This window comes from Physcomitrium patens, chromosome 15 (genome assembly GCF_059467195.1).
Source record: "Physcomitrium patens ecotype Gransden chromosome 15, ASM5946719v1, whole genome shotgun sequence".
NCBI classification, from domain to species: domain Eukaryota; kingdom Viridiplantae; phylum Streptophyta; class Bryopsida; order Funariales; family Funariaceae; genus Physcomitrium; species Physcomitrium patens.
The window spans coordinates 11,770,844-11,915,022 of record NC_143424.1 but is presented as its reverse complement, the minus strand read 5'-3'; the positions used below and the strand labels follow the sequence as shown (position 1 = coordinate 11,915,022).

The window sequence follows — 144,179 nt, the reverse complement described above, 5'->3', positions numbered from 1 at the left end:
TGAAATTTTTTAAAAATAGAAGAATTATATATAAGAAATTTAAAGATTTGTTTTTTTAAAAAAATAATATATAATATTAAAAAAAAATATGTAAATTAATGAAATTATAAGATGACGAGAGGATTTTTGGTATTTACGAAGAAAATGGATTGGAAGATTTTTTAGAGTTACTTGCATCTATTGGATTCAAAGATAATGATAAGATTATAAAAATTCATTCAATAAAGGTTCATTCTATACTTGAATCTTTTCAAGTATCAAAAATTATTATAGAGACATAATATAAAATAATAGACAAGAAGATAAAACTTGTTGCAAGACCTTTATTAAAAGATTTTATAGAATAAATGGAAGAAGCATCAAAAAAACTTTTAAGAAATCAAAAAAATATTAGACATTAATTTACAGAAGAAACTTTAGAAGAATTAAAGATTGGATTTGATGGTTCCTTGTTATCAGAAGAAATTGAATATTTTAAAGAAATGCTTGCAAAATGAGGTAAATCATTTATTTTTGAATCTTATGAAATAGAATGTATAGATCCTAATAATTTTTCTCCTATATTTATCTTCACAATATTACATGTATCTTAGAACTTAAGTTGTTAGTGTTTCCATGGTTGGCGTTGGTGATGTGTGAAATTTCTATCTTAACAATGTTTACAAATTTGTAAAGATTTGCAATACTTGTAAATCTATTTTTACTTATTTCAAATATAGTATCTATAATTTTTTCTTCTATTTTAAATAACTTAATAAATCCATAAGTCAAATTAGAGGAAAGTAATTTGTAACCTCTAATACGAAATAAAAATTTCTACAAAGAGGGATAATCCACTCTTTTTGAAGAAATAATCAATATTAAAAAATTAAAAAATTAATTTAAAGATAGATTATCCAAACCTTCTAAATATAATAATATAAGTATAATAATCCATTTACTATTAAAGTAAGAATAATGAATTAGCATTCTAGTCAAATTATGAAGGATATGAATTTCAAAGAAAGATAATATCAATACAATCTTGTATCATTCAAAAAGAATAAAAAATCATTCAATGATGGTAATATATTAAATTAGAATAGCTATTGCTAAAGACAAGAAGATTAGAAAGACTTGAAATAAGTCTAAGGACTAGAAAGGCATTGATAAGAGTAAAAAAGACTTCATATTTGTCTCTATATATAATCTCTAACTAGGAGCTATATAACAATATTCTATAGGATCTTCAACATATGTGGAATTTACTAGACACATGGCTTAACTTACAAAGCAAGTTATCTATATATATATGCCATACAGTTAGCTTGTTCTACAAGCTACTTATATATATGTCATGTGGCTAACTTGTTGACTAAGTTTTTAGCCTATCAAATAACTACAAACATGTTGTCGTGTTGTAACATGACCATGTAGTGAAAGATAATAATATGGATCCTATTATAGAAGAGCCAAGTTAAAAGAAAAAGTAGAAAAATATGGATAAAAGATAGGAAGGTAGTAAAACTTTTAGTAGTAATGTTATCATTTTACAAAAAATAGCTTCTACTTACTTTGTAGGACCAAAAATAAGGCAAAATAAGGTAGATTGGAAAAATAAATGATATAGACATCTTTAGGAAGAAGTTAAGAGTAAATTCTAGTAAAAATTATTTTAAAAAACTGGATATTGATACCCAAGAAGGGCCGGTTAACAATCAGGGTCGAAATCAGACCCTGAGGCACAAAACCTACGGCAACTCGAGGACTCTTTTGTAGATTGAAGAGTGGGATTAGAGAACAGACTTAATAGGATTTCAATGAGCATTAGTTTTGGATGATTTGGATCTGTATTGACTTTGTAAGAGCTTTGTAAAGCCAAGGTTTGTTTTGGATGACTTGGATTTTGTGAAATAAAATAGGGTTTAAGTTCTGGGTGATTTCAAGAGTTTTGTGATAGATCTACATGTGAAATTTTGTGGGTTAATGGTTATAGTTGTGTTCAATATGTATTGTGAATCTGAGCTTGATCTAATAGTTGAATTGAGGATTATTGAGGTTTAAGTGAGTCAAGGTCTTAGAAAGTAGAATTTTAGGTTTAGTGAGGATTTTTTAGGTTTCTTGCAATCTACTAGTTGGATTGGAGTGAAATTTATGTGAGAGGATATTAGACTTATTTTTCTATATGTATGAGAATTTTCAGATCAATCGAATAGTAAAAAAGAGAGATATTGGCTCTAGGAGATTGGCATCAAGGTTGGAGAAAGAAGCCAACCAATACCCAAGCACGTTTTTGAGGTTATTGTCTATTTGGTAATTTTGATCATTTTCAAAAAAATTGTGCTTGTTTTCAACTTAGTTTTTAAGAAGTGTGTAAAATTTGAGTTAAGATCAATGATTCGTTCATTAGTTATTGAGGTTTAGTTCTGTTGTAGAAATTACTAGGGTTTGGTTAGGATTTGATTTAGGATTAGGATTTGGTTAGGATTTGGTTTCGAGTTTAGGATTTGGTTAGGATTTGATTTAGAATCGGGATTTGGTTAGGAGTTGATCAGGATTTGATTTAGAGTTTAGGATTTTATTTGAGTATGTTTAGGATTTAAGATTTAGTTAGTTTTTGGCCTGAAATTTGAATGAAGTAAGATTTCAACTAGGATTAAATTAAGATTGAATTTAGATGTATTTGAGATATGTTTGTAATCATTTTAATATTTCTTTAAGATTTCTTATTGTTTCTTTAGAATTCCTTTGAGGTTTCTCTGAATTTGATTAAAGTTTGTTTAGTATTGTTAGTATTTTATTAGAATTAGGATTTTGTTGCAATTTCCATTCTACCTTCCACAGCCAGGTGCCTGGAACATTCTCAAACAAGACTTCACATATTACGACAACGTATAAAGCCAAAGCAATGTCTATAAAGCTTCTAAGAAGCTATCCTTAAAGATATTATGAAATAAATCTATTTTTACCTACTTCTACATAATCATATAGGTAATTATTGGTATAAATATGTATGCTTGTGACATCTTCTAGTATCAATTACTCCTTGTTAAATCATTCAATTGTTCTCTAAATTGGTAAAATTATAGAATTTCAAGCTCACTATGTTTTTATAGTTTTTTTTTTTTTTTTTTTTTTTTTTCAATCAAACCAATATATTGTTCACAATTTCAAAAATATCCTTTGATACTAAAAATCAAATATCCAAGATCCTAACCCTATTAAATTTTAATATTCTTTAATTTAATCATTTGATTGATCTTAAGTTTAGAAAACTTATTTAAAATAAGCATATTAAAGAATCTACAAAATTATCTAAATCTATCTATTATAATATTTATAATTTTTTAAAATATATAATTATTTTTTTTATAATTTATAATCTAAAATCATTAAAAACATCTTTGACTTTAAAAAACTTTTAGTGTTAATACTACTTTATTTATAACCTTACAAAGTAAGTAGATGTTATTTCTATAATAAGATAGCATTATCACTATAAGTTTTTCTATCTTACTATCTTTAATCTATATTTTTCTACTATATATTTTAAATAGGTTTTTCTATAAAAAAAAACTTATATTTTTACCTTTCACTATAGCATTATATTACAACAAACTAATATTTTGTCAATAAATAAAGGTTGTGAAATAATGTAATAGTCTTATAATAATGTAGTGACTTGAAGAAGTAAATACAATGAACAATTTGTACTTATTGCTATTTAATTTAGCAATCATTTATAATTTCTAAAAAGGTCCAATTACAAAAAGAGAGGAGAGACACTTTTTCTACTAACTAAGGTTCTTTAAAGTATTGAGAAGAGACAATATGACCATATAGTTGGACAATAGATTGAAACAAAAGAATTACTTATTTAGGTATTGAAATATTTTTGAATAACATTGAAGATAAGAGACATGAAAAATATGAAGACTTGTTGAAAAATAAGAAGCAATATTAATGATATCTTAAAGAATTGCTAATATTGTGATGAAATCTTTGGCTTGACACTTTGAATCAATTTCAATAGTAATTCAAAAATTTGAATCTAGAGAAAAATTATTATATGAGGCCTATTTTTAAATTAAAAATTTCAATAGTATTTCAAAAATTTGAATCTAGAGTGGAATTATCTTGATTCAAATATCTTGTGAGACCTTTTCTAAAAAAGAAGCAAGTGCAACCATCTTCTTTGATGTTGTTAAGATAGTCTAGTATTTGCTTAACATTTTATCATAATGTTTAGAAGAGAAACTTCAACAATATAAAGAAGGTGAGTTTGGAAGAGGAATGAATTGGTTGAAGATAGAAAAAGATAACAATTGAAGAGCAATATACGTGCCACTACATTTTAGTGCCATTTAAGGTGGATCAAGGATAGTTCATGCTTTTTCTTCTAAAGAAAATAGAATTATTTAAAATTAGAGTATTTTTTAATATAAAAAATATAACTTTATGTTTTTATTTTCTATATGCAATCCAAATTGAAATCAATGTTTTTACTTTTTTGTTTTGATAATAAATACATATTAAAACATAAAAATTGTATATTTTCTATTCAATTTTTTAAATAAAAAAATTATATATATATTTTTATAAAAAACACACATTGTCACAAAATAAGGATTAGAATGATGTTACAAAACAGAGTTGTACGATTTTTTCTAATAGGTTTTTAATATCTGATCAGTAAACAAGAATAATATCTATCTACTACTTCATTAAACCATCTTACACTAAGATTACTCCAGTGAAACAAAGTAATAAAATTTTAAAAAACCAACAATAAAAACACAACCTGTGACATGATTCTATGTTCAAATGACAAGTTTCCTATCACTCAAAAATGTTCTATTTCTTTCCATTTTTATAATCATTTTGATAAAAATCAATAATCATAATGTTGAAACGTAATGATGTAAAACAAACAAAGAAACAAATTAATCAATCTTCTCTCTTACAAAAACTGTCTTTTAATGATTTTTCCGTGTATGAACAAACAAGTTTAAGAAATAATGTACGGTACATCAAATCCTAATCACAAAACAATCTTCCCTTCCAATTAGAAACATAGGAACGGGAAGAAGAAAATCCAAATGGGACCACACTTGAGATAGAAGAAGAAGAAGAAGAAGAACACGGAGCTGGGTGAAGCACAAATCGTTTGAACTCCGTTTGGTGGGTCGTGAATCCATTTTGTGGGTCTCGAATCTGTTTTATGGGTTTGGATGATCGGGATTAGCGAGGGAGGGCGAGCAGTGGATCTGGTCATGGAGGGGCACCAGCATTGAAGAGGAACAAATTAAAGCGGAGAAAACGGGGAGTAGGTGCAATGTCGCTGTTGCGTTGGGTTGCGTTGCGTTGCGTTGTTGTGGATGTTGCGGATGCGCGCAGGATTCGAAGATTTACTGCGCTGCGCAGCAGTAGGGAGAGATTGGGAGGGGAACGAGGCGAGCTGCGCCTAATTTGGCTGCAGCCGGTGGGGCGCGTCAGACATGGCAGGACCCCTGCCAGGAGTTTTTGTTGTGCGTTCGGTGCTTTATCCTTATCCCTCCGTGGATAATGTGGAGCATCCACCATCCTTCCATGGGGTCCAATCTGAGCATTTTAGTGCTATTATCCGCTTGGTTGTCATCCATGCCGTGTAATTTCTCTCCACCCTTTCTGGGTTCTTTTTAATTTTTAATTTTTAATTTTTTTAGCTTTTTCTTCACCGTTCATTTGAGTTTCTAGCTTCTATTCTGTTGCATATTTCGGAACTGCTCCACATTTGTTTGCTGTAATTTATTTTCTACTCCAAGATTATTCGAAGCGTCCAAAAGGGCTTTGCCTAGTGAGTGAGACAGGGAAAGTTGCTTAGAGTTGGGATTTTAGTTAGCCTCCGAATACCTTTATTCGGCGCAGGGTGTTGGGTGAGTTGCCAGTCAGAGTTGGGTAATTTCCTCAGTCTTGCGTTATAGTTTCCCCTCGTTTTGCAACTTTATCCTCTGTTGGTGTGTTTTTTTCTTTTGTGTTCCGATTGCACTTTCTCAACGATGACAATCATTGGCACACGCCCTCTCGAAATTTAGGTCTCCGATTGATCTCTTAATCATCAACTTCTCTGCAGAAAGCTTAAACGCTTGCACTTTATTCAATCAAAGCCTCCCAGATTCGGTACTTCATCCCTCAAAAATGATGGGTAGGAATGTGGAGCTGTTCCGATGAGATATTTCAGTGCTTACACATCTCTCTTCTTTATTTTGAGACGGACAATAGCGCTTGAGATGCATTGAGAGTTCTCACAAGTGTCCTTTCGCTCAATTGCGATTAGACAATTTATTAAGTATCTAGTTTGTAGCTGTCTGTGTAAGCTTATATAATTTGCATAATCTGCATATTCTGTTCATCGAGCAATCTATCCTGTACAAAAGTTGAGTGGTGCTCTATATATTCTGTCATCGCTGTGTGTTGACGACATTCCACAGCTTTTCTGGCCTGTCAGAGGTGTACTTACACTGAATAAATTAGACCCTCGGGGTGGCTTGTCACTTCTTAGTCGTGTTTTGTAGCGCCCCCAGTTTGTGTATAGAGCGTTCACTTCACGCCAGAGAAGACAAGCTGAAGCAAGCTTGTCTTTTCTCCATACTTCACGAAGTATTCTTGAGCTGGTTTACTTGCAGCGAGCTTCAAAGTACAGGTCATTTCTCCAGTCTCATCTATACCCTTGTCTTGTGTTGCAAGTTATCATTGCAGTTGTGGAAGCCGTGGCACCGCACTGTGCTTCAATTGTGATGCATTGTAGTGATCGTGAAACTGTGTTTCGCGGTTTGATAATGTGTGCAGCACATCATATCCGTATCTGACCTCTTGACTCCAATTTGTTTGAATCTCGCCTTCATAGCTATAACTTGGATCTGTGAACATTTTCTAATTAGGCGCTGTCATTGGAAATATTTTACAAGACAACTCTCCGTACGTAATAGTTTTTATATCCCGTATTTTGTGTCCAATGTTTCCCCGTGACATTCGCTAATCTTGTCAACACTTTTCGATTTCGAATATTCTTTGCTTTCATCGGGACTTGAGGATGTTTCTTCACGAGTCTATGCGATCTATCTTTTGAGTTGTTGAAACTTCGCTCTGTTGGATTGATCTTTGAATGAATATGAAACAGGTCAACATGTCAGTAGAGACACTGCAATCATCAGACGCCTTGCTGCCCGAGCAGCAAAGGATCTGCTCAGACTACGAGCAAACCGTCAATGGCAGCTCAAGTCTAGACTGCCAAAACGACGAAGAGGTTTCACTCAAAGGACCCTATGATCGGTTGCTTGGGGACACTGAACACAATTGGTGTCGAGCAGTCTCGGTGGGAACAGGGATCACTGTACTTGGATTTCTCTTCAGGCGCCTGCTCAATCCGCTGACTCTGCAAGCTGCCATTGACATTGTGCAGGTCAGCACTTAGAGGTTTGGGCACTTTAATACAATGTGGATACGATTGTATGTTGTAGTTTTCATATTTTTAATAATGTTCTGCAACCTTTGCGTTTTCATAGGAATCAAGTCATCATGTTTCAGTTTGAGAGGTTGTTTACCTTTTGATGCCCTGACAGAGTTATTTGAAGAGTGAAAAACTGAAGGTGCCAAATGTCCATAGCACCACGTTTATATCCTTGTTCTCTGTTCCGATTGCATGTCAGTTTATTGTGAGAAAAATTGGTTCAGAACTAAAACATTCTCCAAATAATTTTTTATTTAGAAACTGAAATTGAGTGTCATTGAAATGCAGATTCAGCATCCCCGCCTTCGATCACAACTCATATGGATCCATGGAAGGCCTGCCTTTCAGGTCTGCAACAAGCCAATAGTTAAGGTGGAGGTGGTGAACCAACAGGATGAGTCGCAAATTGTTGAGGATGTATCAGATGACACAGTACCGATGCCTTCTGAAAAAGCCAATAGCGATATGCGTGACGAAGACCCGCATCTCATATCCGATTCCAGCGAAGAATGTGATGAAAAGGGATGGGTAAAATTTGTGGAAGAGGAGTTGAATATCAATATTTGGCCTGAAAGAGAGCACTGTCTGCAGCCAGTGCAACTGTTTGTGGTTCGTCTTTATCTTCTGTCAGAGAATCGGTCCGCCATGATCTTGAGAATACACACAGCTGCATGTGACCGCGTCTCAGCTTCCACTGTTTCAGCTGATATATTGAAGGCTCTTTCGAATGTGAGCAAAAGGGAACTTGCGGCCTCAGATGTGAGTCAGGAGGTAGAAGAAGAGATTCCACAACTAATGCAACAGGATTCAGGCAAGTGAACATGTGCTTTCTCCCACCTGTACTCATAAGAATGAGGACGTGGGTACCTACATGATTAATTCGTGTTTCTCCTTTAGTCTTTTGCTCTTGCCTAATTCTGTAAATCTGAACCGCATTACTCGGATGAGATTTTTTGTGTGTTGGATGTCTCCTTTTTAAGTCTGTAATCGATAATAAGATTTGAAATAGGATTTTTGAGTTTGATTGATTCAGATATTCCTCATTAATGTGTAATTGTGCAATTCATGGTGAGGGTTTTACTTTCATTGGGCGCAGAAATTTAGAACATACCTCTTCAATAGATCCATGACTCTTGCACTAAGGTGCCTGGAAGGGTATGGTTTGCTTGAAATGCTGAATTTGGATGGCAGTCATTTGATCTATTCAATTCCTGATGCCTTTTTCAGGATTGGAAGATACGAATACTGGTCCCGATTTACTATCTGTCGAAGACACAATTCCTCCAGGAAAAGCGAACAAGCCTTTTTGGGCGCATGGAATCGATCTTCTAGGATACTCATTGGGTTCAAGGCGGCACGCACTGCTACCTTTTCAGGATCCTGACTCACCACGGAGGACTGGATTAATCCGTTCCTCGCTAAGTTTTGATCATACACAGGCACTGTTGCAGGTAGGATATTATTTTTTTTTACAGGCTTTGTACTAGGATTCTTTTGTGATTTTTAACGATGGATCTTTATTCATGCCCCTCAGCTTTCCTTGCGTTGAGACTCTGCTTTTGTCTTGAAATGTATTGTATTTAGGAACACAGAACCATCTAGAGTTTGAAGTCAGATCCGAATCTGAAAGAATAAAGTAAAGTCATTGTGTGCTGTTATTTAAAGAAGTCCAATTTGCGTGCATCTGAGTCTATTTTGGATCTCATATTTTTGGTTGTAGGCATGCAACGAAGCCAAAGCAAGCCTGTATGGAGCTCTGTGTGCTGCAGGTTTGAAAGCAGCTGCTGCGACCAAGAACCTTGGTGGCAGGGGTGAGCACTATGCTGTTATCAGTCTCGTCGACTGTCGACGATTCTTGGAACCTGCCATTTCTGATAACACAGTTGGTATGTTTTCTTTGAAATATAACTCAACTGTATATCAATGTGCGGGTAGCCGTTCTTGTTAGTTAGGTGGACAGCATGCAACCCATTTTTGAAGGACTAGGCTCGTTCTTGGGGTTCGCAGTAACTTGCATGCTTTGGTGGCCAGAGTGGTCAACATTTACAGGAGAACCTTTTCTCACACCTAGATCCTGTTTCCTTTTTCAGGCTTTTATCATTCAGCACTCATGTTAACACATCATCTGAACGAAAAGGTGGAGTTTTGGGAGCTTGCAAAGAGATGCTCAGGCTCACTTGACAATGCGATGAACAACCGCAAGCATTTCACAGACATGGGCGACCTCAACTATCTCATGTATCAAGCAATCTCTCGTCCAAATCTTACACCTTCGGGTTCTCTTCGCACCTCCCTTCTCGTAACATTCCGGGACTCCATGACAGATGAGCTTGGAGACCTAGCTACTGCATTAGACATAGAGGATTTTGTTGGCTGTTCTTCGGTTCATGGTGTGGGGCCTTCCTTAGCTATATTTGATACAATATGCAAGGGGGAGCTTCATTGTGCCAATGTATTCCCAACTCCTCTTCATTCGCGCCAACAGATGCAGGCGTACGTTGATACCATGATGAGCTATCTCGTTGAGTTCCTTCCATGAGTCAGGATCAGGTAGTTAATTATTATCCCATGTTCTAATATCAAAATTCTACGTTTTCATCTTGGCTTCCCGTTTTCTCAATCTTCTTTCAATATGTGGACCTTTCATCTTGTAAAGAAGATCAAACCTTTGACTGAGCCTCTTTGGAAATGGATAGAAATATGTGGCCATCTGAACAGCTGATCTGCAATCAAAGTGATAAGGTTTCGAAACATCCACTTGCTGTTGCAAGCTGCTAACCTCTCGCATCAAAGGAAATTCTATTGCAGTTGCATTGGGTACACAAATGTTTTGGTTTTGTTATACAAATTTCTTCATCAGAATTGAACAATCAGTGAGTGTTTCACGTCACCGAATTTCTTTCCCAGATTGTCCTCACCCGCGTAAGATACAAGTGCTGAATACGTATGGAAACTCATGGCCAAATTTGTTTTTTCAAATACTGTTGTATTTCTACTATGATTAGAAAAGGTTTTTGCAAGTAAATGACACAGAAAAAACTTGGTGTGTAAATAATGTGGTTTTTTTTGTCGATTCTTGATCTTGGCAAATCATATCCATGGTACTTTATCAGAATTTGAAATTGAAAGAACCCAAAAGAATACTTTCAGTTTAAAACAATATACTCAAACATCTTCACATACTTGGATTTAATGTTCACACATGTTTTGGAAAACATATATATATATATATATATATATATATATATATTTTGAACTTTAAATAATCATTTACAAAAAAATGAAATAAAAGAAAATACAAATCTGTGTCCATTTAGGCCACATTGAGAGAACCAAGCATTATTTTGGTTTTAGTACTAAACACTCCAACCTTGTTCTCATTATCACATACACATACAATCACAAGTCTAGGTTTTAATATTTATGTCTTTTTCCTTTCAAAGTTACAATTTCTCAGGAGAAGAAATGATAAAAATAAAATAAACATAATAAATATTTTTTTTTTAAATCCAAATTTTAATAATACTCGTTTTATGGAAGCTCTAAAATTGACAACAAAAATGAAGGAATGGATGAACCCATGAAAACTCCGACATTTCTGAAGAACAGAGGTGGGATCATTCATCCTGGAAATCGTGCATCTGTGATATTATCATTCATCAACATTCATCCATGGGCGTGAGAGGATGGGGGGAGGGAGGAAGGCTATCCACATGAGCCAGGAAGGCGTCTTTCAAAGGCGATTCCTCGTCGTCGTCGCTCTTTCACCATCGCCTCAATTACGAGCACCCACCACGCCTTCGTGGTCTCTCTCTCTCTCTCTTCGTAGAGCCGACAGGAGGAGCGATGGCTATGGCGCTGCAATCTCCGCTCCAAATTGACTCCCTGTCCAATGGCATCATGGGCATGAAGCTCAACACGCCGCGCCCCGGCGCGCTGGTACTCGCCCCCATTCTCTGTTTCCGTGTCGTGGAGGGAGGTCGAGTTTAGCTACAGTCTTGGGGTCCCGAGAGCATGCCGCTGACGTAGTGTGCTTGTTTTTAAAGCTGAGTTTTGAGAAACTGTCCAGGAGAGTGATCTGGGTTCGTTGCCTGTGGGGAATTTGGTGTTACGAGTGTTAGCTTTCTTGTGGCCGTGTGTTCCTGGAGATTTAAGATTGATTTGACGAATTGGTAGTGGTGGGAGCACCGATATTTTTATTTTTATTTTTGATTTGAGTTGGAGAGGAACCTATGGATTTCTTCAAGAAGTGTTGAGCTGACAGCATTTTGGGTTTCGGTTGCAGGCATCTCCTAAATTGGGCATCCGAATGGCGGTGAGTAGTCACTCAATGTCTGCTGGAATGCCTGAATGTTTGCAAAATTTTAGTGTGCGTAGTGTTGTCTGCCATTCAACGACTTGTGTAATTGAATAAATGTGGAGCTTTCGGACGACTTTAGAACACTTCTTCTGACTTGTTGTATTTTAGGTCTGGCTTACATTTCGGTATACTTTGTGTCGAATTTCCTTCTGAATTCAATGGACCTGACATTGCCACAATTACCATATAAGTTTCATGTGTACTATGCTAGATTTTTGGTGCTGTGACTCAAAATTGTGTTACAAGGATAACTCTTACTGTAACTATAACGTCTTGAATCGAGAGGTTTTAGGCGTTGCATTGCTAGTCCATCTGTATCTGCAGGCTACAAGTACCTATATTTCAGTGAAGGCCTTAAATTGTCATGTGGTCGTAATGAAGAAGAGGGAAAACAATTCCCTGTTTAACTTGATTAAAAAATAATTATTTTTCTATTCTATTTATTTTTTACATATTCGTTTGGAATCATCTTCTACTTTGGGGTGAACAGATTAAACGATGGGAGAGGAAGGAAGTCAAGCCGAACAGCTTGCCAGTGGTGAAAAAGTTGCACGTGAAGATTGGTGACACTGTGAAGGTGATTTCAGGTCACGACAAGGGCAAGATAGGCACCGTCACACAAGTCTACACCCACAACAGCAAGGTCATGGTGAAGGATGTGAATCTGAAGACAAAACACGTCAAGGGCAAGGCTGAGGGAGAATCCGGCCAGATTGTTCAGGTTTGTTGACCGGCTACCCTTACTACAATCCTATCATAACTCGAAGCTTGCCACTACTTTGTTTTCCTTGATGCTTTTCGCTAATCCAAACCTCCTTCCAGAACACAATCGCGATATGAATGTCAGTGAAAATTTCATCTGTATGAAGCTTCAAAATCCCTTTATTTTGCGAGCAAGTTGTCATTCATTGTCATGCTCCTGTGCAGGTTGAGGCCCCTGTTCACAGCTCTAATGTTATGCTGTACTCAAAGACTGCCAAGGTAGCTAGCAGGGTAGGGCACAAGACTCTTGAGGATGGGAGCAGAGTTAGATATTTGCTTAAAACAGGAGAGGTCATTGATAGTGCAGAAGAGTGGAAGAAGGTGCACAAGAAAAAGGCAGAGGACAAGAAAGACTAGCTTTCTAAATTCATAGTTTTTGTTCCTTTTCCATCACGCAGTCTGCATTGCTCTTCAAGGTTAGCTTCTTCATTTTGTGTTTAGAAATCGAAACATTCTTTCAATTGTCTTGTTTCTTTAGTGTTGCATCACAGTTGGTCTTCAGTCTTCAACTTTTGGATTTGACCCAGACGCAGACGCTCCTCTTAATCTTCAGAGGTCATGAGGGTTTCCTATTTCACCAGCAGTACTTATTGTATGTGTATCCATGGCTAGCTCAAATGAATGTGACTTTAGTGGGTGATTGACTTAGTTGGTTTTTTTTATTAATATTAAATTCGATTCCACAATGAAGGTTTATCGGCACGAATAAATAAATTCATGTCCATGCCAACTATTTTTTTAAAAAAATAATTGGATCATATTTTCGTCTTTCAACTTGGACAGTTCAGTGTCAGGTTTTTTGAATGCCAATGTCTTTAAAAACTTGATGTTATAAGATATGAACAGTTATAGTAATTATGCTACAAACAATCACCTGCATGCCTTGGATACAATATTGGACAATTGAGAATTTCGAATTTTGTCATGATGACCAATTATGCACTTTGCAGATCACAAATTATGCCCTAGATTATCTTTGAACCGTAGCTGCTACAAATTCTATAATGGGAGAGTGATTTTAATTTATATTTTAGAATACTGCTTGTTGTACAAAAGACACAAAAAAGACAGTAATTTCTGACAGCTTATTTTAACACTATATAGGCGCCACTCTAATATCATGATTTGTTTAATCATCATGAACATGTTTTGATTTTCAGTACTAATGCTAATCTATTATTTAACATACCATATCACTGGTAACTTTGATATTAAATCAAAAATCCAACTAGTACCTCAAGTTTCTACATTAGATGTGGCTTGTCAAGCTCATCATGTTATGAAAAAACAAAAAATATTTGTGAAATTTCTCAATGGCAAAATAAAATGTATTGACAATGTTCCCTATATTTTTTGAATTCATTGCAATTTCCTCTCAATATGCTATATTGTCAATCAAGGCTTTACATAAGAATTTATAAAATCCACTTACATTATTAAACACATGCATATATGCAAAATCTTTGCCAAAGTTGATGACTAAGCTCTAAAGGGCTCAACTTACTTAAGGGTGAGAGCATTTTCAACACTATTGCTTGCTCTATTAAGCAATCAATAGAAATTGAACAAGGTCTACTATAGCACAAGAAGTTAAGACACTTAAAATTTTTGACTCACTTCATAAATTCTTTTATGAAGGCTTGATTAAATGACTACCAAAGTTATCTAAGATCAAATATATCTAGAAAGTGTGTCAATCTAACAAGCAACTATAAAATAAATTTCATAAGAATATCTTCAATACAACACAAATCCTTGTACTTATACAAAGTGATGTTTGTGGACTCCTCAAGCCAATTAGACTTACTAGAGCATGATATTTTGTCACTTTCATCAACAACTACAGTTATAAAATATAGATATCATCAATTAAATCTAAGGCTCTCATCTTCATTATGTTCAAATAATTCAAGGCTCATGCAAAAAAAATGACCAACAAACTCATGATTATCCAAACATATAAGGGCATTAAATATTACAACAAACTATTTACAAACCTTTTTATTCAAAAGAGCATTTTTTGTTAAAAAAGCACAGCCATATACATTGTAAAGCAACAACATGGCTGAGTAAAATATTTAATCTCTATACAAACTTGCACAATACCTTCTCTAGAGTTATCTTCTAAAAATTCTCTAATTGAAAGCTATTTGACATGCTTGTTATCTATACAATACTTGCCCAACAAGCTTATTAAAATCACACCCTCAAGGAATTAATTACTAAGAAGCTTTAAAATATATCTTATCCATGTATCTTATATATATATATATATATATATATATATTTGTATACATTGTTAAAAAACACAAAAAATAAGCTTAGTTCTAAATCTTATCATTGTATATTTCAAGACAAGGATGAACACACAAAATAATACAAGTGCAATTCTTCAAAGACCAATCACATACTTGTCTCTTAAAATGTCATGATTGATAAATCTTATAATCCATCTGCCTAATCAAATTTTATTAAGATAGCTTCAACTTTTTCAAATTAATGGAGAATTTTAGTTCCAATAAGAGGACTATCAAGAAGATTAGAATTTATATTCCAATCCACCACCCCACTCTTACAAGAAACCACACCTAAAACATCATCACTAGTAGTTCATTTTTTGTTAATCCTTAGTCGTTAATGATGTCTATTTTACTACCTAATCTATCTTCTACTTCCATGGCACCTAGCCCATCTTCAAAACCTCCCTAAGTATCTTCAATTACAATATATTTTCTCCCAATATATATATATATATATATATATATATATATATATATCAAAAATATAAATAATATTTCTTTTAATAATTCATTGCCAAAGATAGTTCATCACCTCAACAATCCACTTATTCCACTAAACCTTTTCTACTCTTACAAAATTATATTACCAACATTAAAGAGGATGTTGTCTTATTAAAAGCACTTTGAGATTTTTTCTAAATTTTTTTTAACATAGATAAATATTATAACTATAAATAGATATTGACTTGGATATTAGTCAAATTTTTTCTTGGTGCCAAAGCCATTTTTTCTACTTGAATCGTGTGCAAGAAATAAATTTTAAAAAATAAAAAAATGCAAGATCAAACTTTGTGCTTAAGGTGACAAGATTAATAAGATATGTCTACTTGTGACAAAATTCAATCGAATCAAAGCCATCAATGCCTTAGTTAAATAAGCATGTTAGAAAATTCATTACTATGATGTTAAAACTATGCTTCTTAATAGCAAAATTTGAGAAACCATCTATATAAAACAACATCTTAGTATTTTCTAGTTCTAAATTAAAAAGACCTTGTCTATCAAGTTCTTTGCTTTGTCTATGGATTCAAACAATCACCATGTTGCTAGTACCAAAAATTACATTATTTCCTATACAATTATTTCATACAAAAATCGTCTTAAGGTAAAAACATCTATTATCTTTGAGATAGCAATAAGATAGTTATCATCATTTTATATGTAGACAATTTCTTCATCACTAAAAATCACATCTCCAAAATCTATTGGCTACAAAAAATACTACACAATCAATTTGAAATGACTTATCTCAATCTCCATTCCAAATATCTAAGCATCTAATTTGAATATCACATAGACAAACTTAAGTTCTATTGAGTCAAATATGCCAAAAGCATTGTCGAAGAATTTAGATTGGCTCATTGCAATTTCTCTACTATTCCACTTTTTACTTGCCTTTGATTAAGTAGGGATACTAATATATCATTAGTCATCAAAACTATCTATCAATACATGATAAGTAATCTTAAATTTCTAAAACATAGTTGTTATGAAATATATGTAATTTTTATTAATTTCATATCATGTTACATAATAATACTTTAAGAGGCACATCTCAAAGCAATAAATTGCATAATTTACTACATTAAAGGTACATATGATTATTGGCTATTCTACCTTAGAAGTAAAAAGCTTATATTACTTGACTATATCAACGCCAAGTAAGTAAAGGAGAAGAAAGGAGGAGGAGAGAAGAATATTAATCAATGGTGGCCTAAAAATATATTTATCTTCATTTTCAATTTAACTTTCATTACTTGGTCAATCAAAAAATAAATACATGTTATACTATCATCATGTGAATCTAAATATAAAATTTTATTTAAATCTACTATAAAATAATATATATATAATAATAATATATATATATATATCAAAAATCTATATTAAGAGCTTCGACTTTTTCAATATAGACCAAAACCATCCATTGCAACAACCAATTAAGCATCAAAATACATAAAAATCTATAATACCACACTAAGACAAAGCATTCTAAAATTTACTTTCATTTGTATAAGATATTGTTAAAAGAAGTAGATATGCATCCTATTTACTACTATAGACCAATAACTTGCTGATATCTTAACAAAAGCATTAGACTTTGAGAAATTTAATAATTGCCAAAGATTGTTCAAGAGAAAAAACATCAACAACCATTACTATTACTTTCTTACAAAACTTTGATAAGAAATCAAAGCTAGTCTATAGACAAGGGTTTTATTTTGCTTTAATAAGCTCTTCAACTTTGTCTTTAAAGATAAGATTGAGTTTGTAAGATTGAAACAATCTTATAAGAATAAGACAAAAATTCCTCACCTTCTTTACTCATTGTTCTACAACTCTGTAGGCACTTATTAAGAAAAGTGAATTCACCATCTAAAAAATATAATCTAATTCTTTTTTAGTAATATGCATGCTTAAAAAATACTCTAACAATAACCAATTTATATATGCAATATGATTTATCAAATCAACATTCTATCAAGGATATGAATCTCAAAGAAAGAAAATCCTCAATACACTCTTGTATCACTAAAAAGAATTAAAAAGTTAGTCAAAGATGATATAATATTGAATTGGAATGGTTATTGCCAAAAACATGAAGACTAGAAAGTCTTGAAATAAGCCTAATGACTAGAAAGGCATTGACAAGAGTAAAGAAGGCTTCATCCTTAGCTCCATATATACTTTTAACTAAGAGCTACGTAACAATGTCATATAGGACCTCCAAAATATGTTGACTTTCTTAGCCATATGTCTTAACTTGCAAGGAAAGTTATCTATATATACGCCACATAATTAACTTGTTCTATAAGCTACTATACAGAGTTAACTTGTTCTACAAGCTACCAACACATAATTAACTTGTTGGCTAAGTTTCTATCCTACAAATACATCTAAAGTCAAAACTGCATCTATAAAGCTTCTAAGAAGCTTCTCTAAAAAACTTTATGAAATTAATCTATATTTACTTACTTCTACCTAATCATATAAGTAACTATTGGAATAAATGTATATGTCCATGACACATTCACTATGTTTTTAAGTAATTACCAAGTATGTTTATTTTTTATCTCTATCTTTTTATCTTATGTTTTTTTTTTACAATATATATATATATAGATAATTTATCCTTATATGATATGTGTCTAATTTATAAGATATGTGTTTGCCTTGTATAATGTGTATCCATCTTCTTATAATATTGATTGAGGAGTAGTAGAGCATTGATATACCTTATATGATATGTGTCTAATTTGTAAGAAAAGTTTCTTATATGTATGCCATATAGTTAGCTTGTACAACAAGCTACCAATACTTGTGACTTGTAGCTAACTTGTTGGCAAAATTTTCAACCTACTAATCACCTATAGATACATATAAAGTCAAAGCCACATCTATAAAGCTTCTAAGAAACTATTTTATAAGATATTATCAAATTATCTACTTTTTTCTACTTCTACCTACTCATATTATTTAAATAATTATTGAAATAAATATGGATGTCCATGACAATAATCAAGTCTAAATACTTGGAAATTATTTTTATATAGGTATGTCTACACAAAGTTAGAAAGAAACATTAGTTAAAAAATGATATACAACAAAATGGTAGATTTTTATTTTTATTTTTATTGATAGTTAATATTATGGATGAGATTAATTTAATTAAATTTTTTTTATGATGCCAAATGATAAAAAATTGAGAATCATTTTAAAATATTATAATCTTATTTTATGATTTTATTGTTTGTATTTATTTAATTTAGACCAATATTAAGAAAAATATATACTTCAAAATTAGCAATTAGATCTAAGATTTGAATAAATACATATAAAGCAAGAAAATTTTCTATTAAATATCTAAAATATAATCTACCAAATAAATTTTATTCTATCTTTAATTTATTATTTTTATGGCAGAAAAATAGAACTACACAATGCTAAGTAATTGGTGTCAAAAATCAATGCTACATATTTTTATATTACAAATAACATACATTAGATGTATTTGATATTAAAGAATCTAAAATATTACAATATGAAAAAAAGCCAAAGCGGAATTTTTTTTGGCTACAAAAGACATCTAGTATTTAAATTTTGTTATACTTTAGATCTTCTTACAATGCTTCAAATTTTTTTGATAAGATCTAAATAAATTTGTATTAAAAAATAATTAAAAGAATTTAAAATTAAATTAATAAATAGTTCTTTTTTTTCTTTAAAAAAATAGTAAGTAGGATGTAGAATAAATATATATATATATATATAATTAAAAATATTCTAAATTAAAATATTTTAAAATATATAAATTATGAATATATATACACAACAAATAATCAAATAGATTTTATATTCTTAGATGTATATTTAAATGTAGAGCCATTACATTGCAAGGAACATAAACAACGCACGCATCCCATTTTGTTTAGTTTGATCTTATTTCACTTTTAGTCTAAATACAATAATTTTTTAATATATATATATATATATATATATATTTGGTCTTATTTAGTGTAATGAAAAACAAAACTAAACATAATTTCGAAAAATAAGTGCATCTATTCCTATCTAAATCTTTAAAAAGAAATTGAATATTATATTCTTAATTTCATCTAAGCATTAAAATATTAAGGCAAAAAACTAAGGCCAAAACAATAAACTACAATGAAATGGCTGATTTGACACATGAATATTGCATTAGATAGATAGTGATAAAAAGTATATATAAAAACCAAATAAAATTAAAAATCATGAAATTGTAATATTTCCATTATATAAACAAAATTTATATTTGCATTGATTTTAGAAATATACAGTTGTTAAAAGACTATAGAAGATTGAAACAAATCTTTTTGTAAAATTTAAGTAATTAGTGGTAGCAATAAGGACCATACATTGTTGTGGATTTCCAAAAATAATATTTTTTAAAGCAAGTTTAATTTTTTAAATAAAATAACCTTCTCTAGCCACTAATTGTTTGAACGTGATTTTGGATTATATGAATTTTACAAAATATATATATATATATATATATATATATATCATTAGACAAATAATATGGGTACATATCAAGTCAAAGAAATCATACAAAACTACATCATTAAATACTTAAGACATGTAGGCATAAAACCTCAAAAATAACAAAAACGCTTTTTTTATTTACAATACCTGGACTTAGCTCTAATAAACTAGAGCAACAAATGAAGATCATTACGTGGAACAACAATCTCTCATTTGTCTATATCTCTTACTCCAATATCTTCTTATAATATTTTAGCCAAAGAGGTATACCCTCTTATGTTATAAAAAAGAAGATTTTTTTTTTTTTTTTTTAATTTGTTCAAAAAATAAAAAAGTTCTTCCTCACCATGCAGCAGCTGGTTCCTTTATCCAATTAAGGTCCACGTGCAAAACACTGCTTTGAAGCACATTGAATGGGATTAACTCGGAAGCACAACCCTGCTGCAGTGCCACTCCTGTGTTGTTGCTGCAAAGCGAGAGACGCTAAACTGCGCGCACTGCACCAAACAGATGAGGACAGCACAAGGGAAAAAGAAGATCTGAGTTGTGAGTGGCGCCGCACAATAGACACCCGCAGCGCGTCGCACCCACGGTCCATGCAAAGATACGGGGATTCAGTAGCGGCTGGTGTATGCCTTGCTTTGATGAGTGATGGCGAAGCGTGGCCTTGTGCGAGCTGACAAGGGATCACTGCGGCATCAGCACCAGGGATCAGGAGTGTGAGAAAAAGAGGGCGAGAGAGAGAGAGAGGTGGTGGTGGTCCTGCCCGAGGTCAATATGGCACTTGAGCTGACTGCATCACCAATCCCACTCCCACTCTCTCTATTCTCTCTCTCTCACATGTCTGCAGACTTACACGGCCCGAATGCCAATGCGTGTATTGTATGTGGGGAATCAGGTGATGGACACCCCAGCTGATGTGAGGGTGTGGAATACCAGACCTCCTCACTGCGGCGGCGGTACATGACAAGAGCCCACTTCAATTCCACCACGGAACCACGCGCAGGGACAACCAGACGGTTGTGAGACCGTCCTGGTACGCGAGCCGAGAAAGGGGAATGGGGAGTGTGGGAAACGAAGCTCCTGCAATCAGCAGGTGAGCAGAGGCACAGGATTTGTGGGTACCTGCCACCAAGGAAAAGGCCCCCCCAAGTCCTGCCCCTGCATTGACAAGACGTTGCAGTTCCTCCTCCTTGTCCTTGTCCTCCTCCTCCTGTACCTGCTGTAGTTCCTGTTGTGCTGCAATGGACGAGGGATTGGAGCATCGCTCAGCTCCTTCCCCCGTCACCCTTTCGAGTGGGAGCCTCATTAAATCCGCTCGTGCAATGGCTTGTGAGTCCAGTCCTGCCTCCCCCTTGACCAGCATACGCGTCGCCTTGCTGCTCCCCTCTCCTCTGCGCTGTGTGGCAGAGTCCTGGACTTCGATCTCCACCCATTTCGATACCCTTACCTGGATTAGTGCACCCGGGTGAAAATCCACAACTTGGGTTGTCTAGGGTTGTGGCTGCCTCTTCAAGGCGTTCGTTTTGCTTGTGTAGGCGTGTTTTCACATGGAAATTCAACGTCAGTTTGTGAATTTGAGTTGTTCGCTTGCTTTTAAAGACGCTTTGACATGTTCCCGCTACAAAGTTCATGTCATCAGACCAAGATACATTGCTATGTTAGCACATCATCAGTTCTCGTTTTGTTGGAACAATATGTTTTTTTTGGATTCTTGATGATGGGATGGTAGGTTCCCAAAGATGTTGTATGATTGAATTTAATTATTGAGAAATCAATGCTTCTTTATTGTGGATGTTGAATCAATCATGTGAGGATGATTCCGTGACATGATTTTCAAATCTCAACTAAGAACAATGTCATGTGAAATTACATTATTTGTACTCTACACTAGGATATTGAGCTCATTTGTAAAAAAGCAACACCTAAAAATTGAATTCATACCTGGATCCATGCCACTAATGTAAAAGATCATAATTTCTCTAAGTGTTTAAATAAATTAGATTAAAAAATAAATCAAATAAAATCATTGCCATGATTATAACATAATTCTATAATATAAATTTTGAACAGTCTTAACTTGATACATCTTGAGGTGTTAAATTACTCTTTACCTTTACACTCATTCAAATCAGTTTTTAGAGATTTTAAAAAATAAGATCTATTGTATACTTAAATTTATCATCACATTGTTGTTCCACAAGTTATTAGTATGTATGTCATGTGGCTAACTTATTGACCAACGTTTCTAGCCTATTAATTAACTAAAAACATGTGTAAAGTCAAAGTAATATTTAGGATGCTTCTAAAAAACTTCTCTAAAAGATATTATGAAATTAATCTACTTTTATCTACTTTTACCTAATCATATAGGTAATTATTAGAATAAATATATATGTCCATGACAAATTTATATAAAAATTACATCAACAACTATTTATCATTACATTCTAATGCAATGACGTAGTATTTTATATAACCTTTTTCAAAAAAAATATTATAGTACAATAGTATCATTAAGAAGTAGCTAACCAAGGCAAATATATATATATATATATATATATATATATTTAATATTTATGCATTTAAGAAAGAAGATAGACTAATAATTTATTTATTTTCCACTCTTCAAAATGCAACCATTTAAGTTAATGAAAATTTACATATAATTCTTTTAATTGTAATTAAGAAATAAAAATTTAGAAATAGATCAAAGTTTTAATTTGGACCTTAAATGGTTGGATGATATCAAACATATTTATGATTTAAATAATGACCAAATCTTATTTATAAATAACATCACAACTTTTTAATTAAAATCAATCTCATACTTAAAATTACCATAAATATTCTAAATATTTTAAAATTCATTTGCATAAGAAAATAAAAATTTCAAAGACTTCATAGTTATTTTTTATTTTTTTTTTACAAATAAAATGTATTAGTTTGTCTGTTTTGAAGTTTTTATGCAAATTTCGAATGTTATCAGAACTACATATTGAATGTTATCAAATAAACTGAATAGAACCAACCAAACTAAAAACTTTTGAGGTTGTATGAAACCAACTCTAACCACAGCAATAAATCATAAAGGAGAATACAAACCAATACCTCAAACACAACAACAACAAAACAAAAAAACAATGTTTACTACATTTACTATGACACACAAAGAGAGCAGGAAAATAACAAATGGTGGTTTTTAGTTTTTAGGTAAAAAAACTAAATCACAAAAATTTGCTATTTTATGAGCATATCATCTTGTACTTTGTGCTTGGAATGAATTATCCCGAGATATTCTATATATATTTTTTGTATTATTGAGAGTAAATAAGGAAGAATTAGAACGGTTTTTAAAAAATGTTGATTTATTTTTATTTTTGAGAGTTTCAAAAAATATAAAGAAAGAAAAGGAAGCATATTATGACTTTTTTTCATTGAGTATTTAGTAAAGCTAGATATTGTGCAAATAAAATAAAATAACCTTTTATTTTATTTTTATGCTTCCATACAAAACAATATATATATATATATATATATATATATTCTGTATAAATTTCTGCATTTATTGGCATTTATTAAAATAACGTTGAAAATGACACATACAATGTAGACCTACATGACACAATTCAAAATAAATTTCCAAAGTATAGTACGCTTAAAATAATTTGAAAGCACTACTACAATCTCTTCTCAAACAATCAGCTCACAAAGTTTAATGTCTTCATGTGTGTGAAATGTTGTCTAACACAGTTTCACCGAACAAGCAAACATTCAACACAAATGAACCATTCATAAAATAGGTGAAGAGTATTAGCCCTCTTCGCATTCACCGTTTACTAAGTCAGCTACGCCATACTAAATACACCATGTGGCTCATCCAACAAGGAATCAGAATCTAAAGCTTGGCTTTCACTATGCACAAGTTTTAAGGTCCACGATACAAACGAGAGCTTTATTAGTTTCATCCATCGTGCACAAGAAAGCGAACGAACGTCGTCTGTGTATATAAACGCAGAGTTCACTCCACTGGGTCACACATTCATCCATACTAGAAGAATACAGTTAGTGAGTGGAGAATAGTGCGTTTAGTGTTCGTTCTGCATTGATGTTTAACAAAATGCCAAGTGGGGGAAAAGACGAAGGCCCACTGAAGGATAGATCGCCTATTCATACTCTCAACATGATTGAGCGAGGCGCCGAGCTGTGCGACGATTTCTTCGCCGTCTGTGCGTACTAACTCCACTTTAACGATGCTCTACCTAAGTAATGGAGAAAGTGAAGGGGTGTTTTGTGATAATCAAGTGGGTTCGAATATTAATAAATTGATATTGCCTGAAACGATCGTGCGTATCCTATCCTGTGAGAAATAACTCCACTGGGATTTAACAAAGGTCTGCCAAAAAAACGGCGATGTAATTATAGAGAAACTGGTCATCATAAAGTGTGGAAGAGTACGATTACATGACATGTACTTAAGGACTGCCAATTTAATGCCGCAAGGAACGCCGAAAGGTGCACAGGACAGCGCATCATATCTTGCTTTGAAACATGTGCAAACAGTGCTCCCAGCTGAAATTGCAGGGTTTTAGCCTTTAGGCGCTGGACTGGCGCTTTTATGAAGCAAGATTCCACAATCAGTCATAGGGTTTTGCAATAACTCGGCAAGTAAACTTCTTGTTATTATATAGGAGCAGATACTGTTGGCGCACCTGCTAAAGAATGCTCATAATACGACTAAACAATTAGCCGCATTAAAAATACGGCTAAAAAATGCTGACATAATTCTTCGTCGTCCCTGAGTTTGGGTATAGACTCAGGCATCCCGTCAAAACCGCTATGGATAGACAAACACATCTAGTAACTATGGTGCATGGTGGAACTGATGCCGAGTTCGGCAAGCGGATTGAGGACGTTTTCATGCAACGGAAACTGCCAGTGAAAAAAATTCGGTTCGATGGACACTTTATAGGCTGGCGCTCTCTACGTGGAGACAACTCTCATTGTGAAGAGACAACTTGCGACGCTTGCGCTGGGAATTAGTTGAAGGCGGTGAATCCGTCACATCTGGACTGGACTCGCGAGAAGAGAATCCAAGCACAGTCCCACTGGGGCTGCTCACATCGGCTGCCTCCAATACTCCAACGGGACTTTGGGGTTCCGATGCGTGCAATATCTTCCTCTTCAGACCCATGCGGACACAGTAAGGACCTATCTCAGATTGCCTCATATCGATGTAACAGTCCTTCACAGATTCCTGCGCAGACGAAGTTTGAATCAACCTCCATGAAAAACGCTATCTGGAACTAGAGCGTTATACTTGACGGTTACGGTGACTTAATGGTCAGAGGACCTACCACATTAACTAACAACTCGTTGAATGTTCGAAGTAGATCTCCCGTGCGAATAGTTGTCACTTCTTCCAGTGCGCAGATAATAGATGCCGCCGCGACAACCGAGGGAAGGTATTGGAGGGAAGTTGTAACTGTATTAAATTGGAAAAGTCAGTGTTGTAGTAGAGAACAACCATTCTTGGCACTGAAAAAGCTACTACATTATAATTTTCGATAATGCAGGTAGTTGACTATCTCACCACGAATGGATTTCAAAATAATTTCGCTAACTCGAGAGAGAAGAGCTCTCAGCAGCAAGTCACTAACACCAAGCTTGTGGAAAAAATAATCTACATACGAGAAAGGCGTCACTCCACTCATCCGCCACTCTAGAGTGGACAAGACTAAGAGTTCCATCCTCTGAATAGTGTGGGCTTCAAATATGTGTTCCTCCTGTTCGACCTGCTCGAAGTTGCAAGGGATCAGAGGCAAGTTCTCAGTTGATCAGTGACATGAAACCCAGAGTGAACGCTGATCGGACCGAAGGAGCGGAAATTTAACCTACCTGAAAATCGAGCAGTATCGGCACGTCGGATTCCTCCATTTTCGCAGCGAGAGATATGCACGCCACTGACAGAAGCTGCAGCATCCACTCCTTTCCTTCCTGCGCAAGGATACATCAGAAAAAGATAATTCATCCACAGCCCAAGATACTGATCGCGGTAAAGATACAATCCACGAGTGCAGAGAAGAATTAGAGGTGTACCGGAAAGTAATAACGCGACAAAAAACGGTCCATGTAATTCACCGCTAAAGCTACAGTCAAGGGACTGTAGTTGTAAAAAGAGTGGACCTGCGCGACACATCACGACTGTGAGACATAATTCTTCACTGAGCACATAATCCATGCACAAATTTTTAACACCCAGACGGCAGCTTGATCAATCATCGCCACCAGTATCTGAGGCTAGATGAACCAACTCAGACACTGATCACGTTGACAAGTCGTGAGGAGAAAACAAGTCTCACAAAGGAGGCGTACTTCACCTTCAAAATCCACTCAATAGCAGCCAGACGAGCCTCAAGGCTCAATTTCCGAGACTGGTACCTCTCCAGGTAATCAGCCTCGGGCATGAATTGCGCCTCTTTCATGAGCAGAGTGGCAATGGCCTCATCATCCTCCACGGGGAAATCCATAAACACAGCAGGCTGAGACTCAAACACTCTGTCCGCGGCGCCACACATCTCACTCTCATTCCACGCCGTGCCACTCACATCCTCCGCACAATACAAGCTTGCCAAGCAATCAACACTGGGAGACATCCTTCTGGCGACCCCAGAACGCACTACCGACGAACCACTTCATGCAGAGAACATCCCCGGGGTATCTCAGTTCTCTTCACAATTCCAACCTGGGCTCGCCGTCCCAACCTCAGTCACCTCGGAAGGATCACCTCACCACAAACGCGAAGGAAAATGTATATATATATATATGTATATATACAATGACTCCCAATCTAAACGGTCAACAGGCTCGGGGCAGCCGATCAAGGCATAATCGGAGACTGCACTCGAGCTCGAACCCCAAACACACCGTACCCCGAGTGAAGCGCGAGAACCGTGGCGCTGCACGAAAAGGAAAGGGAAGAGAGTGGACGAGGAGCAAAGGGCCGAATGCGGGGTCCCCTGAAATAGAGGGAGGGGAGGGGAGGGGGGGGGGGGGGAGAGGGAGCAGAGACTGACGAGATTGTATAGAGGCAACGAGACACATCGTGTAGGGGTCACAAAGCGCCCATCACCTGCAATGTGCTGCTGCAGTCGTCGGCCAGACGCACACAATCTAGAGAACCATCGCCCTGCGGCATCGCAACAGGATGAACGCTGCTGCCACGATCCCTCGAAACCAGACACCGCCGATGCGGCGTCAGCCAGAGTGGCAAACTCCAGATATTTAGGCGCCCGTTTCCAAACATAGGCCAGATGGATGGAGCTCCAGAGTGGGGCCAGGCTCTCATCCCCGCGAGGCCGCGAGGCACCCCGCGGCGGGGGGGGGAGTCTCTCCGCCGACGAGACCACGGCGGGATGCTGCCTGCTTCCCTCCTCCGCTCCCTCTACACTTCCTGTTGTGGGAGTGGCGGATGATGAGGTTTCGTCGGTGGAATCGTCGTGAGGGAGCTCAAGTTGCTCGTGACCAGGGGGTCCAGTTTCTAGTGCATTCACAATTCGCTTGTTGGTTTCTTACTTGTGAAGTTGGTTGTAAGAATGTGGAAGTTCTTTTGGTCCGAACATGACCAGTTTGGAATACATACATTTAGCACACAAAGGTATTTGAGAAACTAATATATAGCAAAGGAGGAAGTGATTTGTTTGTTTAAAGAGGGGGTATCAAAAATCAACAGCAAGATTGGATGTTGAAGAAGCTCAATTGTTGGAATTTGTATTTGTCCTAGTGAATAGTTTGGATGGGTCCACAAACTTTTTAGCATTTTTGTTTAAGTTAGAAGTTTAAGTCTATTGTGCACATGAGTGGTCTACAACAAAATATGTCTTAATTTTATTATTTAGATTTGACAAATCAATCTACAATAAAATCTATATCCAATGTCTCTATCCATATCAGGAGGCATCGAACTTAGAGATTACTTAGAAAAAAAGTTTGAAGAATAAAGAAGCTAATAAAAGTAAACTACCATGTATTTTATTATAGAATATATTTTTTTATTGAAAAAAGATAAAGATTAATTTAATTACAAGAAAAAAAGAAAAAGATTAATTTAATTATAAGAAAAAATATGAGTTGGCATTTGAGGTGGTTAGAAAAACTCACATGCTTAATCTACTTCTAATCTATTTAGTATATATATGAAAAAAAAATCAATAAAAGTTAGTAAAAAGTCATTTTTGATTACTTTTGGTCCAACTTTATTTTGGCTCTTTTGTTTTCTTATTACCTTATGTTTTTTACTTAGTCTAGATCAACTCTATTCTTATCCTACTTAGTTCTTTGTGACAAATATCAATATTAAGATTAGTAATTAGAATAATAAGTGGAGTTAGGTAGAAATACATAAAAGCAAATTAATTCGATAATATCTTTGTAACAGACTTTTTAAAAATTTAATAAAATATGGATTTTATTTTAAAATATTTATAGGTCATTGATAGGTTGAAAAATTAGTCAACTACTTGGTTACATGTTGTAAATGTTGGTCATGTGGTATATATGTTGGAAACTTGTTTTATAAGTTAGATACATATTCCATAAGTTAGTGTCACAAATATATATATTTACTCCAATAATTACCTATATAATTAGATAGAAGTAAGTAAAAATAGATTAATTTCATAATATCTTTTAGAAATGCTTCCTAAAAGCTTTATAGATGTGGTTTTGACTTTACACATGTTGTAGTTGATTGATCAACAAATTAACCATATGCCACACATGTTTGTAGCTTGTAGAACAAACTATCTATATGGCACACATATAAAAAACTTGCCTTACAAGTTAAGATACGTATCTTGCAAAGTCAACATATTTTCAAGGTCCTATAGAATATTGCCATGTAGATCCTAATTAGATAGTATATATAGAGGCAAGAATGGAGTCTTTTTCATTCTTTTCAATATCTTTTTAATCTTTAGTCTTGTTTCAAGACTTTCTAGACTTCTTTTCTTTAGTAATAGTTATTCTAATTCAATATATTATCATTTTTGAGTGATTTTACAATCTTTTTGAGTCATACAAGAGAGTATTGAGATTTTTTTTTCTTTGAGATTTATATCCTTGATAGTTTGACAAAAGTGTTAACTTATTGTTCTTATCATATTTTAAAAGTGAGTAGAATATCCTACTTCTATTGTTGTCTTTTGAATATTATAGACTATCCATCTTTAAACAAACTATTTAGTTTTTTAACACTAATTTTTTCTTTAAAGATAGGAGATTATTCCATTTTGTGGAAATTTTCATTTGATATTAGATGTTGCAAATTATCTTCCTCTAATTTGACTTGTGGATTTAATAAGTTAAGTAATCATGGTGTTGTATTATATGAAGCCTTGTTTGAGAATGCAACAAGCACTTGGCTATGGAAGGTAGAAATAATATTACAACAACAAGATTTTAATAGAATCCTAAATAATTTCAATTAAATCTTAAAAATGCTAATGAAGCTTTAATCAAATCAAAAGAAATCTCAAAGAAATTACAAAAGAAGTATGAAAAAATTCCAAAGAAATTCAAAAGAAGTATTAAAATAAAAACCAAAATATACCTTAAATAAATTTTTAGTAAATTTTAATTTAATCCTAGTTAAAATCCTAATAATTCTTACTTAAATCCTAATTTAAATCCTAACTAAATCTTAAACAATCCTAAATCCTAAACAAATCCTAAATCCTAACCAATTTCTAAATCCTAACTAATTTCTAAATCCTAAATCAAATCCTAATCAAATTAATTTAATCCTAGGAAAATTTAGAACCTCAATATCTATTGATTATATCATTGATCTTACTTAAGATTTTAGACACCTCTCAAAAGCTAAGTTGGCAACAAGCACATAAAATTTGAACAAGATCGAATTTACCAGATAATAGATCAAACCTAAATTCCACTCAAGTATTGGCCAGCCTCCTACTCTAATCTGACTTTTGAACTTCGAGTGCTAATATCTTCTTCTTGAACCATTGAATTGCCTCTAAAATATACCTAAATTGTATGAAATCAAGTCTAGTCTCTTTACAAAAAAAAAAAAAAAATCACTTTTATCCAATTAATAAATTGTTGAAAATCTTAAAAATACTCATTGATCTTTGAATTCGAATTTTTGAAACCTCAACCCACAAAAACTTTTACACACTTAAATCTAACTATTAGATTGACATTGGAATTTTCACACATATTAAAAACTAGAATGTCAACATATTTTTCAAAATTCACTTATAAAAATACCATAGAACTCAAGAAACCTTCAATTTTATAAACATAATTTTATTTTTTAAAATCTAATCCAATCAAGAATATTACTAATTTTAAAAATTATTCAAAAATTAAATATTAACTTGATTAACATAAAAATAATGATTAAAAATCTTTTTACAAGTTTACCTTCAAATCTTACTCTCTAATCTATAAAAGAATCTTAGAATCACCATAGGTACTTGATTTTGTTCTTTAAGATCTGATTTTGACCTAGGTTGACAATTGGTCCTCTTTGGGTATCAATATTTAATAATTTGATATAATTTTTATTTAAATATATTGATAAATTTATTTTAAATATTTCTATATTAATTATATACCTCAATTACTTTGATTTGAAGTATTTATGTCTTTATAAAGTAACTAGAAGCCTTTTTCTAAAATGCAACATTAAGACTATGTCTTTTATTACTTTTCTATCATTTATTCTTGTATTTTTATTACATCTTTTTACTAGGTTCTTCTATAACAACATCCATATTTTCATTTTTTACCATATATTTGTATTACTACACAATAACGATAGCTTCTAAGTTTTTAGAAACTTATTTATTAAGACTTAAATCAATCAAATTGATATTGCATATTTTAAATCCCTCATAGAGTAAAAAAAGACTTAATATTATTAAGAAGATTTTTACTTATATTGTGGAAAAGCTAAGCTTGTTCAACATTATTTAAAGAAGCAATACAATCACAAAATAAAGAACACAATTACCAAAGAAGACAATGTATTGAAAAACAAGTTTTTTTAGCTACAATATGAACCAATTTATATCTTATTGCAAAATGAATTAGTTGCACTAAAAAAATAAATTGACAAAAACTTGGAAAAGAACTTCATATGCCATTCAAAATTTCTAGTAAGAGCTCCTATCTTATTTATGAAGAAAAAAGATGAATTTCTATGGATGTGTGAAGACTATCAAGTACTTAACAAGATCAGCATGAAGAATAGATATCCTTTATCTTTGATTTTAAGACTTCTTGACCAACTCAATCAAGCAAAGATCTACAAGGAGCATATAATCTCGTCCACATTAAAGAAGAAGATGAATAGAAGATTATTTTTTAAACTAGGTATGGACATTTTGAATATATTGTTATGCCTTTTGGATTCACAAATACATCAGCTCTTTTTTAACATCTCACGAATGATGCTTTTCATGCATTTCTTGATGAATTTGATGTTTTTTATTTAGACAACATTCTAATCTGCTTTAAAAATATAAAAAAATATGAACTTCATGTTTGTCTTGTGTTACAAAAACTTATAGATATAGGATTATATGTCAAGATGAAAAAGTATATATTCCATATTACTCAAGTTGACTTCTTATGATACATTATTTCCAACAAAGAACTAATAATGGATCAAAGTAGGTCCAAACTATCATGCATTGGAAGATCTCAAAATTAGTCAAAGATGTGCAATGTTTTTTGAAGTTTGCCAATTATTGTAAGATCTTCATTAATTTTTTTTTCAAATTTTGGCTCTTCTTACACATTAGATATATAAAAACAAACTTGAATGGATGAAAGAAGCAAAAGCATCTTTTAAAGCCTTAAAGATGTCATTTATTTTTGTACCAATTTTATATTGCATCAATTTTTTTAAAGGCATTTTTTATGGAAATAAATGCATTAGACTTTGCTATAGATATCATTTTATCACAAATGAAAGAAGATGACAAGCTATATCTGGTAGCTTTTATTTTTAGAAATTTTTAATAGCCAAGATTAAATATGAAATCCATAATAAAAAACTTCTTGTAGTTATGGATTCTTACTATCTAAAAAGTACTTTTACTCTAGTAATTAAAGATATGGATTACAAGAACCTCAAGTATTTTATGTTAGCAAAAATGTTGAATTGTCACTATGCTTGTTGCAACATATCATTATCAAGATTTGATTTAAAAATCATATATCAACTTCAAAAATAACAAGGATTATTTGACACTTTTTTTAGATATTCTTATCTTAATCCAAAAAAAAGATAAAGCTTTTGATTAATAAAAATAAATTCTTTTGAAGCCAAAATAATTTCATTTTTGAGTGATAAAATCAAAATTGTCCGTTAATTTAATTTTTATTAAGTAAATTAAATGAAGTATGTCCTTTGATTATCTTGTTTATGATATCAAGAATACTTCTTTTAAATCTCATAATAATTTTAAGTTCAAATTTAATAACAACCTACTCTAGTTCAAAGATTGCCTATATGTTTAAAAAAAAAGGCACATTTATGTATTCTTCAAGCATGTCATGTCTTTCCAATGATAGGATATTTTGGATAGAAAAAGACTTTGGAGCTTATATCCAAAGATTTTTAGTAGCTGCAAATGTAGAAGGCTGTAAAAGACTTTGTACACTTATGTGATATGTATTCAAAATCAAAAACTCATCATCATCAATCCTATGAATTTTTCCAAGTATTGACTATACTAGACAACTATTGTCTTCTATTTCTATCGATTTTATTATGATGTTGTGATGTATCATGGCTAATAAGTAAAAGATTGAAGAAAATTTTATACTATAGAAGGTCTTATTTCAAATATATTGTAGCAAATTATCTTAGATATATACATAATAATCAAAAATTAATAAAACTAAAAGTACAAATGATGTCTTTTAAAAAGTGAGCTTCTACTTACTTTGTAGAATCATAAATAAGGTAAAATAAAGTAGAATAGAAAATTAAAAAATATAAGAATATTTAGAAGAAAATTAAAAGTTGATTTTAATAAAAATTACCTTAAAAAAATAAGAATTAATACTCAAAGAAGATTGATTGTCAACTTGGAATAAAATCAAACCCTAAAGCAGAAAACCATGTACCTATGGTGACTCGGCAGTTTCTTTGTAAATCAAAGACTAGAATTTGAGAAAAGAATTTTTAAGGTTTTTTTAAGCATGAATTTGGAGTAATTTGAGTTTTTAATGACTTTATAAGAGCTTTGAAAAGTAAGATTTTTTTTTGGTGAATTTGGTTTTGTAAAATTAAAAAAAGGATTTCTATTTGAGAGAATTTTTTGAATTTGGAAGTAGATCTATAAGTGATAATTTGTAGGATTGTGAATAAAATTGTCATTATTACATGCTATAAATTTAAGCATGATTAAATAGTTATATTAAAGGTTATTAAAGTTTAAGTGAATTGAAATCTTAGAAATAGGATTTTGAGGGTAAGTGAAGGTTTCTAAGATCTTTAGCAATCTACTAATTTGATTGAAATGAAATTTATATATATGAGTATTAGACTTGATTTCTAATATATTTGTATATTTTGAAAGATATTTAATAGTAGAATTATGAGATTTTGACTTGAAGAGATTGGCATCAAGATTAAAAAAGGATGCCATCCAACATTCAAGCAAATTTTAGGATTTATATTCTATTTAATAAGTTTGATCTTCTTAAAAATATTTGTGCTTATTTTCAACTTAGTTTTTGAGATGTATACAAATTTTGAGTTAAAATCAATGATTTGATTGTTGGTTATGAAGCTTTTAATCTGCCATAGGATTTAGTAAGAATTTATTTAAGATTTAGGATTGATTTAGGATTTTTCTAAGATTTGATTAGGATTTGTTTAGGATTTTTTTCAAGTTTTAATTAGTATTTTTTTAGGATTTGATTAGAATTTTTTAAAGATTTGATTAAAATTTGTCTAAGATTTGATTAAAATTTGTTTAAGACTTGTCTAAGATTTATCTAAGATTTGAGTAGGATTTATTTAGAATTTATTTAAATTTTTTCTAGGATTTGATTAAAATTAAATTAAGAATTATTTATATTTTTTTATTTTTTTATAATTTATTTTAAAATATAATTGGACTTAATTAATATTTGATTATATTTGTTAAGCTTTAATTATAATTTACATATGATTCTATTAAAATTATTAAGACTTATTGTTACAATTTTATTTTATCTTCTATAACTAGATGCTTGGTGCATTCTCAAGCAAGACCTCATATAATATAACAACAGATCTTCCAAGTCTAAGTTTATATGACTCTATATTTGTGATCATAGATTGCTTCATTAAAATTGCACATTTTATACTATATATAAAATTTATTTTAGATGAAAAAATGGTTAAATTTTTTTATAACAACATATATTATTATCATAGATTGTCAAAAGATATTATATTAGAAAGAGAGATACAATTTGTATTAAGCTTCTAAAGAACCTTTTTTAAGATATTGAAGGTGGATATAAAACTTTCTTTATCTTTTCAACCTTAGACAAAAGGGCTAGTGAAATAGATGAATTAAATTTTAGAGGAATATTTGAGGTGTACCATCAACTATCATCAAGATGATTAGATAATTTTTTTGCTATTTATAAAGTTTTCTTATAATAATTTGATATATTTTTTTATTCAAAAAACATATTTTTTTGCCAATTATAATTATCATATATGACTTAATACTTGTGAAATTTCAAAAGTTGATAATCTTGTAGGAGAAGATTTAGCAAATTTTTTGTTAGAGCTACATGCAACAATAAAGGCACAATTAAAAAAAACTTTCAAGGACATAAATTTTAAAGAAAGAAAATCCTCAATACACTCTTGTGTCACTTAAAAGAACTAAAAAGTCACTCAAAGATGATATAATATTAAACTAAAATGGCTATTGCCAAAAATAAGAAGAGTAGAAAGTCTTGAAATAAGACTAAGGACTAGAAAGGTCTTGATAAGAGTGAAGAAGACTTCACTCTTGCCTCTATATATACTTTTAACTAGGAGCTACATGACAATGTCCTGTAAGACCTCCAAAACATGTTGACTTTATAAGACATGTATCTTAACTAATAAGGCAAGTTTTCTACATGTATGCTACATAGTTAGCTTGTTTTGCAAGCTACAAACATGTGATTAACTTGTTGACTAAGTTTCTGACCTAACAATCAATTACAAATACATGTTAAGTCAAAAAAATATCTATAAAGCTTTTAGAAAGCATTTCTATAAGATATTTTGAAATTAACTTATTTTTATCTATTTTTATATATTTCTATCTAATAATATAGATATTTATTAGAGTGCCTATGTATATTTGTGATAGAAGCTAAAGAACAATAAAAAATCAATATAGATGTTTATAACAAGGAACAACTACAATTTAAAGTAAGTGACAAAGTATGATTACTTCATCACAATATTAAGACTACTTGTCCTTAAGATAAGTTGGATTATTGTAAGCTTGGACCTTTTCCTATTTGTCAGCAAGTCAATATCATTGCTTATTGATTACATCTATCAGAGAGTATGAAAATCCATTCCATATTCCACATGTCTCTTTTTGAGCCATATTATCACAGACACAGAAATACAGACTCGAGATCTAACAAGAAGTTCAAGAAGAACTAGCAAGAACTACATTAATCAGATGAAAACAACACCAGAGAGGTGAACTAGAGCTCTAAGAGATGTGTTGTCGAGACTGAAGAACTCTTCAGCCTCGATCCCAATATATACTTCTATTTAGGAAGCTTCTCAAGCAACTTCTACCAACTAGGAAGCTTCTAGAAGGTTCTAGAGACTTGCTTCTAGAAGGTTCTAGAAACTTATCTCTAGAAGGTTCTAAGGACTATGTCCCTAACATCTTCTATCAAGTAAGAAGCTTCTAGAAGGTTCCAGAGACTTGCTTCTAGAAGGTTCTAGAAGCTTGTCTCTAGAAAGTTCTAGAAACTTGTCTCTAGAAGGTTCTAAGGACTATGTCCATAACATCACCCCCTCCTTTAGCTTCGAGGTCTCTGAGAAGCAATGTTGTTGTCAATCAGTACCAACGCAAGAAAATGAAGATCTATCGCATAACGTCTGCTATGAACTCCAACTATTGTTCGCGAGGTAAGTGGTTCATCGGCCCTTGAAGCCAACGGTAGTGGCCCACTCCTTCAACTTCTGACCAAGCATGAACTTCAGTGTCTTCATTGTGAAATTGTCCTGCAAATATGCCTTTTGGTTGACCATCGTAAGTAGGCTCGGACTCAAATACAATCACCAGTGATCGGTTACTTGGTATCCTCTGTCGTCATCGTGGTGTAGGTGGTTCTTCATCTCGGGGTGGCCTTCGTGAACTAGTTAGTTGAGATAATCTGACTAGCATAGTATCTATCTCTTGGCTATCCAAATCAGAAGACCAAACTATGGCTACTGAAAAAAATTCTTTTTTATCTTGGAGAAAATAACTACATCAACTATGAATTTTGGTGGTGCTCTCTCCCTTTCTTATATTCTTGGGTGAGCAAGCTTCAGAAAGAAGCTATTGTCGAACCGGCTTAGGTTTATGAGGATGTTATTGATGAAACTCCTGTACCTTTTGCGGCGCATTGGTGAGATTTTAAGCTGGCTCCCACGTTCTCTCATTAATGTCGTAGCCGCACCAATGAACAAGATATTTCAACTTACCCCACCTTTGCCAAGAATCCAACACCTTTTCAACCTCGTATTCCTCGTGGTTCTCGATCTCAATACTAGGTGGCGGACATTGCACTCTTCCAAGAAAAGATGACTCTCGATAAGGCTCCAACAAAGAGACATGAAAGACTGGATGTACCTTCATAGAAGCCGGTAATTCCAGACGGTACGCCACAGGATTGATTTGCTTTTGGATGATAAATGGTCCCAATCTTCGATAGCCCAACTTATCACATGGTCGCTTGGTCTTGATATTCCGTCGAAGAAGCCATGTTTTATCTCCAATTTTGAAAATAGGTGCTTGATTCCAAAATCTATCTGCAGATGCCTTGTAGGATTTTTGAGCGGATTGTAATTGAAGCTTCAACGTATTTTGAAGCTCTGATAGTTGTTTCGCAAATCCTTCAGCTGCTGGATTGTTATTTGTTGATGGACTCAATAAATTAAGCTTTGGATGATACCCATAGTTGGAAAAGAATGGTGTGTATTGAGTCGACGCATGGAGGGTGTTGTTATATGCAAACTTGGCTAGCGGCAGGTATGTGATCCAATCGTCTTGCTAATAGTTAATGCTGCATCGTAAGTATTGTTTCAAGACTTGGTTCACCCGTTCCGTTTGACCATCAGTTTGAGGATGAAAAGCCAAAGAAAGCTTGATATCCACCTTCAGTATCTCAAAGAGAGATCTCCAAAACTTCGATACGAACTGGGTTCCTCGATCTGATACGATATCATCTGGTAGTCCATGATATCGATACACATTATCGAGAAAGAGTCTTGCTGTGACTTCACAAGACGATGCCTACTTGCAAGGGACAAAGTGTGCCTTTTTTGTAAGCCGATCTACCACGACAAAGATGCTGTCAAATGAGTTCGATGATGGCAGGTCCGTGATGAAGTCCATGGAAATTGAAGACCATGGTCGACGTGGAATCAGCAATGGCTGTAAGAGTCCATAAGGGTGATGCTGAGGATTCTTGGATCTTGAACAGATGTCGTAGGAGAGGAAAAAATCTTTTACATCCTTCCACATTTGGGGCCACCAAAAATCTCGAGAAATAAGCTCCAAGGTCTTGTTGAATCCAAAATGTCCCGCAGCTGGAAAATCGTGGGGAGATTGAAGAACTCGGAGTCGTATTAGTCCCTTTGGGATATATAACCGCTCTTCAAAGTATAAAAGATCTCCCTCCACCTTGAACTTGTCGTCATTGGCACGCTGCTTAATATCAATGGCTACTGAATCTTCAATGGTTATGGCACATACCTGATTCAGGAAGTCAGCATCAATTGGCATAAAAGTAGCTCAAAGCTGAAATTGCTCTGGCTTCAACAATGTCATACATTGTTGATCAAACGCTGCTTCTCCAGCCTTTGGTACAAGATACGATCTCCTCGATAAGGCATCAGATAGTCCTTGCTGGTTTCCAGGTCGATAAGTGATAATAAAATTGAACCTAGATAGCAACATACTCCATCGAGCTTGACGTCGATTTAGAACTCGAGCCGACATGAAATACTCCAAATTCTTGTGATCTGTGTATATGGTCACTGGATGTGCAGCTCCTTCAAGAAAGTGACACCATTCTTGGAAAGAATCCACTATAACAAGAAGTTCCTTATCGTGGATCTCATAATTGATTTCAGCAGCAGAGAACTTTTGAGAATAGAATGCAACCGGATGAATCTTCTTGTCTTCTCCCATTTGTGAAAGTACAACTCCCAAAGCAAAATCTGAAGCATCAGTTTCTAAATAGAAGGCCTTTGTAAAGTCTGGATGTACCAAAATTGGAGCCGTAGTAAATGCGGTCTTCAGGTTTTGAAATGCCTTCTCTGCTAGAGGTCCCTATTCCAACTTATCCTTGCATGTCAATCGAGTAAGAGTAGCAACAACTTGAGAATAATTCTTGATGAAGATTTTATAGAAGTTAGCAAAGCCAAGAAAGCATTGTACATCTCTAACCATCTTCAAAACCTCTCAGGACACGATTACTTCTACCTTCTTGGGGTCCATCTTCAAGCCTTCCGTAGTCGCAACGAACCCCAAAAACTCCATCTCCATTTGGTGAAATAAACACTTCTCCAACTTGGCATATAGTCCTCGCTTGCGTAGTTTCTCCAAGACCAAACGAACGTGCTTTTCATGCTCTTCCTCGTTTTTGGAGGATATCAGAATATCATCCTAGTAGATGACAACAAAATCATCAAGGTGCTCCCAAAAAATATCATTCATCATATGTTGGAAGACTGCTGGAGCATTGGTAAGACCAAAGGGCATGACATTATATTCAAAATGGCCATACCTTATACGGAACGCTGTCTTCGACTCATTTCCTTCCTTGATTTGTACGAGGTTATAAGCTCCCCTTAGATCAATTTTTGTAAAGATCCTTGCACGTCCAAGTTGTTCTAAGAGACCAGAAATCGAGGATAATGGGTAACGATTCTTCTTTGTTATCTTGTAGAGGCCTCGATAGTCCATGCACATCCGCAATGAGCCATCTTTCTTCTTCACAAATAAGATGGATGCTCCAGCTGACGATTTTGAATGACGGATGAAGTTCTTGGCTAGATTCTCGTCGATGTACTTCCGTAACTCCGCCAACTCCATCTGCAATAGATTGTAGATTGGGCCAAAAGGCGGTTGTGCTCTTTCCTGTAAGTCTATGGTGCAATCATATGGTCAGTGTTCCGGTAGCATGTCGGCATTTTTCTTTTGAAACACGTCTTTAAAATCCTTATATTGCTCCGGTATACTTACTGTCGAGATCTTCTCTCTGGTAGTTGGAGCCGCATAAATGACAAACGGTGTGCCTCCCTTGGACAATCTTATAAACGCTCTTGCTCCAATAAATAAGGATTTCTCTATTCGGGGTTTTCTACTAGGCTTAGTCTTGGGTAGTTTTGTGGGAAAGGTCATCTTCCGCAACTTCCAATCTATGGATGGGTTATGCTTTTCCAACCAGGAAAGACCAAGAATAACAGGATTTGATAGGGTCCTAATAATATTAAAAATAATATGACTACTATGGTCCTTAAACGTCACTTCTATAGGTTCTGATTCATGGGTGATACTACCAGACAATAAAGGTCGTCCATTTATGACCTCAACATGAACAGGTTTGGATTTTTGTACTAAAGGGATCTTATGACGCTTTACAAATTCTTCGTCTAAGAAACAAGCAAATGCTCCTGAATCTAATAATGCTAAAGTTCTCAGTTTCTGAGGGCCAATAAACAAAGGGATTGTAAAACAAAGGGCAGGTTGAGCGGAAAGAAAAGAACCTGGTTGTTGTTGCGATATTTCACTGTCCAGTCGCACGGTTTCTATTGTGGCTGGGCATCCTCGTTTTCCTAAATAAATGCGCCCCTAGTCTTGATAATACGTCAATTTTGCTTCTTGGGGCAGTTTCCAACTTTGTGGCCTTCTTCACCGCAATACAAGCATAGACCTTCCTCCATACGCCACTTTTTTTCTTCTAGAGTAAGAGATTTGACATATACCGCATCAATTTACATGTCTTCTACCTCTGAATGTGAATTCACACTGCTTGCCGACATAGTTGGGGTGTGGCAAACCGTATGTTGTCTTGAATGTTGGTCTTGGCGACGTTGGAATAGGCGGTTATCGCACTTCACAGCTTGGCTAAAAGCTTTGTTGATCGTTTGCGGATCAGGAAGAGTTAACAGCAAATCCTTCACATCGTCCTTTAAATCCCAATAGAATTGACTCATCACACTTCTTTGTCTCAATTGATGTCGCATGCTAATTGCCTGAAGTCCGATGCATAGACTGATGTAGAACACATCCCTTGTCGTAGTGACCGGATCTTTGTTGTAGTCCATCGAACCTTGTCGTGTTCACCAAATGCTTTCGCAAATGCCTCCAAAAAGGTTTCAAAGTTGTTTAGTATGGACGATCGTTTCTCAAACAAAAGAGTAAACCATGATAGAGCTTGTCGTGTAAGTAAGGTTCCAACAAGCCCAACACGTGACTCCTCTGTTGGGTAGCATTCGGGTTGTAAAACTGTTATCAACCTGATTTGGTTGACGAATCCTCAAAACTTGGAACGTGTACCATCAAACTTGCCAGGAAGGCTAACTCGGGGTTCCTTATGTTATAGAACTAGCGGTGCTTGTCGAACCTGAGGCAAAGTTGTTTCTCCAAGTATAGAAGTTTGAGGCTGGTGCAACCTAGATTGTGCCATCGTAGATGCTCCATCATTATGAAGCCTTGCCACGACTCCTTCAATCTCTGCAGTTCTTTGTGATAACGTAGCGAGGGCATTCATGATAGCATCTAACTTGGACTCTGAACTTTCCGTCATACTAATGTCTTGGCCCCCGACCATTCTAAGAGAAGGACAGAAATGACTCTACAAGAAGACAATATTGGTTTAGAGGAGGGTACTCCGCAACCTCTAAAATGCCTTAAGAACTTCAAGAAAAGAAGTAATCCACTCTCTCCAAGAAGAATAAGACTCCAATATTGTAACAAAAGAAGTATGAGTTTAGAGGAGGGTAATCCGCAACCTCTAAAGTGCTAGTATACTTCCAAATAGAGGAGTAATCCACACTCTAACAAAGAAGAAACTAGCTCTGATATCTGAGGTGAGTGCAGTCTCGACAAACTGTCACGGACACAGAAATACAGACTCGAGATCTAACAAGAAGTTCAAGAAGAACTAGCAAGAACTAGATTAATCAGATGAGAACAACACCAGAGAGGTGAGCTAGAGCTCTAAGAGATGTGTTGTCGAGACTGAAGAACTCTTCAGCCTCGATCCCAATATATACTCCTATTTAGGAAGCTTCTCAAGCAACTTCTATCAACTAGGAAGCTTCTAGAAGGTTCTAGAGACTTGCTTCTAGAAGGTTCTAGAAACTTATCTCTAGAAGGTTCTAAGGACTATGTCCCTAACATCTTCTATCAACTAAGAAGCTTCTAGAAGGTTCCAGAGACTTGCTTCTAGAAGGTTTTAGAAGCTTGTCTCTAGAAAGTTCTAGAAACTTGTCTCTAGAAGGTTCTAAGGACTATGTCCCTAACACATATAAGACAATGAATAACTTGGGAAGAAAACAAATGCCACTTCTTTCTATAAAAGTGGATAATAATCAAAAGTTTATAATAGAAGAAGTTTTAGATTCAAGGCAATATAAAAATAGATTAGAATATCTTGTCCATTAGTACATAAATGATACTAGTGAATATACATGGAAACCAATAAAAAATCTTAAAAATGCAACAAAAAGGATTGAGGCTTTTTATTGGCAATATTTATTAAAATATTGTTAAAGAAAAATAGGATCCATGAAAGATGATGACTATTCCTTGTAAAATTCATTTCTAGAAAGAAAGGTAATATCACAAAAAAATATGTATATATTCTAATAATTATCTAAATAATTAAATAGAAGTAGGTTAAAGTAAATTAATTTCATAATATCTTCTAGAAATGCTTTTTAGAAGCTTCATAGATGAAGTTTTGACTTTCCATGTATTATAGTTGATTGATCAACAAGGTAAATATGTGCTATAGATGTTGGGAGCCTATAGAACAAGCTAACTATGTGGCGTACATATAGATAACTTGCCTTATAAGTTAAGATATGTGTTTAGCAAAGTCATCACATATTGGAAGTCCTAAAGAATATTGTCATATAGCTCCTAGTTAGATAGTATATATGGAAGCAAGAGTGGAGTCTTCTTCACTCTTATTAATATCTTTTTGATCCTTAGTCTTGTTTCAAGACTTTCTAGTCTTCTTATCTTAAGCAATACCCATTCTAATTCAATATATTATCATTTTTGAGTAATTTTATAGTCTTTTGAATGATGTAAGAATATATTGACATTTTTTTTTTTTTTTGAGATCATATCTTTGATAGTTGGATACATGTTGGATGAATTGTAAAACATTATCATATAGCTCCTTAGTTTAATAGTATATATAATAATAAAAATAAAATCTTTGTTACTCTTATTAACACCTTTCTTATTTTAGTCTTATTTTAAGAGCCTTTAATTTTTATATTTTTTTATTATTAAGAATGAATTACTCCTTTTTATTGATAAGGCATAAGAATATTAGAAGTTGTAAATTAATTACTTTTAAACTAATACTGTTTACAAATTTTTCTTTATTCTTAAAAATTTTCTATCATTTGTTCCAAGTATAGAGCTTGTGAAAAAAAAAGATGTGATAGCACAAATGCATAAAAAAATAAAAAAATTATTACTCACAATGCACCAATTCAATTAATAACCTATCATTTATATGTATATTAATAATAATAATTAATTAGATAAGAAGAATCAAATAGAGGTACATAAATTTCATAATATCTTATGAAGAAGATTTTTAGAAGCTTGATAAATATGGATTTGACTCTCTAAGTATTTTCAAGTAATTGATAGATTGAAAACTCGTTGTATAAGTTGATTAAGTGGCACACATATTAGAAACTTCTCTTACAAATTAGATACATGTCCTATAAGTTGAATATGTATTGGATGAGCTATAAAACATTGCCATATAGTTTTTAGATAGTATATATAGGTGCAAAATTAAAGCCTTCTTTACTCTTGCCATTTTTTTTTAAAATTTCTAGTATAGTTTAAAAATCAATAGTTTTTTATTTTTTTATTTTTGACAATAGACATTTTAATTTTTATATCAATATAAATACTTTTTTATTTCCTTTATGTTATCTTTCTTGGATACATATTTCACATGTTTAATTATATTCTTTAAAATCTTGTCTTTGACACCACCATAATTAACAAAATAATATATTAAAAATAAAGATGTAAAGATGGTTGAAACTAATTCAACATCTAAAGCAAATAATAATTTTTTTTAATAATAGAATATTATTCAAGTACCAATACAAGTATTAGAGAACCAAAATTTATCTTGCCTAAGAAATTTTATGGTACAAGATCAAAGTTTTAAAAAATTATTAATTAAATACAACTAGTGATTAAGCTTCAATTATAAAATTATCCAACTTCATAATTAGAAGTTAGGTTTTTTAAAATATTATTTTTATATTTTATTTTATTATAAATTTCATCTTTTTTTTAAATGTTTCCATCTAATATTAAATAATTTGGAGGCTTTTCTGACGAAATTTGTATTTTGTATCATATTAATTTTTTAGTATTATTATATATTTTATAATTTTAATAAATTATAATTAATATTAAGTGAGATGGCTTAGCACTTTATTAGTCAATCTCTTTTTATATTATAATATAAGATAAAGAAATTGATAATGAATATATTTGATCTTCAAACATTGAATCAAAAAATTGATTTTGCTTTGAAGTATGACTATTAGCTTTTTGAATTTTGATTTGAAATCCTTACAAGTTTGCCTTAATGTCTTTACAATTCAATGGCAATATTGATAACTTCTCAACATATACCTTTGAAAGTAGAATACATACAAATTGATGATATAAACCTAACTTTTGATTTTAGTTGTATTACTTCTTATGACAATGTTAAGAAATGTGCTTAGGTTTCCTACAATACAAGCATAATTATTCTTGACAATTTTGAGATTTTTTTTTTTTTTTTTTTTATTATCAATGAAAAGATTACATCTAAATCTTTTTTTATTTTACAATAAATATTTGTTTATCATATAAACATTACAAAGTCTTTGTCTTGTTAGATTCGAGAGCCTTAGCTTATTCTTAAGATAAAGAATTTGTTAAAAAGTATGAAATATCTTTTATAAAGAATACTAAGCGGTGTATATAGAAATCATTGGTTAGTTTTTTTAATCTTTTAGAGATATTATTAAAGTATTTCTATAAATTGATAAGTACTTTGATACAATTATGCTTGTATTGTAAATCTATCAAAGTATTTCTATAAATGTAATAAAAATAGTCAAAATAGCTTAGTAGTATTTAATATTATTATATCTATTTTTAACTAAATTACTTTAGATTAATTGTGGTTAAAAAAGTATAATCTTTAGTTGGACTAAATTTTTTATAATCTTGATTTTTAATATTGAAAATATTTTATTAGATGCAATATTTTGGTCTAAAATTTTCTTTTTATTTATATATCACATACTTAAGTCTTTTTTATAAGAACTTTCATAGTCTTCACAATAATTTAAGTTGTCTTTAAAAAAAAAAAAAAAACAAACAAACAAAGTATTAAGCTTATATTACAACTCTTATATTTTTCTTTTCAAATTTTTTATATATTCATATATATTTTTAAAGATTAATAAGTTGTAATCTTACAAAATTTATAAATAAAACTTCTAAATTATATATTGCAATATTTTCAACATGACTTTAAAATCTTATTAATTAAACATAATTATGATTCAAATGACTAATTTTTTTAATCAAAAAAATTTTTATAAGTATTTTGTGCTTATAAATGAAGAAATCTCTATACAAAAATCTATAATGTACAAATTTCAGAATCACAATACATACAAGCTCAAATTTTTTATGAATTTTGTACATCTCATATTTAAAAAGTATATAAACTACATGCTTTTGTTTTGGCAAGTATTAATAAAATCTTTATGTCTATAAAACTTATATTAATAGTTTACAAAGTACAAGTGAAAAGATATTTTTAAAAGTGTTCTTCAAGTTGTATAAGTTTATATGCTAAAGCAATTATAGTTATGAAAGAACTCAAATAGGATTGTCTTTATCCATATGTATTATTATTACATGCACAATTAGACTTTAGATTAATAAAGAAGGCATAAGATGAGAAGTAATTTAAGGTTCAATCCATGTTCTTTGTATTTTGCAATTGCACCCAATTTTGTAAAGAATCTAATTAGTATTTTTGTCATATATCTCTAATCTACTATTTAAAAGTCCAATCCAAAGAATGATGAAGGTTTATTTTTATTTAATTACAAAACAAATAAAATTTTAAAAAATTAAGAATACTAATTAAATTAATTCTAAAATACACATTCATATGAAAAAATTAGACAATTAAAACATCTTATCTATTCTAATTTTCAATACTTACATCACTACTTTTAAGTCTAACAATAAATTCTACAACTTTAATACATCTCAAAAGCTATTATGAAATACTTAATGTTAAACCTAACACATTATTATTATTATAATAATAAAATTTAGATAAATATTGTAATAAATAAAAAGATACAAGATATCATATAATTATTTTTATATTAAATAGATCATTATGCAATCAATTGGCATTATAATCATAACAGATCTAAATGTTGACATAGTTTTTAATAAGTCAAATTAATTTTTTTAATGTTTTTTAAATATAATAAAGTAAAACAAACTATATATTATTAATTTTTTATTATGTGTTATTAATATAAATATTAGTTATTTAAAATAAAATAAAAATAATATATATAATATAAATATTTTAATATTATTGTTGAATAAAGATTATAAAGACATAAAACTATGAGATTAAGAAGAAGAAAAGAAACAAAATACTTCATTAAAAACAATACTAGATACAAGATTAGGAGAAAGTAATACTCAAATTCCTCAAAAACATGCATTAGCAAGATTAAAATAGATTTTGTCTTGTTTTATTTTTATTTTTTATACCATAACAATTATGTCCATAAAACTTTTAAGAATAAACTTTTAAAAGAATATGTTAGAAGTTTATTCATAGTAATTTCCCAATAAATTGATTAAATAAGGTTTATTTATGTATCTATCAGAAATCATATTACTATTTTTTGTTATACATATGTACATTTAAACACACACACACACACACATACATACATACATATACACAAAATATTTTTTCCAAAAATAGTTTAATATTGTTGTGCATTGACTCTTTTTTTTCTTTTATCTAAACTAAAATAAACAAAAATGAAAATAAAAAATGAAAAAATAGAAATCAAACAAACATATGTTTTCAGTAGTGAACATGATTTTTGTAAAGATACTCGTTTTTTTTTTTTCTTTTTTTTTTTGAAAGAAAGAAAGAAAGAAAGAAAGAAAGAAAGTAAATAAATAAATAAATAAATAAATGCAAATAGTACGTATGCTTTTCAATAGCAGAAATGATTGAGAATATTGTAATAAAAAAAAAAGTCACGTGCAATAGTATAATAATCAAAAGTTGATTGAAAAAGAACAAAGACCAAACATCAATGCAGCATTAATAATTGCATACAAAGATAAGGATTACAGAATTACGTATTTTCAAAATTGCAAAAAACCATAGCACTTTCATGTTATTTTTATAAAAAGTTAGGGTATCCAGTATTTTATAACAGTCAAATTTATTTTATCTCACTTTGACATATATTTATTGCTAAATGGGCAATTCTGTTTGAATAAAGCGATGAATGTTTGTGTGTTAGCGTTGATGTCCTCCGCTAGATTGACAGTACAAAATTGATAAGAGTCAAGCTTGTTTCTCAGTGATTGGAGTCTTCTTAGTTGATAAAATAAACTGTACATACGCCCCAAAGCTGCTTTCCAATAGATTACACACAAATAAAAAGATCATGTTCAGGTTGTCAAAGTAGAAAAAGAGTCACTTGATGCCAATGACTTGACTGCGCCATGGAACTCCTTGTGGGCACGAAGGATTGCAAGTCACCGACGTGAAGAAGTCAATCTTCCCTTCAATAAATCCTCGTACTGTGGATCATTAGCTAACTTCCTAAACAAAGCTCTAGTTGACATACGCCATTTTCTGCAAAGAGTGAAGATAGCAGAGAATCTCAAAAGCCAAAACACTCTCCGCATCATGTTGTTGTTATCCACTATAGAGTAGTATTCCATCAAACCTGTCATGATATTTCTGTACCGTCGCAAAATCTCCTCTGCTTCCAGGTGAATCCATGCACTCATGCCCCGAGGCCACTCAGGATTGACAGCAAATCCCTGATCCACAAGCTTCTCTACTATGTCGTTGATAGGAGCTTCTAAAAAAATGCGGCCGTAAGCGCGCTCGGCACTTCTACCCACCAAGCTCTCAACGTACTTCTTATCCCTGGCTCCCACCAAAACTCCGAGAAAATTCACTTTTTCAGACGGTAGATGAGAAATAGTGATACTATCACTATCAATTTTCAGCTTCAGAATGTCATTCAAATATGACACGATTTTGTTCTGCGCCTCAACAGCTAAAGATTTCGGTCCGTCCACGCCTACCACCCATCGATCACCGTAGCGGATGTAGTGAACCTTGGTACCTTTATCCTTTTTGGTTGGCAGAGACTTGGACATGCTGGACGCAAATTCCTTGAGCCGAACATCAAACTCACTCAAATATACGTTTGTAAACAAAGGCCATAATATGCCCCCCTTTGAAACTCCTGTCAAATTATGTCGCTCCTGGTTGATCGTGGCCACAAGCCCTGCATTTACGAGCTTCCAGTACAAGTCATGAAGTTGTTGGTCCTTCACACCCCGCATCAAAAGATTTCCCAACAGAGAGTGATCTAAGTTGTTCAACAATCCAGGAGTGCGGTCAGTGATCAGCCACGTTGTGCCAGTCCAGTTGCGCACCCTCTGCAACGTTGCCTGAGCAGAATTCTCGTCGGGGCGTGAATTCACAAAAACAGGCTCAAGAATAAACCTCATTGCTTCCTGGACGACCTGATCGGAAAACGATGGTGTCCCTACTGGAATGTGTGTCCCATCGGCGGTTGTAATCGTTTCTTTCTTCACGGGCTGGAACTGAAACGACCTGTCTCTCATCTGCTGGATTACTCGAACTATGGTGCTCTGAGAGAAAGTATCGTCTATCACCTTCGTCTTCCTCTTGACCTTGCGCCGCAAATTGCGATACGATGCTTCATAAATCCTGGGGTCAAAAAATGTGGAATACTTGCAGAACCACAACTTATTCTCATCACTTTCGAAGTTGGGTCTGTTGAGACTTGTTCCTGGCGTTTCCTGCTCATCAGAAACCATTGCTCTCAGTAATCCATAGAGTAACAATATTACCAAAACCTCCAAACAGTTAGAAACCCTAAATCTAAAACACCCTTGCGCACAGTAACACCCTGTAGAAAAAACTGACATAACCAAATCGCAAACCAAAACTGGCGTTGCGTCAGCAGATCAAGCGAACCTGACGATCAAAATCGCGTTCGGTCACCGTTGTGAAGCACCCAAACATCTGCTTCCTGAATAGCCTATCTTCGAGAAAAACCTCAGCAAGGCCTAACTTGCAATCGGATTTGAAAGCGAGACCAAACCTTCTCACGGTAGAGCCCAACATCCTTAACGCAAAACGCGCACACACGCGACGTCATGCTACAGCGCAAAATCTCCCCCCTACCCTCTCTGCCTTCGCAAATTGTCCATGAGCAATTGTGGGTAATTTAGGGCTGCTCCAAAGACATGCCCACAGGATAAAAGTTCCGACTTGGATTGCTCACCGTTCGACGAGTCATACACAAATCAATCCCAACAAATTCAACGATTCCTGTCAAGCTCATTGCTGAGTGTTTCCAAAACACAGATTTGCATCCCGTCCTCTGCCGTGAAAAGAGAGACGCAAATCTCCCCCCCCCTGCGAGTGACTTTTCCAGGCATTCCATTGTCATGTGCGTTTCATACATCGCACAGTTGCTGCTCGAAAATCCAACGCGTCGGCCGACGTTGCTAATTCCAGCCCATGATTCCGGAACGTCACCTTCTAGCTTCGGCGAGTTTTGTGAATTTGCGAAGTGTTTTGATGTGAAACAAGAGTATAAGTCTGCATAGATTTCTGTGAAAGACTATGGATTCCTCAAATCCGATAACACTAGTTGCAAAAAACAAAACAAAAAACTCTTTCGATGCTGAGTTTATTACGTAGAATTGCAAATATGGAGGGTGGAAGATATCGCTTCCTACCACTTTCAACAACGAAAGAAAGGCGAATTTGAAAAAATTTATTTATCTATTTATTTATTTGTTTTGTTGTTGTCGTTGTGTTTGAGGTATTGGTTTGTATTCTCCTTTATGATTTATTGCCGTGGTTAGAGTTGGTTTCATACAACCTCAAAAGTTTTTAGTTTGGTAAGTTCTATTAGGTTTATTTGATAACATTCAATATGTAGTTTTGATAGGTCTAGTAGCCAAATAGCTACTATTGCTAAATTATAGATTTTATAATTCAATTAGGAAAGTTAAGTTAATTTTTCTATATATATATATATATATATATATATACACATATCAATTATATAATTAAGTAATGATCAATTAAATTTCTGGATTTTAAATAGTTCAACTAAGTAGAAGTTTAAAAAATATGATGTTAAATAATTTTAAAAGTAATATAATATTTCTGATAAAGAATTAATACAAAATACATTTTGTTCTAGATTAATATTAAAAATTTTAAAATTCTTAAAGCAAAAATAACAACTAAAAAATTATTTGGTTATCTTGAAATTTTTTTTTTTATATATATATATATATATATATATATATATGTACAACTTCTTTAAGATGCAAGCATGTATGTATATTTGAGAATGGACTCAATGATTTTAGTACCAATATTGGATATTTGCAAGCAATATAAGATAATTAAATTTGACCTTTACTAGTTGTTTGTCATAACAAATCTTATTTATCATATCAAACTTTATCATTATGTTTGAAAAAATCTACTTGAATTGAAATTTAAAAAAATGCTTCTAATTCCTTGAATACATCCTAAAAACTTCAAAATATACAAATTCATATATTTTAATTGTAAAACAAATTTAAAATATGAAGTCTTTGAAATTTTTATTTTTTTTATGCAAATGAATTTCAAAATATTTAGAATATTTATGGTAATTTTAAGTATGACATTAATTTTAACTAAAAAGTTGTGATGTTATTTATGAATAAGATTTGGTCATTATTCAAATCACAAATATGTTTGATATCTTCCAACCATTAAAGGTCCAAATTAAAACTCTGGTCTATTTTAAAATTTTAAAATTTTAATTACAATTAAAAGAAATATATGTAAAATTGCATTAACTTAAATGGTTACATTTTGAAGAATGTAAAATAAATAAATTATTAGTCTATCTTCTTTCTTAAATGCATAAATATTAAAATAGAAATAATTTTGTTTGCCTTAGTTAGCTATTTCTTAATGATATTATTATACTATAATCTTTTATTTGAAAAGGTTATATAAAATACTATATCATTACATTAGAATATGATGATAAATATTTGTTGATGTAATTCTATATAAATTTGTCATGGACATACATATTTATTCTAATCATTATCTATATGATTAGGTAAAAGTAGATAAAAGTAGATTAATTTCATAATATCTTCTAGATAAGCTTTTTAGAAGCTTTATAGATGTTGCTTTGACTTTACACATGTTTGTACTTAATTAATAGACTAGAAACTTGATCAACAAGTTAGCCACAAGATATACATATTAATAACTTGTGGAATAAGCTAACTATGTGGCACACATATAAATAACTCGTCTTATTAGTTGAAATATATGTCTTACAAAGTCAGCACATGTTGGACGTCCTATAAAATATGGTTACATAGCTCCTATTTAGAAAGTATATATAGAGATAAGAATGAAGCCTTCTTCACTCTTGTCAATGCCTTTATAATTTTTAATCTTGTTTCAAGACTTTCTAGTCTTTTTGTCTTCGGCAATAGCCATTCTAATTCAATTTATTACCAATTTTGAGTGATTTCTTAGTCTTTTTGATTGACTCAAGAGTGTATTGAAGATTTCTTTCTTTGAGATTCATATCCTTAACAATTTAATAAGAATGCTAATTCATTATTCTTGTCTTATTTTAGAATTAAGTGGATTACTCCACTTGTATTGTTGTATTTTGAAGGTTGCGGACTATCTTCTTTTAAATAAAAAAATTAATTTTCTAACATTGAATTTTTTTTCTTAAAGAAAGTAGATTATTCTTCTTTGCAAAAAATTTCATTTGATTTTTGAGATTCCAAATTATCTTATTCTAATTTAACTTTTTGAATTTGTTTGAGTTGTTTATGGAAGAAAAGATTAAAGATGCTATTGTCAACGAAAGTGACAATAGATTTGCAACTATTGCAGATCTTGACAAGCTTATCAATATTCTAAGAATAGAAATTTTTCATAGATATACATACATATTCTAGTAAATTTTTGTATAATTAGATAGAAGTAGGTAAAAGTAGATAAATATAGATTAATTTCATAATACCTTCTAAAATAGCTTCTTAAAAGCTTCATAGATGTTGCTTTGACTTTATATGTATTTATAGTTGATTGATAGGTTAGAAACTTTGTCAACAAGTTAACTACATGTTGGGAGCTTGCAAAATAAGCTTATTATAACGTACATGTAGAAAACTCGCCTTGCAAGTTAAGATACATGTCTTATAAAGTTAACATGTTTTGGAAGTCCTATAGGACATTGCCATATAATTCCTAGTCAAGAGTATATATAGAGGCAAGCATGAAGTCTTCTTCACTCTTGTCAATACTTTTCTAGTCTTTAATCTTATTTCAAGACTTTCTAGTCTTTTTGTTTTTGGCATTAGACATTCTAGTTTTATATTACATCATCTTTGAGTGACCGTCTTGTTCTTTTTAATGACACAAGAGTATATTGGAAATTTCTTTCTTTGAAATTGAGGTCTTTAACAATTTGATAAGAGTGCTAACTTATTATTTTTGTCTTGTTTTAAAAATGAGTGGATTATTGTCAAGGACATGAATTGGAAGATGATGCATAAACCAATGAAATTTATATCAAAGAAAAAGTGACAAAATAGAAATAAAAAAATATATATATTAAAAAGAAATTGGAAAGGCTTATTGCCAAAAGATAAGAAAATTTGAGACTCTTGAAACTAGACTAGAAGCAAGAAAAGAGTTGACAAGAGTAAAGAAGGCTGCACTCTTGCCTCTATATATATTATCTAATTAGGAGCTACATGGCGATGCTCTATAGAACCTCTAATATATGTTGACTGTGCAAGTCACATGCCTTAGCTTATAAAGCAAGTTTTCTATGTGTGGGCCACATAGTTAGCTTGTTCTTCAAGCTAGCAATATGTGTGGCACATGGCCAACTTGTTGACCATGTTTTTAACTTAAAAAATCAATTAAAGATACTTATAAAGTCACAGCAGTGTCTATGAAGCTTCTAGGAAGCTTATGTAGAAAATATTATAGAATTGACATTTTTTTACCTATTATTATCTAAATCATATAAGTAATTATTAGTTTATATGTGTATGTCTATTACATTATCTCTCTTTCTAGGAACAAGTTCCACAAGGAGCAGTCTTCATATGTTAAAAAAATCGAACATGCAATGAATTATATTTGCTACATACTCCAATCTTTGTTCTCTTTGAAGATAATTGATAGGCCCTCTTAGCCATCGATAGTATCTTATACCAAGGTGGAAATACTACCCTATTATTTCATCATTGTTGAGGCTTTCATAACTTTCTTCAAATAAAATATTTGGAATACCGTTAGGAGTTGTTCTTACATCTAATAAAATTACCAAAGATTGGGAGTCTCTTACAAGATCATGATACCAGATGCATTGTATCTTGCCATCTATTTGAGAAAGAACATGTCGTTGTTGAAGATCTTCATCTCGATTGCATTCTCTTGAAGATTATTATAATCATAATATTTTGTCCGATAGATCAGCAAATGAAGGCTCTTCAATCGAATTTACTGGTTGTTGGTTCTCCATTTCTTTAGCATCACAAATACAAAGAAGCTACAAACAAGGATTAAAAGTAGAATGTTATCTTGCCTAGATCTTATTTCTTTTATAAGGAAGGTCTTCATCTTGATTTTGATGGATATTATTGATGAAAAGCCTCCACTTTCTTTATTGCATTTGCAAGATTCTTTGCTGGCTTTCATGTGTGTTCACTAATATTCTATCTATGCTAATGAATAAGATGTTCCAACTTATTTTGGCACTGCCTTGAGTCTCAGACTTCTTCCACTTCAAATTCTTTATTATTGTCCACTTCTATAGGAGGAAGTGGTACTTGTCTTCTTTTTGGTATATCCACTATCTTGTATGGTTCAAGAAGAGATATGTGGAATATTGGATGGATTTTCATTAACTTGGGTAGGTATAAACGATATACAAGTGAATTGATTTGTATAGAAATAGAAAATTTTTCAAGCCTACAATAGTCCAACTTGTCACAAGAACTAATAGTCTTGATATTGTGACAAAATAACCATATCTTGTCATCGATGTGGAATGGTGGTTATTCCTTTTGATAGACATCCACATTGAATTTTTGTTATTCTTGAGTTTTTTTTAACTGTGCCTTTATTGTTGCATATAACTTTGACAAATGATTTGCCAAATCTTTTGTTGTAGGATTATGAGCTTTTGAAAAGTCAAAAGTATCAAGTCATGGATGATAACCATAATTGGCAAAAAAATGTGTTTTTTTGGTAGAAAAATGTAATGTGTTATTATAATCAAACTCTGCCAAAGGCAAAAGAGTTGTCCAATTATCTTATTAATAGTTAATGGTACATCTTAAATACTACTCCAAAACTTCATTAATACGTTGTATTTGTCTATCGGTTTGAGGATAGAATGCTAAAGATAGTTTTATGTCCACTTTTATAATCTTGAAAAGAGTCCTCCAAAATCTTGATACAAACTAAGTTCCCCTATCCGATATAATATCCTTGGATAATCCATGATAGCAATAGATGTTGTCAAGAAAGAGTTTAGTTATTTTTTCATATATGATAGATTTTGTATATAGTACAAAATGTGCTATTTTGATGAAACAATCTACTATCATGAATATAAAGTCATAAGAACTTAAGATTAGAAGATCCTTGATAAAATCCATAGAAACAGAAGACCATGGTTGTTTTGGAATAGATAATAGTTGAAAAAGTTCGTAAGGTCGATGGTAGAGAATTTTTGATCTTGAACAAATGTTGCATGACTTAACAAAGTCTTTCACACTCTTCTACATTTGTGGCCACTAAAAATCTCTAGATATAAGGTCCAAAGTCTTATTGTATCTAAAATGTCATGTTACTGAAAAATCGTGACGTGCTTGAAGAACATGTAATCGTGCTTTTCCTTTTGGAATATATAATCAACCTTCAAAATAGAATAGGTTGTTTTTGAATTCAAACTTAGAAGTATCTTGAGACTTAAAAGAAAGATTCTTGATATTGTGAATAAGAAGATTAAAAGACATACTTGATTGGATTTATTTCACAAGGATTGAATCAACAGTCAATATTGATTTCAATGATGAAAATGCTCTAGCTTCAAGAGAATCATTTTTTGTTGATCAAAAGATGTATCTTATTTTTTTGATATAAGATAAGAATGTCTAGAAAGGACGTTTGACAAACCTTGTTATTTTTTGGTCAATATGTGACCTTGAAATCAAATCTTGATAAAGACATGCTTTAACGGACTTGGCGACAATTTAAAACATGTGCTGACATGAAGTACTCAAGTTTCTTATGGTCAATATTTATAGTAACTAGATTGGAAGTGCCTTCTAGTTAATGATGCCATTCTTGAAATGAATCTACAATTGCAAGAAGTTCTTTGTCATGGATTTCAAAGTTAATCTTGATTGTTGAAAATTTTCTTGAATAAAAAGCTACTAAGTGAAGTTTATCATCTGTTCCCATTTGTGATATTATGGCATCCAAAGCAAAGTCTGATGCATCTGTTTTCATAAAAAATGCATTAGAAAAGTTGATGCAATACAAAATTAGTGTAAAAATAAAGGCTGACTTCAAAGCTTCAAAAGATGCTTCAGCTTCTTTGTTCCACTTAGGTTTGTCTTTGCAAGTCAAATGTGTAAGTGGAGTTGCAACTTGAGAGAAGTCTTTGATGAAGATCTAATAATACTTAGCAAAGCCCAAAAAACATAAGATATTTCTTATTGTTTTTAGAATCTTTCAATCTATAATAGTTTGAACTTTCTTAGGATCCATCACAAGTCCATCATTTGAAATAATGTATCTTAAGAAGTCTACTTGAGTAGTGTGGAATACACACTTTTCTATCTTGGCATAGAGTCTCACATCTCTTAATTTTTGTAATACACAATGAACATGAAGTTCATATTCATTTATATTCTTAGAATAGATCAAGATGTTGTTCACATAACAGATAACAAAATCGTCTAAAAACTCTAAAAAAATATCATTCATTAGATGTTGAAAAGCTGTCAGTACATTTATAAGTCCTAAAATGAGTAGATTAGAGGAAGATCTAATTATATTAAAGATTATGCAACTAGTATGATCACTTATTGCTACGTCTATAGGAAGTGTTTCATGAGTAACATCTCCAGAAGACAACGGACGACCATCTAAGATTTCTATATGAACAAGTTTAGTTTTTTTTATTAATGATATTTTATGACTTTTAAGAAATTCTACATCTAAGAAACAAGCAGAGGTTCCTAAATCTATTAAGGTAGAGGCTTTATAATTATTAGGTCTTAAATTCATATCTATTATAAAACAAGAAGAGGGTTTTGAGGAGAGGATAGGACATTCATTAGAAATTATATAAGATTCCAGCCGTACGGTCTCTATTGTAGCTGGACAAATTTGTTTTTTGATACATTGTCTTCTTTGATAGCTGTGCTCTTCATTTTGTAGTTTTGTCATTTTTTTGGATAATGTTGAGCAGTATGTTTAGGTTCTCCACAATATAAGCACAATCCTTTTTGACGACAACAAGTCTTTTCTTGCTTGGTAAGAGGTTTAAAACATGCCGCATCAATTTGCATATCTTCTACTTCTGAATGTATGTATTGAGGAGATATTGGTATTATAATTGAATTGTAGTATTTAGGATTTGACTAAGATTTATTTAGGATTTGGTAAAGATTTAATTAAGATTTGATTAGGATTTATTTAGGATTTGATTAGGATTTGTTTAAGATTTGCTTAGGATTTGACTAGGATTTGGTTAAGGTTTATTTAGGATTTGATTAAGATTTGATTAGGATTTTTTAAGATTTGATTAGAATTTATTTAAGATTTGGTTAGGATTTTTTAGGATTTAAATAAGATTTTTATTTTAATATTTTATTAATATTTCTATTTTAGTATATTTTTAAATTTTATATTATTTTTTATGATTTTATTAAAGATTTTTCAAAAATACTTTATATTTCTTATATAGTTCTTTTGAAATTTTGATTGAATTTGATTTGATGTTTGATTATATTTACTAATCTTTAATTGTAATTTGTTTAAGAATCTATTAGAGTTATTAGGACTTTTTGTTGCAATTTTCCTTTTATCTTCTACAATCAGGTGTCCAATGCATTCTCAAGCCAAATGCCATGTAATACAACAACGTGGATTGAAATGATAAAGTCTTTATTAATCAATTTTGTTATGGATTAAAAGATAATATCAAATATTTATTATTGATAATTTTGAAAGCAAATTTATTAGATTAATTTATTGCTTAAGGCATTGCATGTGATAATCAACTCTTTGAAAGTTACCAAAGAATAAAGATTTGATTGGAGAAATACAATTCAAGTTATAGCAACACCTTCTAAGTTTTTAAAAGCTTATTTATCTATGCCAAAGCCTATATAAATTAAAAGATGATATTTTAAACCTCTTATTAAGCAAAAAAAAAAAAAAAAAAAAAAAAAAAACTCTTCATCATCAGGAAGATTTGTGCCTATATTGTGAAAAATCCAAGCACATTGCTTAATATTCTCCAAAGAAACAATGAAATTATAAAATAAGAAGCATGGTTGTATCATGGACATACACATGTAAGCCAATAATTACATGTATAAATACATAGAAGAAAGTAAAAGTAGATAAAAATAAGTTAATTCTATAGTATTTGGTAGACGCTGCTTTGACTTTATAGGTGTCTTTAATTGAATTTTTGGGATTAGAAACATGGTCAACAAGTTGGTCATGTACCACACATGTTGTTAGCTTGAAGATCAAGCTAACTATGTGGCCCACATATAGAAAAACTTGCCTTGTAAATCAAGGCATGTATCCTACAAAATCAACACATATTAGAGGTCCTATAGAACATCGCCACATAGCTCCTAGTTAGATAGTATATATAGAGACAAGAGTGAAGCCTTCTTCACTCTTGTCAACTCCTTTCTTGCTTCCAATCTAGTTTCAAGGGTCTCTAATTTTCTTGGCTTTTGGCAATAGCCATTTCAGTTTCTTTCGTAATATATATATATATATCAAATTATTTCTATTTTGTCATCTTTCTTTGAGAGAAGTCTCACTTGTTTATTTGTCTTTATCATGTTTTTGTCCTTGACAAATTGACAAGAGTACACTTACAATATCAGAGCTTTGTCTAATCTTGATTAAGAGTGGATTACTCTTTTCTCTTGATAAGACATAAGCGTATTAGAAGTTGCAGATTACCCTCTTCTAAATTGATATTGTCTTTAATATTTTCTTTGTTTTCAAGTCCTCTCTTCTATTTGTCTTGAGCGATATTAGGCATCTTTTTTTTCTAAGTGTTATCATGGTAGAACTTGCTGAAATGAAAAGTGCAATGACACAAATGCAAGAGTAATTGAGGAAGTTAATGCTTGCGATGCATCAACTCAATTTTATCACCACAAAGAGCAACAAGATTGGCAAGAAGTGAAGATATAGAAATGATTGTTATTACTTCAACACCTACACCAAATCATGTCCCTTCTCTTATAGTGGAATGCCCTTTCAATGTTAGAGAACCTAGAATTGCCCTACCCGAGAAGTTTGATGGCACTAGATCAAAGTTTAGAGGATTTATCAATGAAGTAAAACTTATGATTGAACTTCAATTCCAAAGCTATCCAACTCCAGGATCACAAGTTAGATTCATTGATATGCTTCTTTTGGATTCATCATTATTGTCGTTTTCATCTTTTTTTGAATGACGAGATCTAATATTGGATAATCTTGAGGCTTTTTTGACGGAGTTTCGATCCATGTATGGAAAACATGATGCAATTCGTGTTGCAACCAATAAGATCCATATTTTGCGATAAGACAATTGATCAGTAACAATGTATGCTTCACAGTTTTAACAACTTACAATTGATATCAAATGGGATGATGCTGCATTCGTTAGCGAATTTCTCTATGGATTACAATATGAGGCAAAAAAAATAATCCTCAACTTACCTGATTCTCAAACATTGAGTCAAGCAATTGACTTTGTTATGAAGTGCGACAATCATCTTTTTGAATTTCGATCAGAGAACTGTACAAATAGACATCAACGTTACTATAATTCAATGGCAACATCAACATCTGTTCAACACATACATTCAGAGGTAGATGATATTTCAAATCTCTTACTGAGTAAGAAAAGACTCGTCGCAATAAGGAAGGATTGTGCTTATATTGTGGAGAACCTAAGCACACTACTCAATATTACCAAAGAAGTGATGCAACCATAAAATGAGGAGTACAGCGATCAAAGAAGATAACATGTTGAAAAACAAATTTGTCGAGCTACAATAGGGATCGTGCGGCGGAAACCTTATACAATACGTAGTGAAAGTCCTATTCTCTCCTCAAAATCCTCTCCATGTTTTACGATAAACATTATTCTATGACCTAAATATCTCAAAGCCTCTGCCTTGCTAGATTTAAGAGCCTAAGCATGTTTCTTAGATGAAGAATTTGCTAAAAGACATAGCATACTTTTAATGAAGAAAACTAAACCTATTCATGTAGAAGTTATAGATGGTCGTCTATTATCTTCAAGAGATGTTACTCATAAAACCCTTCCTATAGAAATAGTAACTAATGGTCATAGTAGCTTTGTAATATTTAATATCATTAGATCTCCCTCTAATCCAGTCATTTTAGGTTTATCATGGCTAGAAAAATATAATCCTAAAATAGATTGGACTTCTCGTAGTCTTGACTTTATTGAAAGTATAACTAAGAACGTAGTTAATCAAGTAGAAAGTCATAAGTCTATTACAATTAAACCTGTATTTGTAGGTGTAAGAGCTTTCTTGCATGTTGTAAAAGAATGATCACCTTGTGTTATTTATGTCACACCTGTCTCTACTGGTGGAAAAACTTCAAGTGGCATTCCAAGCCAATATCAAGATTTTCAAGATATGTTTGAGAAAAAAAATGCAGATACTCTTTCGAAGCATCATCCCTATGACTGTTCAATTGACCTTCAATAAAGAGCACAACCGCTATTTGGACCAATCTACAATTTATCACAAAATGAGTTGGCTGAATTCAAGGAATATATTGAAGAGAATCTAGCCAAGAACTTCATACGCCATTCCAAATCTCCAGTAGGAGCTCCAATTTTATTTGAGAAGAAAAAAGATGGATCATTGCGGATGTGTGTCAATTATCTAGGACTCAATAAAATCACCATCAAAAATAGGTACCCACTACCTTTGATATCTGGACTCTTTGATCAATTGAATCAAGCTAAGATCTATACAAAAATAGATCTACGAGGAGCATCTAATCTAATACGCATCAAAGAAGGAGATGAATAGAAGATTGCGTTTCGAACAAGGTATGGATATTTTGAATACAACGTCATGCCTTTTGGACTTAGAAATACATCACTAGCATTCCAACATCTAATGAATGATGTCTTTTGGGAGTTTTTAGATGATTTTGTTGTCTGTTACCTAGACATCATCTTAATTTATTCTAAGAATTCAAAAGAACATGAACTTCATGTTCGTCGTGTATTACAAAAACTAAGATATGTAGGACTCTATGCCAAGATAGAAAAGTGTGTATTTCACACTACTCAAGTCTACTTCTTAAGCTATATCATTTCAAAAGAGGAACTTATGATGGATCCTAAGAAAGTTCAAACTATTATGGATTGTAAGATTCTAAAAATGGTAAGAGTTGTCCAATGTTTTTTGGAATTTGCCAACTACTATCGAATCTTCATCAAAGACTTCTCTCAAGTTGCAGCATCACTTATACATTTGACTTGTAAAGACAAACTTTAATGGAATCAAGAAGTAGAAGTAGCATTTAAAGCTTTGAAGACAACCTTTGTTTCTGCACCAATCTTGTATCGCGTCGATTTTTCTAAGCCATTTTTTATAGAAAAAAATACATCAAACTTTGCTTTGGGTGTTGTATTGTCACAAATGGGAACAGATGATAAACTTCATCCAATAGCTTTTCATTCCAAAAAACTTTCAGCAACTGAGATCAATTATGAGATCCACGACAAAGAACTTTTTGCAATCATGGATTTGTTTCAAGAATGGCACCATTATCTAGAAGGTGCTTCTAACTCAGTCATAGTGTATACGGATCACAAGAACCTCGAATATTTTATATCAACACATATTTTGAATCATCGCCAAGCCTGTTGGAGTATGTCTTTGTCAAGATTTGAATTCAAGATCACTTATCGACCAGAAAAACAATAAGGTTTGTTAGATGCACTCTCTAGACGATCTTACTTTGTACCAAACAAAGGAGATGCTACTTTTGATCAACAAAAGATAATTCTCTTGAAGCCAGAGCATCTTCATCTTCGAGCAATGAAATCAACACTAACTGTTGATTCAACTTTTATTAAGCAAGTTTAGTCAAGTATGTTTTCTGATCTTCTTATTCGTGATATTAAGAAAAATCCTTCGAAGTCTTGTTAGGGACATAATCCTTAGAATCTTTTAGAGACAAGTTTTTAGAACCTTCTAAAAGCAATTTTCTAGAATCTTCTAGAAGCTTCTTAGTTGGTAGAAGATGTTAGGGACATAGTCCTTCGAACCTTCTAGAGATAAGTTTCTAGAACCTTCTAGAAGCAAGTCTCTAGAACCTTCTAGAAGCTTCCTAGTTGATAGAAGTTGTTTGAAAAGCTTCCTAAATAGGAGTATATATTGGAATCGAGGCTGAAGAGTTCTTCAGTCTCGACAATACATCTCTTGGAGCTCTAGCTCACCTCTCTGGTGTTGTTCTCATCTAATTAATCTAGTTCTTGCCAGTTCTTCTTGAACTTCTTGTTAGATCTCGAGTTTATATTTCTGTGTCCGTGATAGTTTGTCGAGACTTCACTTACCTCAGATATCAGAGCTAGTTTCTTCTTTGTTAGAATGTGGATTACTCCTCTGCTTAGAAGCGTAGTAGCATTTTAGAGGTTGCCGATTATCCTCCTCTAAATTGATACTTCTTTTGTTACAATATTGGAGTCTTATTCTTCTTGGAGAAAGTGGATTACCCCTTTTCTTGAAGCTCTTAAGGTATTTTAGAGGTTGCGAAGTATCCTCCTCTAAACGAATATTATCTTCTTGTAGAGTCATTTCTGTCCTTTTCTTACAATGGCCAGGGGCCAAGTCATTAGTATGACGGAAAGTTCGAAGTCCAAGTTGGATGCTATCATGAATGCCCTCGCTACGTTATCATAAAGAATTGCAAAGATTGAAGGAGTCGTGGCAAGGCTTCATAATGATGGAGCATCTGGGATGGCACAATCTAGGTTGCACCAGCCTCAAATTTTTGCACTTGGAGAAGCAATTTTGCCTCAGGTTCGATAAGCACCGCTGGTTCTACAACATAAGGAGCCCTGAGTTAGCCTTTCGGACAAGTTTGATGGTACGCATTCCAAGTTTTGAGGATTCGTCAACCAAATCAGGTTGATAACAGTTTTACAGCCCGAATGGTATCCAACAGAGGAGTCACGTGTTGGGCTTGTTGGAACCTTACTTACAGGACAAGCTCTATCATGGTTTGCTCCTTTGTTTGAGAAACGATCGTCCATACTAAACAACTTTGAAACCTTTTTGGAGGCATTTGCGAAAGCATTTGGTGAACACGACAAGGTTCGATGGGCTACAACAAAGATCCGATCACTACGACAAGGGATGCGCTCTACATCAGTCTATACATCGGACTTCAAGCAATTAGCATGCGACATCAATTAGGATGAAGAAGCGTTGATGAGTCAATTCTATTGGGGTTTAAGGGACAATGTGAAGGATTAGCTGTTAACTCTTCCTGATCCACAAACGCTCAACGAAGCTATTAGCCAAGCTGTGAAGTGTGATAACCGCCTATTCCAACGTTGCCAAGACCAACATTCAAGACAACAAACAATTTGCTACGCCCCAACTATGTCGGCAAGTAATATGAATTCATATTCAGAGGTAGAAGACATGCAAATTGATGCGGTACGTGTCAAATCTCTTACTCTAGAAGAAAAAAAGCTGCGTATGGAGGAAGTTCTATGCTTATATTATTGTGAAGAAGGCCACAAAGTTGGAAACTGCCCTAAGAAGCAAAATCAACGTATTGTCAAGACTAGGGGCGTATTTATTCAAGAAAACGAGGATGCCCAGCCTTAATAGGAACCGTGCAGTTGGACAGTGAAATATCGCAATAACAACCAGGTTCCTTTCTTTCCGCTCAACCTGCCTTTTGTTTTACAATTCCTTTGCTTATTGGCCCTCAGAAATTAAGAACCTTAGCATTATTAGATTCAGGAGCATCTGCTTGTTTCTTAGACGAAGAATTTGTGAAGCATCATAAGATCCCTTTAATACAAAAATCCAAATCTGTTCACGTTGAGGTCATAGATGGGTGATCTTTATTGTCTGGTAGTGTCACCCATAAATCAGAACCTATAGAAGTGACATTTAAGGGCCATAGTAGTCATATTATTTTCAATATTATTAGAACTTCATCAAATCCTATTATTCTTGGTCTTTCTTGGTTGGAAAAGCATAACCCATCCATAGATTGGAAGTTGCGGAAGATGACCTTTTCCACAAAACCACCCAAGAGCAAGCCTAGTAGAAAATCCGAATAAAAAAATCCTTATTTATTGGAGCAAGAGCATTTATAAGATCGTCCAAGGAAGGCACACAGTTTATCATTTATGCGGCTCCAACTACCGGGGAGAAGATCTCGACAGCAAGTATACCGGAGCAATATAAGGATTTTAAAGACGTGTTTCAAAAGAAAAATGACGACATGCTATCGGAACACAGACCATATGATTGTGCCATAGACTTATAGGAAGGAGCACAACCACTTTTTGGCCCAATCTACAATCTATTGCAGATGGAGTTGGCGGAGTTGCAGAAGTATATCGAGTAGAATCTAGCCAAGAACTTCATCCGTCATTCAAAATCGTCAGCTCGAGCACCCATCTTATTTGTGAAGAAGAAAGATGGATCATTGTAGATAAGCATGGACTATCGAGGCCTCAACAAGGTAACAAAGAAGAATCGTTACCCATTATCCTTGGTTTTTGGTCTCTTAGAACAACTTGGACGTGCAAGGATCTTTACAAAAATTGATCTAAGGGGAGCTTACAACCTCGTACGAATCAAAGAAAGAGATGAGTGGAAGACAGCGTTCCGTACAAGGTATGGCCATTTTGAGTATAATGTCATGCCCTTTGGTCTTACCAATGCTCCAGCGATCTTTCAACATATGATGAATGACATTTTTCGAGAGTACCTTCACGATTTTGTTGTCATCTATTTGGATGATATTTTGATATTCTCCAAAAATGAGGAAGAGCATGAAAAGCACGTTTGTTTGGTCTTAGAGAAACTACACGAGCGAGGACTATATGCCAAGTTAGAGAAGTGTTTATTTCACCAAATAGAGATGGAGTTTTTGGGATTCGTTGCGACCACGGAAGGCTTGAAGATGGACCCCAAGAAGGTGGAAGCAATCGTGTCCTGGGAGGTTTTGAAGACAGTGAGAGACGTATAATGCTTTCTTGGCTTTGCCAACTTCTATCAAATCTTCATCAAGAATTACTCTCAAGTTGCTGCTCCTCTCACTCGATTGACATGCAAGGATAAACTGGAATGGAGACGTCTAGAGGAGAAGGCGTTTCAAGACCTGAAGACCACATTTACTACGGCTCCAAACTTGGTACATCCAGACTTTATAAAGGCCTTTTATTTAGAAATTGATGCTTCGGATTTTGCTTTGGGAGCTGTACTTTCACAAATGGGAGAAGACAAGGAGCTCCATCCGGTTCCATTCTATTCTCAAAAGTTCTTTGATGCTGAAATCAATAATGAGATCCACGATAAGGAACTTCTTGCTATAGTGGATTCTTTCCAAGAATGGCATCGTTTTCTTGAAAGAACTACACACTCAATGACCGTATACACAGATCACAAGAATTTGGAGTATTTCATGTCGGCTCGAGTTCTAAATCGACGTCAAGCTCGGTGGAGTATGTTACTATCTAGGTTCGATTTTGTTATCACTTATCGACCTGAAAAGCAGCAAGGACTATCTGATGCCTTATCGAGGAGATTGTATCTTGTACCAAAGGTTGGAAAAGCAACGTTTGATCAACAATGTATGACGTTCTTGAAGCCAAAGTAATTTCAGCTTTATGCTACTATTGTGCCAATTAATGCTGACTTCTTGAATAAGGTACGTGTAGCGACCATTAAAGATTCAGTAGCCATTGATATCAAGCAGCGTGCCAATGACGATAAATTCAAGGTAGAAAAAGATCTTTTATACTTTGAGGAGCGGTTGTATATCCCAAAAGGACCAACATGACTCCAAGTTCTTCAATCTCGCCACGATTTTCCAACTGCGGGACATTTTGGATTCAAAAAGACCTTGGAGCTTATTTCTCGAGATTTTTGGTGGCCCCAAATGTGGAAGGATGTAAAAGATTTTGTCCTCTCTTGCGACATCTGTTCAAGATCCAAGAATCCTCGGCATCGCCCTTATGGACTTTTACAGCCATTGCCGATTCCACGTCGACCATGGTCTTCAATTTCGATGGACTTCATCACGGACCTTCCATCATCGAACTCATTTGATAGCATCTTTGTCATGGTAGATCTGCTTACAAAGATGGCGCATTTTGTTCTTTGTAAGAAGACATCGTCCAGTGAAGTCATAGCAAGACTCTTTCTCGATAATGTGTATCGATATCATGGACTACCAGATGATATCGTATCAGATCGAGGAACCCAGTTCGTATCGAAGTTTTGGAGATCTCTCTTTGAAATACTGAAGGTAGATATCAAGCTTTCTTCAGCTTTTCATCCTCAAATTGTTGGCCAAACGGAACTGGTGAACTAAGTCTTGGAACAATACTTACGATGCAACATCAACTATCAGCAAGACGATTGGACCACATATCTGTCGCTAGCCAAGTTTGCATATAACAACACCCTCCATGCGTCGACTCAATACACAACATTCTTTTCTAACTATGGGTATCATCCGAAGCTTGATTTATTGATTCTGTCAATAAATAACAATCCAGCAGTTGAAGGATTTACGAAACAACTATCAAAGCTTCAAAATACGTTGAAGCTTCAATTACAATCCGCTCAAGAATCCTACAAAGCGTGTGTAGATAGATTTCGAAATCAAGCACCTACTTTCAAAATTGGAGATAAAACATGGCTTCTTCGATGGAATATCACGATGAAGTGACCATGTGATAAGTTCGACTATCGAAGATTGGGACCATTTATCATCCAGAAGCAAATCAATCCTGTGGCGTACCGTCTGGAATTACCGGCTTCTATGAAGGTACATCCAATCTTTTATGTTTCTCTATTAGAACCTTATCAAGAGTCATCTTTTCCTAGAAGAGTACAATGTCTGCCACCTAGTATTGAGATCGAGAACCACGAGGAATATAAGGTTGAAAAGGTATTGGATTCATGGCAAAGGTGGGATAAGTTAGAGTATCTTGTTCATTGGTGAGGCTACGACATTAATGAGCGAAAGTGGGAGCCAGTTGAAAATCTTGCCAATGCGCCACAAAAGATACAACAGTTTCATCAACAACATCCTCATAAACCTAAGCTGGTTTGACGATAGCTTTCTTTTGAAGCTTGTTCACCCAAGAATATAAGAAAGGAAGAGAGCACCATCAAAATTCGTAGTCGATGTAGTTATTTTTTCCAAGAAAAAATAGATTTTTTTCAGTTGCCATAGTTTGGTCTTCTGATATGGATAGCCAAGAGATAGATACTATGCCAATCAGATTACTTCAACCGACTAGCTCACGAAGGCGACCCCGAGATGAAGAACTACCTACACCATGACGACGATGGAGGATACCGAGTAACCGATCACTGGTGATTGTATTTGAGTCCGAGTCTGCTTACGATGGTCAGCCAAAAGGCATGTTTGCAGGACAATTTTACAATGAGGACACGAAAGTTCATGCCTAGTCAGAAGTTGAAGGAGTGGGCCACTACCATTGGCTTCAAGGGCCGATAAACTACTTGCCTTGTGAACAACAGTTGGAGTTGATAGCAGACGTTATGCGACAGATTGTCAAGGACAAAGACTCGATGAGGGAAAATATACACAAAAAGGCTATCTCGATATAATAAGTCAAAATATAAACAAGTAGGTATATTAAAAGGAAACTGGAATGGCTATTGCCACAAGACAAGAAACTAAAGACTCTTAAACATGGACTAGAAGCAAGAAAGGAGTTGATAAGAGTGAAGAAGCCTTCACTCTTGTCTCTATATATACTATCTAACTAGGGGCTACGTGGCGACGTTCTATAGGACCTCCAATATGTGTTGACTTTGTAGGACACATGCCTTGACTTACAAGGCAAGTTTTTCTACGTGTGGGCCACATAGTTAGCTTGATCTTCAAGCTAACAACATGTGTGGCACATGGCCAACTTGTTGACCACGTTTTTAATCCAAAAAGTCAATTAAAGACACCTATGAAGTCAAAGCAGCGTCTAGGAAGTTTCTAGGAAGCTTCTATATTAAATATTATAGAATTAACTTATTTTTATCTACTTTTACTTACTTCTACCTATTTCTATATGTAATTATTAGCTTACATGATTATGGCCGTGACATTACCCCCCCTTCTAGAGACGAGTTCCACGAGGAGCGGTCATCATATGTTGAGGAAATCTATGATGCGACGAATTGTATTCGCCACATACTCTGATCTCTGTTCTCTTCGAAGATGATTGATAGGGCCTCTCAACTATCGGTAGTGTCTCATACCAGGGCGGGAAGACCACCCAGTTATTTGATCATTGTTGAGGCCTTCGTAACTTCCTTCGAATAGAATATTCGGAACACCATCAGGAGTTGTTCCTACCTCTAGCAAAATCACCAAACATCAAGAGTCCCTTCCCAAATCATGATACCAAACGTGTTGTATCTCACCATCTGTTCGAGGAAGAACATGTCGTTCTTGAAGATCTTCATCTCGATTGCGTCGTCTTGAAGGTTGTGACAATCGTAATGTCTCGTTCAACAGGTCAGCAAACGAAGGTTCTTGAGTTGAATCTGTTGGTTGTTGGCTCTCCATCTAATTAGCGTCACAAATGCAAAGAAGTTACAAACAAGGATAGGAAATTGAATGTTATCTTGCCTCAATCTTGTCTCTTTTATAAGAGAGATTTTCATCTTGGTTTTGATGGATGTCGTTGATGAAAAACTTTGACTTTAGCTAATGCATTTCCTAGATTCCTGGATGGCTCCCATGTGCGTTCACTAATATCATATCCGCACCAATGAATAAGATATTCCAGCTTATTTCGGCACCGCCTTGAGTCTAATATCTCTTCCACCTCAAATTCTTCATTATTATCTACTTCTATAGGAGGCGGTGGCATTTGTCTTCTTCCTTGTATATCCACTGTCTTATATGGTTCAAAAAGAGACACGTGGAATACAGGATGGATCTTCATTGACTCCGGTAGATGTAACCGATATGCAACTGGGTTCATCTGTTCAGAAACAGAAAAGGGGCCAAGCCTACGATAGTCCAACTTGTCACAAGGTCGAGTAGTCTTGATATTGTGACGAAGTAGCCATACCTTATCACCCACGTTGATTTGTGGTTGCTCCTTACGATATAGATCTGCGTTTATCTTTTGTCGTTCTTGAGCTTCCTTCAATTGCGTCTTCATTATTGCATGTAACTCTGACAATCGATTTGCCATATCTTCTGCTGCAGGATTATCAACTTTTGAAAAATCAAAAGTATCAAGTCGTGGATGATAGCCATAATTGGCAAAGAAAGGTGTTTGTTGCGTGGAAGAATGTACCGTATTATTATAAGCAAACTCTGCCAATGGCAGAAGGGTTGTCCAATCATCTTGTTGGTAGTTGATAGTACACCTTAAATATTGCTCCAAGACTTGGTTTACGCGCTCTGTTTGTCCATCAGTTTGAGGATGGAAAGCCGAAGATAGCTTTATGTCCACTTTTAAAATCTTGAAAAGGGTCCTCCAAAATCTTGACACAAATTGAGTTCCCCTATCTGATATGATATCTTTAGGTAATCCATGATAGCGATAGATATTATCAATGAAAAGCTTAGCTGTTTCTTCACCTGTGATAGATTTTGTACATGGCACAAAATGTGCCATCTTGGTGAAACGATCTACTATCACAAATATAGAATCATAAGATCTTGAGCTTGGAAGATCTGTAATGAAATCCATAGAAACAGAAGACCATGGTTGTTCTGGTATAGGTAATGGCTGAAGAAGTCCGTAAGGTCGATGACGAGGAATTTTTGATCTTGAACAAATATCACATGATTGTACAAAGTCTTTGACTGACTTCCACATTTGTGGCCACCAAAAATCTCTTGATATGAGTTCCAAAGTCTTATTATATCCAAAGTGCCCTGCTGCTGGAAAGTCATGATGTGCTTGAAGAACACGTAAACATGCTTCTCCTTCTGGAACATATAGGCGTCCTTCAAAATATAATAGATTATTCTTGAACTCGAACTTAGAAGAATCATGAGACTTAGAAGAATTATTCTCGATATCATAAACAAGAGGGTCTGAGGACATACTGGACTGGATTTGCTTGAGAAAAGTTGAATCAACAGTCAATATTGATTTCATTGCTCGGAGATGAAATTGCTCCGGTTTCAAGAGGACCGTTCTTTGTTGCTCAAAAGTTGCATCTCCTTCTTTTGGTGCAAAATAAGAATGTCTAGATAGGGCATCGGACAAACCTTGTTGTTTTTCTGGCCGATAAGTGATAATGAACTCGAATCTTGACAAAGACATACTCCAACGAGCTTGACGACGATTCAACACGCGTGTTGATATGAAATACTCGAGGTTCTTGTGATCTGTATACACAGTGACTGGACTAGAAGCGCCTTCTAGATAATGACGCCATTCTTGAAGGGAATCCACGATCGCAAGAAGTTCTTTATCGTGGATCTCATAATTGATCTAGGCTGCTGAGAATTTTCTTGAATGAAAAGCTATCGGATGAAGTTTGTCATCTGTTCCCATTTGTGATAAAACTGCACCCAAGGCAAAATCTGATGCATCTGTTTCCATAAAAAATGCCTTGGAAAAATCAACACGATATAAGACTGGTGCAGAGACAAACGATGTCTTCAAGGCTTCAAATGCTGCTTCCGCTTCTTCATTCCATTGAAATTTATCTTTACTAGTCAAGCGTGTAAGTGGAGCTGCAACTCGTGAGAAATCTTTGATGAAGATCCGATAGTAATTGGCAAATCCCAAGAAACATTGGACATCTCTTACTGTCCTTGGAATCTTCCAATCCATGATTGTTTGGACTTTCTTAGAATCCATCATGAGACCATCATTTGAAATGATGTATCCTAAAAAGTCAACTTGAGTAGTGTGAAATACACACTTTTTCATCTTGGCGTACAATCCTGCATCTCTAAGTTTTTGTAATACTTGACGAACATGTATTTCATGTTCTTCGACGTTCTTAGAATAGATCAGGATATCGTCTAGATAGCAGATGATAAAATTGTCTAAGAATTCACGAAATACATCATTCATGAGATGTTAAAAAGCAGCTGGTGCATTCATGAGTCCAAAGGACATGACATTATATTCGAAATGTCCATACCTGGTTCGAAACGCAGTCTTCCATTCATCTCCTTCTTTGATCCATACTAGATTATATGCTCCTCTTAGATCTATTTTTGTATAGATCTTAGCTTGATTCAACTGGTCAAGGACTCCTGATATCAAAGGTAATGGATACTTGTTCTTGATTGTGATCTTGTTGAGTCCTCGATAATCAACACACATTCGTAAAGATCCATCTTTTTTCTTTATGAATAGAATTAGAGCTCCTGCTGGAGATTTTGAATGGCGTATGAAATTCTTCGCTAAATTCTCGTCAATATATGTCTTGAGTTCAGCCATCTCATCTTGCGATAAACTGTAAATTGGTCCAAATGGTGGCTGAGTTCCTTCCTTGAGGTCGATTGAACAATCATATGGACGATGCTCAGGAAGAATATCTGCATTCTTTTTCTCAAAAACGTCTTGATACTCCTGATATTGACTTGGAATGCCAATTGAGGTCTTTACGTTTTCAGAAATAGGTGCAGCATAAATAGCAAAAGTTGATCCTTCTTTTGCTGCGTATATAAATGTTTTTGCACCTATCAGTACGGGTTTTACTATACTAGACTTATAATTTTTTACTTGGTTGGTAGAACTATTAATAACGCTTTGAGAAAAGTCAAGTTTACGCGAATTCCAATCTATTCGAGGGTTATATTTTTCTAGCCAGGATAAACCTAAAATAACTGGATTGGACGGGGATTTAATTATGTTAAAAGCTATGTGGCTATCATGACCGTCTATTGTTACTTTTATAGGATGAGTTTCATGAGTGACATCTCCAAAAGACAAGGGACGACCATCTATGACTTCTACATGTACTGATTTAGGTTTCTGTACAAAGGGTATTTTACGACTTTTAACAAATTATTCATCTAAAAAACATGCTGAGGCTCCCGAATCTAATAAAGCAGAGGCTTTGTAATTCTTAGGTCCTAAATATAAGTCTATTATAAAACAAGGAGAAGGTTCTGAGGAGAGGATAGGACCTTCATTAGGAATTGTACAAGGTTCTAGCTGCACGGTCCCTATTGTAGCTGGACGAATCCGTTTTCCGACATGTTGTCTTCTTTGACCGTCGTACCCCTCATTTTATAGTTGCGTCGTTTCTTTGGACAATGTTGAACAGTGTGCTTAGGTTCTCCGCAATATAAACATAATCCTTCTTGACGACGATGAATCTTTTCTTGCTCAGTTAAGGGTTTAAAACGTACCGCGTCAATTTGCATGTCTTCTACTTCTGAATGTACGTTTGGCAAAGATGTTGATGTTGCCATTGAGTAATAACGTTGAGGTTCCCGTGAATGATTTTCGGATCGAAATTCGAAAAGTCGATTATCACATTTTACCGCAAAATCGATTGCTTGACTCAAAGTTTGAGGATCAGGTAAGTTGAGCATCAATTTCTTTACTTCGTATTGCAATCCATAAAGAAATTGACTGATGAGTGCAGCATCATCCCACTTGATGTCAATTGCAAGTTGTCGAAATTGTGAAGCATATACTGTTACTGAGCGATTTCCTTGTCGTAGAATTCGGATCTTATTTGTTGCAACACGAGTTGCATCGTGTTGACCATACATAGATCGAAACTCCGCCAAAAAAACTTCCAAATTGTCCAATATTGGATTTCGTTGTTCAAGAAAAGACGAAAACCACGATAATGCAGAACCAGAAAGTAGAGTGCCAATAAACCTGACTTGTGATCCTGGAGTTAGATAGCTTTGCGGTTGAAGTTCAATTGCCAATTGTACTTGATTGATGAACCCTCAAAACTTTGATCTCGTACCATCAAATTTCTCAGGTAAGGCAATTCTTGATTCTCTAGTGCTTATAGGGTGTTGTACAATTGGAGAAGGAACGTGATTTGTTGTAGTTGTTGAAGCAGCTCCGATCATCTCTATATCTCCACTTTCTGCTATTCTTGTTCTTTCCTGTGTTGGTGAATTGAGTTGATGCATCGCAAGCATTAACTCCCTCATTTGCTCTTGCATTTGTGCCATTGCACTCTTCATTTCAACAAGCTCTGCCATAATGACACTAAGAAGAAAAATTTGTTTGATATTGCTCAAGACAAAAGAAAAGAAAGACTTGATAACAAAGAAGATACTAAGAACAATATCACTTTAGAAGTGGGTAATCCGCAAACTTCTAATACGCTTATGTCTTGTCAAGAGAAAGAGATAATCCACTCTTACTCAAGAAAAAACAAAGCTCTGATATTGTAAGTGTACTCTTGTCAATCTGTCAAGGACAAAGACTCAATGAGGGAAAATATACACCAAAAGGCTATCTCGATATAATAAGTCAAAATATAAACAAGTAGGTATATTAAAAGGAAACTGGAATGGCTATTGCTACAAGACAAGAAACTAAAGACTCTTGAACCTGGACTAGAAGCAAGAAAGGAGTTGACAAGAGTGAAGAAGCCTTCACTCTTGTCTCTATATATACTATCTAACTAGGGGCTACGTGGCGACGTTCTATAGGACCTTCAATATGTGTTGACTTTGTAGGACACATGCCTTGACTTACAAGGCAAGTTTTTCTACGTGTGGGCCACATAGTTAGCTTGATCTTCAAGCTAACAACATGTGTGGCACATGGCCAACTTGTTGACCACGTTTCTAATCCAAAAAGTCAATTAAAGACACCTATGAAGTCAAAGCAGCGTCTAGGAAGTTTCTAGGAAGCTTCTATATTAAATATTATAGAATTAACTTATTTTTATCTACTTTTACTTACTTCTACTTATTTCTATATGTAATTATTAGCTTACATGATTATGGCCGTGACACAGATCTTCATTTTCTTACGTTGGTACTGATTAACAACAACATTGCTTCTTAGAGACCTCAAAGCTAAAGAAAGGGGTGATGTTAGGGACATAATTCTTAGAACCTTCTAGAGACAAGTTTCTAGAACCTTCTAGAAGCAAGTCTCTAGAATCTTCTAGAAGCTTCTTAGTTAGTAGAAGATGTTAGGGACATAGTCTTTAGAACCTTCTAGAAATAAGTTTCTAAAACCTTCTAGAAGCAAGTCTCTAGAACCTTCTAGAAGCTTCCTAGTTGGTAGAAGTTGCTTGAGAAGCTTTCTAAATAGGAGTATATATTGGAATCGAGGCTGAAGAGTTCTTCAGTCTCAACAATACATCTCTTAGAGCTCTAGCTTACCTCTTTGGTGTTGTTCTCATCTGATTAATCTAGTTCTTGTCAGTTCTTCTTGAACTTCTTGTTAGATCTCGAGTCTGTATTTCTGTATCCGTGACAAGTCTCATGATACTTCTAAGTTTGAATTCAAGAACAATCTATTATACTTTGAAAAATGCCTATATGCTATAGAAAGGGAAGCTCGATTACATATTCTTCAAGTTCATCATGATTTTCCAACAGTAGGACATTTTGGGTATGATAAAATTTTGGAACTCATATCCAATGACTTTTGATGGCCACAAATGTAGAAAGCAATCAAAGATTTTGTACAATCTTGTAATATTTGTTCAAGATCAAAAACTCCTCGTCATCGACCTTATAGACTTTTTCAGCCATTATCCATTCCAGAACAACCATGATCTTCTGTTTCTATGGATTTCATTACGGAGCTTCCAATCTCAAGTTCTTATGACTCTATGTTCGTGATAGTAGATCGTTTTATCAAAATGGCATATTTTGTACTATATACAAAATCTATCATAGGTGAAGAAATAGCTAAGCTCTTTCTTGACAATATCTATCGCTATCATGGATTATTCAAGGATATTATATCAGATAGGAGAATCTAATTTGTATCAAGATTTTGGCGGACTCTTTTTAAGATTCTAAAAGTGGATATAAAACTATCTTTGGCATTCTGTCCTCAAACTGATGGACAAACGGAGCGTGTTAATCAAGTTTTGGAGTAGTATTTAAGATATACCATCAACTACCAACAAGATGATTGGACAATTGTTTTGCCATTGGCAGAGTTTGCTTATAATAATATGGTACAATCTTCTACAAAATAAATACCTTTCTTTGTCAATTATGGTTATCATCCATGACTTGATACTTTTGACTTTTCAAAAGTTGATAATCCTACAACAAAAGATTTGGCAATTCATTTGTCAGAGCTACATGCAACGATGAAGGCACAGTTAAAAGAAGCTCAAGAACAACAAAAGAACAATGCGGATGTCTATCGAAAGGAACAACCACCATTCCACATAGGTGATAAGGTATGGTTACTTCATCGTAATATCAAGACCACTTGTTCTTGTGACAAGCTGGACTATCAAAGGCTTAGACCATTTTCTATTTTTGCATAAATCAATCCAGTTGCATATCATTTACATCTATCGGAGTCAATGAAAATCCATCCAGTATTCCACATGTCTCTTCTTGAACCATACAAGACAGTGGACATACCAAGAAGAAGACAAGCTCCACCTCGTCCTATAGAAGTGAAGAATAATGAAGAGTTTGAAGTGGAAGAAGTCTTAGATTCAAGGCGGCGCCAAAATAAATTGGAATATCTTGTCCATTGGTACGGATATGATATTAACAAATGCACATGGGAGCCAATAAAAAAACTTACAAATATAACAGAGACGATGGAGGCTTTTTATTGATGACATCCATCAAAATCAAGATGAAAACCTTCTTTATAAAAAAAACAAGATTTATGCAAGATAACATTCTACTTTCAATCATTGTTTGTAGCTTCTTTGTAGTTGTGACGTTAAGGAGATGGAGAACCAACAACTAATAGATTTGACTCAAGATGACGCAATCGAGATGAAGATCTTCAAGAACAATATGTTCTTCCTCGAATAGATGACAAAATACAACGCGTTTGGTATCAAGACCTTGGAAGGGACTCTCAATGTTTGGTGATTTTACTAGAGGTAGGAACAACTCCTGATGGTGTTCCAAATACTTTATTTGAAGGAAGTTATGAAGGCCTCAACAATGATCAAATAACTAACTGGTCTTACTGCCCTAGTATGCAACACTACCAATGGTTGAGAGGCCCTATCAATCATCTTCTAAGAGAACAAAGATCAGAGTATGTGGTGAATATAATTCGTCGCATCATAGATTTCTTCAACATATGATTACCACTCTTCATGGAACTCGTTTTTAGAAGGGGGGGTAATGTCACGGACATATACATGTAAGCCAATAATTACATGTATAAATACATAGAAGTAAGTAAAAGTAGATAAAAGTAAGTTAATTCTATAGTATTTGGTAGATGTTGCTTTGACTTTATAGATATCTTTCATTGAATTTTTGGGATTAGAAATGTGGTCAACAAGTTGGCCATGTACCACACATGTTGTTAGCTTGAAGACCAAGCTAACTATGTGGTCAACATGTAAAAAAACTTGCCTTGTAAATCAAGGCATGTGTCCTACAAAATCAACACATATTGGAGGTCCTATAGAACATCGCCATGTAGCTCCTAATTAGATAGTATATATAGAGACAAGAGTGAAGCCTTCTTCACTCTTGTCAACTCCTTTCTTGCTTCCAATCTAGTTTCAAGGGTCTCTAGTTTTCTTGGCTTTTGACAATAGCCATTTCAGTTTCTTTCTTAATATATATATATATATCAAGTTATTTCTATTTTGTCATCTTTCTATGAGAGAAGTCTCACTTGTTTATTTGTCTTTATCATGTTCTTGTCCTTGACAGGTTGCTCAAGAGGACGAGGTATTGGAAATGATTTTTTTCAGCTATAATAAAAATTGTGTGGCTGAAATCTTGTATAATTTCTAATAAAGGTCCTATTTTTTTCTCAAATTCCTCATCTTATTTTATAATAGAATTTTATTTAGGATCAAAAAATCATAAAGTCTTAGCCTTGTTAGATTTAGTAGCCTCATCTTGTTTTATAGACAAAAAAATTTTCAAAAGATAAGATATATTCTTAGCTAAGAAAACCAAATCTATACATGTAAAAATAATAGATAATTATTTATTATCTTTTGAAGATGTTATACATGAAACTATTTTTTTAAAATTAGTAACTAGTGGTCATAATAATTTAGTAATATTTTACATAATTAAATCTCTTTTTAATTCAATTATTTTAGGATTATCATAATTAAAAAGATATAATCCTCAAATAGACTGGATTTTTTATAATCTTGATTTATTTCATAGTTTAGTCTAAGATTTTGCTAGAAAAATAAAAACTTATAAAAAAAAATATATCCAAATTATTATTGATAAGTGCAAGTACTTTCATATATGTTGCAAAAGAAATGTCAACTTTTGCCACATATACCATACCTATTATTGATGGAAAAAAGATTTCAAGTAGCATTCCAAGCCAATACAAAGAGTAGTAAGATGTTTTTGAAAAAAAAAATATAGATATTTTTTTAAAGCATTATATTTATGATTCTTCTATCAATCTTCAAAAAAGAACTCAACCAGAATTCAAACCAATCTATAGCCTATCTTAAAATAAGTTAGTTGTACTGACGGAATATATTGATGAAAACTTGGCTAAGAACTTCATATGCCATTTTAAATCTCTAACTAGAGCTCCTATCTTATTTGTGAACAGAAAAGATGGATTTCTATGGATATATGTGAATTCTCAAGGATTCAACAAGATCACTATCAAAAATAAGTGTCATTTAATTTTAATTTTAAAACTTTTTGATCAACTAAATTAAGCAAAGAGTTATACAAAAATAGATCTATAAAGAACATATAATTTGGTACATATTAAAGAAGGAGATAAATAGAAAATTATGTTTCAAATCAAGTATGGTTTTTTCAAATATAATGTCATGGCTTTTGGACTCACAAATGTACCAACTACTTTTGATCATTTAATAAATGATATCTTTTATAATTTTTTTGGTGACTTTATCATATGTTACTTGGATGATATCTTAATTTATTCTAAAAATATAAAAAAATATGAAATTTATGTTTATTATGTATTATACAACCTAAGAGATATAAGATTATATGCCAAGATATAAAAAATAAAAAAAAAATGTATTTCACACTATTTAAGTTAACTTCTTAGAATACATCATTTCAAATGATAGTCTTATGACAGATCTTAAAAACATCCACACTATTATGAATTGGAAGATTCCAAAAACAATAAAATTTATATAATGTTTTTTAAAATTTGCCAATTATTATAAGATTTTTCTCAAGTTGTGGCTCTTCTTACACATTTGACATGTAAAAAAAAAACTTGAGTAGAGAAATGAAATTAAAGCATCTTTTAAATCTTTGAAGTCATTATTTATTTTTATAATAATTTTGTATTGCATTGATTTTTTTAAGGCATTTTTTATGAAAATAGTCACATCAAACTTTGCTATAGGTGCCATTTTTTCACAAATGAGAACAGATGACAAGCTCCATTTAATAGCTTTTCATACTAAGAAATTTTTAGCAATTGAAATTAATTATGAGATCTACAACAAAGAGCCTGTTGTAATCTTAGATTCATTTCAAAAATAGCATCATTATCTAAAAAGCACCTTAAATTTAATCATTGTATATACAAATTACAAGAACCTTGAGTACTTCGTAACAACATGTACTTTGAATCATTGCCAAACTCATTGGAACATGTTTTTATCAAGATTTGATTTCAAGTTCACTTATTGACCTAGAAAATAATAAGATTTATCAAACATACTTTCTAAACATTATTATCTTATATCAAAAGAAAGAAACGTATCTTTTAATCAACAAAAAATGATTTTCTTAAAGTTTGAGCATTTTACCTTTGTACAATAAAATCAACATTGACTGTTGATTCAATCTTTTTCAAGCAAGTTCTATCAAGTATGTCTTTTGATCTTCTTATTTATTATATTAAGAATAATTTTTTTAAATCCCGTAATTCTTCTATATTCAAATTTAAGAATAATCTACTCTATTTTAAAAAATAATTATATATTTTAGAAGATAAAGCATGATTATGTATTCTTTAAGATTCTCATGACTTTCTACTAATTGAATATTTGGATATAACAAGACTTTGGAGCTAATATCTAAAGATTTTTGGTGGCCTCAAATGTAAAAGGTACTCAAAGACTTTATAAAATCATAAAATATTTTTTTTAACATCCAAAATTTTTGTCATTGATTATAAAGATTTTTTCAGCCATTATCTATTTTAGAACAACTATGGTCTTTTATTTCTATAGATTTTATCATAGATCTTCTAGTCTCAAGTTCTTATGATTTTAAGTTCGTGATAGTAGATTGTTATACTAAGATGGTATATGTTGTATCATATACAAAATCTATCACAAGTAAAGAAATGACTAAGTTTTTTCTTCACAACATCTATTACTAACATGGATTGTCTAAAAATATTATATCCAATAGTGGCATACCATTTGTATCAAGATTTTAAAAGTCGATATAAAACTCTTTTTGGCTTTTCATTCTCAAATTGATAGGCAATAAAATAGTGTTATGATGTAATATGGCTAATAAATAAAAGAAAAAAAAAAACTATATATTATAGAATATCTTATTTTAAAATATTAGAGCAAATTATTTTAGAAATATAGACAATAGTTGAAAAGATAGTAAAACTAAAGAGTATTAATGCTACTTTTTTACAAAATAGGCTTCTATTTGTTTTGTAGGGCCATAAATAAGATTTGTGCACAAAGATTTGATTATTAGTTGTTGAAGTTCTACTTATTATAAGATTTGTTAAGAGCTTATTTAAGATCTAAGATTTGATTAGGATTTGGTTTTGGATTTGATCTAGAATTTTCTTAAGATTTGGTTTAAAACTTGTCTAGGATTTGTCTAGGATTTAGGATTTCATTAGGATTTCATTAAGATTTAGTTAAGATTCAATTAAGATTTCAATTAAGAATTGACCAAGGATTTGGTTAAGATTCAATTAGGATTTTAATTAAGATTATATTAATATTAATATTTTTATTATTTATTTAGGATTCTTTTTATTTTTTATAACTTTTTTAGAATTTATTTTGGATTGATTAAAGTTCAATCAAAATTATTAAGGTCTACTTAAGATTATTTAAGATTCTATTAAACTTGATAGGATTGTTTTTGCATATTTACTTATCTTCCATAGCTAGGTGCCAAGTACATTCTAAAGCAAGAAAACACGTAATATAATAATGGATGAATCAAGTTTTGAAGCAATATTTGAGATTTATCATCAACTATCATCAAGATGATTAGATAATTCTTTTGCCATTAGTAGAATTTGCATACAATAATTTGATACATTCTCCTACTCAATAAACACCTTTCTTTATCAATTATGGTTATCATCTATGATTTGATACTTTTGACTTTTTAAAAATTGATACTCTTATGGGAGAAGATTTCACAAATAATTTCTTAGAGCTATATGCAACAATGAAGGCACAATTAAAAGAAGCTCAAGAATGATAAAAGATCAATGCATATACCTATTGCAAAGAGTAACCACATTTTAACGTGGGTAACAAGATAATATTATTTTATTGCAATATCAAAATTACTTGTCCTTGTGATAAGTTGGGCTATTATAGGCTTGGACCTTTTTTAATTTGTAAACAAGTCAATCTTGTTGCACATCAATTACATCTACTAGAGTCTATAAAAATCCATCTCATATTCCACGTTTCTCTTTTTGAGCCATATAAGACAATGAATATCTTGGAAAGAAGAAAAATGCTACCTTTTCCTATAGAAGTGGATAATAATGAAGAGTTTAAAGTAGAAGAAGTCTTAGATTCAAGGTGGCACCAAAATAGATTGAAATATCTTGTTTATTGATATAAATATAATATTAATAAATATATATGGAAGCCAATAAAGAATCTTATAGATACCATAAAGAAGGTTGATGCTTTTCATTAACGACATCTATCAATACCAATATAAAGAATAGAAAATCTTTGTTATAAAAGAAATAAGCTTCTAAAAATATAAGATTCTATCTTCTACACTTATTTGTAGCTTCTATATATATATATCAGATGCTAAAGAGATGGAGAATCAACAACCATCATATTTAATTTAAAAGCTATCAATTTTTGACTTATTGGACAAGACATTGCAATTGTTACAACCTTCAAGATGACATAATAAAGATGAAGATCTTCAAGAACAATATGTCTTTCTTTGAATAAATGGTGAAATACAACATATTTGATAACACAACCTTGGAAGAAATTTTTTATATTTGATGATTTATTAGAGGTAGCAAGGACTCTTGACAATATTTCAAATATGTTATTTAAAAGGAGTTATGAAGATCTCAACAACAATCAAATAATAGGGTGATCTTTCTACCTTAATATGAGATATTATCAATGGTTAAAAAGACTTATCATCCATCTTCAAAAAAAACAAAGATTAAAATATGTAGCAAATATAATTTGCCACATCTTGAATTTTTTCAATGTATAATGATTCCTTCTTCTGGAACTTATCCCTAAAAGAGGAGATAATGTCACTAATATATATATATATTTATTTGAATAATTACCTATATGATTAGAAAGAAGTGGATAAAAATAGATTTATTTTATAATATCTTTTAGAGAAGCTTCCTAAAAGCTTTATAGATGTTACTTTGATTTTACATGTGTTTATAATTAATTAATAGGCTAAAAACTTGGTCAACAAGTTTGCCATGTGATATACATATTATAGCTTATGGAACAAGCTAACTATATGGCATACATATAAATAACTTGCTTTGGAAGTTAAGACATGTGTCTAGCAAAGTCAACACATGTTGGAAATCTTATAGAATATTGTCACATAGCTCCTAGTTAGAAAGTATATATTGAGGCAAGAATAAAGCCTTCTTCACTCTTAGCAACGTCTTTCTAATCCTAAGTCTTGTTTCAAAACTTTCTATGCTTCTTGTCTTTAGCAATAGCCATTCTAGTTCAATATATTACCATCTTTGAGTGATTTCTTGGTTTTTTTGAGTGACACAAGAATGTATTGAAGATTTTTTTCTTTGAAATTCATATTCTTGAAAAAATATGATAGTAAATAACATGATTTTTAATATACCATGATCTCGGTTTTTATTTTAAATTTAATTAATTTATCTATATATTTTAATTATTTTAATATATTAAAAATTATTCATGTTTGATATATTTTATTTACGGATAATAACTATAATATTTAAAAATCTATTACATTTAAGTATAATTACATTTCAAATTTTTATTATTGATTGATGAATTAATATTCTAATTATATATAAAAAAATTAAGATTATTACTTTAATGATCAAGGTATTATATTATTCTTATAGAAATATATATATATATATATATATATATATATATATGTTTCTCCACTTACAAGACACTAAAAAATAGCAAAACATTTTAAGGCTGTATGACTAATGTTGAGACCTTATGTAATAATAATTGATATTCTTCAAAAATCGTCTTAATTATGTTGTATTTAGCTCATAAATAACTTTAGTATAATAATTGGAGAAGAATCAAAGATTACCATAAGAGATAAATTTTGATACACACATGTAAATCACTTATTGTTGATGTGATCTTTCAAACCTTGCTACAGTTACATCTTATTCGTTCTGGTTTTAAATAAAAAACTTGACCAAAACAATGTCTTATACTCTTTACATACATGACAATAAGCTATTCAAATAGAATGTGGAACAAAAAGTAGACACACGCTCTTGCTACTACAGAGTAAACGAACGTTCAATTCTGCAGCCTTCTTCATGGACACCTATTTTCAACTTCAGATTTACCAGACACTACTCTCATTATGTTTTCTATATACGAAAATGTGATAACAAGAATTATATCTGCAAGTGTGCCGAAGCGAAACTTTCATCACGGCGACTCATGATGTTCGCAATCCGACAGCTCGTCCAATAAATTAATTAAACTGTGTTTTCAAAAGGTTCTTCATGGACTTCTTCGACAATCTTGTTCATATAAATGAAACTCATGCAACCACAGGCTTGATTAGAGGAGAAGATGCCGTCATTACACATGATGTAATGTTGCATGATAATACCACCACTATCCAAACTGCTCTACAAGTTGCGGTGAGACGTTCTGACTCGCATGAAATGCTACTTGGCGCAGATGCGTTCGAGCATCAAGTTGCGGGGCTGTTCTTGCAATATCTATGTCAACCAAGCGTTCCTGGATGTCTACGCTCACATCTACCGCAGCTGCTGTGGCGAATCTCCAGAGTTCAGATAGCCTACCATGGACGTTACTGACTAGTCCCGTCGCACGGAGGCATTCTGTATCTGGAAGTACCAAACACGTAGCCACAAACATTGAGAGCGCTCACATTAAGGCTAGTGTTCACAAATCCGTCTGACTCCTGCACAGACCCGGTGAATGTGGAACACAGTACAGTTGACTGTTGTAAAACAAGAGTGCTGAGGAAATTTGCTTACCTTGGTCGTCGACTCGAAAGGGCGATCCTCCTCACTCTTATGAAGGATGCAAAACATCGTGAGAGGCCTCGGTGAGGCGGACGAGCATTGGCATTTCCGAGCGGAGTGAGTACTTTTGGTATTTATAGACGAAGGGCAAAAAGCTCCCTTGACGAGAACGTTGTGAACAATTGCACGCATCATGGGGAACTTCAGCGGGCAGGCCCTCACTCACAGCAAGGTTTGGGGCGTTCATGGTTCTTCGATTCGCACCCTGCGAGTTTGCAGCTCCAGCGATTACCAATTCGCGGCCTAACCGTGAGTATTTTTAGACGAATTGAGGTTTCTTTAGGGATTTTCCTTGCAGTTGTTTTTTGATCATGTTGTGGTAGTAAGATTCTACGAATTGTGTATTGCGTTGGCGGAGATTTCTCTGTCAATCGTGAGCAATTTCATGAGGGTTTAGGGTTTGTGGTACTGGGATGAGGTCGTAAAGTATGATTGATCTTTGTGATGATTTGTATTAGTGCATATTAGGTCAATAGTTGAGTGGTGGACTTGTGAGATTTGTGTGGATTGTGGTATAGTGATTAGTTTGGTCTATATTCACTTGTCTCGTTTTATCCTGATAAGTTTCGTTCGCTCGGTATTTAGTGAAATGATTCTTCGCAAATTATATTTTTATTGCCTTCAGTAGTAAACATTTCTGGAGTTGAGTTTTAGTAGCCGTTGTAGACCACTTAGAGATCCTGTCATTCCGTTGCACTCTTGATGAGATAATGAGGCTTGTCTCATTATGAGTCTATCAGGTCGGATACCATGGATGCATTTTCTGATCTCTGTCCTATATGATTTTGCTAGATGATTGCCTGTCGAATCTGAGCCTGAGTAAGGTATCGAGCAATATTTGGTGGCAAAAAGCAGGTAGTGCTCAAGGCAGAGCCCGATGGCAGATGCAGCATTGCGGACAAGAGCTTTGTCATTGTACCGGTCGCTCATGAGATCATCTCGCACATGGCCAGGACCACCCAAAGAAAAGCAGTACATTTATGTTAGTGCTTTCCTATCCTGTGATACAAGTCAAGTGGACTGCATCGCATTTGCTATAGAATGCTAATCTTAAAATCTTTCTAACTCCTCTTGTTGTGTCCATTTTCAGCTAGTCAAACCTCATTCATATGGACTAATTCACGTCGTGCTGGGTCTACAACAGCATGTTTTGTGACTCAAGCTTTACCACTGGATAGGAAATATCTTAATCGAAAGTACGTTCGAAGCTTTGGTGAACCAATCGTGAAATTTCTTTTAAGGCACTTGCGATGTGTTAAACTGCAGGAAGAGGCTTACATTCTGTTTAGAAGAAACCAGCATCTCAATGATCCTGATGAAATTGCTAAAAAGGTATATTCCAATTCCAAGCATCCCCTTCTAAAGCTGTGTATGCTTTCTCTTTATATTGCAATCGATCCAGTTTCTTATCGTTTTCTTGCTCAATAACTCGTTGTTGAGAACGATTGCTTCTGGGAGGGAGTGAGTTGTGTTACCTGGTTACAGATGCCACGATATTTGAAGCTCTTCTACCTTATCTTAGTCTTCTGCTTTACGATTGAGCCCAAGTGATTGCTTTTTGGGGGCGTGTGTAATTCAATGTGATTTGGTCACAACATTTGGCCTATCAAGTTACACCTTCTGTGATGAGTTGTGCTGGTTTTTTCAGATAGATGAAGGGGAGAAGAGATATCAGATTGCGTGGCATTATAAGATCCCATATCCACGCGTTCACAATCTTCCGTTAGGCGCTTTCATAGAGAAGCCTGAAACCGAATATCAGGTATGCAATTATTCTTTCTCAGAGAAAATCCTTCTCTCGTGATAGTTAAGAACTTGTGAATATCGTATTCTCTTTGATAGCATTAGTAGCTTGGTACACTAGCATCGAATCAATCTCAGCACTGATGGACAAGAAAGTAATTCTACCTGTGCTTAAATCCTGCCAGTAGAACCTACAACAAAACACATAAACCTCCTCTGATTCAAAATACTTTTATACATTATTCTTATCTGTTGTCCATTTCATCTGCAGATTCCGTCTCAAGAGATGGGTAGTTTGGATGACGATTTAGACGACCTTCCAGGACTTAGTAAATCAAGGAGGTAATTTTTAGTCTAAGTATTTTTACTTGTCACATGCAATTTTCATCTTAAGCCACAGTTAGGCTGGGTATCCCATAAGTCCCTAAAAGTTGGCAGATTGTGAACTTGTAAATAAAGAAGACGTATTCTGAACATAGGTTGTATTTTACGGATTTTTGTTTCGATAGTCTTCACGAGTCATGACAAAAAACAAGTTCAAGCGTAGGTTTTAAAAAGTTTTCGAGGTTCTTTGAGATATCATGAGATTCTCAAGACCACAGATTGTGTTACTTGTGAATGGATACATCTACAAAATTTCTAGCAATCTATGCTGTTGAGTGATTTGTTGTCACGTGATTAACAATTGTTCTTTTGCTGCAATTGATAGATCTTCATTGACCTCTGGTTTTTTATATTTCAATTCTGGTAGTCAAATGAGTTCAGATAGTTTATCCCAATCGAATCAATCCAGGAGATCTGGATAATTGTATGTGCTGTGGTCTGTATTATTCCTTTCCTGTAACATCCCTCTTTCAGGGTTATCCATTGTATTCAATGGCAACAGTAAAATACTCAAGTTCTCAAGTCTACCAAAAGTCAACACATGAAGATTTGAACTCGTTGCAGGTGCAAAATACTTCAGTGAGCTTGGAATACTGCTCACACTTCAGATGGGGCCTGTGCTACGCTGCCTCTTTCAAGCGGTTTTTATATGGTTTTTCAGATGCCGCCTCACACTGAGGCATCGGATGAGGATCATTTTCGCAGGCTATGGGTATTTTTTCTTCTTCTCACGCAGGCTCCACTTCACTACACCTGCCTCGTTTGGCCTCTTCTATTGTTATTCTGATTTGTTCACAACTGAGGAAAAGGCCATGTCAAGTGACCCTCGACGTGGTTTACAAGCGTTGGACAGTTTCCAGTCGATTTGCGACAGAAAACCTCGTTGGTGCTGATTGAAGGCTCACATGGAAATTCACATAGCCAACGTTCATCTGGATTTACCACCTGTATGTAAATTAAGTGCCTTTCTTATATTGTTGTGCACTTCAGTGCTATCTTTCCATTGCCCTGTAATGGTCCTCACCACAAGGAACTTTTGCAATGAAACAATAATCTCATCTAATCCCATCCAAATACATTATGTATTTTATGTACATATCTAATCCCATCCAAATACATTATAATATTACAACAAAGTTCAATCACTTTAGTAGAATGTATTTGGATGGGATTAGATATGTACATTTCCATATCCACGTCATATTATTAGGTGGATATTATTTTAGCCAAGATAATAGTGTAGTGTATCATCATTGGAAATTGAGTATCACATTAAATTAAATTATAGTTTATGGACAACATAGTAGAACAAGTACACATGCATAGATCCACCAAAAGAAACAAAATAGGCATATAATCACGTGACTTTAATGCACATAAAATAACAAAATAATGGCTAAGAAAGGCCATCTTTACTTTTTGTCCTACTCAATAAAATCTCATTCATGATGTTGCATTCCAAATTATCCCAACTCTATTGGTGGTATCTATAAAAAAAATTAGGATTCCTTTGACTTTATATTGTATCTTGAATAAGTCCACTTGTATATTGGAAGTGCATCCAAAGGTGGTGACAAATATTGCAAATGTTGTATTTCAAGTTAATTGTAATAAAATTTAATAATCAGTGACAAATAAATTATATATATATATATATATATATATATATATAAAGAGAGAGAGAGAGAGAGAGAGAGAGAGAGCTTTTCTACACATTTAGGTTTTATCCTCCATATTTTATTGTTGTTCTAAAAAGCAATCTACTCCATCAATAATAAGAATATATAGATTGTTGTTATTTTCTTCAAATTTTATTATAAATTATCTTACAAAAATATTTTTAAAATTATAAATATAGAATATAAAAGTGTCTTAAAGTTGTTGATACTTTATTATAACTATTGTAATTTGTTTTAGTAATAATATCACAAAATATTTTGTAAAATATCTTATTTTAATTAGTATAAGTTAGCTACTTCTTATAATTTAGTCATTTTATTTTTATTGCTACTAGAAATTCTTCTTTAATATTTTAGTTTTTAAAAAACGATTTAAATCTAAATATGTATACTATTAATCTCAAAATCTATGTAATAAAATTTTAAATTTTATTCTATATATATCCATATATATATATATATATATATATATATCTACTTTTAATCTATTACATCTGTTGATGTGAAATAAATTTATTCTTCAAATCTAAAAAATTAAAATAAAATATAGAATAAAAAAAATTACATATAAATAAATTATTTTTTAATTAAATTAATCTACCTTTAGTCTTTTTATTTTTAATCTATAATATATTTTGAACCAAATGTAATAAAATTTGTTTGATTTAATTTTTACATTCTTTTTTATTTTATTTATTTATAATTTAATGGTAAATAAATAGATTTTATTTTTGTGTAATCAAGTCTATTACTTTGGTTTTTATCTAAAATTAACTTTTGTTCTCTATAATCCAAAAATATTAGATATGACATATAGATTTTAAATTAGAGCTTAATTATTTGCAAAAAATCCTATTTATTATTTACAACCATAAATTAAAATTAATATTGTTTAACTAGCTAAATATTTAAATGTGAATTTACATGCTACTGTGATATGATAGCATCAAGTGAGTTTTCTACCTCTATTGCATAGGCTATACAAATAGTTTAGTTTTATTAAAAGCTCAAATATCAAAATTGCATCAACTCTTAGTATCTCCAATATTTAAGTAATAAAGATAGTAGTTTAACATACAAAGACCAAAATAATTTATTTTTAAATTACTATCTTGAAATTTTATAGCTTCAAATAACAAAAGAAAAAAACTATATAATTTTTTGTATTTAAATTGCTCACAAATCTAGAACATCATTACACCATCAATAAATAACTTTTCAAATTTATATCTTATTGGATATAAATTTGATATATATGCATCAATAAAGTAATATATGGAAGAAAATTATAAAACAAAGAGTTTTTAATAAAATTATGGATTTTTTTAAGTATTTTATTTTATCAATAAATAAAAATATATATTTCTTTGGACCAAATTTATAAATATTAAATGTATGACAAAATAAAATAAATAAATAAAAAGCTTAGTTTATATGTTTTTTTATGTCAGAAAGACCGCATGTTCTAATATTTACCACATTTTTTTAATTCTACATCTAGGATATTGTACTAAAAATTATTAGAGTATATTAAAATGATTTTTATATGTTTCTTATAGTTAATCAAAAATCAGATTGAGTATTATAATAAATATTATATTTTTTCAATTCCAGTCTTAAAAAATTAGATATTCTTTGAAAATAATGCCTTATTATTTAGTATTTAAAAAAGAAATTAAAATTAAAATTAAAATTATATATTTTTTATAATCAATTTTTATTTCTTTTATTTTTTAAAAACAAATAAACACATTTTTAGGTTTAATAGATGGTTTTTTATGACATCTTCTTATAATGTTCAATGCCTACAAAACATGTTCTTGAGCCTTACAATTTGTTTTTCTAAAAAAAAAAAAAAAAAAAAAAAAAAAAATTGTATCATATCATAATTCAAGTTTTACATAATTTTGCATTGGTGTCTCTTAAATATATGTTAGATTAGAATCCAGCATATATTTTATAGGTTAAAAATTGACATGCACTTTTTCTTTTGATTGTACCAACTTTCAAATTTCATGATATAGTCATCACCCTCAATAGTATTCACAAGATCAAAAACAACTGTTGTATGCATTTTATAGATTTATAGAATTAAATCATGTTATTAGCACTTTCTTATGAAAAAATAATTTCTTACAATAATTTTCTAAACATGGTAGAACTTTTATAAATGCAATTAACACCTAAAATTTTGTTTTAGTAGAATTTAAACTTGTTAATGATTTTCTTGCAAGAGGTGCTTATTGGTATCTTTTATTGATGAATTATATATTAAAATACATAAATACACTACATAATCCTTATTCTTAATATATTCAATAATATACTAGAAATGCTATTTTTTTTAAAAAAAATAGCTATTATCCAAAAAAATTATATATATAATATAATTTTATTTCGAATAAAATAATTTATTCTAATGTATAATTAAAAAATAATAAATGAGTAAGTCTTACAACTAAAATTCTGATATTTATTTACATTTATTAAAACTTTAAAAATATTAGACTATATAAGCACCTTCTAAAACCTCAAAGTACTCAAAATATATCAAATAAATATAAAATATATTCATAGCAATTTTTATTTTTATTTCTTGCACTTTTTAAAATCCATCACAAAGATTCTATAAGATAATATGTTAGTCCTTAAAAGCCTCGGTAATTTGTTTCTTAAAAAGATTGTAGACTAATTTTTTTCTATCAAGAATAGACTTTATAAATTCTATTCTTTGTAATTTTGACATTGGTTTTATTTTTTATCTTTTTTGAAATATTTCTATGTTCTAATAAATTCTTATATGAAAAAAAAAAAACAAAAAAAAAAAAAAAAAAAAAAAAATGCACTCGACTATTCTAGGTTAAAAGATATTATATGGATATAATTAACTTAGTACTGTAATTTCCAATTAACTAGCTTTCTATTTGTCTTAAATATTTTCACAATATTCAATGCTTTTATTACAATCTTCAATACTAATTACACTTTGTGTTTTTTTTTTTGTTTTTTTTTTTTTTTTTTTTTTTTCTACAAATGAGCTTTGCATATAATTTTGAATTTTAATTTAAAATCAAAAAAATAAAACTTTAAAAAAATGAATATTACAAACCATATGCTTCTTTAGTATTACTTTTTTTTTTTGTATTCTTATATTTTCCATATTTTTGTCAATACGAATTTTAATACTTTAACAACCTTTCACTTTCATTCATCTCTTTTAGATATTTACAATTCTAAAATTTATATTATGTTTTATCTAATAATTTGAGATTTTTTAAATTATTAATTTAAAAATGACTTTTTACAAGCCTCATTTACTCACATTGGTCCTTTATTGACCAAAATAAGATTTTTTATATGCATTATATTTATAAGTCAAATCTTTAAATTTTATTTAAATTATTTATATTTATTGTTACATTGCAACTCTAAATGTTTATCCTCACATGTTGTCTACATACCTTATATATTGTAGATGCTTCTCTAAGTAATCTACTATGTTTCTCTTAAGTTTGTTCTTTTAAAAACTCTAAAATATTTTATCATCTTGATTTTAAAATTAGACAAATAGATAATTGATTAGGATTCAAAAGATAAATGAAAATATACTTTTTATCCATTCATCATAAAATCAATTCACTTAAAAATTATATTTTGTATTTACAAGTTGCCACCACATTAGTAGCATGAAAGATTAGTTATTTTGTTTATATTAATATTTAATCATTAATAATCAAGATTTTATTAAACTTTTGGTATTTTGTATCAAATCCTAATTTGGAACTTAATCTAAATATTTTTAACACAGTTTTAATATTATATATATATATATATATATATATATATATATATATTAATTTTCTTACTTTAATTGTAAAGAATTTTCAAAATTATTCCAAATTTGACTCTATAGAAGAAAACAATTGTATGAACTATTATTTATTGAATCAACTTTAAGCAAAAGACATTATATCTTGCCTATTGCTTATATACTACTCTCATTTAGAAGCAACAAAAAAAAAAAAAAAAAAAAAAAAAAAAAAAACTTTATACATGTTTTTATATTTCATTAGTTAAATAATCCCTTGAAAATCTCTTATGCGAGACAAAAGGGATTTATAATATCTAGATGGTGTTGAGTTTGAATACAAGTAGTTGCTATTCATTGATTGTAATTCTTAAGTGACTTTGTTAATCTTTACTATATTATTTTTTTAAATATTGCATTATCTCTTACATTACCTTTGGATTTCTTTCAACTTTAGGCTATTCTTATTATTATTTGGCTACTAACTTAACCAAGATATTAAAGAATTTTAGACATATCCAAAATATTTATTAGAATAAATTTGTACAAATATTTACCTTCTTTGGTATATAAATTAGATATGTTTTTTCATTAGCCTTTACTAACTAACTCCAAATGCCAATATTACTAGCTAGAAATGCAATGACCTTAGAAACACAATTTTAACACTCTACATATATAATTGTGTACTAAGTTTTGGTATCATTCTAGTAGCTTTCTATTTACTTGTTTAGGGTTTGTGGGATCTCGTGTACATACCTATCTTGTCCTAAATAAGCAACCTTGACTTGCAATTAATTTATTCTTTAAGCATATACCTTTTTAATATAGTTTTATTTAATTATTGATCTTTTTTTTGGCTATAGTTATTTGTTTTTTTATTTCTATTCATTATTGTCAATGATCACTTTGTCAACTTCTTTTTATGTACCTTTTAATCATATTAATGCTTTTACTTAAGCATCCACTTCCAATCTTCTTTGTAAGCATTCTACATAATATAATTTCTTTTAAGGCCAAAGAATCAAATGGCAACTAGCTCATTGATTCCTAAGATAGATTTTGTTATTATAAATAAAAAATTATGTATAATGACAATACACTTACCAAGTTGGACCCTTTCATTCTTTTAAATAATCTTAATAAATAGGGCATTGATAAAAACACAACTTAATTTGCTACAAGCTTAGCAACTAAGTTTTGAAAACAATCCCTAAATAACCAATATACAACACATTGATTGTACTCTACAACCATGTTCATGACTTATAACTCTTTTTATGGTTGAAAGATATGTGATTATGCCATCATAGACATAATTTCAACAACAATTAACAAGAAGTCAAGACATACATTATTACACAAATGGATAATATATTGCTATGCATTGTATTAACTTTCAAAACTAAATTTCAAAGTTCTTTAAAAGACTCCAACACCAAAGAAAAAATAATTGAACCCATCTCATAGTCCTGAGGGTCCTCAAAAGATCACCAATTAAGATCACCAATTAAGATTCGTCTCATCTACTTCACAAGTCACGAGTTGGCGTGTGGTCTATTTTATTAGTAGTCAAATACTAATTTCAATAGTATATTACGTTAAAATACACAAGTAAATAGAAAGGGACACAAGGGACACATTCATACCAATACCAGTACCACGATGCTTTTTGTATACTCAAAGGCAATCACAAACTGACCGCCAAATTGAAAGTAATTGAGCTCGCTTTTTCCAGTTACTTGCATCTAATCTTGCATGGAAAGACTTCGTGAAGCTTAGGAGCATCTTCAGTGCAACATCTTCACTACGTTCACTTCAAATAAAGCCAAGTTCATGGTATGTCTGCACACAGATGTTCGTTACTATAACAATGATTTTTCGGATCTAATAAAAGCGTGGGACAAGGTCAGTTGATTTCAAAGCAAATGCAAGAAACTAGATCGTTATTCACGTAGAGTGAGAAAACCGTCAAAAACACTGCCAATTGCTCATTTTCCACAATGGCAAGCTCTAAAACAACTGAAACCAAATACAAACCCAAAAGGGCAACTTCTGTAAAAGTGCACCTTCTACACTCAAACCACGCACATTTTGGATGCTTAGACATCCGGCATACATAAAGCTGCTTACTGCAGACGAAAGTCTGACCTAGTAAACATAACGGGCAACTCAGTGCGACCATCAAGCCAAAAAGCATAATCGGGCACTACTGATGCCCAAGCTTGCACCCTTAGAGGTAGATCAACTCTCTGCTTCCAAATAAACAAGTTGCGATTCATCCATACAGGGACTCCAAATTGCAAAATCTGCTCTTACTGGAGAATCCTCATATTGATGTGACATCGAATTTGCACTGCTGGTCACTCTGCTGCTCTTGCCACAAACTAAAGATTCTTGAACTGGGAAGCAATGTGCTCCATTATCCTACAAGATTACATCAGGAGTTGTTAATAGAGAACGCAAGCATGATGAATCAAGTCAGTAGTTATCAAACTGACTTTATTGGTATGCTGGACATACCAGTTGCCACCAGAGTGCTAAATATTCTCAAACGATAAATTTTGAAGCACCCGAAGAATTGAAACTAGCAGATAAATGACTAGCTGAGTGAGTTGAAGACCGAATTCAACATAATAAAAGATTGATATTAGGTGAGCACTTTAAAGAAATGATCTTACGGATGTATATGTACAGACAGAATAGATACAGAGGTAGGGAACAATATCCGCAGTGCGCAACTGAATGCTTACCTTAATAGAGAGAAGCCTTTAAATCTGGAACGGTTCTATCTTTCCTGACGCAAAAATGCCACAGCTACTCGGCAATATCTTGTGTTTGACCAATTTAAAGCCGAAATCAACCAAAAATCTTCATGCAAAGAAGTCGAGAAACTTTGTGCCACCCTTGGAAATAGATACGAAAGTGGATTTTTAGACAACTACATCCAGTCTTGGCTCAAACGGTAATACGTGGTCATAATGATATCCAGGGCCACTGGGGAGCCACTGCCAAACTTTCTGGGACAAATCGTACATGAGTGCCCGTGAGCTCAGGAAATAAATAACGCTCCCCAACCCTCGACAACGGAAATGAGTGGGACGCGTCCACTCCTTACAAAACTCCTCTAAGAGTGCCGGTGGCATGGTAACAACCTCTATCCACTCCCCACCAGTCTCTTTCTCCTTAAGCTCCCAAAGTCGAATAGCTTTAGGTTTGGCGAAATGGCTGTCTTCTGATATTCTCCCAACAATTAAAAGAGAGCCTTGACACTCCACCAGCGAAGGAGGCGCCTGGAAATTCAACAGCATGGCAGACCGGATCTCCTCCCTCCAGATCTGTGACTCGATGTCATACGCATGGAGAATCAATGTTACAGGCCATCCCCTTGTTGCAGAAAGATTATAAAATAGTCCGTTGCAATAAACCAAACGGTGGCTAGTAAAAGAACCCAAAGCCCTGCCTGTGATTTCCCAGGTTCCAGTTGCGGAATCATAAACCTCCGTGTTGGATACCAGATCTTGCCTAGACTGTGTGCCAACAACGACAATCTTGTACTCCCTTGTGACTTTGTCCACCACCATACCAAGCAAATGCACACGCTTTATGTAGAGCATGCTGGGTAAATCTTTCCACTGCGTAGTCAGAGGGTTGCAAACGCACACAACAGCAAGGCGATTAGGATATGCCGCAGAACATAGAAGTCCCCCGGCGGAAGCCAAGGTGTACATCTTGGAGAGATACTGGGGAACAGGGACAGTATGCCAGATGCCCAGGGAAGGATTATACGCCATCGCCACCATCTCCGTGGGATGTTTGGCATAAATAGAGAATAGCCAGAGCTGCTGGGACACGACATCAGACCAGAGCTCAAGAAAAGAATTAGTCTTGAGGAGAGTATTCCAGCGCTTACACACGGAACGAAAACGGAAGAAGCTTGGAACTGGCAGGCATGCAAGAGTCCTGTCAATCAAATCCTCGGGCAGCCCACTCCAGATGCGGTCTTGCAGTGGCATAAGCGCCAGTCGTTCTTCCTCACGCCGCTTCTTGAGCAAATCAGCCACAATGCGGATGCTGGTGTCAGAGTACATGGATGCGACGTCGATTTGCACCGACAACGCTTTGTCGCTAAATTCATCCACAACCCGGTTGTTCCATTCTTTGCGTATATTGATAATGTCATCGACAGAAGCCCTGTCTGCCTCGTCCTCGGTGATCATTGCACTCGGAAAGCATAAATTCACTTTCTCCTCTAGCACGGCTGGTGCGCAGGCCAAGCAATCCATATAGTAGTCAAGCTCCGCTTGCCTCGTCTTTATGTGAAGATCTAACATGCCACTCTTGTAATCACGAAGGATCATTCTGGCGCTTCCTGTGGCGGTCATTAGAGTTTGAGGCGTGCCAAGAATGATAACAGGTTCAGCCGCCAGATCATGGGGAAAAGTATTTTCGGTTCGATGCTCACATAGAACGTGGAGGCACTCCGCCGTCCGAAGGTAGAGCTCGTACTGCTCTCTGAAGCTTACAAGGGTTTCATCCAAGAGAGCAGCCAGAGCTGGCGGTGGTCTTTCCAGCACATGGCTCGTGCTTTGATCAGAAGCTCCATCTCTATCAATATCTGATTACCGTACCATACAGATTCATTGTAATTACTAAGAGTATTCAAGTGCAGAATTGATAAGGAAGGAGTATCAGATCGCACCATTAAGGGAAAAGTAAAGCTTTGTTCCAATTCTCTAACCCAAAAACAAATCTCAATCCATACTAATCTCTTGAACACTCTAGATAAAATTTTGAAGTACTACCACGGCTCAACTGACATGAAGAGGAAGGCAGGGAACCAATTACCTAAGAACAATCGACAAGAGATCCCTAACAGGCACACAATAGCCGCAAACCTAGGACCAAGGCAAAACCAACAGGCAAAACAGAGAACAGTATCTAAAGCGAAATAACCTTTGCCTCACGGAGTTTCACATACCATAAAGATTGACAGAACGAAAAGAGGACGCAAGACAACTGAGGAGGCGAGGAAATATCACAAAGACAGCATCTCGACAGCCCATAACAGAGAAGTAAGGAATACAGCCACACTAACCATCGAGCTTGTAAGACGGGGATAAGGGTTGTGAAGTATCCTCTGACAACATCTCCACGTCAAGAAGCTTGGCGGTGGCGGCGGCGGCGGCGGCGGAAGGACCGAGCGGCCCTGCGACACTGGAGCTTGACTCGCCCTTCTCCACTCTCGCAAGCCTGGCCGCACCTCGCATGCGCTTCTCCGCAAAGTTGTCTCCATACTTGGAATCCTTTTTCATAGTGAGCCATTCCTCCGCTCTCACGACCACCGCTTCATGCGACACAATAAGGAAGGGAAGCCTGCTCCCTGCCCTAGACCCCATCCCTCCCTACCGACTCCGTCTCCGTCTGCCCCTTCACCTCTCGATCCTCCACGATAGAGACCCCACTTCCACTTTCAAAACCTCACAAACCCCGCTCCCCTAGATCTCTACTCTCACTGCCTTCCATCCTTCCAATGCACACTCACTCCAACCCAACTCTCAATCACCTCCTGCATCAATCCTCAAAATCCAAAATCTAACCAAATCACTCACAGCCCCTCGTCGTGATGCCGAAATCATGTGTGACCTACACAGCACACCCTGACACCATCGCTGAATCTCTCTCTCACCTCTGGCCTTTACCTCCCACCTGCATCGACACTATCACCGTCTCCATCTCCATCATCAGCATCGCCACACCCGATCGAAGCCAACGCAGCAAGCACCAACCAGGCTGGCAGAGAGAACAACGAGACCCCGAACAGGAACAAAACAAAACATGTTAGCAGTCTGACATCATCTCCCCGCCCTCCAATTGCTGACAATGCACGCCAGTGCCATCAAAGCACACCCTTCTCGCTTTCTGGCTCTCTCTCGCCCTCTCGCTCGCTCGGTGTCGCTCTCTCTCTCTCCCGCTGGATCTAACCACAAACCCCGTCAGTGTGTAGAGAGTTTTTGTCCAAAATGGAAGAGAGATCGTCCAACTATTCACCGTGCGCGGGCGGGCATCTTCGGCGCGAGATTACAGAGGTGCAGCAAACACATCCTTTTGCTCTCTTTCTCTCGTACCGCAAGGGTCTATTCCCAACAAATCCACCTTCTTCACAGTCCTCGACTTCTGTTTTGTTTTCTTCTTCTTCATCAGCTATTTCTCTTTTGATTTTATTTTTATTTTTATGTTTTTGATTTTTTGCCCCCAGCTCCTATCTCCGCCCTATTCTGCCGGATTCCCCCACCCAGCCCAGCCCACCCCCCCTCCGGTTGGCCACCACCCTGCTTTGTCGTTTCCACATCCCTCCCCCCCACACCCACCCAAGTGGCTTTTTATTATTTATTTATTATTAGTTTGATATTCGCAGTTGTAGCTTCAATTCAACGCTTTTCTAAGCACTGGCACCGCTTCCCAGAACCCCCCACCCTTGCTGGCACGAGCCTGCTTCGGAAAGATGAATGAATTAATAAAAGAATGAATGGGAATGGGAATGTCCTGGCTGGGCTGGGCTGGGCAATTAGGATTTGGGCCACACCCAACAGATATTTTGTTAATGAATCAAAATGGGTAAGTGGGTGATATACTCTCGATAGATAGGATGATGCGTTGTTGTCGTCGTCGTCGTTGCCTCCTCGTGGTGCATCACTGCGGATCAGGGGTTCATTCTGGGTTTGTGGGTTTGTGGGTCAAAAGCACCTTTTTTAATCCCCCTTTGAATGGAACGTGTTCAACTCCAAACCAATACGGCCTCGGGAGTTGCGAAGATTTAAAAAAGTAGGGTTAGGGAGTGGGGGAGGATAGGGGTAGGGCAGGAAGGGGCTTCTATCGGTTAAGAATATCCTTTGAAATTTGAAAATATGGGGGTCACAGCATCAGTTGTCCTCCACATTATTATTGTTATTGTTGTTGTTGTTGTTGTCGTTGTTATTATTATTGTTCATTTGTTTTGGGCTTGATTCGGATCGGCATCTAATCTGGCCGATGAGGGAGGTGCTTTCCTTCTCTCTTTGTTTCTAATCGCTGCTTGCAAACAAAACCCTGGATCCTGAATTATGGCCCTATATTGTGTGCACAGGAACATGCATTTAAAGTATTCTATTGCAAGCCAGAATCCTACCACCATGGAAGCTGCCTGGAATAGGAATAGTTTTGTTCACTCTTGGGTTGGAAATGGTATAGACTCTTCTTCATTGAATCTTCATTTTTGCCGAGGCTAACCAACACTGTTTGTCACTGCAGTGCAGATTTTATATATATATATATATATATATATAAAGAGAGAGAGAGAGAGAGAGAGATATGATAAGTGAGACCACATTTCAAGATATGGCTGTAAAAGCATGTTTCGAAACTACCTTGATGTTTCTACTACAGCCCTTGAAAGTGTACTCAACATATGTCACATGAGAAGAAAAACAAACATGTGGGTCTTGCATTTTAATGTCTTGAATGAATATTTAGCATCAACACAAAAATGTGGGTGTTGCTTGGGACTAGGAAGATAGCAAAAATGTATGTGTTGTGATGAATGGATGAGTAACCTTCATGGCTATGGTTTGGAAGTTGAAAAGTGGCAATTGCAAGCAAACATGTGCATATAGGAATTTGTTGTACAATCCAAATTATAAACATAATAAAAGTAGTATAAAGCTATATATAGGTTTGTATACAAGAAACAACATGGGCTTCATGGAACAATCAAGTAGGGAATAAAATAAAGGTTTTTGTTATATATATATATATATATCCATATGTGTGTTAAAAGAAATAATGGACAAATAATAGAATAAATTTGCAAAAGACTATAAAGACATTAATTATGATTTGTATTTTTTAAAAGTTAATTTCTAATACCTTTCTATAATAAATTTAAGACAAAACTTAAGAGACTAGTATGGTTTGGAAGCTTTTTGAAGATGTTTTGTTTGGTAGATTAGATGGCAAGATATTAGAAGCTCAGACTACTAGTCTTTAATCTAGCAAATAGTGTATATAGAGACAAGATCATTTACAATCTTTTTCACTGTATTTTAATATATATATATATATATATATATTCTTTTCACTTAGAAGTCTTTGTGTATCTTCAAAACATCCATGTGATTATAAAATTCCAATTTACATCTTCTAATGTTTGCATTTTTTGATTATCATTGCACAAAAGTATCTCTAATAAAAAATAAAAAATGGAAGACTCTTAGAATTAATGTTGTATAAATAAAATATTAAAAAATTAATTGTGAGTTTATTCAATTCACAATTTGTATCCTTTTTATTTCATTTTAATTATTTTTCCTTTCATATAGTCTATTCTACATTAATTTATAGATTAAAATAATTAATTTATAATATAGTTTTAAATTTAATATTTTTCACATACATAAAATTAAAATACATATAGAATATTTTTGTTGATGACATATTTAATCTATAATGCAGAAGAAAAAATCTTTAAAATAATATACATATTCTTAATTTTTAAAGATGTGTATATAATATAAAAAGATTGTAAATTTTTACAAATTACAACAGTGTTTTTAAGAAATACACTCGAATTCAGTATTTTAAAAAATGATCACATAACAATAGGACAAAGTTGATTAAACTCATTATCAATAGTATAGAATTTCAAAAACATCTTAAAACAAATATATAAATAAATATAAAATATTTATATAAATGCATATATGTACATAAATAAAAATATGATATCATAAAAAAAATCTTTTTTTAGTTGTGTAAACTTTCTTTTGTTCAAATCAAAAATGTAATCTCCATTTCTAATTTGCACAAGGTTTATATAATCACAAATTAGAAATGGAGATTACATTTTTGAAAGTTGCACAAGGTTTATATTAGAAAATTTTGTATTGTATAGAATGTTGTATCTATTATTTTAATATAAGGCTTATTTAAGTACATTATAATATGTCATTTAATTAACAATAACATTTGTAGAATAATTATAATTATTTTTTTAGAATCATATCAAAAATTTAAAATCTAATAAATAAATAAATATATATATATATATATATATATAATTTACATAAATAAGAAAACACATTAAAATGTAAGATAATGTAATAGTCCTTACAGACTGTTTATTTTTTTTTATTAATTTCTTGAAAATAAGAATCATTTTTTAAAAAATTATGTGGATGATAACATTTAGAAGCTTTTTAATTGTGTAAAACATCTTAAATTAACCAAAAAATATTGATTTATTTATTTATATAAAATTCTTCTATAGTTGCTACATGCTAAAATATTATATAGCAATCAAGTTTAAAAAATTAAATCTATAAATAGACACCATTTGTTATAAGTAGACTGTCTAAAATAAGTAATACTGCGGACTGCAATTTGATAAAGAATTACAAGAAACATAAAAAAATATGTAAAAACTAATTTAGATAATTACACAAAAATCTGTTGTTGAGTTGAACAAGGTAAAGTATCATGTTTACAAGTCTAACTATTATAACTATGTCAAGAAATTTGATCAAAGGTTGCAAAAAAAATGTTTTTGATATTAATTTAAAAACATGGTTTTTATGACTCAAGGATTTAGATTCCTAAATAACAAATTAATCTGATGTCTTCAACTATCCAAATTTATCTCATTTCTAAATTTTGCATTCAATTAAATCAAAGACTAGTCACCTTCATTTATAGCCGCTCTTAGATTATACATCAAAAAAATGTTCCTTGTTGTTTTCAAAGTCCTCACTCATCACTGCTGCTGAACATCACAGCATGAGTAAACAAACGAAATCAAAGCCCTAACCAGTATTAGAGCTCGATATTTTAGGACTTTTGCATCTAAAGGTTTTGCATTTGGGACAGTTGGTTTTCATGCGGAGGGATAGTTTCAATTTTTGAGAAGCTCAGATGACGAGTTTTGTTGTTGATTTGTTTGTTGTTCATCTTTTAGTTGGTAGTAGTTTCTCTTTGATAAGTCTCAACAATTTGTAAATTTCGTGTAAAGATGTAATGATAACATTCCTCAATGGATAACTAACTATCTTCCACTCACCCACACGTTTTATGCAATCCATGCATGTTTTGAGCTGATGAGGTATCCTAATGCAGAAACGTTAACGAGGCAAAGCCAAATACTTCTTAACAGTAACAGAAAAATCATGTCAGTCAGTTCGCAAAGAAAGGATATTACAGATTGATGCACAGTCAGATTCTTCACACACTAAAAAAGCTCACATTCAGTTGGCGAGATTGCGAACACACACGCACACACACACACACACAAACATACACATCAAATCGGAGCGTCGTGATTCTGCAGCATTAGGTCAGACCACTTGCATTGCATGCTGCCGTTTTCTTTTTTCCCTCGCCAAGCACGTTACGCTCAGTTCGTTCAGCAAGTCTCTCCAACATTGTAGCTCTGTTAACGCTAAGGTGAATGTTGTAGCCGCATTGTTTTCTCTACCAATTCCTCAACAAAATGTATGACCCCAAAAAACCCTCCAGTGCAGCGCATCGCCCTAAACCAAGCATGAGACGAGCTGCTCGTTCATTACAGATGAGCATCAATTGTGAAGTATCGCCAGCGAGAAGAACCCATGCACACTTGAGGACTGTGCACCAAGAGACGGGTGACTAAGATAACAACCGTGTCGAATCATACGTTGAAAAAACAACGGGGGCTGCATTTCGTGACGCTGATAGTTATGCATCGCGCCACTTATCTCCTGAGTGTGGCGATCATTCTTCGTGCTGCCTCTCGTATGCAACAAATTCTCCCCCCACCAGCACCCTAAACCCTACTTCCTCTCGCCACATCCAACCGCGAACAACTCCACCCACGTCCCGTAAAATCACTACAACGCCATATCTGTCTCGCCCTCTATCAACACCACTGTTAACACCTTCAACTGGCCACGAAATTGGCGATAGATATCAGAATCCTCATAAAAACAAAATAAAGACCAGTGAATAATAATCTCGGTATTTGTTGATTTTAATGATAAAGTCTGACAGGCTTCATACTGCCACAAGTGGTGTTGCCTGAAACTGCGCGACCCCTGGATAGGGAATATTCTCTTAGGATTTTCGCCACATAAGCGGGTTGGTTACTGTGCTCTAACGGCTTTCTAATAATAGAAACTCCTCGAAACACAGCAACGAGCCCCATATCCGGTGTCCTTGCAATGCAGCACTGCGATTGCCGTCCACGTAGATTAGTCCACGTAGACTTTATCCAAGTGGACTTTATCTACGTAGGCTTTGTCCACGTCGTTCCGTGGAGGGGTCACGGTTTGCTTCGCTGGCATTGGGCTACGTAGCCCTAAGTTCGTGACCCGAGAGAAACATGTTTCTGAAGAGTACAATGACCCCAATTGTATTTCAAGCATATATTAAAAAATAAATGTATGAAACCCTGTACATTTTTCATATAACATACATTTATTTCTTTAATTTTAGTATAATTGTAAAAACATTGTATGAAACCCTGTACATTCTGTTTTTGCACTTCAAATCATGTTAGTACATTTTTTATAATGTGTGTTATATGTAAATATCTCCAAATTATTTTACTGAAGAGTGTAGATGCAGATGATTATAAAATTTATTTTTAAACAAATCTTAAGTATGAGTAAGTTACCAAACTCACAGAACGTTCAGCCAAAAACAATTCTCACTGTCGTAGAAATTATCAGGGTTTAGGGAACAAAATATTAGATTGTATTGAAGCCACCAAATTTTTGATAGGTAAATAATTTCAATGATTTTTAAACTTACTTGTTTTGTGAACAGAACACTTCACCAAAAACTTCTGCCTTTTGCAGAACTTTACTTACAGTGATCAATGTTTATCTATCACTTATCTCTTTGGAAAAGATAAATATTTGTCTCAAAGCCACAAATAGAAAATACGTACAATTTATAATAATTTTTTCTATTCAATTTATAAATATCAAAATATACTTTAATCTAATATATCAAAATATCATCATTTTTTTATTACACAAAGGATAATTATTTATTTTTTCATGTTATATTTTATACACACATTAATAAGACGGTCTAGTTGTATCTACCAAGTTTTAAAGTTCCACTGAGAATTTTTAAAATTTTAACACAATAGTTACATGCATTTACAAGTACCCTCCAATCTAATAACTGTTCTCCCTTCTAGAATTTTAATTAAATGTAACAACTAGGAATCAATCAAGTTAATGTACAATTTCAATCACATGCAAAAATGACATAATCTTATACAGTATTTTACCTAAAGGAACAAAACACTGATGATTATTTGTATTAACATTCTATATATATATATATATATATATTTACATATATGCACACGATTTTTCATTTCTTTCATGATTCTAAATTTATCTTTAATTGATTTTGCTTTTCCGAAGTAATAGTGTACAAAGACCAACTAAAATATTTTTAGAAATCCAATTATGAAACACTTATTGAAATGGCAATCATAACAATCATACAGTTCTTATAATATTTGTTGTCATTTTCCAAAAAGACTACAACAAATTGAATTTCATAAAGAAGTTTTTATAGTTGCTTTTAGAACAATTTCAACTTTTGTCCATGTTAAATAAGAACATGCTTCTTTTTGTTGGGTTTTTTAGAAACTTACCACCACCATGTCTTTGCACACTTGCACACATAGATCAAAACATTACAAAGAGGAGGATGAAGACGCTTAGAGAGCAACAAAGATGATTTAAACATTAATATAGTCCACCAAAAAATATGTTATTTAAAAATAAAAATAAAAAACAATTATCATTGTGGGTGTGTGGTTTGCAATGCACAATGAACATATACACACATCTAACAAGGTAGTCATAGTCCTTATTTCCATCAACCCATGTCCACACTTATTCATCCATCCAACATTCATACATCATTCATCTATCATTTCTAAACTCTCTTCTTTCTATGGCCACACCTTCCTTATTCTTTTTATTCTTCACGTGTTCTTCCATGACTATCAAGTGGTATTGGTGATGGTGGTAAATTATAGTACCCAAACAACTTCCTCAACATGGAATGATGTCTCATTGTTATTTTATTTTATTTTTATTCTATCAAATAATAGGTTTTACATTTATATCTATTCATGTACAATTGTTATTCATAAGGAAATAACCTTTGATTTTATTGTGGTAGCATCTTGTATACATGTTTATGGACATTGTCAATTTGGCTAGAATATTTTAGAATGTTAAAAGTAAAAATTGAATGTTATCAAATTATTATTCTACGATTTATCTTAAAATTTTGAGCCAGTAGAAATGTAATTGTTATGTTGGTTCAAACTGTATGGTCACAATACTATTGTGTTCTCAAAAGAGTACTTTGTAAAAAGTTACAAAAAATGGACATGAAATGATATGGTTTGAAAAAGTTTATTACAAGTGTTATTATTGTTATTAAATTTTTAATGTTATATACGTAAATATATATATATATATATATATATACACGACAGCATAGGTAAAAGATAAAGGGACAAAAAATTTAGATCTGTTTTAGATCTGTTTGTTTTTGATGTTTTTGATCTGTTTTTGGAGAGGAATGTGTGTTTGTTTTGTGTTGGGGGTGGGCTTTGCAGACGACAATTGGCACTGAACAAAGCACGTCAAGACAAACAACATGCTGAACTGCGAATGGCCGAAGCCCTGAAGAGAATGGAGGAGGCCGAACGGCACTGGAAAATTGCAGAGAAGAGAGAAAAGTTTGCATCTGAAGCTGCGGATCAGGCTCGGAATAATTCTTCAGCGACCGAGAAGGAAAAGTTGGAGTCTCAACGACTGGCTGTAGAGAGATTAGCAGCTATCGAACGTTGAGAACGGCGGTGTGAATCTCTCGAATGTGAAAGAGACGACCTGACCAGGTATTGTCTCCTGCATCAACGTATCATAAGATTTGTAGCCGCTAGAGTTTCTATGACCGATCGCCTGTTTCTGCCGTATTTCTATCAATTTTGGCTCCCTTTCAATTCCAAGCTCAGCGGAGTATCACGCTACCTCCAACAAAACTCTCACCCCCGGCAATCGTTTTTAAGATTATATTTTTGCAACTGGATAAAGTTTTTGGAAGAATTGGCGTACTATGCACATAATAAAGATATCCAGATGGGTAGCCCTCAGCTACCGCCCGTGCCTTGATCTTTGCCGGCTCATTCATGTATGTTTTTTGCAAGACAGCAGCAGATGTTGCACTTTTTTTCCACATTCTTTACCTTGGTTCCATGCTTGCCATGACCTGCAAGCATTATTGAAGGTCTCGCTGAAAACAAGAGGGTTGACATACGAGTAATACCAACAAAATCAGGATACTTGATTTCACCAGCAGTTGCAAGATGACAATGAATGGGTGCTGTTGAAAGATGTGTTGTGAAGATGTCGGTGTTGCCAGTGAAGCCTCGTAGGATGGTAGAATTCTTCAGTGCAGTGAACTACGATGATGAAAATTCATTGAGCGTGGAGGTTTCATAAATTGCAAATGAGAAAAAATAAAAAAATAAAAATCGGAAAAGGTGCAGCATTTGGTGTTCTTTTAGACTTATATATATATATATATATATATATATCGGACAGAGAAATTTTTTCACAAACATTTGATAATTGTGTTCGCTATTTAAATAGAATTTTTATTTTCCAAATTCTGTGCATTACATTACATTTAGCAGATTCTATTGTTGTTAAAATGACTATCATCATTTAATTTTTCATATCAAATCACTGAATGTTGTAAATTATCAATATACATTATTTGTTTAAGTGGATGCATATTTTAACTATTTTTGCAAGTTTTCAATAGATTCAAATTAAATAATTTCAAAAATAAATAAAAATTCAGTCATAATTTTATAATTACAACTTCTGAAGATATAATGGATTTTGTTTTTGATGTTTTTTATGCTTTGTTTTGTTTTGTTTTTATTTGTATTTTTATTTTTTATGAGTACCTATATCATGTAAATCCCAAATTAAAATATAGGTATTTGATGTAATTTTGATGCATCAGATTGATGTATCTTATAATTATATTTTTAAAATAATTTAATAAAAGTGTATCTTCTATTAATAAAATCCAGATATTCAGATTTTTTTCGAATTGAAAATTTCAAATAAAATCAAATAAAATTATTGAAAGTAAATTTCATTAAATAAATTGATTTTATTTGGCTTCTAAATGATTTTTATAATATAAATGTATGGGTGAATGAATGCTCATAACCACAAACTCATTTGTGCACATTTTTAAAGTTATTAAAATGAAGAAGATATAAGTTTATGATTTTATGTGTATATATATACGTATACACAATAATTTTTAATTTTGTATTACTATTACATGATTAACAAAGATCAAAAAAATTAACCAGTGTATTTATGTGTCGAATTGTACAAACAGTCAATTTGCAAATAATATTTTGAATTTAAATAAATATTAAGACGCTTATATTTTTAATTTGGTTTTTTATGAGTAATTTGTAGTTCCATATTATTAATTATATAACAGAACTTCAAGAGTAATATTTTTAATTAAAATGAAATATGATATTTTAATCATTAAATTCACAATAGGCTTTTCTAAGAGTAACAACATGTAAAATAGTTATATACAGTATTAATTACTAGAATGATTTTAATACCCCATAAATTAAATACAATTTTTAATATGTATATATATTTTTCTAAAATAAATTGTTAAAGAATACACATACACATGATTTGGATTTTTGACAAAAAGTTTCAGTAGCCATGTAAATTATTAATGATGGATTGAAATCAAGTAGCAAAGACATTGGAGATATAACTTGATTTTTTGAATAATTTTTAAATTTTATCTGGTTAAATCTAAGTTTTTTATTCTAAATTTTTAAGACATTTGGTTACAACCAAGCATTTTTATCAAACACAAGGGTGGCATACAAGGAGAAGCTAAATATGTGAATGTGTGTGTTGAACATAGTTTTACATTAAAATTAGGATTAAAGTTCTCTATGTGATCGTCATAGTTTGTGTTTTACAGTGATTGGGTTATTTATTTATTTATCTTTATTATTACTACTTTATACTATGTTTCTGAAGTGTAGAGCATACTCAAATGGTAGATTATCAAAATGTAGAGCATGCACAGCAAGTGTCTTTTAATCTCACTGTTTAAAATGAATTGGGTTAGTTCCATGTGAAGTAGGTTCATAAATTGTGTCTAAGTTTTGGAGGTTTATTGTTGGTGATTTTGCACGTTTTTTAGTCTCATAAATTCGATAATCCTTTAAAAAGTAAAGCAATCATAAATTTTTCAAAGTTAGATTTTTTACATTTCCATTTGATCACTTTGCTGCATCTTAATTATGAACTCTCATTAAAATGAAAATCTCGAATATATTCTCATTATTCATACATTTATTTTTGTTTTTTGTAGATGCTTTTACACATGTATGCCTATGTTTACAGATGTATACAAACATCTACATACATACGTAGGAATAAATTGTGTAGTCGTGTACAAAAAAACCACTGAAATTAATATATAATTTATTGAAAATAGATTTTTGATATTATCTAATGTATTATACACATAAAATATAACTAATATTTTATTCTAATAATTTATTATTAAAATATTAGTAACAAATAATGAAATTGCAGAGTTATATATAAATAAATAAATAAATCACTATGTGATTTATATTTAACATCTAATTAAACAACTATTTTAATAATAATCAAATTTTTTTTTGAAGTGATAAGTAGTGAACTATTTTTAAATTGTTTATTGATGTACATTGTGCATCAAACATGGCAAACAGCATTATTTGAAACATCTTGTTTTTATTATTAAATGCAATGTTCTCATGTGTTTGAAAAATATGTTAAGTGGTTTGAGTTTAGCATCATTGTATGTATATATAAATATATATATATATATATATATATACGAGAGATTGTGTAGATACATTAAAATTCTTATTCTTCATTTTTCCAGCCAATCTAAGACCAAGGTCCTTGACACTATAATAACAATTCCACCAGACTGTTCGCCATGAATTGAGTACCAAACAGAATAGAAAACACATGCAAAAGAAGAATCTCACACACAACAGCACTCTTGATGCCCATGCACCACAGAAAATAGAACACATGTGACACAACTTGAAACAAACAAATAAATCTAAATAAACAATAAAACTTAAAAAAGCATGATTCCATCCATCCCACAGAACAAGCTCCAAATCAAGAGAGAACATCTCACAAGTGGCAAATCCTACTACTACAACAACAACAACAATAAGTGCCAATGGAATGGTAAAAAAGAAAAGTGGGTCCCTTATCAAACCAGAAACACACACACACACACACACGTGCAGAATGTCAGCAATGGTGCTCGAAAGCGCTGCACTATTCATTGGCTACTCAACATCCATCCAAACATATTCATCCAAAAGATTAGTCCCCGCCCCTCGGTTAGACGGGGACAGTAGTGCCCCATCCTAGGGCTGCGGGTGCCTTTCACCCCCCCCTGCTTGGTTAGTCGCTTGGTTGGTTGCTTGGTTCATGGATGGTTGCGTGGTTGGTTGCTTGGATGGTTGCTTGGATGGTTGCTTGGATGATTGCGTGGTAGCGAGCATGATTCAACGCCATGGCCCCATTCGAGTCTTGCGATGTGAATCACGCCATCAACATTCTCACTCGCACTCGCACGCTCAGTCCATTGCACACTCACACACAATGTGTAAGATCCCCCCACAAAGGAGGCAGGATGTGCCGGAGAAACAACCCACGCACGGCTGGGTGAAGTCGTAGTGGTAGTAGTAGTAGAAGCTATTGTGGTAGTTGGTGTAGATTGCCACCTGCACTTGAAACGCTCGGGGTACGGTACCACTCCGCACCACCTCACTTGCTGCGTGCTGGTGGCGTTGAGAATCCTTTCCTATCTCCCTTTTTTTTCTTCTGCCTCTGCTTCTCGTGGACTTTGCTGTGTTGGAGGTCTTTGAATTGGTGGAATTCTGAGTCGGGTTTAATTCTGTGTTGGGGGGATGATGAGATGCTTGAGCTTTGTGGTGGTAGCATATTCTCCCCACTGGGCAGAATTCTTGTTTCAGAATAGAATAAAATAATGCCAGTGGGTGATTACACTCTTGGATGATCGTTATCGCGGGTATTCAATTCCTAGCTCCACATTCATACTTGTGTGGTTGCCGAGTGTGAGGGAGGGCGCTCAAGAGCGTCACAAGATATTTCCGGGTTTTGTTGGGTTTGGGCTATTCGGGTCCGGATGGAGGGTTAGATCTGAAGTGGGTATCGAAGCGCAAGCTCGTGGGATTATCAAGTGGTGATTGTAGTGGTGTAGTGTTGAGTTTCTTGGAGGTGGGGTGAGGAGGACGTGCTTTTCTGGTCTTCATTTGAGAGTAGCGTTACTCTGAGATTTTTGCAGATGTAGCTTTGTGTCTTTTTCCAGGCGGTGGATTGTGTGATCTGGGGTTTGTGTAAAGGAGAGCCGAATTTCTGCTTTGTTTTTATTTTGTTTTAGAGTTTTAGAACTTTTTTTTTCCCGAGGTTTAATATTACCGATTACCTTGTGGAGGGTGATTATCTGATTTTGTGATTTCTTCGTACACAGTGTATTTCTTAGTACACTATTGCAGCAATGGAGAGATTGCAACCGGTTCAGCTGCTCGAGGACAGCTGCATCGTCTGGCATTGAGATCTCGCTGTTAGCACCCATTCTAGGAAAAGGTGAATTTCGGGCTTCTAAAGTGATGCCGCGTAATTGCTTGGAGGAAAAGATCCACTGAAATCGTGGAGTGCTCGGAGGCAGGGTTTACGAGTATCTAGATGCACATGTAAATGTGCGAGCTCGTGCTGGACTGAGGCTCGTTGTAACACCTTTTGTCTAGGTCAGACAAATCTATTTGGTCTCGAATAGTGGATGAAGGTAATCAGGTCACAATGGCGAAGAAGAAGCTGGTAGATGGGGTAGCTAAGGAAGCAAAGGACCTCTGGGAACATCTTCGTCATGAGAAGCCGGAGTTGCCCTATTTAATCCCCATCTTCCTCCTGGCGTGGATTTTGGAGCGCTGGCTAATATCCTTCTCCAATTGGGTTCCCGTGTTTGTTACCGTCTGGGTTACTCTTCAGGTAGGTTCTTCCAGATCCAGTGTTCTCAATCACCGTTGGTACTCTCAATCGATAAATTCATTTTTATAAAATTCAACGCTGTGTTAAAAACCTTTCGGCCTATTAGATTTCTTTTGGATTCACAGAATGGCAGAAGACGATGCCATTCCTGAGCTACGCTCGAAGCGAACGTATTCTCATCATGCTCGCCAGGCTATTTGCTTGAGTAGGGTAGCTACTGTCAATATTTAAATGGTGAATTTAGATGGTGTTGTCTAAGAAAGTGCGATAGTAGTCATCTATGTTCAATTTCGAATGCTAGTTAGAGTGACGAAAGATGATAGTTTTTCAATTCGAATTCGTTGCGGAGGCGTTCAAGGCATTGTCTCCTTACATAATTTCGATACTAAGTCGATTTTACAGAAGTTTGCGACAGCCCAATGATCTCAGTCCTGGACAATAGAATTCAGGAGAGTTCTATCGTAAAATACGTTTTTGCATGTCACTTGGTTTAAAATGGTTCAAGTAAGTCAAGTATTATCGGCACTGTTGAGATTGAAGCTGTGATATGACTGTAAAGTCGTGTTTTCAATGGGCATAGCCTCGATTTGCAATCAATGTGTGCAGTATGGAAAACACCGACGTGAACGTGAAGTGGAAGGCTTGAATAACCGATGGAGGCGGCATATACTTTGTAGTCAGGTTTGTTTGTACGGACTTCAGAACCAAGGTTTGACTGTCGTGTGCCTGTCCAAGTTATTTTCTCTTCCCTTCTGATTGATTCTTATGTGCCATTCACTTAAATTCATGGGTCTCAGGGGAAAAAAATAATAATGTGGGAGTTGGTGTGTGATTTGACATACCAGCTCATTATCAATTTCATTGAAATGTGTTAGTATGCTTGAGGTGTCTTATGTTACATGAATAGAGCGTGGTTGTGTCGATGATATTGTCTTGTTCTAAGAAATGCTTCAAGGACCATCCAATTCTATATGGAATAGTTATGCGAACCTGAATCCGTTCTAGATGTAACATCTTCATTTACAAAGTGTTTCTTTGGAGCCAGCCAAGTACACCTATTGAGCCCTGTGAATGGCTCAACAAGATGCTGATGAATGTTTGGCCTAACTTCATGGAGCCCAAGATTGTTCGGAGGCTTTCTCATATTGCTCAGGTTATCATCCATGGCCAAGTTGTTATAAGAAGTGTTGTTGCTGTTGCCATTGGACTCGAACTGCGGTGTGTCTGTTGTTATCAACTCACGTGAGTCCATCGTACTTTGTGGTACCATCGAGAATCAAATTAGCCTGTTCACTTTTGAAGGATCCTTTCACTTCCTTCGAACGCTGAGTCTTATTAGTTTGTTTTCAAACAAGTTCGAAGTATTGATTACTTACAATTCTTTATCTCGTGTGGGATCTTCGGGATGGCTGTGATGTGCAGAAACGGTTGGGAGAGAAAAAGCCAAAACTTATCGTAAGTTCTGACCAACATGGATATGTTCTTCCAATGCCTGTTCTGGTTTGTGGAGTGGATTAGGAAGCTCGGTTTGCACGGAATGTTCCATATTCCTGGCTGTTTCCACTTTTAATACCAGATTTTCAAGACGAAGAGAAAAATCATGGCTTGTTTATGTTTAGTTTCAGCAGCGGGTAGTTTTGCTCCTAGTAGGGTGCTAGTATTGATCTAGAGCATTGATTGTTCGTCTTGTCTAGTGGTGTTACTTGGGATGCAATGGAGCCGATACGGCCAGATAACTTATTGCATACTTTTTATTTTACAGTTAAGTATGGAAGTGGAGGAGTTTTCACTTGGAACAGCCCCCCCTATGTTTGGGCTTCAGGGGGCGTACTGGTCGATAGACGGCAAGCAGGTATTTTCTCATAATTGCTTCTCTTGAAGCTATGGGAGTAATTTATCGAAGTTCTATTTTAAGGAAAGGATTTTACATTGGAGCAACTGCATCTGAATATGTCACGTATTGTTTTTGTGCTTGCTAGTTCGTCATGCTTTTCGACCGCATACTATTTTCTGAGTTCATGTTCTGGTTTTATTTGACAGCCGGTGTTAAATATGGGTTTTGAGTGGGATACTACGGAGATGAGCGTGCTGATTTCCGCCAAATTGGGGGGACCTTTACGGGGGAAAACCGCTCGCATCGTCGTTAACAGTATCCATGTTAAGGGTGATGTATGTATTCATGATATATCCTGTGATTATATTCACACTAAATAATCTCAAATGAGTGATGTATGTAACGAATTAGACGTGTTATGAAGACACTTGATAATTTTTTCTGCAATTGCAAGTGAGAATTGATTTTCATTATAAGAGCACCTGAATTTTGTTACTCTTTCCGTAGGTGAGCTAACAACTTCACTGGGTTCTGATGTCCAGCTACGCTTACTACCTGTTCTGGATGGACAAGCTGTGCTCTTTTCGTTTGCAAATACCCCTGAAGTTAGGATAGGCTTGGTCTTCGGCAGTGGCGCTAATGCTATTCCTCAAACAGAGCTTCCTTTCATTTCATCTTGGCTGGTTAGTATATCGATATCTTAGTTTGTACGTCAGTTTTTGTGTTTTTATTGGAAGCAACAGAAAATGTATTCATTCCTTTGGTTCTAGAATAAGAGATTGTCTTGTTTCTAACACTGTGTCGAAATGGCAACAGGAGATGTTACTCGTTGATACGCTCACTCGTACAATGGTGGAGCCTCGGAGAAGAATCTTATGTCTGCCTGCCGTGGATCTGAAAAAAAAGGCAGTAGGGGGCATCTTCTCGGTGACAGTTGTTTCAGCTCGGAACTTGGCAAAACTTGATCACCGAGAATCTAGAAACTCTGGAAATGGAGCGGTGTCTAACGGTGATGGAAGTAACCATGCGAGTAGCAATGAGGGCAGCCTCGGCAGTAATGGATCTGTGAATAAAAAGTCTGAAAAATCCAGGTTTGTGGAGATTTCGTGTGAGGATTTGACTCGCAAGACAGGCATGCAAAGTGGTCCTTTTCTCCACGTGTGGAACGAGTCTTACGATATGGTCTTGCATGACAACCTGGGTACTGTACGCCTGAATGTGTATGAGCAAGGCCATAATAACGTGAATTATGACTTTCTTGGAAGCTGTGAGGTTAAGGTAAGTTCCCACCTCCTTTCAAAACCCTGTTAAATTAATTTATTTTTGTTTATAAATTGTCTTGCATTTGAACCAGAGACTTCGGCACTTTGACCTGTTTTTCTTGCCATGGCATATCTATGCAGAATTGAAATAGACATGCAGTCAGTGCATACTTTATATTTCCTTATGCCACAAAGTCTGATTGAATTCGATTGCACATCCACTAAGTGCTGCTTGTTTACTGGATGTGGTGTCAACACTGTAGAGGGTGAGGGGATGTATTGACATTTGACTGCATTTGTTTGTTCAAGATATAGCCACATGACTATGTTATGGGGTTTTCAATTGTCAGGTGAAGTATGTCGACGATGACTCCACTATCTTCTGGGCTGTGGGTCCAGCACAGAGTGTTCTCATTTCTCGAGTCCCGTGTTGCGGAAAAGAAGTCGAGCTGACGATCCCTCTTGAAAACGCGACCTCTGGAGAGGTACAGTTGGTTGGATTTTCTGCTTTGTTAAGTATCTTTGTTATAATTCATTGCCTTTGGTTTTAGTTCTCGCTCATGGTTTTATTCTACTTTGGACATATTTTCTATGAGGTATTTCTAAGGAATGGCTCTGCAAAGTGTGCTCAACCGCTTTGGAACGTGTTCGGATAGACAATTGTGTTACGTTGCAAATTTGGTGATTTGGGATTGTTAATTCATTTTTGTGTTAGATTAAGGCCGGGTTCTGAGCTTTTGTCTCTGCATTTATGTTCTCGAAACCACCTCTTGATTTGTCAATGAGCAGGAGCTCGCAAATTTTTGTGCAGACCACGAATGAAACCAACTCGTTTTGGCTAATTAGCTTAATTAATGTGTTGCAGCTGACCGTGAAGCTATTACTTAAGGAATGGCAATTTTCTGATGGCTCAAAAGCAGTGGCAAATTACAATCCTGCTCTTGTGATTCATGACCAGCAAAATGCGGTGGGTACTCAACCAGTTCAACCAACTTTTACTGGCAGAAAGCTCAAAATTTCTGCGATCGAAGGCCGAAATCTGGCTCCGATGGATAGGACTGGCAAAAGTGACCCTTATCTTAAGCTGTTTTATGGCAAGGTACGTGCATTTTGTTGGGTTTGGTCATGCCAAGTTTTCTAGCAAGGCATTATTGAAATCGCTGAATTTTGAACCCTTATACTGCAATTTCAGTGAGATATCTGTTCTGTTCAGAAGCATTGAGTTCAGAAATCTATGTCGGTTTTCTCTCAGGCACTGATTGGTTTCATATCCTTGCTACAGCTTATTCGCAAAACGAAGACCGTAAATCAGGACCTGAATCCTGTGTGGAATCAAGATTTTATATTTCAGGAAGTAAGCGGTGGAGAGTATCTTAAAATCAAGTGTTACGATGCTGACCGCTTTGGCGACGAGAATTTGGGAAATGCGCGAGTAAATTTGGAAGGAATCGAGGAGGGAGCCCCTAAAGATGTGTGGGTACCTTTGGAAAAGATTAATCAAGGAGAAATCCACCTTAGAATCGAAGTTGTTGCCTCTGAGTTATTGCAGAATCCTTCTACGGTAGGTTTCTTTACGCCTATTGTAATCCTTTTCTAGGGTTCTTTGACGCATTCTGGTCATCACTGCTGGTCACACGATGAGCATATTTTTATATTCTTCCGTCTCCTCCACACTAGTGTTTGTTACGTATTAATCGACGATGAAATTGACTTTGCCTCTTGTTATTTGGCTTCATGTAGAATGGTTCTGAGAATGGATCACATCCAACTGGAGATGGGTGCATGGTAGAGGTTGTCCTTGTTGAGGCTCGAGATCTTGTAGCAGCTAATTGGGGAGGAACCAGTGATCCTTATGTTAGTGTTCGTTACGGCCAAATCAAAAAACGTACCAAGGTAACGATTTCTTTCCTTAGTTTTCTCAAGACAATTGATGATTGCTCTTCTCCAATATGTTCGGATCTTTAAATTCATTTTATTGTATCCGTTTTCGTTGGTTTGACCTAATATGTTCTGAGTTTATGCTCAGTCTTTTATTCATGATATTCCTTTAATCTGTGCAGGTTGTCTACAAAACTTTAAATCCAGCCTGGGGCCAAACACTCGAATTTACGGATGATGGTAGTCCTTTAGTTCTTCATGTGAAAGACTACAATAACATTCTCCCCACCGTCAGCATAGGCCACTGTGAGGTAGATTATGATAAATTACCACCTAATCAGACGTTAGATCAATGGCTACCATTGCAAGGTGTAAACAAGGGCGAAATTCACTTTCAAGTGACTCGTAGAGTGCCCGAGAGGCATCTGAAGGCCGCTTCTGAAGAGCAGCCCAAGCTCATAGCGTCCTCGAACTTCAGTGGCAATGCGAGACTTCAGAGAAGTGCTGGCATGGTTTGTAATTTACTTCATATTTTCTTTTACTAAAGTGGGTTTTCATGGACTGAAAAGTGAGTTGCGTAGGCAGGGATAGTATAGTGCGAAACTAGTTGCAAATCTGAGTTTTGGTTGTCTTTTTTGAGTTGGCAATGGCAGGTACGGTCATTGATTCGGAAGGCGATGACTCTCGCTGAAGAAGAGGAGGAAATTGAATACATTCGACAGATGTTAGAAGAGTTAGAAGGTGCTGAAGAGGAGCGCGAGCTAACCGTTACACAGCTTCAGAAGGATCGTGATCTCTTAATCACTAAAGTGAAGGAGCTGGAGAAAGCCATGAGTGGATTTTTCTAAGCCTCAATTCCTCTGTAGATGGCAAATCGCACCATGACAAATTGGATTCATCCTGCTTTGAGTCACCTTGATCCAAAGCCTTCATGATCCACGCAATTTTGGTTTTGGTACAGCACATGTCCAATCCCTCCATTTTCCCAGAATTGCTTTCCTAGGTGCTGATGGTCGCGTTAGTTATCCTACTTCAAATCAACGTTTTCTTTCCTTGTGGAAGGACTCGCCACTTGTACAAATTTGGGTTAGCTTTGATTGCTCGACAGTCTGGCGCATGCTGTTACGATTCAGGAACTTCATTCAATACCTAGAGAGGTTCAGTTGAACAAGTCGCAGGAAGCAGAACTAATCAGGAAAGAGAGAGCGAACTGTCTAGTGATCCAAGCCTCGTTTGATCTTCATTAGTTCTGTCCACGGTGTTTTGCAACACCACCCACATAAAAATCTTTCAATCAGTCCCTTGCGCACTGTTTATTGTACTCTCTGTATATTCATTTCATGCTTCCATTGATGGACGTACTCACTGATCAAGCAACTTGTTATTCCTTCTTCAACTGCCGGATGACTGAAATGCAACCGACATTCAATAATGATAAAAATAAATGCCTACCATAAGGAGTTAGCTTTGTAAATGCGAGATGAATTGGTGCAAGTACAACCATGAGTGAGTTGTGTCAATTTATGATCTGTATTCAACTACATTATTAACAATGTTAAGTTATTTTTTACATGCTTGTAGTGTGATTGTCGGGGTTTCTCATGCATATGGAACTGTTTTTATCAATAAGAATAATCTTTGAGTTCAAACATTTACACCTGAGGTGTGTATCATCATTTTCAAATGTGGATGTCTTGCTATGAAGTGGATCAAAGAACCACAACTCATGAAAACAATACCACTTGTTGCTTACATATGTTAGCATAATCATTGATAATCACATTTGCAATTGTATCTAACTGACTTCGAGTTGGTACCAACTATATTAAATTCTTTTTGTAAACAAGATAGGTTTATCTGTGCTCATTGTTAACATATTCTAGAGTTGATTGTAACAAATTATAGATTCTGCAATGTTATTATTTTGTATCATCTAAGTCCAATTTTCAAAATTTAAATAATTTTCTTTACAATGAATTTTGGTTTTTACATTATCTGATTTGTGTTGGTTTATGAATTATTTATTTCATCCTTAAGTTCTTGTAGTATTTTATTATGAAATTTATTGGTGTACTGAGCTAAAGAACGTTTTAAATACAAATACATTTATTGTCAATTTGTGACACTTACTAAATGATTCTACTAATTTAATCTATGATCAAAAAGAATTTTGCAATTTCTATGTGCTTATATTATTTCTATGCAATATTTCTATGCAATTTCTATGCACAATTATTAGTGCGTTTATACTTATGCTCCTATTTTTTTTAAATAATAACTTACAAAATAAATTTTTTATAAGAAAATTTAAAATTAAGATAAAATGGTCTTTTGGGTTGTGTTAGTATAATTGTACAAAATCTTCTATTGTAATCTATATAATCATTAATTTATCTTTTAATACATATTATCATACATTCTAAACATATGAAATATCAAATTTGTATGAACTAGTGCATTTCTGTATATTAGTGATTAACCAATATTGTTAGTTGTTATAATTAATAGCATGGTTTAGATCATTTTTAGTCTTGTCAATTACTGTTGCAGTTGTTTTTCTTCTTGTGGTATTTGAACTATCTTGTAGCTTTCCATGATGATTGTACTATATGCCATTTTTTGACATATTTTATTTGGATATCTATTCCTTGACTATAATTTTTATGTATTTATTAGTTTATATTATAAAACATTAGGTTCAATAATTAATAATTAGATAATTTAAATAAGATTTAAAATATTAAAAAATTGTTTTTTTTAAATTTATAATTTAATAAAGTAATTAAAAATTTGCACAAGTTGATAATTATTTATTCTTTTTTAAAACTTAAGTATTTAGGTAATTTAGATCATTTAATTTATACTAAATATTCTAAATTAATATTTTATTTTAAATGTTTATGTATACAATTATCTTTGTATATTTTATAATCTGTGTAGAAATAATTTTGTAGTGTAAATATTAGTACTAGACAAAATATAGGTGCAAATATGAAAGCAATTGAAGACATTAAAATTCACAAAACATAATTATAATTTAGTTTTACAACCATTTATTAAATCACTTATTTATAGACATTATAAAAATGATTTGTTTAGTTATGCTAACTTTTTAATAAAAAGCTTCAAATATCAAAAGTAATTATACTCTTGTATGACTAAAGTACTAAAAACATGCTTTGTATAAATTTTATAATTACAATTTTAAGTTAATAAAATTAAAATTAATATTTTTTTATAATTCTATTTTAATTTATAATATAATATCTTTAAGAATTAATTTAATCTTTATATATATATATATATATATATATATATATGATAGATGTTCTAGAAATAGAAATTCTTACAACCAATAAAAAAAGAATATAATTATATATAATGAGCTATAATTAGGAATTTATTTAAAAAAAACCATAGTTAAATGATATCATATGCCATGAATGATTTAAAAGATAATAAATATAAAAAATTGATTAGGTACAAATGATAGGATTTGTATACAAGTTTTTCAACCTATCTCATAATTACCACATGGTGCAAGTTTTTGTAAAATTTGAATATCATGAATTTGAGACTACTGCAAAATTGCAATGCTAAAAAAGAACTTATACAAAATTACTGTATCCCATGTGCAATACAAACAAATTATTATTTTAAAAAAGAAAAAAGAAATGAAATTGTTGGACTAATCTAAGAAAATTTCCCAACTACTCTTGCAATTGTTTAAACTATCATCCATAGATTAAGCTACATTTGAAAAAAAAACACTCAATAATTGCCATACAGCTTAGAAGGTCTTTATACTTTGGAGACAAAGTGAGGGGCCACAACTTTGAAATCCTTTGATTGACTGAGATATATAAGTGTATGGAAATTAGCCAATCAAAAGAATTAAGAGTTTTGGCCTCTCACCTCTCCCCTAAGTACAGAGACGTTCTCAGCACAATTGAACGTTTTACTTACACTTTTGCATTTCTTGCCATAAAAACCCATTCACATAGTAAATCCTATCACATTAGTGACAGAACTGGCTTGTCAAAAATGAAGGTAGTATTACAATATTGCCTTTTTCCGTGCAGTGTAGAAGGCAGTCAATAGTCACTGACTCTTTATTGCATTAAATCACCCACTTGGTTGAAGTGCAATCAGCTTAGATGTGAACAAGTTCAGACCCATTTCCCACTACTCCAGAAACAGTGGGTGCTCTCACTCTTGTAACCCTATAAACAGGGGCAAAACTCACTTCTGAACACAATTGTTCCACATTCAGTCACAGTATAGATCATGTGAAGCATAGGTAGGAACAAGAAATGAATGAGTAAATGAATGGAAATGCATTATGGAAAAGGGAGAGAATATAAACGCAGGATTCAGAAACAGAAAACATAAATGCTGGAAAGGGGCACACAGCCTGGAATCTGCAAGAGTCATGCATGGAGGTGGTGGGGGAGTGTGTGTACTGTGGGGGCAATTCTCATACCGATACAGTTGAGCACCTACCGGGAGGCGTCAACTGGGGAGATCTGCAGAAAAAAGGGCCCTGCAGCCCTGTCAAATTTTGCAGGGGTTGGAGACCCGCCTGCATCACCTACTTACTGAATGTGTTGTAGCCACATCCACATCCTTGTGGAGTAGAATGGGAGTGGAGTGGAGGGGAGAGGAGGAGAAGGGAGGTTAGGGTTCCAGTACTTACATGCTGGAGCATCTAGGCTTGTCCTCGTGCCTGGCAAGGAGCATGGGATGAGATGGCTGCATCTGTTGGGGTGTCAGGATTCCATCACAATCATCTTTCTGACCCCCCCCCCCCCCCCCACAACGCCCAAACTGGTACAAAACCCTTTATAAGGAAAGAAGAAGAATTCATAAAATAAATAAAACAGAATTGCTCGTTGTGTATATCAGAATGCAACCTTAATTTGGGTTCATCAGGGACAAGGGGGGGGGACACAGATTCATACCTGCAACTGCGGCTTTTTTTCTTTCTTACAGCAGCCTTGTGTGTGTCGAGGATGTCAATCACAATCAACCCCATTATAGTTGATTCGAAGCCAACACCAAAAAACACAGGAAGGAATGGTTCAAGGGCTTCTCTCCTGATTATTCTGTGAAATGTGCTGAATAGTTGCCACTCTATTGATCTGGCAACTAGATAGACTTGCTTGGAACGGCTTCAGGAGCTGATGATAAACTGGTCGTTTCTTTCATAACTTGCCCAGATTTAGATGCTAAACAACCCCTTGCAGATGACCCCAAATTCAGGTGCTAGAGATTAAATCTCTTAGCTAGCTCACTGCAGATAATCGGCTCACCTTGAAACTACAGTGGCATGCAGAATTTGTACAACTATAAATGTGAGATTGCACACACAAATTTTAATCGGCAAGATGATGCATATGACCTCTTGAGGAGCAATCGTTTTGAAACTCTTCATACTCAGGATTGGATCTACAGTTGTCTTCTCAAATGTAACACTTCTGGGAGTTGGTACTTGTTATTACAATTTTGTTTTTTTGTTGTCAAATAAGATAAAATTGTTAGCATAGAGAGCAAATGAATTTCTTTTCACCTCAGTTATGAAGCAAATTGGATACAGAGAAGAAGTGGATCTGGGTATTCTGGTGGATACGTATTCTGTAGTATGCAATTTTGAATTTTATTCCATCTTTTTTTTTTAACAGCCACGTAAAACTGCAATTTAAGATATCCTAAAACAAAGAAAAAGGTTACTTTTATGTGTTTTCCTGAGACTAACATTTAAGGAGGGAGAGGGGTACAACGGTATCAACTAGAGAGTGTATATATACAAAGTGTTCGGAAGTTGCCAAAACCGAGGGCTCCCCGAAATGCATCACTGTGAACATTAGACAATTACATGGTTGTATCGCCTTCGTTAAGTGCCAGGGTACCCGCGAAAAAACCTGGCTGATTTGAGCCTTCATCAGCAGACCTAACTCCTGAACGAGGTCTAGGACGACGAATAAGGTTGTGGTCCTGTCAATGGGATTTATTTTCATTCCATCCCACGTTCTCCGAGCATATCAGTCGACGTGGGGACCTGTAAGTTTTTGCTAGGCGTTGGAGGTCTGTGGTTGGTCTGCGGATCCTATGAGCCGTCGCGTAGCGGAAGCAAGGGACTGGAAAAAATTTAGGTGAATTCAGCTAAGATCCTTTGCTTTCCCATAATCAACTGGCAGTCCGTCGCTATGTCTCGATTGTTGCTCCGGATTTTACTGCTTTTAGTTTTTTATTTAAGAGAATACATTGAGTTTCCTCCCTAATAATTCAATCTTGAATCACCGGTTCGCAAAATTAGCTCGGCTGATTTTGCACTAATTGCCGGTTCTCCACATTCGTTCATCGGAAAGCACTTGTCGGTACAAGGGAGGGGGCAATCCAAGATTTGAATACGGAGGAGAAGAACTGCATTATCGACCATCTGTCGAGGTGAAGGAGTCTGCAAAGCCCACTGGTCGAACAGGAATACTACCCTTCGTGTCGTCTAAGCGTTGGCTCATAGTTGAATCGCCTTCGTACTCCTGCCACTGCTTCAAAGCTTGGGGTAGAGAGAGCTCCAAGTCTTCACTAGAATTACATGCCCCATCGTGTCCATGGAACGTGGGCTTCCATTGCTCCACTAACGGCGTGAGCACGCTAACTGCATAGCTCATGTCAGGACGTGAGCTTGGCTCACGAGAAGTGCAGTAGCCTGCAAGCTCTGCAACAGTGCAGATGGTCTTGTAAGTGTCGTCGTCCCCTGCGTCGATGGTAGGGTCAACCGCGGAACGGAGATTATCCTTGTTCACGTGCATCATACGCTGAAACCACGTCACCAGATGCACGTTCTCCTCTGCCTGAGTCTCATCTAGAGCTCGACGACCTGTTATAAGCTCCATCAAAACTACCCCGAAACTGAAAACGTCCGCCTTGGTCGTAACTCTGCCAGTAACTACGCTTGGAAGGAGTGAGGAAAATGTTAGAGTCAGTAACGTATCAGCAAAAAAAAAAATGTAAATGCGTACGCTAATGAACTACTATGCGAAGTTAACATTGCATTTCCGGCAAGGACCAAATCTCAAAATGGCCTCATGAGTTACCTGCATATTCAGGAGCCAAGTAACCAAACGTTCCTGCTAGCCTCGTCTCCACAGAGTAATTTCCTTCTGGAGCTAGTTTGACTAGACCAAAGTCCGACACTTTTGCTCGGAAGTCTTCCGTTAATAGTATATTCGAAGGTTTCAAATCCCTGTGAATGAAGCTCCTGTGCGCTAAATTATGGAGATATTCCAAACCTCGAGCTACATCCAGACCAATGCTCAATCTCATCATCCAGGAAAGCGGCTTCTCTTGCAACTGCCGATATTCAAAGAGATGCTGAGCTAGTGTGCCCTGCGGCATGTACTCATAAACGAGAAGCCTTTCATTGCCATTCGCACAATAACCTAACAGACCCACTAGATGCCGATGTTTCACTTTTGTCAAGACTGTAATTTCCGATTGAAATTCACACAAGCCTTTGTTGCTGACTACACCTGCTTGCATTCTTTTCACGGCAATTTGTGTCCCATCTTGGAGTTCTCCTCTGTAAACTACCCCAAACCCTCCCCGACCGAGGATATTGTCCTCCGAAAAGTTGTTTGTGACCGCCCTAAGCACTTCGATAGACATGAACATGTTGCCCTGCTCCAAAGCCTTTTCGCACATTCACAATACCACACTTCAGTCCAACCTGCCAGTGCAGATCTCTTCTAAATCCAATAGAATTTCCAAGATTTCCAATGCAGAAAACTGTGAGATCTTTTCAAGATAAATCACCTGATGGTCAACTGAAGGGCTGCTGCTTTGGAGACTATCCCCTGCGCCACTCAAAGTTCCATATGAGCTCACAGTAGCTTGATGACTAGCGCTGCTGTTGTTACTCTCCATAACCTTCAAATCGCGATCGGATCCGGAGTCCACTCGAGGATATACAGACATCCCATTCACAGCTTGTAATTTCTTCTTCTTCCTTTTCACCAAAAAGAAGATTATAATGGCAGCAGCCACGGCCGTTACTATCCCAGCAGCGACCACTACTACAACCAATACTACAGACATGGATTTGTGCGAGATCGGCCCTGCAGTTGTTCCGTTTCCGGAGGGTGGGATCACTCCGGCAGGGGTGGGATTCGCACCCGGAGTTGGTGCAGTCGGGGTTTGCGGAGCTGGTGGAGTTCCAGCAACTGGGGGTTGCATTGCCCCCACAATGAGAGGATTGCCGGCATATTTAAATGTTACACTTGAGGGAAACAGAGGCAAGGGAGCGGATAGATTGTTATCACTGACATCCACGCTTGTGAGGGATGGAATCTTGGTCAACTCTGAAGGAACCGTCCCAGTGAGGGCGTTTGTAGCCAGATTTAAAGACCTCAAGTAGGTCAAATTGCCAAGAGACGGCGAGATAGTGCCCGTCAGTTTGTAATTCGGAAGAGTGATTGAAACAATTTCACCAGAAGTTGGATCGCAGGCAACACCAATCCACGGTCCTGTACAAGGATCTGGACCAACCCATGATACAGCCACTTGTTGAGGGTATCCTGCTGCTTCCAAGAAGTCTAACAGATAGTTCACTTTGGCCGAACATGGCACTCCTGCTGCGCCGCAGAAGGTGTCAGCATCAGAATTGGTCAACACACCGGGCTGGAAAGCAGGAGATTCACCCGAAAGATGGTTGTTTTTCATCAGGCATTCGGATAAAGAAGGAATGCTGGCAAGACCAGGTGGTAGCCTTCCTACGAGCTGGTTGTCGTTGATGCGGAGACTTGTCAGACCCGCGGCGCCTTCCAGCCCAGCCGGCACCGGACCAGTCATTTTGTTAACGTGCACCCACAGGATTCGAGCGCCGGTCATGCCACCAATGGCGGCGATGCTGCCATTCATACCCTGATTGTTAAGTTTGAGAGTTGTTATGCTGGATTTCTGGAAAGAGTCAGGGATTCCACCCTCAAGCCGATTGTAAGCGGCCTCCAGCGTCTTGAGGGCCGGCATGGTGCCAAGAAAGGAAGGAAGAGGACCTGTGACGCTAGCATTGGTAACGGCGAGCACGGAAAGAGTGCTCAAAGACGCAATGCTCTCCGGGATAGACCAGCCATCTGGTGAATTCAAGTCTACGTTGTTTTCAACGTGAAGCTCAATGATGGAGGTCAAGCCGTCGAAAATATCGGGAGGAATGGATGTGAAGCTGTTGTCATCAAGATAAGCGTACTGCAACCGGGACAGCCCAGCGAGAGAGGGCATGGCTCCGGTGAAGAAATTGAGGTTGAGTTCAAGATACTCAAGGGACGAAAGACTGTTCAGTTTGGGAGTAACTGTACCCGTCAGCCCCAGTTCCCGTACTCGAAGCTGCACCACATTTCCAGCTGCGTCGCATTTAACCATCTTTGCATTCCACAAACACGGATTGGGATCCGTCCATCCAAGCACATCGCTGTTCGTTATGCCTGCCTTAAACTCCAATAACACTGCTCTATCTCCAGCTGGATCCCCTGCTACCATACCTCCCAAGAACGTCGCTACCAATACCACTCTCCAAAGGCAAGCAACGGCCCGCCTAAACTTACCTCCTGCCATAGCTTTCACAAAAGATTCCATGTGTCACGCACATGAATTGCTTAAAGCTTCAACAACCTCAGCAACCATCGCAGACGCTGCGGATCATGACACCACAACTCATCAGCACCCTCACGATTGATGGGACACACACCGCCCTCATCAACACTACCTTTCCGAAGGATCCTCCCATCTATTCCAACACACAACACCCATATACCCAAACTCACTCCACACAAAACAAATAAACAAACAAACAAAAAGAAAGAAAGCACCAGAATCATAACCTAAAATACCCACTCGAAACCAACACCCATTTACAATTATCACCCAGCTCCTCCCTACTTTAACCCCACCTACGACCCACTACAACCTACATATCGCCCAGTCTCTCTTTTCCACCTGTCTCGAGTATCAAACTAAAAATAAAGCCTTTTACAAAGGTGGCTCTTAACATGCAGAAAGAGAAACCTAGAAGACACTACTACTACTACTACTACTACTACGTATGGAAGAAGGAGAGGGCAATGCTGAACCACAACCCCGAACGGCTACCAGAAGCGTGAGGGAGAAGAAGCAGAGAGTGAAGAAGGAAGGATGAGACAGCTGGGGTAGCTACAGAGGAAAGAGGGAGACAACAGATGAGAGGAGAGGAGAGAAGAGAAGAGGGGGTTGCAATGACATGTATGAAAAGGAAAGAGGAGGAGGAGGAGGAGCTGATGCCATCAAGACTCACTTACTTACTCCCCCCCCCCACTTCCTCTTCCCCTTCCTAAAGACAGAGAGAGAGAAAGAGAAGAGGGGGGCGAGGAAGACGACACTGTCAGACAGACAGACTGTGAGTGTGTGTGGGAGAGTGTGTGTGTCCAGGGCTAACTAGACTGCTGCTGCTGCGAGCAGGGCAGGCGAGAGAGCCTGGCCTGACTGACAGACTGAAACAATTCATCCAAGATACATCCATCTAGTTATTCATTCATCCATGCTCCCTGTGTGCGGTCACCGGCCCCCCGCGCCTCACCCACACTTCGTCTCTGTCGTTGATATCGACCATGCGGCTTAGGGCTGGGGTGTGCCGCGGTCTTCCACACCCGCGCCTTTCGGGGCACAGTTTTTATGTGGGTCGTGAGACCGTGCGGAGAGGACGGGGGTGGGGTGTAACCGTGAGAGGGAGGGGTTGTCAGTTGTCCAGTGTTGCCAGGCAAAGCGTGTGTTTCTTTGCCACCACGGTTTTTTGCTGTTGCCACCGCCACCTGGTCGATATATTATTTAACCGAAATTTGTGTGGGATTGCGGTGGCACTGGCAGTACCTTTTTTCTTTTTCTTCTGAAAAAAAAAGAGACTTAAACTGAAATAACACATACGTTGTTGGAATATTAATCTTACTTAAGACAATGAATACATTTATAATGTTGCATTAGGAATAATACAAGACATACCTTTTTTTTTTTTTTTTTTTTTTTTTTGTGAAGGTGATAACTTGTAATGATATGTAAAATCTATAATTTAACAAGTTCAAGGAAAAAATGAGTAATATGTACAACATGAGGTTTAAAAATTATAAAATAATGTTAGTATTGATAATACGCCTTTAAATTAAAGTAAATAAACTTATGACTATTTACATTGATCTAAATGATTTTATAAAATAAGCGGCATAGAAATTAACAGAAATCAAATTTTTAATTTTCAATTTGAAAAATATAGATAAGCATATTCTTTTAAAAAATAAAATATAAATTCATTAGACAAGATTTGATATTACTATCAAGCAATTGGGTTTAAATTTTAAATTGGGTTTTTTAAAATTGTGACTAAGACAAATTCAAACGATTTCATACACTGCTCTGCGACTTCAGGAGGTCAAGAATAAGTTAAGAGTAATCAAGGATTTAAAAGTTCACACAAATGTTAAATGATCAGCAGATACATTCCAGGTAATAACTATGTCTGGAACTTCAGCTTTATACATGCCAAGACCACACAGCCCAAACCAAGCTTGCTAAGCTCACATTGTCTATGCAGAAATGTCTTGTTTTAAGTAAACCAAAGTATAAGCAACAACCTTAACATATATGTGTCCACATACTACATGGCACACACAATCGTATTAGTTGGTGTAAAGAAGATAATAGAATCGTGCATGAGAAAGACGTCATATGAATAGCTCACAAGATCCCAAAGCTGGTGGAAACCATGAGGTACAATATCTACTTGACACACTAAGCACTGTTCCACTCCTGAAGTTCTGAACATTTCAGCCACCTAATTTTTTCAACCTTTTATCCTAATATTCAACAGTATTTACAAAAGATCTTCACAGAAAAGATGCATGCAAGAGATGCAAAAAAGATACCTGTTTTCGCATCATTACCTTCCAAATAACTCACACAAATAAGCACGTGAAGATCAGGAAGTGACCCAGTTTAATAGCGGTCAAACGAGTCATTGAGATAGGAGCCGGAGCGCAGAACGGGCACCCGCCGGCGACCTGACAATGCTTCCTTCAAGCGAGCTAGTTGCAGTACAAGTTGACCAATTTTCTGCAATTCGAAAACACGAAACTGGTTAACTTCGACCAAAATGTTGTCATGACATAATAGATGTACTCATGGTGTAGTTTTAAAGCATCTGATAGATGTTCAAGGCAATGCCAAAATCAAGAATTCCCGACGAGTATCAGTAACTAAAGAATATTGACCTACAATATAGCTCCAAATAACTCATACTCTGTCTTAGAACCTGCGTCGGTTGTAAGAGCTTCAAGCTGTGTCGACAATGAGAGTGTTGTACTTTACATACAAGATGTACCGTCACACTCCAAGATCATGGAGTGTGACGGTAACCCTGAACAATACTTATACCTGTCCAACTTTCTAACCCTGAGTGAAGGGAATGAGCAAAGGTATATACTTCATCAGTTTCAAAGTGCAGGGAACTATATTGCACACAGGACTTCATAATATGCAGATGGCTAATCTATGACAAATTGAAGCTTTGAATTGTGGAGCACTCAGGAGATTGGTTCCGCGCTTTGTACAGAAGTACAAGAGGAACTCAGCAACCAGTGAGGCAGCGGCCAGTCATGCATCAAATTTATGCAAGATGATAGAGTATGATTTGCATATGAAACGTTCATGAGACGTTATATCTAGCTGATCTACAGCAAAGGGAATAAAGCTAACCCTAGAAATTTATCATTAACGATAAGGCTAATTGCAGGATAAGAAACTTATCACCAATGGTAAGAAAAGTGGTTGCCCTGAAAATTTATCCAAATCAAGATGATGAGAAAAACGAAATCAAAGAACATACCTCTTCTTTTGCGATGAGACGTAAACGAAGCTGGTGATTTTGACGTCGTTCATACTGCCATCGATGACCCAGGATAACAAGGCCCATCACAGCCGCAGCTAAGGCAAAGGACCAATATGTGCTCGCTTGTCGACCGTGCACTGGTTTATTCCACCAGGTTTCAACAGCATGCTCATCTTCAAGGGCAGATGCTGAGCTCTCTTTACTTGAAACCCCAATCTTATTCATATCTATCAGATAACACAGATCAGAAAAATAGAAAATAAAAATGAATAAAAGCATCTAACTAAGAGCTCTAGAGAGATGATATGGATCTATCATAACTAGGTTGGATTTATCCACATGCAAAGGATTGAAGTGGCGAAGCAGAAATTCTAGAGTGAGCAATTATTTCACTCAAATCTAAACTGGGATACTGCCTCGAACTTCAGTATTGTTGAATATGATTCTATCTCGAGCCTTAAATACTAATTTGAGTCCAGAGACCTCCTCATAACTTAAAAAAATTCTAGATAACAACAACAAAGCTGACACGTGCCAAAATCTCACCAGCAACTGAGTCTGGAGATATGAAAGCCGAGTGTGCCAAGAGCATCTCATGCTCTACAGCTGCTAATGTATCTGGCTCCACTTCTATAGAACACCCACGCTGAGAAGTATCATCACCGCCAATGACACGACCTACCATCTCATCACTGAGACTAAGCCGAAACGAATTGTCCCGACTGACAATGGTTGGAGAGGATGGAGCAGACATGCATGAACCTAATAATGGACCTACTTGATGTAATTCACGTTCCATCCTGGCCTTGATCTCTGGAGCAAATACGTCTGGATTGCTTGTACTTCCAAGTTCACTACCTTCGAATTCTAGAAGCTGATTCCCTGCGCCTAAAAACACAACATAGTTAGGTCCTTCATTTCCATTACCATCAAAGACGGGATAGCCACATGAGATAGATCCGAGGATTTAACTAGTGAATTACTGGTCATCAGTGAGGCTTGGACCCAACCTCATGTAGCGCAATCACCTGATGAGCTGTACTTTTTCTCTCGGTTGCTGACTTTAATGCGAATGAAGCATATGAGGTTCGGCCAGTAAGTTGAAAAAATTCTCAGCCAATTCATTATTAGGTTCATTCCATAACTTAACCAATTCAGCGTAATGGCCTGGTAAAGCTTCAGCCACCATATAAACCCTAATTTTTTCCATGCTTGCCTAAATTCCGGTTTCTTGAATTCATTACTGGATACTTCAAAGCATCTCAAAATACTCAAAAGGGCACTAGAATTGATGCAATACTTCTTCTGCCTTAATTGCAATGAACGTTTACAGTTTAGAAGTTTAGGATTCGTTTTAAGCTCCTTTTGCATTCAAATATAAACTTCAACGTTGATAAGCCCCCTCACCAAAACATTCCATCTCTGAACTGCAGAAATGAATGCGAGAGGAGCTAAAAACTAGGGCAGAGATGAAGGTTAGTGTGTGGTTGATAAGCTCCCTTTTAAAACTCCATAAAATTAAGACCCAACTACGAAAAAGAAGCAAAAACTTATCAGCTTCGAATGGCCAAAATGAAGGATGGAGTAGTTTAGCCGACCTGTGTGCCTCGGCTCTGGACAATATCGCGGCAGTAAAAACGAAGAAGAAAAAGAAATACAACCCAATCGTGAACAACATGCTCGAGATAAAAAGCAAATTCAAGATGATGATGGTTAAACCGACCTGGAGGCCTCGGCTCCATCCAATCCAATTTGGATAATTCATGAAGTTGCGTAGTACAGCTGTCGGGCATCAGAATGCCACGCGAAAAATCGAGCTCCTCAACCTGTTTTCTCTTTGCATCCTCCACGGTAAAGGAATCATCGGACGGCGCCTCAGATGGCACCCCAGTAGGTTTCATCACATCAAACTGCTCCACTTCACCGACACCAAGAAACTCCAAGGGCAGGGAGGGAGTGGATGGGTTACAAAGGAAATAACCAGAGCCTACACCCGAATCTACAGTCCCTATCCCTGCATCAACCCCAATCACCCAAGTTTCGCTCAACCTAGAGACCCACAAAATCACACAACCTCTCCTCAGAAACCTCCCTCCTAAAAGAAAACCTCTGCACGAACCACACCATCACAAATCCACCGCATTCTCCCCTTCAAACGCAAAACCAAAAAAGAAAAAGAAACACGCCGTCCACAATCCCACAAACCCACAACGAAGAAAAAAAAAATCTTTTTAAAAACCAGGAGTACGATCAGTTACCATCATGAGCACCCTCTTCACCGCCTCCCTCCGCACCTCTCTCAACCGCCCCATCAGCACCCGCATCGCTAGAACTGGACGCCGAAGAGGGGTGAGAAGAAAGCCCTTCACTCACAAGCTCCCAGTCGTTGCCGCTGGCTGTGTCGCTCATGGCTGCAGCGACAAAATCTCACTGCCACTCACAAAAAATTACGTCGAATTCTGCCGCGCAACAGCGTCGACGACCCAAATCGAGCAAGAGATGCGGAGTCACACAGAAGAATCCCAAGACACAGAGTAACCCACACCCCACAAGACAACGGCAACGGCAAGGGCAAGCAAGGCAAGGCGAGGGAGCCAGAGCCAGGGATTTGCTCTGAACACGTAATCCCACAGGGCAGGGCTGGAATCTAGGAGCATGCTCTACCCTTTCTTGGGGGTGAGGTTGCGTTCACACAGGCGGTGAGGTTACGTTCACACAGGCGGTGGAGGCCCAACCCCACCCCCGTAGCACGGAGTTCATGGATCATGAGGAGTCCCGGTGCCTCGTCATCCATTGCCACGTCGGATGGGTCACCCTGGCCGAAAGAATCGGTAAAGTGCCTAGTTGGCACCACGCGGCATCTCATCTTTTTCCGCTCCCCTCGTTCCCAGGGTCTCATGGTAATCCCCCCACCTTTCCTTTCCTTTCTCTTTCCCTTTGCTTTTCTCATTTAGTCTTGCTCTTCTCATTTCATGTTCCCTTCATTATTCGGAATTCATTATAGTGGAGTCTGTTTTTTTTTTTCTTTTCATTTGGTTGTTTTATGGGGTGATTTTTTGATGATATATTCATTAGAGTAGTGTGATTAAACAACCAACCATGAGGTGAAGATTTGGTAGTCTTTTTTAACAAGTTTCATTCTTCACAACTTGACAAACTTTATTGTTTTTGGATTCTTTTCTTTTCATAGAAGGTAATTAGAATTGTGTAGAATAAATGGATTGACTAGCAATCCAAAGCATGACAATATTTTTTTTATATATATATATATATAAATATATAAACTAAATGGAGGATTTTGTTGGGGACATAGTCCTTAGAACCTTCTAGAGACAAGTTTCTAGAACCTTCTAGAGACAAGCTTCTAGAAGCTTCTAGAAGCAAGTCTCTGGAACCTTCTAGAAGCTTCTTAGTTGGTAGAAGATGTTAGGGACATAGTCCTTAGAACCTTCTAGAGATAAGTTTCTAGAACCTTCTAGAAGCAAGTCTTTGGAACCTTCTAGAAGCTTCCTAGTTGGTAGAAGTTGCTTGAGAAGCTTCTTAAATAGGAGTATATATTGGAATCGAGGGTGAAGAGTTCTTTAGTCTCGACAACACATCTCTTGGAGCTCTAGCTCACCTCTCTGGTGTTGTTCTTGTATTCATCTGATTAATCTAGTTCTTGCCAGTTCTTCTTGAACTTCTTGGTAGATATCAAGTCTGTATTCTGTGTCCGTGACAGTTTGTCGAGACTTCACTCACCTCAGATATCAGAGCTAGTTTCTTCTTTGTTAGAGTGTGGATTACCCCTCTCCTTAGAAGTGTATTAGCACTTTAGAGGTTGCGGATTACCCTCCTCTAAACTGATACTTCTTTTGTTACAATATTGGAGTCTTATTCTTCTTGGAGAGAGTGGATTACCCCTTTTCTTGAAGCTCTTAAGGCATTTTAGAGGTTGCGGAGTACCCTCTTCTAAACCAATATTGTCTTCTTGTAGAGTCATTTCTGTCCTTCTTTTAGAATGGTCGGGGGCCAAGACATTAGTATGACGGAAAGTTCAGAGTCCAAGTTATATGCTATCATGAATGCCCTCGCTATGTTATCGCAAAGAACTGCAGAGATTGAGGGAGTCGTGGCAAGGCTTCATAATGATGGAGCATCTGGGATGGCACAATCTAGGTTGCACCAGCTTCAAATTTCTACACTTGGAGAAGCAACTTTACCTCAGGTTCGACAAGCACCGCTGGTTCTACAACATAAGAAACCCTGAGTTAGCCTTACGGACAAGTTCGATGGTACGCGTTCCAAGTTTTGAGGATTCGTCAACCAAATCAAGTTAATAACAGCTTTACAGCCCGAACGCTACCCAACAGAGGAGTCACGTGTTGGGCTTGTTGGAACCTTACTTACAGGACAAGCTCTATCATAGTTTGCTTCTTTATTTGAGAAACGATCGTCCATACTAAATAACTTTGAAACCTTTTTGGAGGCATTTGCGGAAGCATTTGGTGAACACGACAAGGTTCGATGGGCTACAACAAAGATCCGGTCACTACGACAAGGGATGCGTTCTACATCAGTCTATGCATCGAACTTCAGGCAATTAGCATGCGATATCAATTGGAATGAAGAAGCGTTCATGAGTCAATTCTATTGGGGTTTAAGGGACGATGTGAAGGATTTGCTGTTAACTCTTCCTGATCCGCAAACGCTCAATAAAGCTATTAGCCAAGCTGTGAAGTGCGATAACCGCCTATTCCAACGTCGCCAAGACCAACGTTCAAGACAACATACGGTTCGCCACACCCCAACTATGTTGGCAAACAGCGTGAATTCACATTCAGAGGTAGAAGACATGTAAATTGATGCGATACGTGTCAAATCTCTTACTCTAGAAGAAAAAAAGTGGCATATGGAGGAAGGTCTATGCTTGTATTGCGGTGAAGAAGGCCACAAAGTTGAAAACTGCCCCAAGAAGCAAAATCGACGTATTATCAAGACTAGGGGCGCGTTTATTTAGGAAAACGAGGATGCCCAGCCACAATAGGAACCGTGCGGCTGGACAGTGAAATATCACAACAACAACCAGGTTCCTTTCTTTCCTCTCAACCTGCCCTTTGTTTTACAATCCCTTTACTTATTGGCCCTCAAAAATTGAGAACCTTAGCATTATTAGATTCAGGAGCATCTGCTTGTTTCTTAAACGAAGAATTTACGAAGCGTCATAAGATCCCTTTAGTACAAAAATTCCAACCTGTTCACGTTGAGGTCATATATGGACGACCTTTATTGTCTAGTAGTGTCACCCATGAATCAGAACCTATAGAAGTGACGTTTAAGGACTATAGTAGTCATATTATTTTGAATATTATTAGAATGCCATCAAATCATGTTATTCTTGGTCTTTCCTGGTTGGAAAAGCATAACCCATCCATAGATTGGAAGTTGCGGAAGATGACCTTTTCCACAAAACCACCCAAGAGCAAGCCTAGTAGAAAACCCCGAATAGAGAAATCCTTATTTATTGGAGTAAGAGCGTTTATAAGATTGTCTAATAGAGGCACACCATTTGTCATTTATGCGGCTCCAACTACCTGGGAGAAGATCTCGACAACAAGTATACCGGAGCAATATAAGGATTTTTAAGACGTATTTCAAAAGAAAAATGCCGACATGCTACCGAAACACTGACCATATGATTGCGCCATATGACTTACAGGAAGGAGCACAATTGCCTTTTGGCCCAATCTACAATCTATCGTAGATGGAGTTGGAGGAGTTGCGGAAGTACATCGATGAGAATCTAGCCAAGAACTTCATCCGTCATTCAAAATCGTCACCTGGAGCACCCATCTTATTTGTGAAGAAGAAAGATGGCTCGTTGCGGATGTGCGTGGACTATCGAGGCTTCAAGAAGGTAACAAAGAAGAATCGTTACCCGTTACCCTTGATTTTTGGTCTCTTAGAATAACTTGGACGTGCAAGAATCTTTACAAAAATTGATCTAAGGGGAGCTTATAACCTCGTACGAATCAAGGAAGGAGATGAGTGGAAGACAGCGTTCCGTACAAGGTATGGCCATTTTGAATATAATGTCATGCCCTTTGGTCTTACCAATGCTCCAGCGGTCTTTCAACATATGATGAATGACATTTTTCGAGAGTACCTTGACGATTTTTTTGTCATCTATTTAGATGATATTTTGATATTTTCAAAAAATGAGGAAGAGCATGAAAAACACGTTCGTTTGGTCTTAGAGAAACTATACGAGCGAGGACTATATGCCAAGTTGGAAAAGTGTTTATTTCACCAAATAGAGATGGAGTTTCTGGAGTTCGTTGCGACTACTGAAGGCTTAAAGATGGACCCCAAGAAGGTGGAAGCAATCGTGTCCTGGGAGGTTCTGAAGACGGTTAGAGACGTACAATGCTTTCTTGGTTTTGCCAACTTCTATCGGATCTTTATCAAGAATTACTCTCAAGTTGCTCCTCCTCTCACTCGGTTGACATGCAAGGATAAGCTGGAATGGGAACCTCTAGCAGAGAAGGCGTTTCAAAACCTGAAGACCGCATTTACTACGGCTCCAATCTTGGTACATCCAGACTTTACAAAGGCCTTATATTTAGAAACTGATGCTCCGGATTTTGCTTTGAGAGCTGTACTTTCACAAATGGGAGAAGACAAGAAGCTCCATCCGGTTGCATTCTATTCTTGAAAGTTCTCTGCTGCTGAAATCAATTATGAGATCCACGATAAGGAACTTCTTGCTATAGTGGATTCTTTCCAAGAATGGCGTCACTTTCTTGAAGGACCTGCACATCCAGTGACCGTATACACAGATCACAAGAATTTGGAGTATTTCATGTCGGCTCGAGTTCTAAATCGACGTCAAGCTCGATGGAATATGTTGCTATCTAGGTTCAATTTTATTATCACTTATCGACCTGGAAAGCAGCAAGGACTATCTGATGCCTTATCGAGGAGATCGTGTCCTGTACCAAAGACTGGAGAAGCAGCGTTTGATCAACAATGTACGACATTGTTGAAGTCAGAGCAATTTCAGCTTTGCGCTACTATTATGCCAATTAATGCTGACTTCCTGAATCAGGTACATGCCGTAACCATTGAAGATTCAGTAGCCATTGATATTAAGCAGTGTGCCAATGACGACAAGTTCAAGGTGGAGGGAGATCTTTTATATTTTGAAGAGCGGTTATATATCCCAAAGGGACTAATACGACTCCGAGTTCTTCAATCTCCCCATGATTTTCCAGCTGCGGGACATTTTGGATTCAACAAGACCTTGGAGCTTATTTCTTGAGATTTTTGGTGGCCCCAAATGTGGAAAGATTTGAAAGATTTTGTCCTCTCCTGCGACATCTGTTTAAGATCCAAGAATCCTCGGCATTGCCTTTATAGACTCCTACAACCATTGCCGATTCCACGTCAACCATGGTCTTCAATTTCCATGGACTTCATCACGGACCTGCCATCATCGAACTCATTTGACAGCATCTTTGTCGTGGTAGATCGGCTTACAAAAATGGCGCATTTTATCTCTTGCAAGAAGACATCGTCCAGTGAAGTCACAGCAAGACTCTTTCTCGATAATGTGTATCGATTTTATGGACTACCAGATGATATCGTATCAGATCGAGGAACCCAATTCGTATCAAAGTTTTGGAGATCTCTCTTTGAGATACTGAAGGTGGATATCAAGCTTTCTTCGGCTTTTCATCCTCAAACTGATGGTCAAACAGAACGGGTGAACCAAGTCTTGGAACAATACTTACGATGCAGCATCAACTATGAGCAAGACAATTGGACCACATATCTGCCGCTAGCCAAGTTTGCATATAATAACACCCTCCATGCGTCGACTCAATACACACCATTCTTTTCCAACTATGGGTATCATCCAAAGCTTGATTTATTGAGTCCATCAACAAATAACCACCCAGCAGCTGAAGGATTTGCGAAACAACTATCAGAGCTTCAAAATACGTTGAAGCTTCAATTACAATCCGCTCAAGAATCCTACAAGGCGTATGCAGATAGATTTCCGAATCAAGCACCTACTTTCAAAATTGGAGATAAAACATGGCTTCTTCGACGGAATATCAAGACCAAGCGACTATGTGATAAGTTGGACTATCGAAGATTGGGACCATTTATCATCCAAAAGCAAATCAATCCAGTGGCATACCGTTTGGAATTACTAGCTTCTATAAAGGTACATCCAGTCTTTCATGTTTCTTTATTGGAGCCTTATCGAGAGTCATCTTTTCCTGGAAGAGTGCAATGTCTGCCACCTAGTATTGAGATCGAGAACCACGAGGAATACGAGGTTGAAAAGGTGCTCGATTCTTGGTAAAGGTGGGGCAAGTTGGAGTATCTTGTTCATTGGTGCGGCTACGACATTAATGAGCGAACGTGGGAGCTAGCTGAAAATCTCACCAATGCGTCACAAAAGATACAGGAGTTTCATCAACAACATCCTCATAAACTTAAGCCGGTTCGACAATAGCTTCTTTCTGAAGCTTGCTCACCCAAGAATATAAGAAAGGGGGAGAGCACCACCAAAATTCGTAGTTGATGTAGTTATTTTCTCCAAGATAAAATAGAATTTTTTCAGTAGCCATAGTTTGGTCTTTTGATATGGATAGCCAAGAGATAGATACTATGCCAATCAGATTATCTCAACCAACTAGTTCACGAAGGCGACCCCGAGATGAAGAACCACCTGCACCACGACGACGACGGAGGATACCAAGTAACCGATCACTCGTGATTGTATTTGAATCCGAGCCTGCTTACGATGGTCAACCAGAAGGCATATTTGCAGGACAATTTCACAATGAAGACACGGAAGTTCATGCTTGGTCAGAAGTTGAAGGAGTGGGCCACTACGATTGGCTGCAAGGGCCGATGAACCACTTACCTCGTGAACAATAGTTGGAGTTCATAGCAGACGTTATGCGACAAATCTTCATTTTCTTGCGTTGGTACTGATTGACAACAACATTGCTTCCCAGAGACCTCGAAGCTAAAGGAGGGGGTGATGTTAGGGACATAGTCCTTAGAACCTTCTAGAGACAAGTTTCTAGAACCTTCTAGAGACAAGCTTCTAGAACCTTCTAGAAGCAAGTCTCTGGAACTTTCTAGAAGCTTCTTAGTTGGTAGAAGATATTAGGGACATAGTCCTTAGAACCTTCTAGAGATAAGTTTGTAGAACCTTCTAGAAGCAAGTCTTTGGAACCTTCTAGAAGCTTCCTAGTTGGTAGAAGTTGCTTGAGAAGCTTCCTAAATAGGAGTATATATTGGAATCGAGGCTGAAGAGTTCTTCAGTCTCGACAATACATCTCTTGGAGCTCTAGCTCACCTCTCTGGTGTTGTTCTTGTATTCATCTGATTAATCTAGTTCTTGCCAGTTCTTCTTGAACTTCTTGGTAGATATCAAGTCTGTATTCTGTGTCCGTGACAGATTTTGAATGTATCACAATAAAGATTATACAAGAGGATAAAAAAAAATGTGTGTTTTTTTTTTTTTTTTTTTTTTTTTTTTTTCTTTTAAATATTTCTCATGTTTGTAATAGAAATTGCAACAAGTTGTCTAGTCATTTTAAAAAATGTCTAATTATACTCTCTTTTAGTTTCTTAATATTTTTTGTAAGAAATATCAATACAAAATCCCATACCATGTAAAAATAATTCTATACATATTAATTTATATCTTTAATAAATTTTACAAATTAAACCATACTAGTATTATTATTTTGAATAAAATCTATATATACAACAACAAAGTATTTCAAAAACATATACAATATGCCATTGCAAAAAATCCAAATCCAAAAGTATAGGATGACTTCATACAAAATATTATTTTATTTAAAACTTGTGTACTACAAATTTAAAATTCTAAATTTAGACTTAAGTACATTAATTTATATATAATAAAAAATAAAATAAAAAATACATTCTAAGTATTATATATATATATATATATATATATTTTTCTACTAATTAATATCATCTATTATATATATATATATATATATATATATATATAATTTTAGAAGATGTCAATTAATTATCAAAATAACACTATATACCTTGATTCTAACTAAAGTTTGTATCTAAAAAATTGATTAATTATTGAAGGTTATTGATTTTTAGAAAATTAATTTTCAAGGTGATAATTATGTATATATTTTTATAAGTAATTGTCAAGGATATGAATCTCAAAGAAAGAAAATCCTCAATACACTCTTATATCAGTGAAAGGAACTAGAAAATCACTCAAAAATGATATAATATGGAATTAGAATGGCTATTGCCAAAAACAAGAAAATTATAAAGTCTTAAAATAAGATTAAGGACTAGAAAGGTGTGGACAAGAGTGAAAAAGACTTCATTCTTGCTTCCATATATATTCTTAATTAGGAACTACTTGGCAATGTCTTATAGGATCTTCAAAATGTGTTGAATTTGCAAGACATGTATCTTAACTTGTAAGATAAGTTTTTTATATGTATGCTACATAGTTGGTTTGTTTCGCAAGCTATCAATACATGGTTAACTTGTTGACTAAGTTTCTAACCTACCAATCAACTACAAACACATGTAAAGTCAACTAATATTTATAAAGCTTGTAGAAAGCTTTTCTAAAATGTCTTATAAAATTAACCTACTTTTATTTATTTTTACCTACTCCTACTTAATTATATATGTATTTACTAGAATACCTATGTATGTCAGTGACATTATCCTCTCTTTTAAGAATGAGTTCTACAAGGCACAATCTTCATATGTTGAAAAAATCCAAGATGCTATAAATTATATTTGCTACGTACTTTAATTTTTGTTTTCTTCGAAGATAGTTAATAGGCCCTCTTAGTCATTGATAGTGTACCATATCAAGACAAGAAGACTACCTTATTATTTGGTCGTTGTTGAGGCCTTCATAACTTACTTCATATAAAATATTTGGAACACTATCAAGAGTTGTTTCTACCTCTAATAAAATCACCAAACATCGAAAGTTTCTTCCAAGGTTGTGATATCAAACACGTTGTATCTTGCCATGTATTCAAGCAAGGACATGTCGTTTTTGACAATCTTCATCTAGATTTTCTTGTCTTAAAGGTTGTAAAAATTATGATATCTTATTTGATAAGTTCACAAATAAAAGCTCTTCAGTTGAATCTGCTGGTTTTTGATTCTCCATCTCCTTAACTATATAGAAGCTACAAAAAAAGATAGATGATAAAGTATTATCTTTTTTTGATCTTATTTCTCTTATAGTAAAGATTTGTTATTCTTCATCTTAATTTTGATGGATGTTGTTGATGAAAAGTTTTAACTTTCTTTGATACACTTGTAAGATTCTTTGCTAGCTTCCATGTGTATTCACTAATATCATATCCATACCAATGAACAAGATATTCCAACCTATTTTGGCGCCGCCTTGAATCTAAGACTTCATCCATCTCAAATTCTTAATTATTATCCACTTCTATAAGATGAGGTGGCATTTATCTTCTTTTCAAGATATTTATTATTTTAAATGGCTCAAGAAAAGGCACATGAAATACAAGGTGGATCTTCATAGACTTGATAGATATAGTTGATAAGCAATAGGATTGACTTATTTATTAACAGAGAAAAGATCTAAGCTTACAATAGTCCAACTTGTTACAAAGACAAATAATTTTGATATTACGATAAAGTAATCATATCTTATCATCCACATTGAATTATGATTGTTCCTCGCAATAGGCATCCATGTTGATCTTTTGTCGTTCTTGAGCTTCCTTTAATTGTATCTTCATTGTTGCATATAGCTTTGACAAATGATTTGCTTAATCTTTTGCTACAAGATTATTAACTTTTGAAAAGTTAAAAGTTTCAACTTGTTAATGATAACCATAATTGACAAAAAAGGTTTTTGTTAAGCAAAAGAATGTATCAAATTATTATATGCAAATTCTACCAATGGCAAAAGAGTTGTTCAATCATCTTGATGATAATTGATAGTATACCTCAAATACTGCTCTAGAACTTAATTCACTCCTTTTGTTTGTCCAACAGTTTGAAGATGAAAAGTTGAAGAGAGCTTTACATCTACCTTAGAATCTTAAATAGGATTTTACAAAATCTTGATACAAATTGAGTCTCCCTATCAAATATAATATCCTTTGACAATCCATGATAGCGATAGATATTGTCAACAAAAAACTAAACTATTTCTTCACTTGAAATAGATTTTATACATGGTAAAAAATGTGCTATTTTGGTGAAGCAATCTACGATTATAAATATAGAGTCATATGAACTTGAACTTAGAAGTATTGTAATAAAATCCATAAAAATGAAAGACCATGCTTATTTTAGTATAGATGACATAGACATACTCATGTAAGCTAATAATTACATATATAAATAGGTAGAAGTAAATAAAAGTAGGTAAAAATAAGATAATTCTATAGTATTTAATATGAAAGCTTCCTAGAAGCTTCAAAGATACTACTTTGACTTTATAGGTGTCTATAATTGACTTTTTGGAATTAGAAACGTGGTCAACAAGTTGGCCATGTACCACACATGTTGTTAGCTTGAAGATCAAGCTAACTATGTGGCCCACATGTAGAAAAACTTGCCTTGTAAGTCAAAGCATGTATCCTACAAAGTCAACACATATTGGAGGTCGTATAGAATGCCGCCAAGTAGTCCCTAGTTAGATAGTATATATAGAGACAAGAGTGAAGCCTTCTTCATGCTTGTCAACTCCTTTTTTGCTTCCAGTCTAGTTTCAAGGGTCTCTAGTTTTCTTGTCTTTTGGCAATAGCCATTCCAGTTTTTCTTTCAATATACATACTTGGTTATTTATATTTTGTTACCTTTCTTTGAGTAAAGGCTCACTTGTCTGAATTGCTTTTTCATTGAGTTCTTGTCCTTGACAGATTGATAAGAGTACACCTACAATATCAGAGCTTTGTCTAATCTTGATTAAGAGTGGATTATCCTTTTTTCTTGATAAGATATAAGCATATTAGAAGTTGCAAATTACCCTCTTCTAAACTGATATTGTGCTTAGTATTTTCTTTGTTCTCAAGTCCTCTTTTCTATTTGTCTTGAGCGATATTAGACATCTTATCTTTTCTAAATGTTATCATGGCAGAACTTGTTGAAATAAAGAGTATAATGGCAGAAATGCAAGAATAATTGAGGGAGTTAATGCTTGCAATGCATCAACTCAATTTACCACCATAAGGAGCAACAAGATTGGCAGGAAGTGAAGATATAGAAATGGTTGGAGCTGCTTCAACATCTGCACAAATCATGTCCTTTTTTCTATAATGGAACATCCTTCTAATGTTAGAGAACCAAGAATTACCCTACTCGAGAAGTTTGATGGTACCACATCTAAGTTTCGAGGATTTATCAATCAAGTGTAACTTGTGATTGAACTTCAATCCCAAAGCTATTCAACTCTGAGATCGCAAGTTAGATTCATTGGTACGCTTCTTTCAGGTTCAGCACTATTGTGATTTTCATCTTTTTTTGAATGACAAGATCCAATATTGGATAATCTAGAGGCTTTTCTGGTGGAGTTTCGATCCATATATAAAGAACATGATGCAATTTGTGTTGCAACTAATAAGATTCGTATTTTACGACAAGACAATTGATCAATAACGTTGTACGCTTCATAATTTTGACAACTTGCAACTGATATGAAGTGGGATGATATTGCACTTATTAGCCAATTTCTCTACGGATTACAATATGAGGTAAAAAAATTAATGCTCAACTTACCTGATTCTCAAACATTGAGTCAAGCAATTGACTTTGCTATGAAGTGCAACAATCATCTTCTTGAATTCCGATCTAAGAATCAACCTGAACGTTACTATAATTCAATGGCAACAATAATACCTCTTCAACACATACATTCGAAAGTAGAGGATATGGAAATTGATGTAGTATATTTCAAACATCTTACTAAGCAAGAAAAGACTCGTCGTTGTCAAGAAGGATTATGTTTATATTGTGGAGAACCAAAGCACATTGCTTAACATTGTCCAAAGAAATTACACAACTACAAAATGAGGAGTATGGCTATCAAAGAAGATAATATATCGGAAAACGAATTTGTCCAACTAGAATAGGGACCATGTAGTTGGAACCTTGCACAACATCTAGTAAAGGTCCTATTCTCTCCTCAGAGCCCTCTCCTTCTTTTACATTAAATGTTATTTTAGGACCTAAACATTACAAAGCCTCTGCCTTGTTAGATTCAGGAGCCTTAGCATGTTTCTTAGATGAAGAATTTACTAAAAGACATAGCATATCTTTAGTAAAGAAAACTCAACTTATTCATGTAGAAGTCATAGATAGTCGTTCATTGTCTTCTGGAGATATTACTCACGAAATCCTTCCTATAGAAGTAATAATCAATGGTCATAATAGCTTTGTAGTATTTAATATCATTAGATCTCCTTCTAATCCAATCATTTTAGGTTTATTGTGATTAAAAAAATACAACCCTCAAATAAATTGGATTTTCCAAACTCTTACTTTCTCTAAAAGTATAACTAACAGTGTAGTTAATCAAGTAGATAGTCATAAGTCCAGTTCAATTAAACTCGTATTTATAGGTGCAAAAGCTTTTTTGCATGCTGCTATGAAAGAATCACCATATATTAATTATACTACACCAGTTTCTACTAGTGTAAAGAATTCAAGTAGCATTCCAAGCAAATATCAAGAATTTGAAGATGTATTCAAAAAAAAGAATGCAGATACACTCTTGGAACATCGTCCTTATGATTGTTCAATTGACCTTCAAGAAAGAGCACAACCACCATTCGGACCAATCTACAGTTTATCACAAATGAATTGACTGAACTCAAGGAGTATATTGAAGAAAATCTAGCCAAGAATTTCATATGCTATTCTAAATCTCTTGCAGGAGCTCCAATTCTATTTGTGAAGAAAAAAGATGGATCATTGCTGATGTGTGTTGATTATCGAGGACTCAATAAGATTACCATGAAGAACAGGTATTCACTACCTTTAATATCTAGACTTCTTGATCAGCTGATTCAACCTAAGATCTATACAAAAATAGATCTCCAAGGAGCATACAATCTACTACGCATCAAAGAAGGAGATGAATGGAAGACTGCGTTTTGAACTAGGTATGGATATTTTGAATACAATGTCATGCCTTTTGGACTTACAAATGCACCAACAGCTTTTCAACATCTAATGAGTGATGTTTTTTGAGAGTTTTTGGATAATTTTGTGGTCTGTTATCTAGACGACATCTTGATCTATTCTAAGAATCCAGAAGAACATGAACTTCATGTTTGTCATGTGTTACAAAAATTAAGAGCTGCAAGACTCTATGCCAAGATAGAAAAGTGGATATTCCACACTACTCAAGTCGATTTCTTAGGTTACATCATTTCAAATGATGGACTTATGATGGATCCTAAGAAAATTCAAACTATTTTAGATTGGAAGATCTCCAAAATGGTAAGAGATGTCCACTGCTTTTTGGGATTTGCTAACTACTATCAGATCTTCATCAAAGACTTTTCTCGAGTTGCAGCTCTATTTATACGTTTGACTTGTAAAGACAAACTCCAATGGAATCAAGAAGCGGAAGTTGCTTTTGAATCTTTGAAGACAACGTTTGTTTTTGCACCAATCTTGTATCGTGTTGATTTTTTCAAAGCATTCTTTATGAAAACAGATGCATCAGACTTTGCTCTGGGTGTGGTTTTATCACAAATGGGAACAGATGACAAACTTCATCTAGTAGCCTTTCATTCAAGAAAATTCTTAGCAACAGAAATCAATTATGAAGTCCACAATTAAGAACTTCTTGCAATCGTGGGTTCTTTTCAAGAATGGCATCATTATCTAGAAGGCGCTTCTAGTCCAGGCACCGTGTATATGGATCACAAGAACCTCTAGTATTTTATGTTAGCATGCATATTAAATCGTTGTCAAGCTCATTAGAACATGTCTTTATCAAGATTCGAGTTCATCATCACTTATCGGCCAGAAAAATAATAAGGTTTGTCTGATGCCTTGTCTAGACGTTCTTATCTTGCACCAAAAGAAAGAGATGTAGCGTTTGAGCAACAAAGAACAGTTCTCTTGAAGTTGGAGCAATTTCATCTTCGAGCAATAAAATCAACATTGATTGTTGATTTAACTTTTCTTAAGCAAGTCTAGTTAAGTATGTCTTCAGACCCTCTTGTTCATGATATCAAGAATAATTCTTCTAAATCTCATGATTCTTCTAAATTTGTATTCAAGAGCAACCTACTCTATTTCGAAGGATGCCTATATGTTCCAGAAGGAGAAGCATGTTTACGTATTTTTCAAGCTCGTCATGACTTTCCAGCAGCAGGACATTTTGGATATAATAAGACTTTGGAGCTAATATCTATGGATTTTTGGTGGCCTCAAATG

The 144,179-nt window shown here is 34.5% G+C and overlaps 9 protein-coding genes across 16 annotated transcripts; 4 read left to right on the top strand and 5 right to left on the bottom strand.

Annotated features, from left to right (window-relative positions):
• The first annotated feature begins 5,182 nt into the window (after positions 1-5,182).
• LOC112292436 (uncharacterized) lies at positions 5,183-10,144 on the top strand. 2 transcript variants are annotated; one of them, XM_024540923.3, is made up of 6 exons: positions 5,183-5,626; positions 7,139-7,420; positions 7,757-8,279; positions 8,696-8,919; positions 9,189-9,354; positions 9,559-10,144. In XM_024540923.3, exons 2-6 carry the CDS (start codon positions 7,145-7,147, stop codon positions 10,005-10,007), a joined length of 1,638 nt encoding a protein of 545 aa, XP_024396691.1. In that variant the 5' UTR covers positions 5,183-5,626; positions 7,139-7,144; the 3' UTR covers positions 10,008-10,144. The 2 variants fall into 2 exon arrangements, with proteins under 2 accessions (XP_024396691.1, XP_024396690.1); XM_024540922.3 differs by having other exon boundaries at positions 5,293-6,661.
• A 1,104-nt stretch (positions 10,145-11,248) lies between these two features.
• On the top strand, positions 11,249-13,051 carry LOC112292437 (large ribosomal subunit protein uL24c). Its single transcript, XM_024540924.3, has 4 exons — positions 11,249-11,407; positions 11,754-11,783; positions 12,319-12,549; positions 12,756-13,051. The coding sequence occupies exons 1-4, from the start codon at positions 11,315-11,317 to the stop codon at positions 12,945-12,947; spliced, it is 546 nt and encodes a 181-aa protein (XP_024396692.1). The 5' UTR covers positions 11,249-11,314; the 3' UTR covers positions 12,948-13,051.
• Positions 13,052-24,572: 11,521 nt separating this feature from the next.
• Positions 24,573-27,051, bottom strand: LOC112291992 (cyclin-D4-1). Its single transcript, XM_024540045.3, has 6 exons — positions 26,296-27,051; positions 26,015-26,101; positions 25,814-25,912; positions 25,509-25,710; positions 25,273-25,400; positions 24,573-25,172 (listed from the first exon to the last, which is right to left on the bottom strand). Exons 1-6 carry the CDS (start codon positions 26,569-26,571, stop codon positions 24,882-24,884), a joined length of 1,083 nt encoding a protein of 360 aa, XP_024395813.1. The 5' UTR covers positions 26,572-27,051; the 3' UTR covers positions 24,573-24,881.
• A 20,038-nt stretch (positions 27,052-47,089) lies between these two features.
• On the bottom strand, positions 47,090-49,215 carry LOC112292086 (putative mitochondrial protein ymf40). Of its 2 annotated transcripts, none has more exons than XM_024540234.3 (2): positions 48,776-49,215; positions 47,090-48,597 (listed from the first exon to the last, which is right to left on the bottom strand). In XM_024540234.3, the coding sequence occupies exons 1-2, from the start codon at positions 48,923-48,925 to the stop codon at positions 47,290-47,292; spliced, it is 1,458 nt and encodes a 485-aa protein (XP_024396002.1). In that variant the 5' UTR covers positions 48,926-49,215; the 3' UTR covers positions 47,090-47,289. The 2 variants fall into 2 exon arrangements, with proteins under 2 accessions (XP_024396002.1, XP_024396003.1); XM_024540235.3 differs by having other exon boundaries at positions 47,178-48,597; positions 48,903-49,155.
• A 34,001-nt stretch (positions 49,216-83,216) lies between these two features.
• Positions 83,217-86,108, top strand: LOC112292172 (uncharacterized). 2 transcript variants are annotated; one of them, XM_024540393.3, is made up of 6 exons: positions 83,217-83,258; positions 83,802-83,991; positions 84,276-84,341; positions 84,658-84,771; positions 85,024-85,094; positions 85,701-86,108. In XM_024540393.3, exons 2-6 carry the CDS (start codon positions 83,887-83,889, stop codon positions 85,717-85,719), a joined length of 375 nt encoding a protein of 124 aa, XP_024396161.1. In that variant the 5' UTR covers positions 83,217-83,258; positions 83,802-83,886; the 3' UTR covers positions 85,720-86,108. The 2 variants fall into 2 exon arrangements, with proteins under 2 accessions (XP_024396161.1, XP_024396160.2); XM_024540392.3 differs by having other exon boundaries at positions 84,100-84,341.
• Positions 86,109-91,991: 5,883 nt separating this feature from the next.
• Positions 91,992-96,771, bottom strand: LOC112292463 (F-box/kelch-repeat protein At5g15710). 2 transcript variants are annotated; one of them, XM_090256455.1, is made up of 4 exons: positions 95,722-96,769; positions 93,377-95,241; positions 92,943-93,050; positions 91,992-92,468 (listed from the first exon to the last, which is right to left on the bottom strand). In XM_090256455.1, exons 1-2 carry the CDS (start codon positions 96,020-96,022, stop codon positions 93,557-93,559), a joined length of 1,986 nt encoding a protein of 661 aa, XP_090112581.1. In that variant the 5' UTR covers positions 96,023-96,769; the 3' UTR covers positions 91,992-92,468; positions 92,943-93,050; positions 93,377-93,556. The 2 variants fall into 2 exon arrangements, with proteins under 2 accessions (XP_090112581.1, XP_024396744.1); XM_024540976.3 differs by lacking the exon at positions 91,992-92,468 and having other exon boundaries at positions 92,553-93,050; positions 95,722-96,771.
• An 11,651-nt stretch (positions 96,772-108,422) lies between these two features.
• On the top strand, positions 108,423-116,123 carry LOC112292539 (uncharacterized). Of its 2 annotated transcripts, XM_090256454.1 has the most exons (15): positions 108,423-108,560; positions 109,311-109,828; positions 110,435-110,509; positions 110,874-110,981; positions 111,251-111,283; positions 111,591-111,680; positions 111,869-111,997; positions 112,205-112,345; positions 112,479-112,940; positions 113,275-113,409; positions 113,790-114,023; positions 114,207-114,485; positions 114,665-114,817; positions 114,985-115,314; positions 115,456-116,123. In XM_090256454.1, the coding sequence occupies exons 2-15, from the start codon at positions 109,640-109,642 to the stop codon at positions 115,648-115,650; spliced, it is 2,553 nt and encodes an 850-aa protein (XP_090112580.1). In that variant the 5' UTR covers positions 108,423-108,560; positions 109,311-109,639; the 3' UTR covers positions 115,651-116,123. The 2 variants fall into 2 exon arrangements, with proteins under 2 accessions (XP_090112580.1, XP_024396884.1); XM_024541116.3 differs by lacking the exon at positions 108,423-108,560 and having other exon boundaries at positions 108,610-109,828.
• A 4,311-nt stretch (positions 116,124-120,434) lies between these two features.
• On the bottom strand, positions 120,435-125,239 carry LOC112292486 (receptor protein kinase TMK1). 2 transcript variants are annotated; one of them, XM_024541025.3, is made up of 3 exons: positions 122,618-125,239; positions 121,900-122,494; positions 120,435-121,751 (listed from the first exon to the last, which is right to left on the bottom strand). In XM_024541025.3, the coding sequence occupies exons 1-3, from the start codon at positions 124,430-124,432 to the stop codon at positions 121,231-121,233; spliced, it is 2,931 nt and encodes a 976-aa protein (XP_024396793.1). In that variant the 5' UTR covers positions 124,433-125,239; the 3' UTR covers positions 120,435-121,230. The 2 variants fall into 2 exon arrangements, with proteins under 2 accessions (XP_024396793.1, XP_024396794.1); XM_024541026.3 differs by having other exon boundaries at positions 120,435-121,741; positions 122,618-124,574.
• A 1,003-nt stretch (positions 125,240-126,242) lies between these two features.
• LOC112292487 (uncharacterized) lies at positions 126,243-130,249 on the bottom strand. 2 transcript variants are annotated; one of them, XM_024541027.3, is made up of 5 exons: positions 129,965-130,249; positions 129,430-129,720; positions 128,253-128,594; positions 127,704-127,933; positions 126,243-126,931 (listed from the first exon to the last, which is right to left on the bottom strand). In XM_024541027.3, the coding sequence occupies exons 1-5, from the start codon at positions 130,113-130,115 to the stop codon at positions 126,815-126,817; spliced, it is 1,131 nt and encodes a 376-aa protein (XP_024396795.1). In that variant the 5' UTR covers positions 130,116-130,249; the 3' UTR covers positions 126,243-126,814. The 2 variants fall into 2 exon arrangements, with proteins under 2 accessions (XP_024396795.1, XP_024396796.1); XM_024541028.3 differs by having other exon boundaries at positions 128,253-128,588.
• Between the last annotated feature and the right edge of the window lie 13,930 nt (positions 130,250-144,179).

What these genes read in the sequence shown, in the direction of transcription:
- LOC112292539 (XM_090256454.1), top strand. Translation starts at nt 109,640, where the DNA reads ATGGCGAAGAAGAAGCTGGTAGATGGGGTAGCTAAGGAAGCAAAGGAC. An exon ending in CCGTCTGGGTTACTCTTCAG is followed by an intron (nt 109,829 to 110,434) that starts GTAGGTTCTTCC and finishes CAATGTGTGCAG; the next exon opens with TATGGAAAACACCGACGTGA. An exon ending in TTAAGCTGTTTTATGGCAAG is followed by an intron (nt 114,024 to 114,206) that starts GTACGTGCATTT and finishes TCCTTGCTACAG; the next exon opens with CTTATTCGCAAAACGAAGAC.
- LOC112292437 (XM_024540924.3), top strand. Translation starts at nt 11,315, where the DNA reads ATGGCTATGGCGCTGCAATCTCCGCTCCAAATTGACTCCCTGTCCAAT. An exon ending in CGCCGCGCCCCGGCGCGCTG is followed by an intron (nt 11,408 to 11,753) that starts GTACTCGCCCCC and finishes TTTCGGTTGCAG; the next exon opens with GCATCTCCTAAATTGGGCAT. An exon ending in AATTGGGCATCCGAATGGCG is followed by an intron (nt 11,784 to 12,318) that starts GTGAGTAGTCAC and finishes TGGGGTGAACAG; the next exon opens with ATTAAACGATGGGAGAGGAA.
- LOC112292487 (XM_024541027.3), bottom strand. Translation starts at nt 130,115, where the DNA reads ATGAGCGACACAGCCAGCGGCAACGACTGGGAGCTTGTGAGTGAAGGG. An exon ending in GATGGAGCCGAGGCCTCCAG is followed by an intron (nt 128,595 to 129,429) that starts GTCGGTTTAACC and finishes TTGTGTTTTTAG; the next exon opens with GCGCAGGGAATCAGCTTCTA. An exon ending in GTCTCATCGCAAAAGAAGAG is followed by an intron (nt 126,932 to 127,703) that starts GTATGTTCTTTG and finishes TTCGAATTGCAG; the next exon opens with AAAATTGGTCAACTTGTACT.
- LOC112291992 (XM_024540045.3), bottom strand. Translation starts at nt 26,571, where the DNA reads ATGTCTCCCAGTGTTGATTGCTTGGCAAGCTTGTATTGTGCGGAGGAT. An exon ending in CTATTGAGTGGATTTTGAAG is followed by an intron (nt 26,102 to 26,295) that starts GTGAAGTACGCC and finishes TGTGTCGCGCAG; the next exon opens with GTCCACTCTTTTTACAACTA. An exon ending in TGTCGCGTTATTACTTTCCG is followed by an intron (nt 25,913 to 26,014) that starts GTACACCTCTAA and finishes ATCCTTGCGCAG; the next exon opens with GAAGGAAAGGAGTGGATGCT.
- LOC112292172 (XM_024540392.3), top strand. Translation starts at nt 83,955, where the DNA reads ATGGCCAGGACCACCCAAAGAAAAGCAGTACATTTAT. An exon ending in AAGAAAAGCAGTACATTTAT is followed by an intron (nt 83,992 to 84,099) that starts GTTAGTGCTTTC and finishes GTCCATTTTCAG; the next exon opens with CTAGTCAAACCTCATTCATA. An exon ending in AGCCTGAAACCGAATATCAG is followed by an intron (nt 84,772 to 85,023) that starts GTATGCAATTAT and finishes TTTCATCTGCAG; the next exon opens with ATTCCGTCTCAAGAGATGGG.
- LOC112292486 (XM_024541025.3), bottom strand. Translation starts at nt 124,432, where the DNA reads ATGGAATCTTTTGTGAAAGCTATGGCAGGAGGTAAGTTTAGGCGGGCC. An exon ending in GCCCTTCAGTTGACCATCAG is followed by an intron (nt 122,495 to 122,617) that starts GTGATTTATCTT and finishes ATGTGCGAAAAG; the next exon opens with GCTTTGGAGCAGGGCAACAT. An exon ending in CTTGGCTCCTGAATATGCAG is followed by an intron (nt 121,752 to 121,899) that starts GTAACTCATGAG and finishes TTCCAAGCGTAG; the next exon opens with TTACTGGCAGAGTTACGACC.
- LOC112292086 (XM_024540234.3), bottom strand. Translation starts at nt 48,925, where the DNA reads ATGTTGGGCTCTACCGTGAGAAGGTTTGGTCTCGCTTTCAAATCCGAT. An exon ending in AACGCGATTTTGATCGTCAG is followed by an intron (nt 48,598 to 48,775) that starts GTTCGCTTGATC and finishes TCTGATGAGCAG; the next exon opens with GAAACGCCAGGAACAAGTCT.
- LOC112292436 (XM_024540923.3), top strand. Translation starts at nt 7,145, where the DNA reads ATGTCAGTAGAGACACTGCAATCATCAGACGCCTTGCTGCCCGAGCAG. An exon ending in CTGCCATTGACATTGTGCAG is followed by an intron (nt 7,421 to 7,756) that starts GTCAGCACTTAG and finishes ATTGAAATGCAG; the next exon opens with ATTCAGCATCCCCGCCTTCG. An exon ending in ACTAATGCAACAGGATTCAG is followed by an intron (nt 8,280 to 8,695) that starts GCAAGTGAACAT and finishes TGCCTTTTTCAG; the next exon opens with GATTGGAAGATACGAATACT.
- LOC112292463 (XM_024540976.3), bottom strand. Translation starts at nt 96,022, where the DNA reads ATGGGGTCTAGGGCAGGGAGCAGGCTTCCCTTCCTTATTGTGTCGCAT. An exon ending in CCCGTCTTACAAGCTCGATG is followed by an intron (nt 95,242 to 95,721) that starts GTTAGTGTGGCT and finishes TACGGTAATCAG; the next exon opens with ATATTGATAGAGATGGAGCT.